The sequence below is a fragment of the Schistocerca americana genome, chromosome 6 (genome assembly GCF_021461395.2).
Source record: "Schistocerca americana isolate TAMUIC-IGC-003095 chromosome 6, iqSchAmer2.1, whole genome shotgun sequence".
NCBI classification, from domain to species: domain Eukaryota; kingdom Metazoa; phylum Arthropoda; class Insecta; order Orthoptera; family Acrididae; genus Schistocerca; species Schistocerca americana.
The window spans coordinates 408,668,280-408,812,458 of NC_060124.1; positions in this window are offsets into that span (position 1 = coordinate 408,668,280).

The following is a 144,179-nucleotide window of genomic DNA, read 5'->3' on the forward strand; positions in this document are numbered from 1 at the left end:
TTTCATAACTAAGATGATTCTAAGTTAGCGACAGGTGTTTGTAAGGCACTGCAATCCCCACGTATACACCTGCTTGACAGATGTCCTGTTCACAGAGTTAGTGGCGGCTTGACGTGTAGTTTCGCATGTGAAACGCAGCTGCTATCTATTTCTTGTAAGAGGTATTCTCCGTTACTGACGATCATTTTATATAGGACTGATGTGAGCATAGTAAAATTTCTGAACCGTGATTGGATGTGAACAGTGGAAGCTACACATGTCTGGAAAGCTACATTGTGCATGTATCACACAGAATCGATGTTTTAAGAAAGTAATTTTTTCCTTTTTACAGTTTGTTTCCATAGTTCATTGAGAAACCTGCGAGAAGGGTGTATGTCTGCGTTGGAAATCTGTTTCTTACATTGGAATATTAACAACGCTGCATTTCACACGACTAATGGGTCGGAAACTGCAGCGATCTAACATTATAGCCTTTTATAAGTGCACAACTGTGTAGCCTTAGAGGTGCGTGTGTTTATGTTCTCTCTTACCAATACCTTATTGGTACTGATCCCAGACACTGTAAGAATACTTTCGAGTTGATAGCGTACTTGATTTACGTAAAATTCTTCAAACTCTGTGCGTCTGGAGCTCCATCATGCATAAAAACCACCCGTTTCTTGTTCTTCTGCTTTTACGTCGCAATACTTTCATATCTACAAGGATAATGGAATGTAGTCTAATTAAGTCGGGTGATGCTGAGGGAATTAGATTAGGAAATGAGGCACTTAAAGTAGTAAAGGAGTTTTGCTATTTGGGGAGCAAAATAACTGATGATGGTCGAAGTAGAGAGGATATAAAATGTAGGCTGGCAATGGCAAGGAAAGCGTTTCTGAAGAAGAGAAATTTGTTAACATCCAGTATTGATTTAAGTGTCAGGAAGTCATTTCTGAAAGTATTCGTACGGAGTGTAGCCATGTATGGAGGTGAAACATGGACGATAAATAGTTTGGACAAGAAGAGAATAGAAGCTTTCGAAATGTGGTGCTACAGAAGAATGCTGAAGATTAGATGGGTAGATCACATAACTAATGAGGAAGTATTGAATAGGATTGGGGAGAAGAGAAGTTTGTGGCACAACTTGACCAGAAGAAGGGATCGGTTGGTAGGACATGTTCTGAGGCATCAAGGGATCACCAATTTAGTATTGGAGGGCAGCGTGGAGGGTAAAAATCGTAGAGGGAGACCAAGAGATGAATACACTAAGCAGATTCAGAAGGATGTAGGTTGCAGTAGGTACTGGGAGATGAAAAAGCTTGCACAGGATAGAGTAGCATGGAGAGCTGCATCAAACCAGTCTCAGGACTGAAGACCACAACAACAACAAACTATACACCGATAAGGGGTGCTAACCTCCTCAACATGCGCGCATCTGGAGAAATCTTGTGCACTTTTATGGGTGCGGAACAGCAGTTACGGACTCGGTACACTCCATTCATTCACTAGATGCGGAATGTAGTGGTCTGCTCCTGGTCAGCTGCAGACTACATCGGTTACGGTGCTGCAGGGCGGGTTGGGCAAAGACAGTGCGAGGGGATCTTTCAACCACTAACTTTATCCTAAGAATGCGAGAATTTCCAGTGGGCGGCTGGTCCCGGCGGAGGTTCGAATCCTCCCTCGGGCATGGGTGTGTGTGTTTGTCCTTAGGATAATTTAGGTTAAGTATGTGAAAGCTTAGGGACTGATGACCCTAGCAGTTAAGTCCCGTAAGATTTCACACACATTTGAACATTTGAATGCCCAGTGGCTCCCATCTGCCTAGAGAAAGATGGTAAATTACGCACTATGCTCGAGGTCTAGAAATACCTAGATGGCTGTCTGGTATACTTTGATGATGTAAATGTTCGGAAATTAACAATGAGTGGACGTACTGCACAGTCATCTATCTACATTCGCAATGGTACTCGCAAAGTAGAGAAGGGGTGGTTTAGCTATGATACTGAAATTAAGAAACATGCTGTCACATCATTGGTCGGTGTTGAAATTACTGTTAAATTACTAAAATTGTTCGCACTATCAACTGTGATGCTTATTATAACAGTACATCGACGGTGTCTTTTCCATTCCATCCGTCCACTGGTATGCTGTTGATTACCACGTAATGACTGACTGACATCACTTGTTTGAGATGGAAAAGAGTCTTGGTGGAGGGGCAACCCCTTCTGGGGATAGCTAGCACCGAAACAGTGATCGTGTACATGGCTGCAATACGAGGAATCAATCGAAATGGAACACAGAACATCAGCTATCCTGTCATAGTCACAGATGAGTTTACCTTCGGACAGCAGTTTGGAAACGCTCCACAACACTGCAAAACTCTTCCAGTTTCCTGATGTTGTGAATGTCTTTTATTTCAAATCATCCAGTGTGTGCGTTGTGGTAGCAGCAGCAACAACATTATTTACACAGGGCGACATCTAGTTTTCTGTGAGAGGGAATGGGTCAGAAGGGATTACCGTCAGTTTAGAACCTGACAAAGACCTCAAAGATGTGGCAGAAAAAAACAAATGTACGGCAGTGTACAAAGCGTATTACAGTAGAAAAAAAAAAACAATGTTTCAAACAACGACACAGGCGGCCTCTCTTGCGATACGGTCATCCTCTTCCTACAGTACGGGCGTTGACACTTTACAATGGTCTGTAAAGCGACTTCGATCACTGGCCATCTCCTCGAGTGGATATTTAATAGGATCGCCGCATGTGCTCGATGCCCACAGATAGTATTTGTTTTCGATATATCGTAAGAGAGATAGAGATGCGGTAAAACTCATATCGAGTTCTCTACCGGATAAAGTTAGTGGAGCTTTTATAATTCATAATTTTTCTCTGTTGCATGGAACAGAATAACGGTAATAGAATCTTGGGGTGATGGACGTGAATAGATCCTGAGGGATACAGATCTGCTTCGGAATGCAGTACCTGTGTGATGTTGAGTCTTCCTAATTTTCTCGATAACAAACACCACCGTATCTGTTCGTACTGTCTTTATACTATTTCGTGTTGCAGGAGCGGGCTTCATTTGGAACTGACTTTACACGTAGTACATGGCTGGCGGAGCTACACTAAAATGTTTCCATTTCTAACGAATAGTCAAACCGCGGTTTTGTTGCACTAACTCAGCTTAGACTGCAGAATGTGGTAGATATAGCTCTCTCCGACTTCTGCTCACTTCCAACTTAAATTAAAATGATCACATGCGCAAAGCTGCAGGGATGGCAGGGCAGTGTCTGAGGAGCAGTTGCAAGATGAGGAGGGACCATCTAAAACCACATTGGAATTTTACTGTAGCAGATAGATTCGAAAAAGGTGACTCGTTTCGAGATATGAGAGTGCCACAAAAATGATTCATTAGGGGCTGTAACCATTAAAAGACTTCTCCATAGGATTCAATTCAGGTATGTGCTTGAATGGAAAGACTTGATTCCAAATCGCAGACAGCATTTTTACTGGAAAGCGTAGCACTAGAGATCTGAAAGCCTGTGTATATTTCTTAGGACCTCAATCAGCATGTCATCTACTGTATATGATCATTCTCAATCAACCATCGTCTGCAACCCAGTGTATATATCGCAGAACCTCTGACGTGGCATCGAGACAGAATATGTTACAAGTACTGGAGAAATATCTAGCAGCGGCATGAGGGAGTTGCAAATACCAACGTCATACCACGTTCCTTAGCTGAAGCACTTTATATATTCGGTGATTTTCTTACGAGCTTACGCCTTTGGCGACGTGTAACTGCACTGTTGGTCCGATAATATACACTCTGGCGATCACCGTCTATATTCAGTGTCACGGTATTTGTCTGGAAGAACCACTTCATTTGGAGGTAATGCCATACCTCGATTTATAAGGCTTGTACAGTTTTTATTATGGATATCGTCAGCGGTACTTGTGAGCACCTGTAGGACCAAGACCGATTGTCATAGTAGCATGGAAGTTTTGATCGTGTTTTTAACATCTGGCAGCTTGTAAGACGATTACGTCCTTCTTTCTAAGACACAGAGGTAGCACTCGCAGCAAAAACTTATGAGACATGTCCACCCATCGCTGATTTTCGCTCAGTATTGATTTGTATCGCCAGCAATCAGTTATTGGCGAACTATTATACTTAGGAGCAGGAGATGCATGTTAGGTTCGCCTTAAGCATCAGGTTTATAAAGTATGTGTGTGTGTTTGGACCCATGCAAAGAAAATTACTATTTCAGTCATAAGGAAGGTATGGAATTGACGTGGAATACTGCGATAGCCGCAAAGGGAATGAAAGATTTTTTTTTTACTTGGAAAAGTGTGCCAGGTCATAAGAATGGTACAGGTATTTCGTTTTCCAGAGCCACAGCCGTCAGCAGGAGGTATTTCCCATACTTTGCCTATTATCGAATGTCATTTGGGTTGGAGGTTTCATGAGGGTTTGGGGAGAGGGAGAACAATAGCTTAAGGACCTCTCAGTCAAAGGAGAATAATAGGATAATGGCTCGTCAATCAAAGGAGAACTGTATGTTTGCCCCTGAGTGCATACCTGCCCCTGATGTAGGCAACCGTACTAACTAATTGCGCTGACCTCCTTGTTGCCCTCTTGCTAACAGTAATACGCCCAGATCAGCTACAGTTGGACTTTTTAGCATATAAAACCCCACTCTATCTGATCTGCACTCTAGCTGATTCTGCATGTATTACCGTTCCATTTAATGTTGCGAAATGAAAGCAAATGCAGAATTTGCTGTTGGATAGCAACAAAGCAACAAGTTTCGCGATGTTTGAATGTTTGAAATAACAGTACAATGTGACGAAATATATCACAGTACCTAGCAAGAAAAAAATCGCACTTCAGATTAAAGGCAATCAAACTGCAGACTCTAAAACAAATGAAGAAATTAAGCATGTACACATATGCAAAAATCATTAGACTCATTTCCTCTCCCACAGCAGTTCTTGTAACATATCCCATCAGTAATCAAATAACACTCTATCATGCTAAAATAATTTATTCCACTTACGGGATATGTTACATCAGTTACTACCATACACACTCGTTCCTGGTTAGAGCAATCAATCAGAAACTTCTACAGATCGTTACTAGTAGTAAAAGAGTAGAGGTGTCTAGAGTAATAATAGTGTGCACCAAGATGTTTACTCTTTTGCAAGTAAAGTAAGCTGGAATGGTCTGTCCGCAGCTCGTGGTCGTGCGGTAGCGTTCTCGCTTCCCGCGCCCGGGTTCCCGGGTTCGATTCCCGGCGGAGTCAGGGATTTTCTCTGCCTCGTGATGACTGGGTGTTGTGTGATGTCCTTAGGTTAGTTAGGTTTAAGTAGTTCTAAGTTCTAGGGGACTGATGACCATAGATGTTAAGTCCCATAGTGCTCAGAGCCATTTGAACCATTTTTTTTGGAATGGTCTTGACCCATATGTAGTACTACTGTTTCTCACTCTTGGAAAATAACAGTAAATCAACATGTTTCACACACTGACCAGATGCTTTGGAAAGGTAAGGGGTCTGACAACTTTATGCTTCACTTCTTACTTTTCTTTCATATTGTACTTTTAGCATCGCTTTCCTCTTTTCTCAGGCTATAAAGATGAACTGAATAATGTAGGTTCTGTCTCTCTCATTCTGGTATATCCTGACTTTTAATCTGGTATGACATGCCGCCGAAGCGCGCAAAAATAACCCGTTTCGTATGTGATCAAACACTCACCGTATTTCATACAATTTCTTTCGTAACCAATACTGACCAGGCAAAGCAGAATTCGTCTTTAGGGTTTTGAACGTTAATACATGCTCTCATGTACTTCGCTTGGCTAAAACATGGGTGAGGACATCCAAGTAACGTATACTCCTGAGTGCCTTACCACAGCCCCTTTCCTGCATTTTAGGAAACTAGCCAGTACGACATTCAAGATGAAATCATCGAATAACTCAACGATCAAGTCGCCCCACGATATCACACCAATTCCCGCCCCCCCCCCCCCCCCCAATACAGATGGTAACTTTCTCCTCCACACCACCTTCTTGTCTGTGGGGATATGTTAGTTCGCAGCGTAGTACAGCACTGCATTTAATGAGGAGTTACCGTGGTTCTCTTACGATTTTAAGGAGCTCCCTTAACAAAACAAGTACATGCACCTTAAGCAAAAGGCCAGGGTCTATATGCCCTGCACTAAAATTATCTGTGCAGGCACGTGAGATCCACTCCCTAAATACGCCTGCAACCACTGAGTAGCATAACGTTGCTGTGCAACTAACCTGGTCCAGTTCCAATTCTGTAGGAAGTGTGAGTGTGTTGCTGCTAGCCAGATGGTGAATTATAACCAGACGGTGACATAGACAAGGAACGAATTTTTTTCGTGATAATTTTAACCTTCCTGTAAAAATAAACATCACATTTAGGTTGGTGAATTTTGCATCACATATACGAGGTTTGTCCGGAAAATACGTATAAAAGTTGAATAATGTCTTTATGTTACAAGTTGCAGTCACCGCCAGGTGGGACTACTACTGTAATCAATCCCATCAACGCTCAGTTCAGTGCGGCCGCTTGTTGACAGTTACCCTTTTTCACCTGCCGTCGGCATGGAGCTCTCTCTGATTGAGGAACAGCGCGTCAACATAAAGTTTCTTGCAAAGCTAGGCAAGAATGGCCGTGAGATTTTTGAGTGTTGGAAACAGGTTTACGGAGACAATTCTCTGAAGGAACCAACCGTGTACAAGTGGTTAAAAATTTCCGGGATGGCCGAGAAGAAGTGAACGATGACCCTCGCCCAGGACGCCCGTCGACATCGAGTCCCGATGGAAATGTTGAACGAATTCGGGCTCGTGTTCTTAAAGACCGTAGATTGACATTCAGAATTATTGCTGACGAGCTGTCAATCCCCAAAACAATCGTTCACGAAATCCTGACACAAAAACTTGAAATGAAGAAATTGTGTGCGAAAATCGTACCGAAGCTCTTGACGCCAGAACAGAGAGCAAAGAGGGTTGAGTGTTGTGAGGATTGGTTGGAAGCAGAGGAACGAGGGGACTTTCTCAACCGAGTCATCACTGGAGACGAGTCCTGGTTTTACGAATTCGATGTGGAGCTCAAATCTCAAAGCAAGGAATGGAAACCAGCAGGAGAACCGAGAACAAAAAAGTCGCGAAAATCAAGGTCCAATGTGAAGACAATGTTGATTGTTTTCTTTGATTCTAGGGGCATTGTTCACAAGGAATTTGTCCCTCCCGGCCAGAGAGTGAACGGAAATTTTTACGTTGAAGTTCTTACACGTCTCAGAGCTCGTGTGGCCCGAGTTTGACCGGAGTTGGCAAAAGGGGGCAGGTGGATCCTTCATCACGGCAATGCGCCCACTCACACGTCGCTCTTTGTGCGCGAGTTTTTGGCCCGAAGCTCAATCACCGTGACAGACCACCCGCCTTATTCACCCGATTTAGCCCCGTGTGACTTCTTCATGTTCCCGAAATGCAAAATGGTGCTTCGGGGGCGGCACTTGGGAGATGTGGAAGCCATCAAGGCGGAAACGACACGGCAACTGAACAACATCACAACTGACGACTTTCAGCAATGTTATCAATAGTGGAAACGGCGTTGGCAGAAGTGAATCGCGTTTCAGGGCGAGTACTTTGAAGGAGACCATATTGTAACACCTGAATAATTCTAAAATAAAGTTATTATTCAGCTTTTATACGTATTTTCCGGACAAACCTCGTACTGTACTATTTAATGATACTCGTATGATGAAGGATATGGTATGATTCGAACCTGCACCACCACAATGTCAGCCCTGATCCTTCGCCACTTGTACTACACTCACTAGACGGAAACATGACAAACGTTACAGATATAGGAAGTATGTATAAAGCTTCAACAATGATTTTCTCGAAAACTAGAGGCTATCGCAGGAAAAGCTGCTATCCAGGTACACAGGACAGGTCCCTCTATAACGTAACTGAGACTTACCAACATCCATGATTAACAGACCTAATAGTCATGTTGTCAGTTTATGAGAGGTTACTTCATGCTGGAAGAAATGGAGAATTTAGGGCACTGAGTTGGTTGCGAGGGAATCCAGGCCGATCCCAGGATAATAAACATGTTACATAATTTTGTAGCACCATGTACAGAAAAAGAGTTGCAGCCTTTCAAAGATCTAGCTAATTATTATTGGAAGTATTGAAGAAAGGCCTGATATACTACTGGTCAGTGGAGTGCGAAGATGCATTCAGTTAGTTAAAAGAATTGGTCATAGCAGTGTTGGTTTTCCCAAATTATGAAATGGAATTTGTGTTCTCATGAGACGCTAGCAGTCAAATGCTCGGATGCATATTAAATCAGGAAGTGGCTGCGGCAAAGCTTTGGTTACCTATACCTCACAGCAGTTGAGTACAGTGTAAAAGAACTACTCTGTGCTGGAGATGCTAAATTTCATAGTCAGCATAACAGACTGCAGAGCAACAAACTGATCTGTAGCGACACATTATTGCCGACAGACATGTAGGTAGGATGTAGAGCAGTGTGTAAAGAACTGTGCACCAAATGCACAACACGCTGAAAATGGCACCAGTGTATTCCGCTACAGAGGGAGGCCAGAAAACCGTTTGAAATGATCAATCTGGACATCTTAGCTCTTTTTAGGTAGACACCGGAATGTAATCATTATGTTTTAATGATAAGAGTTCACTTTTCGCGCTATGTAGAAATGATTGTTTTTCCAAATCAACAAACCGACACTGCACTGCAAGCTACGATTACTAATTCGTTATAAAATTTGATACTCCTGAGATGTTGATACAGACCTAGATAATAACTTCATGTCAGAATGGATAAAGAAATCTTGTTGCTTATTATGAGTTCAAAAATGAATAATAAGTGCATTATACCTACAAGCACATGGCAAAATGGAATGGGTTCACTGGATGACAGGGAAGACATTGAGTCATTATGACAACTGTCATTGTACTGCCTGGGATACATTGTTACCTTACATTGTTCCAGCTTACAATCTGAAAATTCACGTGTATATGGGTATATCACTGTACAAGGTAATGTATGAGAGGAAGATCTCGTAACCACTGGAGAAAGTGACAAACAGATTGGAGGAAAATTAACGCACAGTGAGGAATTTTGCAAAGAGCTTATGGACAGGGTTGTATTGCTACGAGCCTCCAATAGACCAGCTATAGTGTGTACGCAATAAATTTGCTCCCATTCCCTAAATACTGACCGTTAAAAGTTGGTTCCATTCAGAATGCTTCGTGTCGACTTTTCTCCACTTGAAATTATTGCAAGCCTCAGTGACCTGAAAGCTGTCACACCGTCAATGCCAGTTGCCTTGTTGTTGCTGTTGTTGTTGTTCTGTTGTCTGCATGAGTGGATGTTTAATTGGATAGCAATAGTAACTGTACTTATATTCAAATGCATTATGCAATGTGAGATCCAGTCACAAATGTTTAACATATTTTGAATGTCATTTTTCTTCTACTTTTTTCCCTGTATTACAACAGCCTTAATTTCGTATTCTTCGCTACAAGTATCTACCACATTTGAAGATGATTGTCTCTAAAAACTGCATTCAGAAATCTGTGTTACTTCAGTTTGAAATTTCTACGATAGCAGCCTATCACTACAAGTCACATACGCCCGTGAGTTGTCAGTATATACACAATTCAATATTCCCACTATCACGCCCTCTAACCCCGAAGAGGCCGTGCTACTTACCACTCTGTCTCTAAGGTAAGTGGTCAACATTACTTACTGTCAGTTCACAGCCAAATTCACCAACATCAATTATAATTAAGCACATCTTAATAATTACTGTTGCTGTAAGTATTCTTGTTTGTTACTCAGCAGGAAAACTACAATATGAAGTAGGTCTTAAGAGTAATTGACATTTTTGGATTCAGCTATTGGGTGCTAGATGCATATCATCATAAAATACGGCTGATAACTGCGGGCTGCACGAACATTTGATTCGACTGCATGCGGCCTGTGGGCCGCATCTGAAGAACACTTACGTAATACAATGGATGACATTGATGAGCCATTAAACCTTGAAGGGGAAAACTAAAAAATTATATGCTCATTATCACAGTCCATATCAAGTGGCTAAGTTGACTTCACTAGTAAATGTAAAGTGACAGCTATCTATTCAAACGATACTCATCCAATTTGGGCGTATTCAGCACTTTCCGTGTGCACCGAATGCTTTAGCATCATTACTGGCGTTGGCCCGAGAAAAGGGGGGGGGGAGGGGATAAAAAAGAAAAGTGGTACAACAAAGTCGGCAAACCATTCACGCACAGTACGTGAGTACCTTGCCACATGCGCTAAGATCAAAAGTCAGGCTAACACAGAGAAGAGGGTAGAGTAATTTGAGTAGCGGGCACTAATGGCAGATACGAAAACTATGTGTGCATCCGTATTCGGTGAAATGGGGGACTTTTGGAAAATTTATCAATTGAGTACATAAAGTCCATAAATGAGTCCACCATCATATAGTGGTACTTTATGTGTAAAGGTCCATCTTCATCACATAATTTGTACAATTCACAATTACTTTGCTTTGGCTACGCCCACCCTCACATCTCTTACAAACAGAAAAACAATGGTGTGATAAACTGAGTTCAGTTAGCCAAAGCTATATTTACGAAAGGTCTAGGAATACATAACAAATGATTATAAAAAATTGTATCATAACTAATAACCAAGCATACCAGCCGTAAATGCTATAAAAAACTCTGATACAAGTATCAACGCCAATATCTATACACCTAGGTACTTGGTAAGTTCTGGTAATGCCTGGGGAGGTGTCCTGTATTAATAGCCAGTAGCCTGTAGCCAGTAGAGGGCGCTAACGTTAGGATATGCGACGATACCTAACAGTTACTGCTGTTCTGAACAGTATCCTATTGAGCAAACCAGTTGCTTCTTCACCTGTGGTAACTAGTACTTTAGGTGCTTCGGCTATGCACGGCTCTTTTTTTAAAAACAACAGCTCGATGTAATCACAGGGTCGAGTCGCGCATGTTTGCATTCATGACCCACAGCTAATTCACTGCGAATAATAACCTGTAGCTATTACCCCGCAGTCAAATAGTCAATGCACTGGCTAGAATTGCGAGTTAATAAAATATACAGAAATATAAAATAAAAGTTCAGGGGTTCTGTTCTAACATCTGTAATTGATGTAAGCATCCGACAATTATTCAAGAAAGGACATCTCAGACAGGAATGGGCCTATGATATTCATCAAAACTACAAACAGAAAATACCCTTAACAAATGCGGTAAAGTTACGTAGAGAGCGTTACAGGAATGGTAGCAAAATCTACAAAATAAACAGTTACCAAAGGTACACAAAAGCTAAGTCCATTTCGTGATCACAATATCCGAAATATCGGTCAGCTCAAAAATTCAACATGAAACACAAGTTTTGACCAGTCATCCCTTCTGTATCAAACATAATTTTTCCCACCTCAGATTTTACACTTCTGTTACCCTTGTCTCTACATTTTCAGTTTTCGAGCCTAGCTGTGTTTTCACACAACTTAGTTCCCGTAATGCAAGTGGAGAAAGTTAAAGTCCTAGTCTAGACCATATTCAGATCTCTCGTGAGTTATAGTCGCTTCAAAAGTTGGAGTGTAGTAGCGGCCGTTCACCTCCCAGAACCAATCACCTAAACGACTGAATCAAACACGTTACCATGGGTAGGACTACCTTCTTCCAGCACTCTACACAAAGTCCAGAATCGCTCCATTCAGCTGTTCACTCGAAAGTCCCAGTCTTCGCTTGACACCTGTAGTGTTCCACTATTATCGGCTTCTTCATTGGCTGAAGGCCATCCCCACCAAAAATACATCGTTCTTACGCTGTGCAGACATGATTTGACTCAATATGATCACTTCCCGGACAAAGCTAATATATTGCAAGAATATTTAAATAAGGAAATGTTATAAGCATTTGGTCACATTCAGAACATTCATAATAAATATAAAAAAGGTTTGTTCATAAATAAGAAAGATAGTGTTCTTGCGCAAGTGCGGTCACAGTAAATGACCACAGATTATAGTTAAATATCGTTTAAACAATTATTTAGGCCTACTTTCGAAAAGCGGGATTTAGTTCTCCTTTTAATTGTGGTGTCCACCAACACATGCGATTGATCACTTTTAAATGAGCACCTTTTATTAATAGTAGATCCAATAAACATGTAAATAAAGTTACTGGCAAAATAGTACAGTGTACACTAAACAAAAACATAAGTATGACCAAATATGAGGTATTCATGATGTTATCATTTGTTGACTAACTTTGGAGAATACGATTTTCTGACAAATATGTGCGTAATAAAAAATTTATTCAAGACATCATACGTCAATACATAAAACACATACAGATACGCAACTTTCAGAGATGATAGCTATAGTGCAATGCTCTCAGCTGAGATACAGTATGCTGAAATCGTATGAAGTGTTTAACTGTTGTTAAGTCAGACGCTCATTGTGAAAATGTTTATTTTCTGTGAACTATTAACTTCTGTTACTTTAAAGATACTGAAATATTATTGTGTCACTGGATGCACCTCATTTTTCTGTGAGAGCAGTTTACTCAGATTTGCTTTAATATTCGATTGTAAATTATTATATACTCTCAACGAGCAGTAAGAAGCAATCTTTCAGCTTGTCTGAGACTCCGCTATTTTTGGAGCATTGTCTCATGGACAAAAACCATGCTGGCAACAGCCATCTAAATTCCCAGCTTTGGGATTTACCCATTTCCGGCGCCGCTGCCCGTCTTTGTACCTGGTCTCGCCCATACCGGTCACCTAGCAGGAACTACTGCAGTGCCACCTGAGCCCTAGGTCCACTAGCATTCAGCCATACAATAATTTCAGTTTACCTCATACCTATACTGGGTAGCTGATTACCTCATCTGTATGTGCATAATGTTACAGGTACATGAGTAATCAGAAACGTACATCCAATAGTTTGAATGCAATATGCATCATTGTTAATTAAATTTATTTCATATAGAAAAAACGTGCGTCTGACAATAAAACATAAATCGACAAACTATATGTTGAAATGAAATCCATACCTAAAATCCACATAAAATGACAGAGAACTCCTTGCCCGACAAAATAAACATTTGTAACAGATGTGAAGATGCCTGTTGACCAAATTGGTGATCGTGAAAAAGCTGTGTCGATGCCAGAAGGAGTAGGTTATAGTATGCCTCTCCATGATGCAAACAGTTGCTCGGACATGCAAAATACTGTAGAACTATTTCTTAGAGAACAGACGTGAGAGGATGCTCACAGGACATCCTCACAACACACATTTTCAGAAAGTATGACGTCACTCAGTGCCCGACTCAAAGTTATCACCACCTACTACAAGCAGGGACGATAGAGGGAAACAGAACAATTGGCATTAGGGAACAGAGGGATGCTGATAATGGAGGCTCAATGTGACATCTTGGGACCGACTTTTCAACTTCCAGCGACAATAACAGGGACTATTTGTGGGGTCTTGCCGACTCATCTCGTGTAGGGTGCCTAAAGGATGCTGCGTTCTCGGAATTATATACAATTATTCAAGCAAATAACATAGTAGTTTTATTTCAACAAAGCAGATTGATAACACTTTATTTTGAAATAACAATGGTGTCGCAAGCGATTGGCGACATGCAACATAAATCCGAGTCCTTTGCTATATATAATGTTCGTGCAAGTTTGGCACATTGTTTGTGGATCCCTAATAACTGTTATCGTAGCGTTCTCTGCTAGGCCTGTCCGCATGCTGTCCCGATATTGAGCCGATACTGAGCGGCCGAGGCTGGCAGGAGCGGCCCTGATATTCTCTGTCTTGTAGAGGCCGCTCCTGTCGTGGCGCAGTCCTAATCAGCGCACCATTGGCCGAAATCGTTTCACCGCCTTCTCTTCATCTTCGTTCCGGCGCTTGTGGTTACGCCAGACCATTATCCTCTGTTGTATCTACCTGATAATCCTTTCAAAATACTGTCGGCAAAGAACCTTACTTACTTAAATACTATCCTTTATTCCAACATACTACATTTCTTCGAAAAGCTGTTAGCACAATAGAATGGCAGCATTAGTTCAGAACAGTTGTCCCAACATTTTCAAGAATGCCACAGTAAGCACTACAGCCAAGTCATGGAAATGAGAATTTTGCCTCAGGAACTTACTTAGTCTCAGTTGTCGCTCATGTGGTCTATCTGCAAAAAAATGGCTCTGAGCACCATGGGACTTAACTTCTGCGGTCATCAGTCCCCTAGAACTTAGAACTACTTAAACCTAACCAACCTAAGGACATCACACACATCCATGCCCGAGGCAGGACTCGAACCTGCGACCGCAGCAGTCGCGCGGTTCCAGACTGCAACGCCTAGAACCGCTCGTCCACTCCGGCTGGCGCCTATCTGCACAAAAGTGCCATCCACCCACTCAGTCATCGAATCCATGACCTACCAACCCAATGGATCAACCACATTGTTTAACCAAAGTGACAGAACGTTGTAGGTGTATCAGTTGCCATACACCACGCGATGGAGTGTGTGGGGAAAAGAACAGGCAACACGTAAAGTGTAAAGAGTGGTGTGAAAGAGAATGCACAATAGGTGCAGGAGCAAAACTGTAGTCACAGACGTACCTTGTTGTTTCAGCAGTTCCCAGATTCAGCAGCAGCGTAGAATTTGGAGGACCAAAGCGTTCCACAGGGGGAGATAATATTTTGTTGTTTCAGTAGTTCACAGGTTCAGCAGAAGCATAGAATTTGGAGGGCTGAAGTCTTCCAATGGGGGTGATAATGTTGCAGTGTTAGTCTCAGCATTCAGCTGACGACTATGGAGGTCAGCTACCAACGTAATTCTGCAGCTGGGTGCTGTAATAATAATGGCATAACATTCTGCAATGTTGTTTCCAATGTCACCAATCGACAGATGTGCTAGATGCTGTGGTACTAAGAACCATTTCCTCAGTGAACTAGTTGACAGGAATCGAGTTCCTGTCATAACACCTCTATCTGAAGCGAGTATGTAAGTACTTTATCAGTCCCATTTCGGGTCAAGATAACGATCTTCACACATTCAGTGTCTGGCTACACATCTCTCACCTAGGGAACCACCAAGAATTGACCAATGTCAACCAGGGGAGTCACATAGCCCTTTCCCTCCTCCACCTCTCCCCTCTCCGCTGGACCAATGAGGATGAGCATCCTATCCTCCCCCAACCCACCAGCAACTTTCCTAACCGGATACTAGGATGGGTGGAGTTCGCTCAGGAACTGTTCAGCATGTGGAGAGATTTAGGCTATGACTATTTTTAACAACAAATTAGGTCACTCAAGACATATTCGTTAATAAGAATTTACTACATCATCATTCGTGGAACCAGTCGAGACCACACCCAATCAGATATGTAAATATTCTCATTTTTCCATGTTTTCCTCAATATTACGCATTTTACCCAATTACGTGAGTTTCGTCTCAATGTCACTTCAACTAACATCATGTCACAGAGTGACATTGCATCATGATGTCGCATCAATGTCACAACATGTCGCTTCGATGTCATGACGCTCTCAGCCAATCCCATTGCTGCCTGATCTAGATTTAGATATCATTGCTAAGCCACCACTCTATTACTATTGTGAGTGTGATGTCGCGATGTTAAAAACGAACAAATTGGTAGAAATAATGACATCACATCATATAAATGATGTCATAGTAAATTCTACAAGCATTTCCTATTTATAACCAAAGATACTGCATGTATAGGAAATACCACACCACAGTAGATAAATCCCTACATTACTAGATTTCGTGATAGCACAGTAAAATTCTGATGCTTCCAGCAAAAGTACCGTATGTGAAGTACAGCGCTAGAAAACATGCTTGTTGAGGGGGAGAAATATCTGCATCGACCCCAGCGAGAAGCATGTCGCACGCAGGGTAGCTCACCCCTGGGATTCCGATGAATATGGAGTAGCCATAAAATCTGCTTCCACTGCGGTATCATGCATTATTTTGCAGCAAAAACACATCCTGCTTGTACTAGTTACAATACTATCATCAAGTGCATAGTGTTGGACGTTACAATATTACCACAAATCCATCCGTCCCACGGTTCCCATACATCATTAGAGCTCTGACAACAACCTGTACACGACATTCGAATAGCAGATCAGGTAATAATAGAGTCACGTTCAGTATCTGATGCTTCTGTAAGAGCAAAAGCCTGTAAAAATAGTATTAATAAATCTTTTTATCGTCATCTTCTAAGACGTCTCATCTGGAAAAAAATGCTCGTAATCCCTACATTTGATGTACTAGTCTTATAAGACTCTGCTGGATAATTTGTTTAGGGATCGTACGTAAAAGACAGGGTGTGCGATAATTATATTGGACCTATTAATCCAACCTGGTATGGGTCTCAGATTGCTGAGCAAATCCCATAATGTGGTTTTATAAGCTTGCTGTTCACGCTTCATAGCAGTGAATCTTTTTGTTGTTGTAACACACAACTTACTAACTAGAAGCCTTTTCCCAAAAAGCCAATATTGTAATGATGGATTTGGCACCAGTAGCACGGAGCAACATGTTATTATTATGAGAACTCAAACTGGACTACCCTCTTTTCGTGAAAAACACTACTGAGAAGCGGCTTTGTAGCCAGCGTACATTTCATGTAAGGCAAGTAAAATTACGGATCGACAGACGTGATCCTCTCTAGCAACGTTTTTTGTGAGTGGCACAAGGTACTGTACAGAGTGTGTGTGGCTTGAGAAGAGAGATGTTATGCTCGCGTAAACCTCTTATAAACAATAAGCGACCTAGAGATCGTATAAGCATTTAAAAAATGCAGTGAATCTTTTCTAATATTTGTTTGGAATTACATGTATGTAATTACTGGACTAAAAAAATGGTTCAAATGGCTCTGAGCACTATGGGACTTAACTTCTGAGGTCATCAGTCCCCTAGAACTTAGAACTACTTAAACCTAACGAACCTAAGGACATCACACACATCCATGCCCGAGGCAGCATTCGAACCTGCGACTGTAGCGCCTAGAATCGCTCGGCCACTCCGGCCGGCAATTACTGGATTGTCAGTAAAACAGGGTACTATGAAAGTATTTCTTGAGGTAATTATAACCCATATCTATTAAACCAATCTGATAAGTATCTCAGACTGTTGAACAAATCCCGTAGTTTGTCATAACAGAACATGCAATCCTAAAAATTTTATGTATGTGACGAATAGTTACAGATTCCAAATAACAGTAGGTATTTATTTATAACACCATATTGACGTTAGCACTGCTTGGTGGAAGCGTAATGCATCTGTAAAGACTATATTTCTACTAGCCATAGTTGTGAGAGAATAAGATAGCTAGTTACCCAGTCTCGGTTCTATAGCAAGTAACGTGGGCAGACTAGATGATTTGAGACACCCAGTCGAGTAACTCGGAATACCACCATCAGACTGGCCACAAAACATCTTTTTTTCTTGTAATCGATTTCCACATTAAAATTATATGCATATCGCATATAGTTTTATAAACCATTATTGATCCTGATTGTCGTTTCTTGAGTACAGTATCGAGACATTACGTCCTGCCAGTACCGAATAAGCCATTAAAACTAGTCTTCCACAAAATGTACATACCCAGCTAAAAATATAGCACTTACGTATTCTAATTTTTGGAGCCAAAACAGTACAAAGACGTCATGATCAACACTATCTAATCTAGCCTTACATCCCCAGCAGACAAGTTGCAGAACCATCTTCATGGATACTTATATGAAAACATTCATAGGTAATGGTCTAGGTCTGCACAACTAAAAATTCCCGCTTTACGTATCAGGAAGGCATGATTTGTTATATATTGTTACCAGTAAGACTACCAAGACTTACCTTTGCATTTTCGGAATTACTGTCTCTAGATTTTTTCCTATATTCTTAACACACTAAGAAAGCCCTCTGGAGAGGATTGTGCGTTTGACAACCTTAGTAAACGTAAATAACAAACATGTTTCCGACTAACTTGGCTGACGAAACTATTAGATGAATAGATAGATTCATCCTTCCGCCTTGTGAAAACCATTGTTGGTCATGACTGTCTATGTTCTTTTTTTTTTAAGTAGATTATCGAGGTATTGCAATCTACCATTACCGAATAATCCATTAAAACTACCTGTAACACGGGTATCTGGTGTTGGGCGCGTGGAGGTTGAATGCCCGCCAGAAGAGACAAACTTATGTAGCCCTTAGGGGGCACCACGGTCGCACTAGGCTGTGCTTACACAGCGAGAACGCCACCATTTCGCCTCGTGAATATGGCGGCCAGTACTTTTCCATGCAGTCGGTATATAGGTAGCCGCCTCGTGTACAGCCGGTCAGTTCAGTACCTGCAGTTGATACTTTTGGTTCTGTCTTCACTGTACTAGGACTGTTTGACAACTGCCTTGCTCTAGACGATCTAACTTGCTGACAGAAATATAGAGAAATCTATACTTTCCTGACACATAAACGTGTCAACGAGCTTTGAGCATACTCTCTCAGGTCGCACCTTCGATTTGTTCCTCTGCTACTCTTAGCTTTCTTGTCACTGTCGTAGCGGTAACTTTGCACAGTGCATTGTTGTCGTAGAGGTTGTTTGTCCCTGTCCTCGTCTGTTGTCATGTCTGCAATCTGTCAATTGCATTTCATTCGCCTGCCATTAGTTTGGGTTACTCTTTTGTAAGTGGCTCTCTCACCTGATGGCTTCCTTCATTCCTCTCTTCTTCTGGAACTCCAGTGTGTGCACCTATGTGAAGCTATCCCCAGATATAGCAACTTATGTATTCGAATTTTAGAAACCATGATCAGGAAAGACGGCATGCTCAACAGTCTGAGTTAGTATTATTTCCCTAGTAGACAAATTGCAGAACAATCTTAGGGTTATATATACGATAATTTTAGTAGGTTTGCTCAATGCTCATTGATTCCTTTATGTGTCAGGAAAGTATAGCTTGTTCTACATATCTGCCAGTGAGAGACTCAGATCGTCTAGAGATGTATACTTGTTCTGTGCATTCTCATATTCACAGTCACTATAATTTTCCAAAAAGACTGGGAAGGTATTGTATCCCATACTGGTTCGCTTACGATGAATAGATAGTCATCCAACCTACACCGGTTCACAACAGAACTGTCAGCATCGCTGTTTGGTAGCTCATGTAATCGATTGCTATGTTAAATATGTAAAAGAATAGACATACAGAGCATAGCATTATAACCAATTATCTACTCTGATTAATAGAATGTATGCACCCAAGTCAACAGTATTTACCCTAATTTTCTGAAAGATGACGGTTTAGATTTCACGGCGATCAGCCTTAGTATTCGTAAAAGTGTAGGACAAACACCGGATTGCGTCATAGCATGGCAATATGACAACTAACAGCAAATGCTTTATGTAAAATAATTATAATCATTCACTGTAGTAGCAAAAATCCAACATGTATCGACTATGACGGCGACACTCCCGGTCACACAATCTCCTAAATGTGATGGAACTGCACATTGACCTCCTACGCCTGACATCCACGTGGAAGATTGTGATAATGCATCCCTAACATGTAGGGTCGTCACAGTATATGAATGACTTTGATATCGTTTTAAGTAGTGTATATTGATAAAATAGTACACATAATCTAACCTTAGATCCTTAGTCCAGCTCTTATGCACCCTCTGTAGCACTAGTAAACGGCTCAGAATACATTATTTTCTCATTCAAGCACAGACCAACAGCAGAAGATAAAATCGATTTCCACAATCAATATTAAACTTACTGACAGATGCATAATATTCTGCACGTCTCAAACACAGTTAGTCGATTTCTCATACTGATAACAAAAACATGTAAGTATAGACTCCAGATGACAGCACTTTCGGTCATAACATTTAAGTATGGTTGCAATTACACTCTGTTACGTGACTGCCGCAAGGTCATGAAGAATGCATGATCTTACACAAAATACATACTAAAGGAGGAAATTCCCTTACAAGACATTCAAGGCCACATTCTAGCAATACAGCACTTGCTTATATTTTAAAATATGAATAATATGTGACAGTAACATGCGTAACAACACACATCTTCAAAAACCTCCATGTATGTAGGCACAGTTAGACTTGGCCACTCTTTCTATGTTTCGATACAGTGTATCGATACGTGGAACTGTTTCAGTGTTTTGGAACGGTTGTGGTTCACTGTTTCGAAACAGTGGTGTTTCATTCCGCCCCTGTCTCGGACCAGATTCGATCTCGAGCCAGACACAGAAACTGTATCGTTGTTTCAAAATAAGGTTGTTTCAGTCCACCTGTGCCTGGAACGGACTAATTGTATCGAAACAGTGATGATTCATTCCACTCTGTGTCGGACGAGATTCGGGCTCGGCACAGGTACTGAAACACAACATACCACTTCATGAAACTCTTTCAAGAGTGTCGAAATCTTTTTGACAAGCAATAGCATGAAACTTAAGATATCCGAAAATAAAGCTTCGTTTCTAGCTGACTGTCCTGTTTCGAAATGGCGTAACATCTGCTTTATAAACACTATCCAAACAATAAAACAACGCATACTATTCACATTCAAAATAATAAATATGTGAAAATCATTCAGTTAAATTACACTTTTTTTATAACATACGCTTCCCTGTTCATGTACAGTAATCATATTAAGAAACGCAAGTAAACCTACAACATTTTGAATTAAAAAAGGCGTAGAGTGACAGTTATTAGACATATACATAAATTTGATGTAGGTACAATTGCAAGCAATCTGTTTGACAAATCACTGATAGTGTAATGGTGTACGGGAAGGGCTGGGAAGCATGGTGAACGGTTCGAAACACCTTGAAAGACAAAAAATTTTTCTGTTATATTTTTTTATTTATTCGAATTATTTTGCGTTATTTGTGAGTCTATAGTCACTGTGCCTATTATCGACAATGATTCCCTTTGTGTAGATGGAAATTAGCAGGATGGGTATATTACCCATACTAACGGAATGTGGGACTCCCATTAGAATATCCGTTGTTTCTGCAGTTTGCTCCCACCTCCAGTTCCGTTCATGGTGGTTCTTCTGTCTTCAGCTATGGCTGTCCTCAGCCAATTGAAAAGTATGAAAGTCACGCGACACGAAAGCAGCGCATTTGCTGCAGGAAATACGAAACTGCCAAGACACCTAAGTGATAGTTTCATACTTTCTGCGACATGACTAGCGCTCTCGGACCTCATTTGTGTTTATATGGACATGCATTAGATACAAAACACAAACTGTTTCACTGTTTCGAAACAGCATATCGGAACATTCCATTGTACTGTTTCATTTGTTTCGAAACAGTTACGTGTTTCAGTTTGCCCATCTCTACATTACTAGCTTATATTTTAAAATATGAATAATATGTGACAGTAACATGCGTAACAACACACATCATCAAAAACATCCACGTATGTAGGCACAGATACTTATCTGGACAACACTGATAATTCAGCTGCGAGTTAGCTAAGACCTACCGTACAGCACCGTAGTGAAGAGTACACACGAAGCAGCAATCAGTCCCCTCTCTCTCTCGCCAGTGTACATTAATTCTCCTCCAAAACACTCCAAAAAAATGGTTCAAATGGCTCTGAGCACTATGGGACTCAACTGCTGAGGCCATTAGTCCCCTAGAACTTAGAACTACACTCCTGGAAATTGAAATAAGAACACCGTGAATTCATTGTCCCAGGAAGGGGAAACTTTATTGACACATTCCTGGGGTCAGATACATCATATGATCACACTGACAGAACCACAGGCACATAGACACAGGCAACAGAGCATGCACAATGTCGGCACTAGTACAGTGTATATCCACCTTTCGCAGCAATGCAGGCTGCTATTCTCCCATGGAGACGATCGTAGAGATGCTGGATGTAGTCCTGTGGAACGGCTTGCCATGCCATTTCCACCTGGCGCCTCAGTTGGACCAGCGTTCGTGCTGGACGTGCAGACCGCGTGCGACGACGCTTCATCCAGTCCCAAACATGCTCAATGGGGGACAGATCCGGAGATCTTGCTGGCCAGGGTAGTTGACTTACACCTTCTAGAGCACGTTGGGTGGCACGGGGTACATGCGGACGTGCATTGTCCTGTTGGAACAGCAAGTTCCCTTGCCGGTCTAGGAATGGTAGAACGATGGGTTCGACGACGGTTTGGATGTACCGTGCACTATTCAGTGTCCCCTCGACGATCACCAGTGGTGTACGGCCAGTGTAGGAGATCGCTCCCCACACCATGATGCCGGGTGTTGGCCCTGTGTGCCTTGGTCGTATGCAGTCCTGATTGTGGCGCTCACCTGCACGGCGCCAAACACGCATACGACCATCATTGGCACCAAGGCAGAAGCGACTCTCATCGCTGAAGACGACACGTCTCCATTCGTCCCTCCATTCACGCCTGTCGCGACACCACTGGAGGCGGGCTGCACGATGTTGGGGCGTGAGCGGAAGACGGCCTAACGGTGTGCGGGACAGTAGCCCAGCTTCATGGAGACGGTTGCGAATGGTCCTCGCCGATACCTCAGGAGCAACAGTGTCCCTAATTTGCTGGGAAGTGGCGGTGCGGTCCCCTAAGGCACTGCGTAGGATCCTACGGTCTTGGCGTGCATCCGTGGGTCGCTGCGGTCCGGTCCAAGGTCGACGGGCACGTGCACCTTCCGCCGACCACTGGCGACAACATCGATGTACTGTGGAGACCTCACGCCCCACGTGTTGAGCAATTCGGCGGTACGTCCACCCGGCCTCCCGCATGCCCACTATACGCCCTCGCTCAAAGTCCGTCAACTGCACATACGGTTCACGTCCACGCTGTCGCGGCATGCTACCAGTGTTAAAGACTGCGATGGAGCTCAGTATGCCACGGCAAACTGGCTGACACTGACGGCGGCGGTGCACAAATGCTGCGCAGCTAGCGCCATTCGACGGCCAACACCGCGGTTCCTGGTGTGTCCGCTGTGCCGTGCGTGTGATCATTGCTTGTACAGCCCTCTCGCAGTGTGCGGAGCAAGTATGGTGCGTCTGACACACCGGTGTCAATGTGTTCTTTTTTCCATTTCCAGGAGTGTAGTTAAACCTAACTAACCTAAGGACATCACAAACATCCATGCCCGAGGCAGGATTCGAACCTGCGACCGTAGCGGTCTTGCGGTTCCAGACTGCAGCGCCTTTAACCGCACGGCCACTTCGGCCGGCTCCAAAACACTCCATTGTATATGTATCAGAAGCAGTAAATCATCCACAACTGATACCACCAGAGAGAACAATCAAACAGAAATGTTAAATGTACGACAAATTAGTTAAAAAATTAGACAAACACCAAGCAATAGTACTAGGAGCTAATCTAAGTCAAATAGATAGAAATTATGCTATCCATGTTGTCCGCAGAGCCCCTTTTTATCCTCTATCAGTATACTTCTCATGATTTCCTCTATAGTAACCTCAATGTGCTATAAATGTGTTTCGCTTCTTTCCCTTTACACCATATCTGTATATTTTTTTACTGCTAAAGATGTTCTGACGTAACAACACGCGACAGAAAGAAGACGAAGAACGCAAGATCAGAGAAGGCGGTGAAACGATGTCGGCCAATGGTGCGCAGAATAGGACCGCTCCACAACTGGAGCGCCCAGGCAGAAATGAATATAAGCGCCGCTCCTGCCAGCCTCGGCCCCTCAGATCAGCTAAGTATACGGAAATAAGAGGACAGCATTCGCAGAGCAGTATTAGTGATTTGTGTCAACTTGCAGGAATATTATGTGTAGCCAGGACTTTGTCTATAGAGTCGAACATAACTCCAGAATGAGATTTTCACTCTGCAGAGGAGTGTGCGCTGATATGAAACTTCCTGGTCTCCGCAAGTTTCGAATATAACTGTTTGCATGTCCTTTGCGGCTACTACTTGTAAATCTCCAAATTAAGTATTGTCAATATGCTTTACAGAAGTAAAACTACTAATGTTATTTGATTGAATTATTGTCTAGAATTCCGAGAACGCAGCATCCCTTATGCACCCTGAACGAGACGAGTGGGCTAGACCCAACAAAAGATACACATGCCTTGTAACTAAAATATATTGGGATAAAATGCCACAGCATTCTGAATAAAATAACACTACCTTTTGCTCACACACATACACACACACACACACACACACACACACACACAGTGTAACACTCCTCTTTTATATCAATTTGTTACAGTTCCTTCCCAACCGTTACCTCATCTGTATAATGAATTAGTTTCTTCTAAGAATGTCTGTGACGCCATGTCTACCCTTCTCGATGTATAAACAACAAAAACAGTATTTTTTCAAGAGATCTATCATGTGTTCTCTCTCTCTCTCTCTCAACCTGTAATTCTGATCCCCATCAATCTGGAACGATAAATGTAACAGATTTACTCACCTTTTCCATATTCTATATGTAAATGTACATATGTGTATATCTATGCTCTTATTGCTTACATAGTCAAATGTGTTTTGCTATTTTTTTCATACCGTCCAACTTTGAAACAGACTCCCAACCCAGCAAGGGTGAGTACTTATTTGTCAAAATCTCAACACCAAGTGCCAAATCGGGCGCTAGAATACACACATACATATACAGGGTGGTCGATTGATAGTGACCGGGCCAAATATCTCACGAAATAAGCATCAAACGAAAAAACTACAAAGAACGAAGCTCGTCTAGCTTTAAGGGGGAAACCAGATGGCGCTGTAGTTGGCCCGCTAGATGGCGCTGCCATAGGTCAAACGGATATCAACTGCGTTTTTTAAAATAGGAACCCCCATTTTTATTACATATTCGTGCAATACGTAAAGAAATATGAATGTTTTAGCTGGACCACTTTTTTCGCTTTGTGATAGATGGGGCTGTAATAGTGGTATCACGTAACATTCCTCCAGTGCGGACGGTATTTGCTTCGTGATACATTACTCGTGTTAAAATGGACCGTTTACCAATTGCGGAGAAGGGCGATATCGTGTTGATGTATGGCTATTGTGATCAAAATGCTGCTCGGTATCCTGGACATCATCCAAGTGTCCGGACCGTTCGTTACTTAAGGAATCAGGAAGTGTTCAGCCACATGTGAAACGTCAACCACGACCTGCAACAACTGATGATGCCCAAGTAGGTGGTTTAGCTGCTGTCGTGGTTAATCCGCACACCAATAGCAGACAAATTGCGCGAGAATCGGGAATCTCAAACCCGTACCATATATCTATGCACCAGGAATTGCATGGCGACGGCTTTGAACGTCGTGTACAGTTCTGCCACTGGTGGTTGTTGTTGTGGCCTTCAGTCCTGAGACTGGTTTGATGCAGCTCTCCATGCTACTCTATCCTGTACAAGCCTCTTCATTTCCCAGTACATACTGCAGCCTACATCCTTCTGAATCTGCTTAGTGTATTCATCTCTTGGTCTCCCTCTACGATTTTTACCCTCCACGCTGCCATCCAGTACTAAATTGGTGATCCCTTGATGCCTCAGAACATGTCCTACCAACCGATCCCTTCTTCTAGTCAAGTTGTGCCACAAACTCCTCTTCTCCCCAATTTTATTCAATACCTCCTCATTACTTATGTGATCTACCCATCTAATCTTCAGCATTCTTCTGTAAGACCACATTTCGAAAGCTTCTATTCTCTTCTTATCTAAACTAGTTATCGTCCATGTTTCACTTCCATACATGGCTACACTCCATACAAATACTTTCAGAAACGTCTCCCTGACACTTAAATCTATACTCGATGTTAACAAATTTCTCTTCTTCAGAAACGCTTTCCTGGCCACTGACAGTCTACATTTTATATCCTCTCTACTTCGACCATCAACAGTTATTTTGCTCCCCAAATAGCAAAACTCCTTTACTACTTTAAGTGTCTCATTTCCCAATCTAATTCCTGCAGCATCACCCGTCGTAATTCGACTACATTCCATTATCCTCGTTTTGCTTTTGTTGATGTTCATTTTATATCCTCCTTTCAAGACACTGTCCATTCCGTTCAACTGCTCTTCCAAGCCCTTTGCTGTCTCTGACAGAATTACAATGTCATCGGCGAACATCAAAGTTTTTATTTCTTCTCCATGGATTTTAATACCTACTTTGAACATTTCTTTCGTTTCCTTTACTGCTTGCTCAATATACAGATTGAATAACATCGGGGAGAGGCTACAACCCTGTCTCACTCCCTTCCCAACCACTGTTTCCCATTCATGTCCCTCGACTCTTATAACTGCCATCTGGTTTCTGTACAAATTGTAAATAGCCTTTCGCTCCCTGTATTTTACCCCTCCCACCTTCAGAATTTGAAAGACAGTATTCCAGTCAACATTGTCAAAAACTTTCTCTAAGTCTGCAAATGCTAGGAATGTAGGTTTGCCTTTCCTTAATCTTTCTTCTAAGATAAGTCGTAACGTTAGTATTGCCTCACGTGTTTCAACATTTCTACGGAATCCACACTGATCTTCCCCGAGTTCGGCTTCTACTAGTTTTTCCATTGGTCTGTAAAGAATTCGCGTTAGTACTTTGCAGCTGTGACTTATTAAACTGATAGTTCGGTAATATTCATAACTGTCAACACCTGCTTTCTTTGGGATTGGAATTATTATATTCTTCTTGAAGTCTGAGGGAATTTCGCCTGTCTCATACATCTTGCTCACCAGATGGTAGAGTTTTGTCAGGGCTGGCTCTCCCAAGGCTGTCAGTAGTTCTAATGGAATGTTGTCTACTCCCGGGCCTTGTTTCGACTTAGGTCTTTCAGTGCTCTGTCAAACTCTTCACGCAGTATCATATCTCCCATTTCATCTTCATCTACCTCCTCTTCCATTTCCATAATATTGTCCTCAAGAACATCGCCCCTGTAGAGACCCTCTATACACTCTTTCCACCTTTCTGCTTTCCCTTCTTTGCTTAGAACTGGGTTGCCATCTGAGCTCTTGATATTTATGCAAGTGGTTCTCTTTTCTCCAAAGGTCTCTTTAATTTTCCTGTAGGCAGTATCTGTCTTGCCCCTAGTGAGATAAGCCTCTACATCCTTACATTTGTCCTCTAGCCATCCCTGCTTAGCCATTTTGCACTTCCTGTCGATTTCATTTTTGAGACGGTTGTATTACTTTTTGCCTGCTTCACTTACTGCATTTTTATATTTTCTACTTTCATCAATTAAATTCAGTATTTCTTCTGTTACGCAAGTATTTCTACTAGCCCTCTTCTTTTCACCTACTTGATGCTCTGCTACCTTCGCTATTTCACTCCTCAAAGCTACCCATTCTTCTTCTACTGTGTTTCTTTCCCCCATTACTGTCAATTGTTCCCTTATGCACTCCCTGAAGCTCTCTACAACCGCTGGTTCTTTCAGTTTATCCAGGTCCCATCTCCTTTAATTCCCACGTTTTTGCAGTTTCTTCAGTTTTAATCTACAGTTCATAACCAATAGATTGTGGTCAGAGTCCACATCTGCCCCTGGAAATGTCTTACAATTTAAAATCTGTCTGCCACTGTGCACAAGAGAAATTACGGGACGATGACATATTTCTTGCATACGTTCTATTTAGCGACGAAGAGTCATTCACCAAAAGCGGTAGCGCAAACCGGCATAATATGCTCTATTGGGCAACGGAAAATCCACGATAGCTGCGACAAGTGGAACATCAGCGACCGTGGCGGGTTAATGTATGGTGCGTCATTATGGGAGGAAGGATAATTGGCCCCCATTTTATCGATGGCAATCCAAATGGTGCAATGTATGTTGATTTCCTACGTAATGTTCTACCGGTGTTAATACAAGATGTTTCACTGCAAGACAGAATGGCGATGTACTTCCAACATTATGGATGTCCGCCACATAGCTCGCGTGCGGTTGAAGCGGTGTTGAATAGCATATTTCATGACAGGTGGATTGGTCGTCGAAACACCATACCATGGCCCGAACGTTCACCGGATCTGACGTCCCCGGATTTCTTTATGTGAGGAAAGTTGAGGAATATTTGCTATCGTGATCCACAGACAACGCCTGATAACATGCGTAAGCGCATTGTCATTGCATGTGCGAACATTACGGAAGGCGAACTACTCGCTGTTGAGAGGAATGTCGTTACACGTATTGCCAAACGAATTGAGGTTGACGGACATCATTTTGAGCATTTATCGCATTGATGTGGTATTTATAGGTAATCACGCTGTAACAGCATGCGTTCTCAGAAATGATAAGTTCTCAAAGGTACATCTATCACATTGGAACAACCGAAATAAAATGTTCAAACGTACCTACGTTCTGTATTTTAATTTAAAAAACCTACCTGTTAGCAACTGTTCGTCTAAAATTGTGAGCGCCGGCCGTAGTGGCCGAGCGGTTCTAGGCGCTACAGTCTGGAGCCGCGCGATCGCTACGGTCGCAGGTTCGAATCCTGCCTGGGGCATGGATGTGTGTGATGTCCTTAGGTTAGTTAGGTTTAAGTAGTTCTAAGTTCTAGGGGACTGATGACCTCAGCAGTTAAGTCCCATAGCGCTCAAAAAAAAAAAAAATAAAAAAAATAAAAATAAAAGCCATATGTTAGTGACTATTACAGCGCCATCTATCACAAAGCAAAAAAAGTGGTCCAACTAAATAACTCATATTTCTTTACGTACTACATGAATATGTAATAAAAATGGGGGTTCCTACTTAAAAAAGCGCAGTTGATATCCGTTTGACCTTTGGTAGCGCCATCTAGCAGGCCAATCATAGCGCCATCTGGTTTCCCCCTTCAAGCTAGACAAATTTCGTGCTTTTTAGTTTTTTTCGTTTGACGCTTATTTCGTGAGATATTTGCGCGGTCACGACCAATGGACCACACAAACAAGTACTTGGTATGCTGTGGGGGTAGAGTGTTGACATCTGACATCATTCTGTTGTAAACTCAAACGCATAGCACAGTTACACTATTTCATGTGTTGACTACCCCCTGTGGATTCCACTTCTTCCTTCCAACAATGCTGGAGGTATTGCTGGAGGTGGCAGTGGCAGGAGTACCAGCAGCAGTGGGCCAGGGATAGCATCAGCAGAATCCTAGTATGGCTTTGGAGTTGCATCTGAAAAGTGGATTCACCTGCACTAGGTGGCGGAACCGCTAATGATGGATTCACAACACAATATGTCCGATAATATTATTAGGTATGGATCCAGCATGTGTTACATCCAGTAATATTATTCAGGGAATATCCACCTGTGAAAAAGGCTAGAATCACCATTGGGTGTCTCCACCTACAAAAATAAAGTTCCGAGATTATATTCTGTATAGATCCACCAATGTACGATCTGAGGTATCATCAGAAAGGTGGATCCACAGCACTATGTCCAGGAGTACTGTTTGCGCTGGATCCAGCATGCAGCATGTCCAGGAATATTGTCAGAGCTGGATGCAGTTGCAAACAGCTGCGGTAGTGCTTGGGGTGACTCCATCAACACAAAAAGAAATTTGGGATCCTTTTCAGTATGGAGCCAGCCACATATGATCTGGGGTAGCTTCCGGAAGATGGATCGTACCATGTTAGCTCCAACACTGCTGCCCCCATCGCCATCACCAATGCCACCACCCCTCGCTGCCATCTTCAATAATGCCTCAAGCAATGGTGAAAGGAATGGGGTCCCTAGTAGTGAGACACAAAATAGCATTACTGTGCTATGTGTCTGAGTTTACAACAGAATAACATCATCTCTCTATTCCCACAGCAATACACATACATGCATGTGTGCATTTTAGCGTTGGCCTCGCCACTTAGTGTTGATATTTAGAAGAATCGGTATTTACCCTCGCTGGGTGCGGAGTCTGTATCAGAGTTGGATGGTATGAAAAATAGCAACCCACACATGTTTACGTAAGCAATAAGAGCAGCATATATACGCATGTGCATTTTCTTAAGGTATATGGAAAAAATGGATAAAAAACGTTAAATAATCAATAAAGAATTCAGATGCAATATGGCCCCACAGGATATTTGCAATTATAATTATAGTGTAGTCGAAATGAGACATAAACTTTAGAGCACAGTGTTCGGAGAGATCTCATGGATACTTTTCAAGAAAGCTGAAAGGATAAGTGATCTATTACAATGACAACACCGTCTGCCTCCAAATTGATGCAGATCTGTGCTAAAGCTTGAGAGAGAAAGATTGTCATAGACCTCTTGGAAGAAAATAGATTTTGTTATTTATGTAGAAAGGATTAGACATAATCATTATACACATGAGATAATCGGGCGAGAAGAGCTATAACAAGTAGACATACAAGAGAGAAATTGTCTTGCTACCCCTGGTGGTATGTATGTATTTGGAATCGTAAAAAAATAGATGTACTGTATGTGGTACGAATTCAAAAGTGAAAGAAGCGAAACACATTTTTTGCAGATCGAGATTACTCTAGATGAAATCTTGAGAAGTTTGCTGATAGAGGGTAAAAAGGGGCCCCGTGAGCAACATGGGTAGCATAGTTTCTATCTACCTGACATAGATTAGTTAATAATACTATTGTTTGGCGTTTGTATAATTTTTAAACTAATTTATCGCAAAATTAACCTTTTTGTTTGATTGTTCTCTCTGGTGATAGTAGTGGGAGATTTATTGCTTCCGACACATATACAGTGGAATCTTCTGGAGTAGAATTGATGTACACTGGCAAGACGAGATGGGACTTCTGAGATGCTGTCAGCCTGATTGCTGTTTCGTGTCTACTCGTCGCTATGGTGTTGTACGATGGGTCGTGGCTATCTCGCAGCTGAATCGTCTGTGTTGTCGAGATAACTATATCTGCTTACATTCACGTTAGCTGCGATAAACGTGTCTTGTTATGGCTTGCAAACTTGTCAGCTATAAGGCGGAGCGGCCTGACTGACCTTTCAGTAAATTCTAGTGATCATAAAAATGAGAATCCACAAAACAACCAGCAACCTCTAGGCGATCTGTCTTGATGGCAGAAATATAGGACAATTTATATCGCCCTGGTATGTAAAGGAGGCAATTATCGTTGAGCAGACCTACGAAAATTACCGTATATATAACCCTAAGATCGTCCTGAAATTTGTGTACTGGGGAAGTAATACTGCCTCAGACTGTTGGGCATGGCGCCTTTTCTGGTTGTGGTTCCTAAAACTGGTAAGTTGCTATATCTGTGGGTAGCTGCACATAGGAGTTGTAGAAGGAGGGAGGAAGTCATCAGATGGGAGAGCCACCGGCAGAAGAGTAACCCAAACTAATGGGACGTCAATGAAACGCAACAGAAAGATTGCAGACCCGAACAATTAAAATTAAAATACTTGATAATTAGCGTCGGTCTCTTCCTGCTAAAACATTGCCACATCAACTGCCAGCTACAGCTAGGTCATAGGTGACACATAAAACACGGCGCGTCACTTCACAAATGCTGTCAACATGTAACGTGGATCATTATTTTAAACGACCGCCGCGAGATATGACGGAAGTGTGAGATTCTCTGTGGACAGCTGCTTTTAAGTGACCAACGTCTGAACTGCGGCAGATGATTCGTTCTGTAGCCCTGAATTTAGACCTATATCCTCACTCAACCACACCTCGTAATGTGCAATGTATCCGAGAAAACGGCTATGGATAATTAGCGGCAGCCGGCCGCGGTGGCCGAGCGGTTCTAGGCGCTTCAGTCCGGAACCGCGCGACTGCTACGGTCGCACGTTCGAATACTGCCTCGGGCATGGATGTGTGTGATGTTCTTAGGTTAGTTAGGTTTAAGTAGTTCTAAGTTCTAGAGGACTGATGACCTCAGATGTTAAGTCCCATAGTGCTCAGAGCCATTTGAACCAAGCCAATTAGCGGCAGAACTAAAATTACAATTGCTTAGTTCATGACGATTAAAGCTACCCTCTATGAGCAAACTCAAGACAACAAACTGTATTTTCTCGCTATCATTCATTGGTTACCTGAAACTATCCTCGCATTAGCTACATGATCTTCCGCTTTACCAACTGATGAGCAGTCTTGCTTGTAGATTATAGACAATACTAGCAGATTGCAAATGAAAATTAAATGATAGGAAGAAATATAAGGGCAAATATAAAAGTCAATAACACTATGAAAATTACTTGGCAAAGTATGGGAAATTTTAAAAAAGATACATTTAAATCAATTAACTGAATAAAAATAATGATGAAAACTTTTTGATGAGATTTACAAAAATAAAAATTTCACTGTGCTTCATGAGGACCTTCTATGCAACAGGCTATTGAACTAACCACTGCAATATAACACTACGATGCATAAAGTTGTTACATTACTCTTATATTCCAGTAACAAGAATGAATCTCAGCCATAAAAATTTGGTTTCATAACACCGTGCAAAACTTTTCTAATGTAACACAATCTCTGTGATTATGATAACTGTATATGTGACACTGAATCGCACCTAGTGCGGAAGGATCCAGCAGTGTTCAGTTAATGCTGTGTATGAAATTCATGTGTATCGTCAGCATCATCACTGTGTGTGTGTGTGTGTGTGTGTGTGTGTGTGTGTGTGTGTGTGTGTGTTCGTGTTTGTGTGTTGTTTTGTAGTTATCACGTGTGACGAAATTAACGGGCCAGATCCAGGATTCGGGATCCAGACACAAAGAGAAAGAAAGCTGGACAAGGTGAACCGACCAACTGTTGTGGGAGTTTGGCAACTGGTAACGTTTCGGACGTGACGTTGAGCGCTCTGACTGGAAAAAACCAGCTCCAGTACATGAAGGGTCAACTATCAAGTAGGGGAAGAGGAGGAGGAGGTTAGTGTTTAACGTCCCGTCGACAACGAGGTCGTTAGAGACGGAGCACAAGCTCGGATTAGGGAAGGGTGAGGAAGGAAATCGGCCGTGCCCTTTCAAAGGAACCATCCGAGCATTTGCCTGAGGTGATCTTAGGAAATCACGGAATACCTAAATCAGGATGGCCGGATGCGGGATTGAACCAGCGTCCTCCCGAATGCGAGTCCAGTGAGCTAACCACTGCGCCACCTCGCTCGGTAACTATCAAGTAATTTTAATCGGACTAGAGTACAGCGAAGAAGCTCCAAAAGTATTAAGGGCAAACAATGAACTGACCAACTATGTACTGGGTGGCTGCCTGTATAACAGCCACGTGGTACGGTTGGAACGGTTCTGGTCACACATGTGGCGAGACTGTGGCGCTCTGCGCAGCGCTAAGAGCACTGCGCAGCGCGACTGTGGTGCTCTCTATTGGCTAAGTCCGGCCATCTGGAGTGCATTCAGCTTCCTCAGTGACCGACATCCGACATTCAAAGGGTTTAAATATTTTAGCTGGATATGTACATGTTGTGGAAGACTGTAGTTTTAATGGATTATTCGATAACGGTAGGATGCAATACCTTGATTACTTTTAATAAACGACAGTCATGGCCTACAATGATTCACTAATGGCGGAAGGATGTGGCTGTCTCTGTGGTGACGGTACTTACGACTCCAGAGAGAACCTCACCACAATCGCTAAGCCACGCTCGAAACACTCGTAGCGCAGCAGCTGTATGGGTTGGCAGTACGAACTATACCGAGGTCAGCCAGGAGCCACAGCTGCTAACCCATGGGATTTCGATTGGTCGATGCCTCGAGGTCCCGGCTTCGATTCCCGGCCGGGTTAGGTATTTTCTCTGCCCGGGGACTGGGTGCTTGTGCTGTCCTTATCATTTGATCATCATCATCATCTTTCAACATAGTGACCAGATTGGACTGTGTAAGAACATTCGACAGTGTAAAAATTGGGACTTTGTATGGGCGCTGATGACAGCGCAGTTGAGCGCCCCACAAACCAAACATCATCGTCATCGATGCCTCGTTAAATACCGAAAGATTGAGATACCGTGGACACACTTCTTCAGCGTGCCGAGTCGTTTACAATCTCCAGTTACTGTAGAGTCTACAAGCTACAGTCTTTGTTGTCTCCGAGACTTCGGCTCCGTAGACATCATTGGCCAGCTCTGGACTCTACGTAGGCATCACTCGGAGGCACGCTGACAGGAATTTAATATTTTACCGGGCTTGTGATAATTTCAACCGTATAATTGTGCTGGACATTTCACAAGAAGAACATTATTTAAGTTGAGCATTTCTTCATATTTAATAAATATCATTTTATTACTTACTGTCGGAAATCTTTCTAATTGAAGATAACCTGCGCCGTCCTTCTGCATTCCCGACTAAATGGCACAGTCGCCAGTTTCTTCTTCTAATCGCTTTACCAGTCAAGTTACTGGTGTTGGAAAAATGTTCGTTATTTGCGTTTACTAAGGTTGTGAAACGCACAACACTCTCGAGAGGTTTTTCTTACGGTGTTAAGAACATGGACAAAAGTCTAGACACAGTAATTCTGATAATGCATAGATCAGTCCTAGCTGTCTTGCTGGTGACAATATAGGGCAAATTACGTCTTCCTGTTCCGTAAAGGTGGAATCCTAAGTTATGCAGACATGGACCATTACCTATTAAAGTTTTCGTAAATGTATCCCTAAGATCGTTCTGCAGCTTGTCTGCTGGGGAAGCGATACTACATTTGATGGTGTTGATCATGACGACTTTTTACTGTTATAACTCCCAAAATTAGAATACATAAATGTTATATTTTTAGCTGGATGTGTACGTGTTGTGGAAGATTGTAGTTTTAATGGATTACTCGGTAATGGCCGGTTCTAATACCTCGATACTGTATTTTAAAAAAGACAGTCAAGACCTATAACGGACTGTAAAACTATATGCTGCATCCTGTAGTTTTAACACGAAAATCGATTACACAAGAAATAGCGACACTGGCACCTGTTTTGTACCCAGTCTGATGGTCGTATTCAGATTTACTCAATTGGGTGACTGAAAACATCTCGTCTGCCCATGTTACTTCCTATAGAACCAAGACTGGGCAACTAGCTTCCCATACCCTCACAGCTATGGTCGGAAGGAACACAGTCTTTCCAGAAGTGTTACGCTTCCACCACACAGTGCTAACATCAGTATGGTGTCCTAAATACACACCTACGATTATTACTATTACTATTAATCACATACATAACACTTTTAGTATTTTCGTGGCGTGTTACGATTAAACACAAGCATCAATCAGCAATCTGAGATACTTAAAAGGCTGGTTTAATGGATGTGGGCTATAATTATCACAAGAAATACTTCCATAGTATCCTGTTTTACTGACAGTCCCATGCTTACAGACTTATCATTCTGAATACATATTATACACAGATTATTGCATTTTATAAATGCTTATTCGAACTCTAGGTCGCTTACTGCTTATAACAGGATCACGTGAACGTGATGTCTCTCTTCCCAAGACATGCACATTCAATATGGTACTTTATACAACTCACAAGAAGCGGCGCAGAGAAGATCGCGTCTATCGATCCCTAATTTCCCCTATGTTAAACAAAATGAACGCTAGCTTCGGAGCCATTTCTCAATAGCGTTTTTTGCGAAAAGAGCTTCTTCTAACTTGAGTTCACATAACACTAAAGCATTGATTGAAGCTACTGGTACCAAGCCCAGAATTACATCATTGGATTGTTGGGAAAAAGTCTTCCAGTTAGTAAGTTGTATGATACAGGACAAAGGATTCACTGCTACGAAGTGTGATCAGCAAGCTTATAATACCACATTACGGGATTTGCTCGTCAGTTGAGACCCATATCAGGTACGCTTAATAGGCTTGGAATATAATTATCGTACACACTATCTTTTACGTATGATCCCTAAACAAATTATCCAGCGGAGTCCTACAAGACGAATGCATCACATGTAAGAATTATGAGCATTTTTTCCCAAACTATATGTCTTGTAAGAGAACGGTAAAAAGATTTAGTAATATCCTTTATACAACCTTCTCCTCTCACAGAAGCGTCAGACACTGAAATTGACTCCGACATTATCTGATTTGCGATTCGTCATCGACGACAGTGTCATAGGCGGAATGTTATCGGAGCTTTTGTGATACATGCGAACTGCACGATGGGTGGATTTGCGGTAAAATATTAACGTCGCACACCATACACCTGATGACATTATTACAAGTAGGGAATGTTTTGCTATTAATTACAGCATGTTTGTTTATAAGACTGCATGAGTAAATGTAACAGCTCACAGGCGTATAACAAAAATAATACTGGAACCTAATTATTCATACAACTTCCTCTGGCTGCCTTCCGTTTGAACAGGTTACTCGATGATAGCCTCTGCAACATCTTCTGGCGATTAGAGATACCGTCGCTAGAGTGCGGGCTGCTCAGATATTGTTTCATAACGGCCGCAATGACACTGTCTTAAGAGGTGGCACGAGTTATCAGGTGATGGCGTTCGTACTTTTATTATCCATTGTAAGGACCATTATCAGTTTGCACTGGCCGTTTTCTCCGCGATTATTCGGAGCCAATGGAATGGCTCTCCCATGGGAGTAGAGAGAGAAGTATTGCACGGCCGAGATCATCTCTTCAGAAATATGATGGTGATTCTACTGTTATCAAGTATTTGCAGCCCTGTTTTGCAGCAGTCAATTTGCTTGTATTGTTCGCAATTTGAATCACATTGGTGGCCTGTGGAGAATACGCTCATCAATAAAAGGAGCTCCACCTCTAAGGTTGCACTTCTTATAGTATAGCGGGATGGATATCGTAACCTCAGTGAGTCTGCGACATTGTATGTAGGGAAATTTTATTTTTTTTGCGCCGTGGCCATTGTTCAATCTCGTTTGTGTGAAATGAGGACGTATATACATAGGATTACTTCCGCATATATTTACGAGTCTTACAGCTTCGCCACATACTACAGTGTGCTAGCTATCCATCCTGTACCTTTGAGATTCTATGGATCAGTCGAAATTACGTTAATAGCTATGGCCATACTCAGATTTTCATGCAGTTAATATAAGAGACTTATAGTAATGTTGTATATACTAATAATATTGCAGGGTTTATTTGGTTTAGTTATCGTAACTATAATTCCAACTGGGAATGTATTCTGGCTAAAAGTGGGGTCGCCCCCACTAGTCCTAAAAAGCATGTATCTGATGGTCCCGAGAGAAATGATGCAGGGAAGGAGATTACTTTCCGCTTAATCTATAACATCGTTCACCCGCAAAGGCGTCCACATATTTACTTCGGTGAGTATGTAGGTGTCTGTGAGATACGATTGCTTTGTCTAAGTGGTATCCCCTCGTCTTGAATGATGTGACTTCAGTGCCAGTCTCCAGACAAGAGATGATTACACATATATTGTGCAAATTTCTGTACTATGCCTGGGGAGATATCTGGCTATTGTTGAGCAGGCATTTAGAGCTCTCTCGTTCGTCTTAAGGGCAGGTTGCAATACCCCAGTGGGGGCAGTCCTCGCAGCTACACACTACATGTTGGAGTCCGAGGGGTAGGTTACCCAGCAGGCGACATGCTTTTCGTTGGGGCTGTTGCAGATACTGCTCACCTTTCTAGAGACGCATTTTGTAGTACTGTGTTATGGAAGCATCAGAATTTTTCTATAATGTCACACATGGAAATGTATTGGAGATTTATCTACTGCGGTGTGGTATTTCTAATGCAAGTAATAACTATGGTTAGAAATCGATAGTGGTTACACAATTTGCTATGATACCATTTATATGATCTGATGTCATTATTTGTACAAACGCATTGGTTTCTAGCACCATGACGTCACACATACTCGTACTTTAGTAATGGTGTGGTGACCTTGCAGTGATTCATAAATAAGGACCATACTGCACTGTGATTTGTTGAGAGCATTATGGCGATGCTATGTCGACGTGACATTGAGACGGAACTCACGTAATTGGGTAAAATGCGTAAAATTGTGGAAAAAATGTGAAAAGAGAGTACTTCCATTCCCGACTGTATGTAATGTATGTTATTACGTCGAACGACAAAATATTAATGTGTAATTAACAAACATCCCTCGAGTGACATAATTTGTTATAACAAACAGAGACAACCTTCAACCTTTGTGGTACCCACTCAGGTGTCACCGTTAAAAAAGGTGGAGTCGGGAAAGTGTGCTTCAATAACAACGATAAATAATTCGGGCACATGCTGCCTTCTGATTGCCTGAGAGCACCATGACGTCGACGCGACGTCGGAAACAGTGGAATGGATCTGCGTATTGGGTAAAATACGTAAAAGTGTAGAAAATCCGGTAAAATTACGAAAATGGGTGAAAAACAGGTAAAACTAGGGAAAATACGAAACATGTGGAAAAATACGTAGAATATCCCCCCATGAACCATGGACCTTGCCGTTGGTGGGGGGGCTTGTGTGCCTCAGCGATACAGATGGCTGTACCGTAGGTGCAACCACAACGGAGGGGTATCTGTGGAGAGGCCAGACAAACATGTGGTTCCTGAAGAGGGGCAGCAGCCTTTACAGTAGTTGCAGGGGCAACAGTCTGGATGATTGACTGATCTGGCCTTGTAACATTAACCAAAACGGCCTTGCTGTGCTGGTACTGCGAACGGCTGAAAGCAAGGGGAAACTACAGCCGTAATTTTTCCCGAGGACATGCAGCTTTACTGTATGATTAAATGATGATGGCGTCCTCTTGGGTAAAACATTCCGGAGGTAAAATAGTCCCCCATTCGGATCTCCGGGCGGGGACTACTCAAGAGGACGTCGTTATCAGGAGAAAGAAAGCTGGCGTCCTACGGATCGGAGTGTGGAATGTCAGATCCCTTAATCGGGCAGGTAGGTTAGAAAATTTAAAAAGGGAAATGGATAGGTTAAAGTTAGATATAGTGGGAATTAGTGAAGTTCGGTGGCAGGAGGAACAAGACTTTTGGTCAGGTGATTACAGGGTTATAAATACAAAATCAAATAGGGGTAATGCAGGAGTAAGTTTAATAATGAATAAAAAAAGAGGAGTGCGGGTTAGCTACTGCAAACAGCATAGCGAACGCATTATTGTGGCCAAGATAGACACAAAGCCCATGCCTACTACAGTAGTACAAGTTTATATGCCAACTAGCTCTGCAGATGATGAAGAAATAGATGAAATGTATGACGAGATAAAAGAAATTATTCAGGTAGTGAAGGGAGACGAAAATTTAATAGTCATGGGTGACTGGAATTCGTCAGTAGGAAAAGGGAGAGAAGGAAACATAGTAGGTGAATATGGATTGGGGAGAAGAAATGAAAGAGGAAGCCGCCTTGTAGAATTTTGCACAGAGCATAACTTAATCATAGCTAACACTTGGTTCAAGAATCATAAAAGGTTGTATACCTGGAACAATCCTGGAGATACTAAAAGGTATCAGATAGATTATATAATGGTAAGACAGAGATTTAGGAACCAGGTTTTAAATTATAAGACATTTCCAGGGGCAGATGTGGATTCTGACCACAATCTATTGGTTATGAACTGCAGATTGAAACTGAAGAAACTGCAAAAAGGTGGGAATTTAAGGAGATGGGATCTGGATAAACTGAAAGAACCAGAGGTTGTAGAGAGTTTCAGGGAGAGCATAAGGGAACAATTGATAGGAATGGGGGAAGGAAATACAGTAGAAGAAGAATGGGTAGCTCTGAGGGATGAAGTAGTGAAGGCAGCAGACGATCAAGTAGGTAAAAAGACAAGGGCTAATAGAAATCCTTGGGTAACAGAATAAATATTGAATTTAATTGATGAAAGGAGAAAATATAAAAATGCAGTAAATGAAGCAGGCAAAAAGGAATACAACCGTCTCAAAAATGAGATCGACAGGAAGTGCAAAATAGCTAAGCAGGGATGGCTAGAGGACAAATGTAAGGGTGTAGAGGCTTGTCTCACTAGGGGTAAGATAGATACTGCCTACGGGAAAATTAAAGAGATCTTTGGAGAGAAGAGAACCACTTGTATGAATATCAAGAGCTCAGATGGCAACCCAGTTCTAAGCAAAGAAGGGAAGGCAGGAAGGTGGAAAGAGTATATAGAGGGTTTATACAAGGGCGATGTACTTGAGGACAATATTATGGAAATGGAAGAGGATGTAGATGAAGACGAAATGGGAGATAAGATACTGCGTGAAGAGTTTGACAGAGCACTGAAAGACCTGAGTCGAAACAAGGCCACGGGAGTAGACAACATTCCATTAGAACTACTGATGGCCTTGGGAGAGCCAGTCATGACAAAACTCTACCATCTGGTGAGCAAGATGTATGAGACAGGCGAAATTCCCTCAGACTTCAAGAAGAATATAATAATTCCAATCCCAAAGAAAGCAGGTGTTGACAGATGTGAAAATTACCGAACTATCAGTTTAATAAGTCACAGCTGCAAAATCCTAACGCGAATTCCTTACAGACGAATGGAAAAACTGGTAGAAGCGGACCTCGGGGAAGATCAGTTTGGATTCCGTAGAAATGTTGGAACACGTGAGGCAAGACTAACCTTACGACTCATCTTAGAAGAAAGATTAAGAAAAGGCAAACCTACGTTTCTAGCATTTGTAGACTTAGAGAAAGCTTTTGACAATGTTAACTGGAATACTCTCTTTCAAATTCTGGAGGTGGCAGGGGTAAAATACAGAGAGCGAAAGGCTATTTACAATTTGTATAGGAACCAAATGGCAGTTATAAGAGTCGAGGGGCATGAAAGGGAAGCAGTGGTTGGGAAAGGAGTGAGACAGGGTTGTAGCCTCTCCCCGATGTTATTCAATCTGTATATTGAGCAAGCAGTAAAGGAAACAAAAGAAAAATTCGGAGTAGGTATTAAAATTCATGGAGAAGACGTAAAAACTTTGATGTTCGCCGATGACATTGTAATTCTGTCAGAGACAGCAAAGGACTTGGAAGAGCAGTTGAACGGAATGGACAGTGTCTTGAAAGGAGGATATAAGATGAACATCAACAAAACCAAAACGAGGATAATGAAATGTAGTCAAATTAAATCGGGTGATCCTGAGGGAATTAGATTAGGAAATGAGACACTTAAAGTAGTAAAGGAGTTTTGCTATTTAGGGAGTAAAATAACTGATGATGGTCGAAGTAGAGAGGATATAAAATGTAGACTGGCAATGGCAAGGAAAGCGTTTCTGAAGAAGAGAAATTTGTTAACATCGAGTATAGATCTAAGTGTCAGGAAGTCGTTTCTGAAAGTATTTGTATGGAGTGTAGCCATGTATGGAAGTGAAACATGGACGATACCTAGTTTGGACAAGAAGAGAATAGAAGCTTTCGAAATGTGGTGCTACAGAAGAATGCTGAAGATAAGGTGGGTAGATCACGTAACTAATGAGGAGGTATTGAATAGGATTGGGGAGAAGAGAAGTTTGTGGCACAACTTGACTAGAAGAAGGGATCGGTTGGTAGGACATGTTTTGAGGCATCAAGGGATCACAAATTTAGCATTGGAGGGCAGCGTGGAGGGTAAAAATCGTAGAGGGAGACCAAGAGATGAATACACTAAGCAGATTCAGAAGGATGTAGGTTGCAGCAGGTACTGGGAGATGAAGAAGCTTGCACAGGATAGAGTAGCATGGAGAGCTGCATCAAAACAGTCTCAGGACTGAAGACCACAACAACAACAACGTAGAATATGGAATAATAAGACTGCTTACATATCTGCCAGCGTGTGGTTTCTCGGAATACAAAATGCTAAATTATTATCGGCAAACAGACCTCAAGTGACTTGACTTAACATAATTTGTTACAAGCAAATAGACACAGCCTACAACTGCTCAGCATGTTGCCCAGCTTCTGAGCGAACTCCACCCACCCTAGCGTCCCAGTTAGAAAAGATGACGATTGGGAGCGGTAGAAGAGGGTGCCTTATCCTCATTGGTCCAGAGGGTAAAGTCACTGCGCCAGTCGTCGGTCGAATGTGTCACCTACTAGCTACAGCCTCATCAGGCATCATCATCAACACAATGAGGCAGCGGGTCTGCAAGCCATCAGCTAGCCCTGATGGTTCCGGGCTTCTAACTGGATCCGCTAAGGCAAGATCAGCCATTGAGTGCCATCACCTGTCACTACGGCCAGTCTCTAAGAGCCTTGGGTTAGATTCGGGACGTCTGCACGCTGCTGCTAGCCGCCTTGCGCCGCGGGTGCAGTATAGTCGTATGCTTGTTGCAATGCGGAGCTGACATCCTTTGTTGCGACCAGCTGCTGTTACGCTATCACAGCATTCCGATGTCTCGGCGTACTCATTCGCTGCCCACAAGCTGTGGCCAGCTCCTGCGGCACAGTCATTGACCTCCAGTAGGGAAGATTCAAGTACTAAAGAATGTTGTTGTTGAGAAAGCATCTTTGACTCTGCGCTCGCCACAGTACTGGAGATCCCATCCTGCAGCTCCTCGCACATGCCACTTTCGAGATTGGAGTGACGCTGACACTGATGTCAGCGCAGCGGTCATAGCAGTACGCGGTCGCAATAGACACCTTAATCAGAAACTGACCAAACACCAGACTAACACCAGCACTGTGCTTGGGAGAGAATGCATGAATAGATCCGGCCATACTAGAGAAAAAGTAACGAACTGATGAGATCGCGATTGAGGTGACAAAGGAGATGGCTGCGATGATTTCGTACCATATGGCTGGCGCTGTTGGTGTTAAGCTGAGACGCAAAGTAGTCGCACAAGTCGAGTAAAAATTGTAAAATTGACATTCTGCTCAATGTAATGGACAGGCATACTGTGATTTAACTGCAATGCGGCACACAGCAAGAGTAAAGTGCATTCGCGGTGGCGTCGTCTCGTGGATGCAAGCGGACGGAATAGGTGGCTGAGCTTCGTATTCTTATGGCCTTGAAGTCACTGCAATTCTATGATCTTCTGACGCTACAAAATAGGGCCGTGCCAACATAGGAAGGAACAGAGGCCATGGACTACCTGCTGTGCCACAGGGAACTGACCAAGCGTCGTAAAAGGTCACCAGTTTACCTCTGCGCCAATAACAAGAATAAGCCGTTCGGACTTAATAAATTTTTAACGTTTGCCGCCGTTTTGAGATGAATGACTGTATCCAAAATTCGATTCCGGATTTTCAGTTTCTCAGTACTTCAGGAATTCGTTTACTACGTTCCCCCTTCCCTTGGAAATTCTATTAAGGGCTTGATTTGCAACAGCTCTAAAACGGATTCGCTTATGGGTGGGTCATTAGCAAACGGTCCAGGTTTAATACGGAACAATTACAATCCGTTCGTCACAAAAAATGGCCGTCTTAGGACCTAGAAATTACATCTCTACTCGACAGAGGGCAAAGTAGAACAGATACGATATAACTGCACTCTTTTAGCACGAAGCTAAGAATACAACAGAGTTACACCGAGATTATCTTATGCACGGTGGCGCGTAACATCTTAACTACTGCTTAAATGTATTCTCTGACCCGCACACAGCGAACTATGATGAATAAGCATCAGTGTACAGTCGAACATGGCGAATTATTGTCTAGGTTTGTTATAGCTTCTATTCTCATAGCTCCTACTGCGGCAGTGACAATCGGAAAGATGACTGTGTAACAAGTCTCGGCGTCCGTGATTTTCGAAGTTGAGTGCTACGATTTAACTGAAGTGAATATATATATATTTTTTTGTCAGTCTTGTGTTAGACAGGAGGGTGAAAGCAATATGATAAAGCTTTGGTGGAAAGAATTGACTTGGTAAAATTCTGTGTACCATAAATGAGCCACGTTGTTTCCAGAGTAACTACAATCTTTGGTTTGCATGAGTGGTAGTCTCATATACTTCTGAATTATTTTTCTGAGACTAGTTTTTCTGGGGCTCCGACGACGTTGAATATAATTAGTACAGAGGGTATTACTTCCCATGTATGTTCGAATTCTCGCGTTTTCTGAGTCAAAAGCTGCGACTGCAAAACTCATACCGATAGTCCAGAGGTTGTGCGTAAGCATGCAAGATGACGCCCTTTGTATTCACAATTGCAGGCGTATAACGATATAGGAACACAATCCCGATTCGCCGATAAATATTTCCCTTTGAACAGAAACAGAAACTGTGAACATCACATGAGCCACGGTAGTGGAATTTCGTACGCGGCTTCGTAAGGAGAATAGAAGGAACGTGATGCCATTTGTGGTCTACAGGACCTATGTTAGGAATAGGTTCATGGGGTTACTGAGAAGATACGGAACCGAAATGAAAGAAAAAATTAAAGAAAAAAGCAGTTCCAAAGAGGTGCGGAGTCTCCAATGCTGCAAAAGTCGCTTTCTCGGTAGAGCTGCTTATGCGAGCGCGTCAGTAGTTAAGCCACTTGTCGCCGCTGCACAAAGTTTCAAGGAAATGGAATACAGTTTCCCCGGCCCTCGCAGCGCCACCAGACAAGATGAGTCGTAAAGATAATAGCGGTTCAAGGCTGCGCGCGCGGCCGCCGCTATTTCCAGGGAATTTCACGAGGCGAGCCGCGTAAACACGGCTTTTAATTGGCGGCCGCCGGCGCAGCTGTCCGCCGCGCAGCGCCGCGCCGGCTGGGCCGCGCCCTGCCGTCATGCGCCATGCGGACGGAGTGCGACATGCTTGCTGCAAGTCTCTTACGGTAGCCGCAGCTGATTCCGGTACATAAGGTAGTTCGTGGAGGAAAGGTGCCACGACTGTTGCGCCTATCCACTAATACGTTAACGTTTGTGACAACTCTAATTCACAGCAAAAATACGCCACGTGAATTCAAAACTGGAGAATGTGTAGAAACACGTACCATAAGAGATATGAAGACGGCAGAGAGATGACTTGTATATAATTCCACCAGCGTCCTGTCTTTTGTGATTATAAAAGTCAGTGTTATATAAACTGCTTGACTATTGCTAAGGAACAGAGACACTGTTGGACAGGAATAATCGCAGGCAATGATGGACGATATGAAAAACTGTACATGCTTAACAAAGGTGGAGTGTTACAACGAAAAATGGTACAGATTTCACCACATGGGAAAGGAGGCGGACAGCAGACACAGGAGGAGGATGACAGACATAAATAATGTTCTTGTTTGAGGCTCTGAGCACTATGGGACTTAACATCTATGGTCATCAGTCCCCTAGAACTTAGAACTACTTAAACCTAACTAACCTAAGGACAGCACACAACACCCAGTCATCACGAGGCAGAGAAAATCCCCGATCCCGCCGGGAATCGAACCCGGGAACGGGAAGCGAGAACGCTACTGCACGACCACGAGCTGCGGACGTTCATGTTTGACATAATTTCAGACTCCAGCATACAGGCCGATATCGGGCTCTCAGTAAGGACTATCCCCTCCTCGGACATTGATGCAGGTTTTGCACCTGTTATTCATGCTCACTGTCCCACTCCTCTCTCATGGTAGTTTTCAGTTCTTATGTGGTTTGGGGAAGCGGTGTCCGTTGTGAAACACGTCTTCGGGATAGCAAAAAAGCTAGCTCAATTTCATTTATTAGCTCTTTTAACAGTTCCACGCTCTGTTCCATCGTGTGGGCCAACCTCCGACGGCTCTCTTGGGATCAAAATGCATTCCCCGATTTCCGGCCTGACAGTAGCAGACGTTGTCATAGTAGACCCTATTGCTATCTCCAACACATTGGGCCGCCATTTTGCAGAGATTTCGAGCTCCTTCCACTGTCACCCCGTCTTCCTCCATCAGAGACAAGTGGAGGAGGCTCAGACGATAACCTTCGCTTCTCACAATCGCGAGTGTTACAATGCTGCCTTCACTAAGAGAGAGATAGATCATGCTCCCACCACATCCCGTTCCTCCGCCCCAGGATCAAACGATGTTCACACTCAAATGTAGCAGCACCTTTCTCTTGCGGGTAAGCACTTTCTGCTTCATATGTATAACTGCATCTAGGCTGGCGTGACGTCACTGTCATACCCATACATAAGCCTGGTAAGGACAAACACTTTCCTTCTAGCTCCGCTCCATTTCTCTCATCAGCTGTGTTTGTAAGGTGATAGAACGTATCATTCATGCCTGACTGGTATGGTGGCACAGGTCTCGCAACTATTGTATAGTGTCGATTTTGAACGCGCCGTTCTGTAGATGACCATCTCGTCACTTTATCCACCCATGTCATAAACGGTTTTCTGCGGAAATCTCATGTCATAAACGGTTTTCTGCGGAAATCTCAGCCTCTGGCCGTGTTTTCCGACTTGAAGAAACCCTATGACACCTTATGGAGGGCTGGCATCCTTTGTACCTTTACATGTGGGGCTTCCGTGGCCCATACCACGTTTCCTTCAGGAATTTTTAAAAGACCAGGGTTTCAAAGTGCGTGTGGGTTCTGCCTTGTCTGACACCTTTACCTAGGAAAACGGCATGCCTCAGGGTTCCACCCTGAGCGTCGTCTCTTTGCCGTCGCTATGAACCCTATAATGGCCTGTCTCCCACCGGGGATCTCTGGCTCCCTCTTCGTTGACAACTTTGCCATCTATTGCAGTTCTCCAAAGACTTGTCTCATTGAGCGATGGGTGTTTCGTTTATGCATCCGCACGTCCGCCCTCTTACGCCGTCTCAATACTATCCACCATCGTGGCATCCGTTTGGCCACTGGCACCTTTTACACTAGCTCGCTTGAGAGTCTTTATACAGAAGCTGCCGAACTACTGCTGTCCTACCATCGTGAATTTCTCCTCAGCAGACATGAATGCCATTTGTCTGCCATACGTGGCCATCCAGCCTATGCCTCCGTCTTCGATGACTCCTTTGATCGCCAGTATGAGGTGCATCCCTCTTCTCAGTTACCTCCTGGAGTCCGCTTTCGGCTCTTGTTATGGCAGTTTAACTTCACGCTACCTGCCACTTTCCCGATGGGTGTGAACCCTTCACCACCTTGCCTTCGTGCTGCGACCCATGTTCATCTTGGCCTTCATTCACTTCCTAAGGACACTACTCCAGCCTCGCTCTATCGCTCTCCGCACGGAACTTCGCGATAGTAACTTTGTGTACACTGATGGCTCTCGGTCTGACTGTGGTGCCGGGTGTGCCTTCGTCATTGGCACCGGCGGTTTTCGGTATGGGCTTCCGGAACACTGCTCAGTATTTACAGCAGAGCTCTTCGCCCTGTATCAGAGCACACAGTACATCCAGCAACACAGGCTTTTCAACTGCGTCATTTGCTCCGACTCTCTCAGTGCCCTTCAAAGCCTCTGTGTGCTATACACCGTCCCTCCCTTGGTGCAACGGGTCCCGGAAAATCGTCATTTGCTCACTCTTGATGGAGCCACTGCGATGTTTATGTGGGTTCCTGGTCACGTCGGCCTGACAGGAAAAGAGGCCACTGACGCTGCTGCCAAGGCTGCAGTCCTTGTACCTCAGCCTGCTCGATTTTACGTTCCCTCCGATGATCTCTCTGTTGCCGTCTGTCAGCAGGTGGTGTCACTTTGGTACCACGACTGACCCTCCCTTCATGGGAACAAGCTCCAGATTATTAAGCCTCTCCCAGCGGCCTGGGCGATCTCCTCTCGGCCCTCTCGCCATGAGATTATTTTAGCTAGGTTGTGTATTGGGCACTGTCTTTTTGCCATCGCCATCTGCTAAGTGGTGCTCCCCATCACTTTGTGCTCATTGCTCTCAACCTTTGACAGTCCACCATTTCCTGACGGATAGCCCTTATTTTAACCACTTGCGTTCTCGTTTGTATTTGCCACCTAAGTTATCGGTCGTTTTAGCGAACGATGTGCGCGCTGTCGACCGCGTCTTACTTTTTATCCGATGTAGCAATATGGCGAAGGACATTTAATTTTTAGGTCAGGATCTCCGTTTCTCTATGGCGTATTTTATAAGCATTTCTCCATGACCCTGTTTTATTCTTTTCCGTCGACTGGGATTAACGTGTAGACTTTTTAAACTTCTCCCTTTGTCTTAGAATTCTACAGTTCTGACATGGGCGCTATGACCCTAGCTGTTTTTGTACTCTAAAACAAAACAAACCTAACCTGTGTAAAGCAAATGACGTTGCTGTTCTGACGAGCAAGTATCGAGCTTGCTGCCTCTTATAAGACGTGCCGCCGGCCGAAGTGGCCGAGCGGTTCTAGGAGCTACAGTCTGGAACCGCGCGACCGCTACGGTCCCAGGTTCGAATCCTGCCTCGGGCATTGATGTGTGAGATGTCCTTAGGTTAGTTAGGTTTAAGTAGTTCTAAGTTCTAGGGGACTGATGACCTCGGAAGTTGAGTCCCATAGTGCTCAGAGCCATTTTTTTTAAGACGTGACTTTTCCTGGCCACCTTCTACAGTGATACCTCACGACAGCGTCACAGCGATGGATGGAGTTACCAGTTAGCTCTCTGAGATGAAACTTCTCTCCTGGGACAACTGACCAGAGCGTCTGCAATTTGCACGGCTCTAGTGTTTCTATTTATCTCCGGTAACGTAAATGCTGCCACTTTTGCCTGCTCTCTGCATTGTGTCTCTGACTTCCTACCTTTGAATGCCACTGATGGCTCAAAATATCCTTAAGCGTAACAACGTACAAATCACTATGTCTTCAATATATGACAAGTTTACTTATATGAAAATTAAATAAAGCAAACCTAATTTTACACCTCAAATCGGATTTTATGGGTACAAAAATTTTGTATTTGCTTCAGTGCTATAATGTGGGATTCCCACGACCCTTCTTATGGTAACGGAAAAACTTTACAGCATATTTCTCTGTGCTATGATGAATTATAGATTACGTTTGCGCCTCACACAGGGTATTACGTGCGTATTTTACGTGTACAAGTAGGATAACTTCGAACCTCTGCATCTCAGAAACGGATGAAGATATGAAGAAAATTTTCAAAGTTTTTGGACATCGTAACAATTACAGCCATTTGCTGTGCATAGGCGTCTTGGAATCAGTGTCTTGGTTTTGGTACCCAAAAATCACGTGTTTCGGGTTTTCTCAGGAACCGCCCCTGAACTAAACGGTGCCTCCATAAGCCCCTTAAGATGCACTTAGATCACATCTAATACAAAAATAACCCAATGATTTTCTCCATTTGCGTAAGATGGAGGAAGTGGGTAATATTCATACTTTGACCTTGCACTGTAGGACATTCGCAGTAAAATGATCCTTCTGCTGGGTATACAAATTGTCTCCAGTCCAACGGCTATCCGAATCACTTGACCCTACCTTTCTTTTACCAACAGCACTCGAGGAATGAGCCTCGGAAAAATCCAGTTTATGCGAGGCGTTTTGGAACATACACTACGTAATCAAAAGTATCCGGACAACTCCAAAAACATACGGTTTTCATATAAAGTGCATTGTGCTGCCACCTACTGCCAGGTACAACATATCAGCGACCTCCGTAACCATTAGACATCGTGAGAGCAGAACGGGTCGCTTCGCAAAACTCACGGACTTCGAACGTGGTCAGGTGATTGGGTGTCACTTGTGTCATACGTCTATACGCGAGATTTCCAAATTGCTAAACATCCCTAGGTCCACTGTTTCCGATGTGATAGTGAAGTGGAAACGTGAAGGGACACGTACAGCATAAAATCGTACAGGCCGACCTTGTCTATTGAGTGACAGAGACCGCCAACGGTTGAAGAGGGTCGTAACGTGTAATAGGCAGACATCTGCCCAGACCATCACACAGGAATTCCAAACTCCATCAGGATCCAGTGCAAGTACTATGACAGTTAGGCGGGAGGTGAGAAAGCTTGGATTTTAATGGTCGAGCGGCTGCTCATAAGCCACACATCACTCTGGTAAATGCCAAACGATGCCCCGCTTGGTTTAAGGAAACGTTGTGTGGAGTGACGAATCACGTAACACAATGTGGCGATCCGATGGCAGGGTATTGGTATGACGAATGCCCGGTGAACATCATCTGCAGCTTGTGTAGTGCCTACTAAAATTCGGAGGCGGTGGTGTTATGGTGTGGTCATGTTTTTCATGGAGGGGGCTTGCACCCCTTGTTTTGAGTGGCACTATCACACAAAAGGCCTAAATTGATGTTTTAAGCACCTTCTTGCTTCCCACTGTTGAAGAGCAAATTCAGGGATGGCGATTGCACCTTTCAACACGATCGAGAACCTGTTCGTAATGCAAGGTCTGTGGCGGAGTGGTTACACGACACTAACATCCCTGAAATGGACTGGCCTGCACAGGGTACTAACCTGAATCCTATAGAACACCTTTAGGATGTTTTGGAACGCCGACTTCGTGCCAGGCCTCACCGACGGCATCGATACCTCTCCTCAGTGCAGCACCCTGTGAATAATGGGCTGCCATTCCCCAAGAAACCTTGATTGAACATATGCCTGCGAGAGTGGAAGCTGTCGTCAAAGCTAAGTGTGGACCGACACCATATTTAATTCCAGCATTACCGATGGAGCGCGCCACAAACTTGTAAGTCATTTCCAGATAGGCGTCCGGATACTTTTGATCACATAGTGTATTAGGAAGTGCACGTTTTCGCTTGCGTACCGATGAAGTACGATTTTCTTATTTGAAGCGCATTCTTCCTCTACCTTTTTCGTTGTAATGAATGAAAATAGCCATACCCGGTGCATCTGTTCTATCGGTAACGGCGCATTTTCTTACTCGCCTCTGGAACTGTAGGTTAAGAAATACATTCCACCAGCATAAGGCCCTCTGGAGACGCTAATGAGCACATTAGCGCCGGCCGCGGTGGCCGAGCGGTTCTAGGCGCTTCAGTGCGGAACTGCACGATTGCTACGGTCGCAGGTTTGAATCCTGCCTCGTGCATGGATGTGTGTGATGTACTTAGGTTTGTTAGGTTTAAGTAGTTCTAAGTTCTAGGGGACTGATGACCTCATATGTCAAGTCCCATAGTGCTCAGAGCTATTTGAACCATTTTTTTGTTGTAAAACTTATGTTGACCGCATGTAAATGTGAAATTGCTAGCGCAACTGCGTTGAAGGCTTCTACCAAAAGAGCATTAGATCACACAGGCTTCCACTACCAACAGCAGAAAACGACAGGATACTATAAATAAGTACCACGTGTGTTCAAATGGTTCAAATGGCTCTAAGCACTATGGGACTTAACATCTGAGGTCATCAGTCTCCTAGACTTAGAACTACTTAAACCTAACGAACCTAAGGACATCACACACATCCAAGCTCGAGGCAGGATTCGAACCTGCGACCGTAGCAGCAGCGCGGTTCCGCACTGAAGCGCCTAGAACCGTTCTGCCACAGCGGCCTGCTACCACGTGTGTACTAATTCATTGTTAACTTACGAAACTGTTTACATACGTGGACTATTCAGTCTTATGGTTATTCATTAAGTCTTGTCTAGTGGTCTACTTCAATGGCTTCCTCTTTGAAAATTATTTTAAAGGCAAAAAATCGTGGGAGTAATAACCTGCTCTGTTGAAACTCTTCAATTAGTACATTTAAAGTAAGCCGCGAAGATATTACAACATTATTTATGCCAGTCCTGGTCTTATAGCCCACTCAATTCTCAGTACGCTGCTTCTGTCCAGTTAATCTGAACTGTTGGGGATATGAGCGTGTTTATGCTTCTCTGTATTGTATAATTGTTTGTGCGATGTCTGTGTATATTATTCTCAGAAGCGCCATTAAGCTGTGCTCTGTCAACACAATGAATGAGAGTGCCGTTTTACGCGGCTGTGTGCTGTGTCAATGTTTGTGTCGTACGTAGCTTCTGGTGTTCCATTCAGTGTAAGGGGAGAAAAAGTTTATTTTCCACAGTAAACGTCGTGAGGCTCCGAGGTTGACGGGTTACGTACAGCATTGATTGATGCCTCTGAGTATTAAGATTCTGTTTCCCTCCAATATTTTATTTTTTATTTTTTGGGAGGCAGCTGTGAGGAATTAATAATGCATCGCCATAATTGGTGCGTTTACTCATGAAACTAGCTCGGGCGTGAGATGACACCTCTGATATTCCGCTTTCTCATTAGAGGCTGCGACATTTTCTTGTCTCGCCAACACTGTACAATTTACTTTAAGATAAAAGTGACACCTATTACTTTGTAAAGTGGGATACATTCATACATGATGAGACAGCTAAGGCCACCAAAAGATTGAATTACTAAAAAATATAGAAACGTTAATATGGCGACTTCAATACTTCTGGTGTTCTACATAGTCTCTCCCCAGTTAAGCAAAATCCACGGAACCTTCATACAACCACGTGAAACTGCCAAAAAAGTCATTCTTTGGGATGCTGCTCAGCTTGCATCACATTGGCTTAAATGTTGTTTATGTCGTCAAAGTGTTGACGCTTCATTTGAATTTTTGTATTTTTTCGTTTTGTGGTTTCGCACTGATAACACAAAGTCTCGTCACCTGTGATGATTTTTTCGGGATCAATAATTGTCCGTGTTTTGCAATTAGATCAAGTCGCGGAAGGCGTCCACGCGTGGTTGTTTTTATTCGGGGGTCCGTACACGCGACAAACTTTGCACACATTTTTCTTTTCTTCAGAACGTTCGGGAGGATGTCTTAGACACTTGATTCAGAGATGTTGCTCGAATGCTATTTGTAACACCACGTTAACAGACTACGATTGCACGTCCACTCCTTGACACTGGCTGCCACTGGTGACTGCTCGAATGCACATATGCTGATTACAGTCGGTATTTCAAGCGGCCACAGTAGTTACTGCGGCCGGAATAAAATAAATCTCGGAACTTTTTGGAGAGCGGTGTATATTCAAATGAATAAATATATCGAAATGTGGGTTTCTCCGAATTATAGGTGACAATGAGGTGAATTTTCTGACGTATGCATATTACTTTTAACGTTTGTAATTGCTGAATTACGACATTCATTTAACTATTTAGTTTTTCCTGCAGCATTGTAAATGCTTCAAAAAGAACGACACCGTCGTCATAACATGTGCGGAATTTCATCAAATAGTCACAAGATAACAGCGCCGCAAAACATGTCTCGCTGTCAGGAGAACAGGTCCAATAGATGTCTGCCCTAAAGTACCAAATAAAACGAACGCCTAATTCAGGCACGGTTCATGCGTTTATTATTATGACCGCATGTCAAGTGCTCAAAATACTGACCTTGAGAACTGACACCTGATACAAAACGTACAAAACGATTCCAGATAGACGATTCAGTATGCTGAATTTCATATTGACATACCGCAGGACAGGCAAGTCTTATACGGCATTTCAGCGTCCAAGAGTCTCCAGTGTTTCCTTGTAGATGTCTGGTTTTAATTTCCCCACAGGTAAGTCTGTTGAGCGCGCAGGCCACTCTTTTGTGTTTCCCAGTGTCTCATACAAAAGCACACTCCTTTCGAAAGGAGATCGAAGCATTACCAGTTATAATCGACGTACCTTCCTTCTCGGCATATTCCAGCTGTCTTCCTTCTGGACAAGAACGAGCTATTTTATGTCCAATTGCTAACAGCTACTCGCCTTCGGTTACACCTACCTTGTTTCTTCCACCTAATCTGCTATTTTCACCCTATCATTTCTCTCTCTTCCCCGGACCAGCTAACTTCTTCTCCATATATGTCTCCTTCCGTTCTGCTGCCATGCATACCTTTGAATAATGTTCTTAGTCCTCATTTCTAATGGACAGGAATGTTATGTTATCAAATTTCACACAATATTGATATCCATATTCATAAGTGTAAATATTTTTTTATGTAGCCTACAGTTCACGGATTCGCGTGGTCATCTGTTTGGATATAAGAGAGGTCCAGAAGGCACTAGTTTGAAAGATAAAATACACTGTCCAGCCATATTAATGTTACCACCTGTCAGATGCCTGAAATACGTGTTTTTTTCTGCTGAGAGATGTGTAGGAAGAGTCAGTGAGGTTCTGGAAGGTACCAACAGGGAACAGGGATGTGGAGCCATCCGACTCCAGTGTCGCCGCCAGCTGCGTTAGATTTCTCGGTTGAGGATCCATGGCGCGTACAGCCCTGTCAAGGTGACCCAACGGATTCTCGACTGGGTTTAAACGTGACGATTTTAGTGGCCAGTGGAGTACGGTAAACACATCCGGTACACTGTGAGTTGTGTGACACATTGCATTGTCCTGCTCATAGATGTCATCGTGCCGAGGAAAAACAAACTGCATGTAGGAGAGGATGTGGTCGCAAAGTATAGATGTAAACTTGCGTTGATCCATTGTGCCTTCCAGAATTACTAGATCATCCAGGGAATGCCACATAACATCCTCAGACATAATTGTTGCAAAGTGATTGCTTTCAGACGTTCCACGCCGTACATGCCAACGATCATCTGTCCAATGGAGCGTAAAATGTGATTTATCTGAAAAGGTCAACTGGTGCCACTCAGTGGACGTCGAGTTGCGGTACTGGAGTGCAAGTTCAAGTCTTCGTCGCCGATGAACAGCAGTCAGGATGGGTACATGAACCAGGCGCCTGCAGCGGAGGCCCATACGCAACAACGTTCGCCGAACGGTAGTTGAGAACACACTGTTGGTTAGTAACCCCTTGGTTCATTTGGGCGGTCAGTTGCTCAACAGGTGCAGGTCTGTTCGCCCATGCATATCTCCACAGCCATTGTTCACACCTGTCATCTATGGTCCATGGTGCACTGCAGTTGCCTCCGTGCTGTTTTCGGAAGCGCCATTTTGCCATGCATGCAATACTTTGACCACGGCGGCATACGAACAGTTTACAGACTTAGCCGTTCCAGAAATACTTCCACCGTTGGCCCAGAAGACAATGATCATTCCCTTTTGGATGCCAGATAAATCGCTTGGTTTCCACTTCACGACAAAGGCTGCACTGTTACCCGCGTCCGCCAGACACGCTTTACAGTATATACCCTCCCTGCCAAGGCAGCAACCTGCTGTCTGCGAGTGGTTGTCGCATGATGACGTTGAACACAGTCGGTAGTCACTTTAACGGGACTAGACCGTGTAAATCCATGAACAAATACATAATAATCGAAAAAATTCGCGACTAATTGCAATTGTTACGGTCAACTATACACCAGAGGCCTTTTATTTCTATTTGGGATGAGAAAAACTTCAAACAATTCGACATATATTCTCACAGGCGACCGATAGGAACAAAAACCAGTTAAAAGAGTCGTTCTAAGAATATTTGAATTACGTTTTGAGTGCAAAACAGATCGCTGTTAAACAGTTCGTCGCTCCGGACGACGTTAAAATTGTGCTCTTAACAGAGCACATGGAAACATTTTAGCGAAACGATTCATAGATACGCGTAAGTACTTCACTTCAAAACACAACGCATGATTCCAGTCCTGCTGAGGATCACATAAGCGCACAAGCCTGCAGTAGGAGTGTTCAGCAAGTTGGTGAGCAAGCAGCAATGAAATGTATCTTATATCAAGCAACGAATTATTTTTCAAAAATCACAGCAGAGGGTACAATACCTTTATGTTATAATTACGGAATGACTGTATCAGTAACCGGAGTTTACATGATATACTTCAGAGGACTGTTCGTAGCAACGAACTGAATCAACAAACATAAATTATACGTGTACTATTCAAACCACATGATACGTGTGAAGAACTTAAAAGAGGTCTTTTAATAATCAAGCTAGGAAATTTGCTTTGTGAGGCTATAATTTTCGTTATTCTACTGCTTAAAATAAAATTTATGTTACCTCTGCATCTGCACTCAGATTTTCAGATGGCGTCTGTACGCTTGGTTCTGACATTAATCTCAGTTTATAAAAAAAAAAAGCTAGTTACACAACAACTTCACAGTTTCGCTTTAACAAATTTTTAAATCCCGGACTAGCGTCAGATGTGAGGATATACTTTTTTACAAGAGTACAAGTCTGTATACCTTTGACTTCCCCATCGCCATTAAAAATGTCACTAAATTTTGACAAGATCACCGATTACAGTTCGGTTTCTACTATCCGTTCTTCTACACCTACATCTGCATCTACATGGATACTCTGCAAATCATTTAAGTGCCTGATAGAGGGTTCATCCGACCATCCTTACAATAATACTCTATTATTCCACTCTCGAACAGTGCACGGAAAAAACGAACACCTATATCTTCCCGTGCGGGCTCTAATTTCCTTATTTTATTATGATGATCCTCTGTCCCTTAGTAGGTTGGCGTCAAAAAAATATTCTCGTTTTCGGAGTAGAAAGTTGACGAATGAAATTTCGTGAGAAGATCCCGCCACAGAGTGAAACGCCTTTGTTTTAATGATGTGCACCCCAAAACCTGTATAATGACCGTGACACTCTCTCTCCTATTTCTCGGTAATACAAAACGTGCTAACTTTCTCGATGTACTCCCCTTAATCCCATCAGGTAAGATCCCTCACTGTGCAGCAGTTCTCCAACAGAGGACAGACAAGCGTAGTGTAGGTATTTTGTTCCATATACTTGTAGTGTGTTTTAAGTGTTCTGCCAATAAATCACAGCCTTTGGTTCGCTTTACCCAGAACATTTTCTGTAAGTTTTTTGCAATTTAAGTTGTTCGAAATTGTCATTCCTAGGTATTTAGTTGAATTTACGGCCTTTAGGTTTGATAGATTCATCGTGTAACCGAAGTTTAACGGATTTCTTTTAGCACTCATGTGGATGGCCTTACATTTTTCATTATTTAGAGTCCACTGCCAATTTTCAAACCATACAGTTATCTTTTTTAAATCGTTTTGATCTTCTGATGAGTTTGCTAGACTATAAACGACAGCATCATCTGCAAACAACCTAAGACGGCTGCTCGGTGTGCAAATTTATATATATATATAAAAATAAATAACTAAACAAATTAATTATACTGTTGACACATTTGATTTTTATGAATTTTGCAGCGAACAAATTGTCTTTCACTTTTAATTCACAAATTTCGTAAATTGTGAGCCATTGGGGTCGTCAACTTACGTCGAATCTGGTATCCTTGGTTATATTCGTCTTCTTCCGCCATAAGTATTTTTCATTCTTGACCGTGTGTACAATATTAATTCTTAATCGGACTTCCTCTTCTGATGCAGGCAGCTATGTTGACACGACATTGGGAAAATGCTCGGAAGAAAAGAAAACTTTCGTGGTTTTGCACAGAAACGAACTCTCAGACTTCATATGGTTATCATCATTAATGGTTATTATCATGGTTATTATCACTGGTTTTAAATTTTTGTTGTAACTTGTTGGGGCTTTTCCTTATGTACCTATACATCGGATTGTCTCATGTATCGTTTATATAGATAAGGAACAGCAGAGGGGAGTCTCTTATGCTAGTTTGGGATATGCCAGAAATCATTTCTGTTTTACTCGACTACTTTCCGTCAACTACTACGAATTGTGACATCTCTGGCAGGGAAACACGAATTTAGTAGCATAACTGAGACGATATTCCATAAGAATGCAATTTGATTACAAGCCGCTTTTGAGGTACGGTGTCGAAAGCTTTCTGGAAGTCTAGATATATGGAATCAGTCTGAAATCCCTTGTCGATAGCACTCAACAATTCGCGTGAATAAAGAGCTAGTTGTGTTTCACAAGAACGATGTTTTCCAAATGCGTGTTGACTGTGTGTCAATAGATTGTTCTCTTCGACGTAATTCATAATGTTCGAACACTACATAAGTTCCAGAATTTTGCTAGATATCGACGTGAATGACATGGACCTGTAATTTAGTGGATTACTCCTACTGTCTTTCGTGAATACTGGTGTGACCTGTGCAACTTTGCGGTAGGAATCTTTCGGCAAGCGAGCGATTGTAATTGTTAAGTATGGAGCTACTGCATCAGCATACTTTCAAAGGAACCTACTTGGTATACCGTCTGGACCGAAAGGATTCATTTTATTAAGTGATTTAAGTTCCTTCACTACTCCGAGGATATCTACTTATAACATGCTCATGTTGACAGCTGTTCTTGATTTGAATTTTGGAATATATACTCGTCTTCATTGGTGAAGGAATTTCGGAAGGCTGTGTTTAATAACTCTGCTTTAGCAGCACTGTCGTCGATAGTATTTCCATCGCCGTCGCGCAGAGAAGCCATTGATTGTGTTTTGCCGCTAGCGTACTTTATATACGGCCAGAACCTCTTTGTGAGCCGTGCGTGGGTCGTGTTCCCGCCATCATGTATTTTACACCTTGATTTTAACGTACTTCCACCTCACTACCTTAATTTAAATTACTACTGCTGCTTTGCCTGACCGTGAGCGGCGTTAGCAGCGCGTATCGATACATCCCCTCTCGTAGTATCTTTGCTCGACTGCTGTTAGGCCCTACTTCCCGGTCGCTGTCTGTCGTGTGGTCAGTTGGAAGGTGCCAGCAGGGCAGTTCGGGTCGCGACTTCGGGCTGGCAGTCAGTTGGAACGCGTCTAGAGCGCAGGCCGGACCTGCCAGTCGCGGAGTTGCAGTGAGGCACTAGTGCAGTTGGGTTGGAGCAGCAGTGAGGTCTGGGTTGACATGGCTCGCCCGACCATTGCCGCCACGCATCACTTGAGCCGGGCCACGGTCTTGGGGGATCGTCGGTCGGTCGTCCTACAGCTTTGTGTGTGTATGTGCATCGACTCCCGATTTGTCTTCGTGTGTGCTTAGTTACTGTTGTGTATTATTCAGGTCTTCGTGCAAGTGTTTGTCAGGTTGTGTGTGTACTTGGCGTTATTTCCACTGACGACGATTTTAAATGTTGTCGGCATTCTGAGGCCAGTCGCTCGGTTGGTGCGGACCAGGGAGGATATATATTGGTTGACTCCAATTCGAGTGCACCAACGGAATTTTGCCCCCTGTGGCCGTTGGTGTTCTGGTTACCTGCCCTGGGCACTGACGTAAATTCAGGCAGTGCTCCTTTGGGTGAAGTTAACTATATTACCGTGTTTCAAATTCAAGTGTACCAGCGGAATTTTCTGCCTAGTGGCTGTTAGTGTTCTGGTTACCTGCCCTGGCCACTAGCGTAATTTCAGGCAGCGTCCTTTCCTCGCGCGTTGTCGCTGTCCAGCATGGTGTGTAATTTTGAAAGCTAATACATACTCCATTGTGGATTATCACGTTGTAACCTTTTCTGTTTGAGTTCTCATGTACTGATTGATGGGAAGCAAGCCGTTGTGTCGGTCGGTCGGTGGTTGTCCCCTGGTTGGATTCCGGCGGATCAAGTGTAGTTGGGCTCACCACCTGTCTCGCCTAAGTGAACGAGGGCAGACCGACCTCCCTGGAGGCGTCTGAATGCCGTTGTCTTTATTGTCTTTCCCAGCGGTGTTTAATTATCTATTTTCAGTTACTTAAAATTTAAGGCTTATGGCTATTTTTTTCGTTTTTCTTAAAAATTTTGCAAAATTAATTGTGGGCTTTCAGTCTTGCAACCTTATCCTTAAAATTATCTTTCAAGCTTAAATATCGCAGCCTTCTGCCTTTAAAAGATTATGGTAATATATTTTAAAATTTTGGAACTTAATTGTGGCCTTCAGCCATTTGTATTGCACCTTGCATATGTTTGTTCTCTCTACTTTGCCTTGACGCTTTCCACTTAGCCATGATATGTTTTTTAAATTATTTTATCTGCTATTTTAATTACATTTTTATCTTGTTGATTTTTAAGATTTCTTGTTTGGAGGCCTTCAGCCGCGAACGAGTTGCATTTGGTAAAGGTTCGCCTATGTGCCGCTTTAACTGTAAACGTGTTATTAAATTACAATAAATTACAATTAGAAGGTGAAACTGAGCCCAACCTTATTTGGCCCTTTCCACAATCCTAATTACCAGTTCTGCCCAGCGGGTTTAGCGCACGTATCACTTAAAATATTCTTCCAGGTTTCGAGACATAGTTTCGTTGTAAACATCTCGCACAGAAGTACGTGCTAAATTTCGAGCTTCTGTAAAAGATCGCCAAATTTGGGCATTTTGTGTTCGTTTAAATTTGGCATGCTTTTTTCGTTGTTTCTGCAACAGTGTTCTGACCCGTTTTGTATACCAAGGGGAGTTCATTTAATTGGTTTAAATCTCTCAATTGCTGTCGATACTATGTATTTGAATTCAAGCCACATCTGGTCTAAAAGTACATTGTTAATTTGGAAGGAGTGGAGCTTGTCTCTCAGGAAGGGATCAAGCGAATTTTTATCTGCTTTTTTGAATAGGTACATTTTTCGATTATTTTTGGATTATTTGAGAGTTACTGTTTTCAGTCTCGCAAAACCCGGTGTTCACTAATCCGTTATGATTCTCGCTATTAGCTCAGGATTATTTGTATCTAAGAGGTCAAGTGCGTTTTCACAATGGTTTACTAATCGCCTGGGTTCATGAAGTAACTGCTCGAAATAATTTTCAGAGAAAGCGTTTAGCACAATTTCAGATGATGTTTGGTGCTTACCTCCAGGTTGAAATATGTATTTCGCCAACATATCAGCGGTAAATTGAGGTCACCACCAACAATAATTGTATGACTCGGTTATGTGTTTGAAATTAAACTCAAGTTTTCTTTGAAACTTTTAGCAATTGTATCATCTGAGTTGGAAGGTCGGTAAAAGCATCCAATTATTATTTTAATTCGGTTGCCAAGAAAGTCCTCTATCCATACTAACTCACAGGAACTATCAAACTCAATTTCGCTACAAGAAAAACTACTTCTAATTGCAACAAACACGCCACCGCCAACTGCACTTAGCCTACCCTTCCTGAACACCGTTAATCCGCAAAAACGTCGGCTGAATTTATCTACAGCTTTAGCCAGCTTTCTGTGCCTATAACGATTTGAGCACCAGTGGTTTCTATCAGCGCTTGGAGCTCTGATACTTTCCCAACAAAGCTACGACAGTTTACAACTGTTATACCGCAGTGGCTCCTATATCCATGTTCTTCCTATGTTCGATCTGCACTCTTTGAGACTGAAGCCCTTTTTGTGTTTTCCTGAGACCCTCTAACCTAAAAAAAACTGCCCATTCCATGCCACACAGCCCCTGCTACCCGTGTAGCCGGCTCCTACGTATAGCTGACTCCTGACCTATTTAGCGGAGCCCAAAACCCCACCAACCTATGGCTCAAGTCGAGGAATCTGCAGCCTACACGGTCGCAGAATTGTCTGAGCCTCTGACTGAGACCCTCCGCTCGATTCTGTATCAGAGATCCGAAATCATTCGTGTTGACTATGCTGCAAATGGTGAGTTCTGATTTCATCTCGCAAGGAAGACATGCAGCCTTTACCACTTCTGATGGCGACTCGAAACCAGAGAGAAACTCTTACGATCAGAGTCGACATACATCATTGGTACCAGCGTGAGCCACCACATGCAGCTGGCTGGTCCCTGTGCTCTTCATGATATCTGGAAGGACCCGTTCCAAGGCTGGAATGACTCCATCCAGTATGCACACGGAGTGCAGTGGCTTTCTTCCACACCTTGGCAGCCATGTTCTTAAGGAACCCTATAACGTACCTAACATTGGAGTCCCAACTACCAATAATCCCACTCTCTGTGACTGCCCACATCTTGCAGGCTAAGGGATTTCCTCTGAAACAGGACAAGCGACTGCATCTGACTGAGGGACATTGTCAGCCACAGACAGCACTGGAACCTGTTTATCAGACGAATCGGGGAGGGCTTACATTCGGCCTCTGGGAAACACTTCGCCGCCTACCATGCCATGGGGCAAACTCCTACTCGACCACTGGTGAGGAGTCCACCTCGGTGCAACCGATGCAGACCGATAGACGGACTCAGGCGTTATGCTGAATGTCTGTTGGATCCCCACGGCTGGCCCACAACAGTGGTGCCCATCCACTGCAGCCTCAAGCTGTGTAACAGAAGCCATCACAGCCTGAGGCTAACAAAGAAGTGTCAACAACTCGCATCCACATGCATGTGGGAAACTACACTATCCAGATGAGCAAAGGACTATCGACACGTGCTATGGAAATCTGCTATAGGTACTGACTGAATCGAAAGAACTGTGTCTAATAAATTAGACTGACATGCAGATACTCAGAAACCAAAATACCAATGCACTGGGATGAGATTAGGAACTTGTAATATGTCACAAAGTCGGCTTACTTTCCGGCAAAAACGAAAACTCGAGAACTGTGTCTATCAAACATTAAATTAACTCGCAGGAATTGAAGAAACTAAACCACCAAAGCACAAAGATGAAACTATATAATTCGCTCCCGGTTAGGAACTTGTAAAATGTCACAAAATGGATTACTTCCCTGTGAAGGTGGCTATAATTCCGCACCTTACAAGCACTCATCCACATACTTTGCTGTGAACTACAACCACAATCAGATATCATTTGATAGGTTGTACATCGTTTATATGAATATTTAAAGGAGACTGACACTGTCATGTACGCCTTGTAAATAATTGTTATTGCTTATTGCATGAAAGGTGACGTAGTTGCTTTATTATGAAAACCGCGTAATGAATGATTGCCTATATTAATATAGGTTGGAACACCACTGGAGATGAAACGGCAGGCAGAACTCAAGCTCTGGGTGGAATGCCCGCACAGGTGTTGGTTGTGCTTAAACACAGGAAGTAGCTAGACGGACGTCGTGGCACCTGAACTCTGGAGCACAATAAGGTGCCGGCCGGCCGCTATTGTAATAGGGCCGGAAGGATAACCGGATGATACTTCTGAACTTTGCAAAATTTGAACGCAAGTGAGAGGAACGAAGAAGCGGCACCTCGGAAACCACGCGGGTTGGGTTATTTCAAGAATGTTTACTCAGAAGCTTACCATTGTACGAGTATAAATTTTTCCTCGCAAACTTTTCGCGCTCGGCGACAAAAGACTAAAATATGGTTGGTCGGCGTTCGGAAGAATTTGTAGAGAGGGAGAGTATTCTGTGGTTTCGGGAATATGATTCACTTTCGGAATTACGAGGGTGGGGAGCCGAGCCCACCTGGAAGGCCAGCAGTGGAGAGACATAGTCTTCCTTTGTGATCACCCGTGTGTGACAGTCGCTCAGTATCAGCTTTGTTGGTACAGGCAGACTGGCTGGCTTTGCTCTCAGGAGAGTTTATAGTTAGAACGGTTAGGCACTGTACTGTTGCGAACTTACACGATTCTGGACTTCGCCTCCGTCTTTGAGTAAGCAGCGTTCAATGATTGAGAGCACTTCTTCTGCCTATACTTACATTGAGACGTTATTTTAACTCCGTCCTCGTGGCTGGGGGTTCTCGTTTCTCGTCTGTAGAACACAGAGAGGAGAAGACAGTATTAGAGTATATTAGTCAGAGGACCGCCTTCTGCCGTCCTAGAGTTTGTGGCTGGAGTTCTTCCATCGTCGCAGGCGAGCACGAGAACCATCACTTTGATGCACCGGCGCAGTACATACGGCGAGATCACAAATTGATTCGGCTTATTAGGGCTATAAAAGCTAAACAGCTGTGATCGCGTTAGTTTATTTCCACTGACGTTTCACACTACCGTAGATCATCATTGAAAGTAGTGTCTTCTAGTGTTTGGTACGTAGATGATGTCAGTCATTTCGCGTTATTGGTGTTAGATCGCGCAGTCACAATAAGGGGCAGAGTTGGGCAACTGATCAGTAATTTTACTTAGGAAATGTAAATTTTGTAATATAAAGGTTTTTTTTAATCTAAAATAAATATATAAGCAGGAACAACGTTTATCATTTAGTAGGATTAGTTGCCTTCATCATTCATTTATGCTTAGATTGTAATTTATAGAATTAAGAGATCCTAAGATCTGCTCCAGGGGGTAGTCAGACAGGGCTAAATCTTCATTTTAGGGTTTATTATTTTCCGTTGCGCACATTCATTTTACACCCACCTGGAATAGCATCTTGGACCTGTTGCTGCTTGTGTCTCGACCGACTGCATGCCCTGCCCATCGCCATTTCGTTTTCATTGCAGACATAAATACGTATTCCTCTCCAGACTGTTCCCTGACTCGTGTTTTTTTTTTTTTTTTTTTTTTTTTTTTTTTTTTTTTTTTTTGAAATTATCAACATTGCTTGCTGAGCAAACCAGAGTTTATGAATATTTTTTCCCATGAAAAGTCCATGTGCTACTGCCGCGACTCAAGACTGGTCTTACACACACTGGTTGTAAAATTTCCGTTTGAGACTTATAGAGACCATGGTTTTGAAATATCTCTTAGTTTACCAACAGCAGTATCAGTTCACGTCTTTTTTACTATCCTGTGTATTTCTTTTCTTGTCTATTCAACAGTTGTCTCTAACTGCCATTAAAACAAAAACTCATTGTCTGGTTCTATAAGTGCAACGTTAATTTGCACAATTTTCTTTTCGATGCGTTGCTTACATATAATTTTATTTGCAGTGTAATTGGTTTTGAACCCTACTTCCTAACTTGCTATATTACGTTCTTCCATTCGCTGAAGTGTATTTGTGCGAAAGCCAAACAATAGTCCTACACTGCGGTCGATAAAGCGAAAGTGGTTCAGAAGTGTTCCATTAATTTTAATTTATCTATTTTACGAATTTGAAAACTGTCTGCAGGACTCTTGAGAGTAGTTCTGGTGATATGAAATCTCTTCGCCTTATGCTTCAATTCTGATCTCACTATAGTGATAAACACTAATGGAATATGTAGCATTGAGAGCACGTTTTCCATTATACTACCTAAGCTAAATCAACACGTTGATTCTTAATGAACTGTTACTACAGGTTTTGTTCCAAATACAGTAAAATCTTTCTCAAAATCTACGAATGCCAGGCAAAGTAGTGACTCATCCTCACTGCCCCATTTTATGATTTCGTAAGTGGCCTGAAAACACATCACTATACACTGATTAGCCAGAACATTACGACCACCGACCTACTATCAATATAAACCCGTCCAAGTGATAGCAGCGTCACCTGGCGAGGAATGACTGTTAGTCAGACACATACGCAGTGCATGTAGTATCAGCGAGCATGCTGTCCGTTTGTAGAACGGAGAAGGCGTGCAATCTCTCTGAATTTGATCAACGGCAGATTGTGATGGAAACTGCACGACTTGTCAGGTGTCTTCAACAAGCGGCGAAACCAAGGTGAAACTACGTCCAAATGTCGTGGGGTTGGGCGGCCACGTCTCATTACAGATGTCGGACGTCGTAGGCTGGGCAGACTGGTAAAACAGGACAAGTGGCGAAATGTGGCGGAACTAGCGTCAGACTTTAATGCTGCGCAGAATTCAAGTGCGTCCGAACAGACAGTGCACCGAACACTCCTAACAATGGGCATTTGCAGCCATGTGCCAATGCTATCACCACGACATCGGCACCTACAACTGAAATGGGCACGTGATCATCGGCACTGGACGTTGACGCAATGGCAGTGCTTTGCATAGTCTGATGAATCTCAATGCAGTCTTCATCATGCCGATGGGAGGGAGTGAATCCATCGTCTTCCAGGGGATCAGCTCCTTGACACAGCTACGGCGGAGGTAAGATGGCGGCGACCCCATTATGCACTGGGAAACATTCACATGTGCATCCATGCATCTAGTGGATCTCGCGCAAAGCACCATGACGCCCAAGGAGTATCGTACACTGGTTGCAGACCACGTAGACCCCTTCATGACGATCATGTTTCCCGTCAGCAGTGACATTTTTCAGCAAGATAATGCGCCATGTCACAAGGCCAGAGGTGGGTAGAGTGGTCTGAGGAACACAGTGAAGAGTTCTGGTTGACGTGCTGCCCCTCTGTCCCCCCCCCCCCCCCCCCCCCAACTCGCCAGATCTGAACCTGATCGAACACATCAGGGATGTGGCTGAACGTGGCGCCAGAGCTCATCGACCTCCTCCCCGGAATTTAAGGGAATTAGGTGACATGTGTGCAGATGTGGTGCCAAATCCCTCCAACGGGCTACCAACGCCGCACTGCTTCCATGCGATGATGCTTTGCCGCTCTCATCCGTGCCAAATGTGGACATTCCGGCTATTAGATACCTGGTGATAATGCTCTGGCTGATCAGTGTATTATTCCATGGGAGTGGACATTGTAAGTAGTTTAACCCGTCTTATCTTATTCTCATGGTCCCAACATCATACTGAAGTTGGAGTCCAGCAGAATTCCCACGTTAGTTCACTTAACAATTCTGTTACACCAACTTATTAAGATCAAGCAGGACCTCTAGCTATTAGACCTATTGGATTAAGAAGAAAATGGGCAACATCTATGAACTAGTCTGCGAATACCAATTCATAGATGTTGGCCACTGATGAATCGTGTATACGATTGGAGTTAATCCCCTCAGCGTAAGCTAAGGCCTAAAGATGGTGCACTGATGCACAGAAACTGGTAGCCATGTAATAAATAACATGGTAAGGACGACTGTAGGTGTACCATTTTATTACACCCTGTAGAACAGGTCGCACTAGCGTATTTCATGCAGTTCCCTCGACAATGCACAGTATTTCCCCAGAATCTACCTACAAATTAGTTATCGTCTCATTGGAACATACCCGAGGGATGCGACGCTGTGTTAAGGGCACTCGACTTTCATTCAGGGGGGGGTTCATACCTGCGTCCGGTCACGCAAGTTTATAATTAAGGCGAATACCAGGATACTTCGTTCAAACAAAGTGCGGCTGATTTCCTTCCTCATCCTTGTCTTACTCGAGATAGTGCTACGTCTCTAATAATCCACCGCTGATTTCATCTCATGTCCTCCCTCTCACAAGAAGCCTGTGCCAGTCAGAGCGTCTGATGAAGAAACGGCGGTAGATACGGCAGTGCACAGCGCGCGGGTTACCCCAGGCATCAGCATTTACGACGAGCAGCCAGCAGCTTGCGGAACCCGCCAGCTGCGCGTGCGCGCACGTGCTTAGGACACCCACGTGGCGACTGCTGCTGCGGCGCCGACCCGTCTGCCGCGTCGCTAGGGAGGGCGAGCCGACTGGCGCGCCTGGGAACGCCAGACATCCCACCGCGCGCCTCTCGGGGACGTGCGCCGAGGTCGCTGCTGCGAGGCATAGCTGCTCCGTTCTTGGTATCATTTCGCTGTCTTGCAGAGATTTAGCGTAGTGAAATTTTCTAACCAGCTGGGAATAGCATTTCACTGGAACCGCTGACTGAACCCTTCTCGTGAGAGGTGAATACCAAGCGCCTATCACAGATTTAAAGCAGTAATTCTGGCTGTCACTACCGAAGCTCCGTCCACAGTGTAGTCATAATATGGCCGCATTCACTTTTTAAAATGAAAATATGACGGTGTTTCCATGAGAGGTCTCTTCTGTCGTATCCGCAACTAACATTTTACATCACACATCTACATCACACTCCGCAAGCCACCTAACGCTGCTTGGCGAAGGGTACTTTTACTACCAGTAACAGATCCCGCCTTCACTATTCCACTTGTTAATGGTGCGTAGGAAGAATGATTGTCGGTAAACCTTTGTATTAGCTCTAATTTCTCGAATTTTCTCGTCGTGGTCATTTCGTAGGATGTGCTGGCAAGAAGCAATATGTTGTCCGTCTCTTCCCAGAAGGTGCTATCTCTAAAGTTCAATAGTAAACCTCGCCGTGATGCATAACGCCTCTCTTGTAACATCTGCCACTGAAGTTTGTTGAGCATCTTTGTAACGCTCTCGCGCGACGAAACAAGACGGTGACGAAACGTGTCACTCTTGGTTGGATCTTCTCTGTCTCGTCATTTTGCCCCATCCAGTAAGGACCCCAGACTGATGAACAATACTCAAGAATGGGTCATACAAGCGCCTTGTACGCCACTTCGTGGATGAGTTACATTTGCTTAAGATTCTTCCTACGAATCGGTCTGGCATCCGCTTTGCCTACTATTGGCTTTATGTGATCATTCCAATTAAGGATAGTTACACTTAGAAATATTATGGTAAACACTGTTCCCAGCAATTTGTCATCAATAGCGTAATTGTACAGTAGCGGATTTCTTTCCGTATGTATGCGCAATGTGCTACATATGTTCAGGATCAACTGCCAGATCCTGCACCATTCGTCAATCCTCTGCAGGTCATTCTGCAAATCGATAGTGTCTTCTGGCGTTACTACATTTTTATAGACAACAGCATCATCTTAAGGAGCTTCCGACGCTTGGTATTAGATCATTTACATACACTATGAACATTAAAGGTTCTGTCACATTTCCTCGTGGTACTCCAGAAATTATCTTTATATCTAGCGACGTGCTGAATTCTATCTGCAAGGAAGTCTTCAATACCATCGCAAATCTGGTCCCATACTCGGTAAGCTCGTATTTTTTTCACTAAATGGCAGTGTGGGACGGTGTTTAATGCCTTCCTGAAGTCAAGGAACATGGCATCTGAGTACCGTTGTCTATAGCGCTAGGATCTCACGGAGGACACAAGGTCTGTATTCAAAGTAATGCAGAAAATGCCTTGAGTTATAGGTTTACTGATGTCGACTGTCCGAACTGCACTTGTAGTGGGGGCGACTGGTACTCTGTACAAGTGTTTAAGTGTCAAAAGCCCTCTGTTTTTAATTTTCTCGCAGGTGATCAATGGATTTCACGCAGAAGCAGCATGTTGCCAATGACTGCTTCACCACACTGCGGTGCAAAGGAGACTACAGAATGTGCTCACGGATGACGTCACCGACAAGAGCAGTGCCCACAATTGGAAGAAGTTTGTAAAAGGCGAGACCAGTAACACACTTAGTGCAGAGAGAGTCCACCGACAAGAATCGTCAGCTAGTGGATGAATTTATTTGTCACAGTCTATGAGCCTTCTGGAAAACTGAATTGTGGCCATCATACGATACGTTCATAGTGGAAGCTGACGGTATTGGAAGGAATATTCGAATCGTCACTTCATATTTAATTTTATTTGCTCCGACCCACTTGAACCGTTCGAGCCCAACAAAGACACCTTTGTTTTCAAAATGGTGACTGGATATGAAAAATGGGGCATATTTAGTGATCCGGAATCAACGAATTAGTGTACGCAATTGCGTCACACGCCTACTCCAATGCTTAAGAAGTTTGATTATAGAAGACCACGACAGCTGTTCTTTGAGGCAACTAACATGTCATTCTCCTCGATTTTCTGTAACAATGCCAAACCATTAACAACAAATTACATCAACGCACTTTAGAGAAGTCATTTAAGAGGAAGAGAACACACGTGAATCTGAAAGCAACCCAAATCCTTTGTGACAATGCGCAACTGCACACCACTTTGTAATAAACTAAGTTTTCGAAAAGTACCCTGATCTGTGATTTAATCATACGCACAGCGCTTATCTCGCGGCCAACGATCTCCGCCTATTTGGTCGTTCTTCGGGAACGACTTAATGACACCTACTAAAGTTTTTGTGAAGAAGTAAAAACCAGAGAAACAGTCTAACGTCTTCAAAGAGGTTTCGTCAATGCAGTACGACAATGGTGCAAATGAATCGTTTTTATTGGAAACTACTGTAGCGAGACACCAGGTTTTGACGACAGCAAACAGGTTCTTGAAGAAGCTTGCATATGACAGACAACGTCAAGAGCTGTTTAGGTCTGAAGACTTCCACAACAACTACAACAACACAGTCAACGTCATCTTTGACCAGGTAGGTACTTCAACTATAAGCGCAATTACGGCAATAAACAATTTATGACCATTTTTGTATTGCTTTCGATACATCCTTCGTATTTACCTCCCAGCTGTGTGAGAAACTGTGATGGCAGTAAACAATGAGCACTTTCTGTGTCACGAAGAAGAAACGTCACTTAGATGAACGTAGTAGATGCAAAACTGTTTCCTCAGCGGCACTGAAGGGCACCGCCTTGATGCTATATATAACCCCTCTAAATAACATTCTGCTTGAAATGAACAACACCAGCACTCAACTGGGTTCTTTCTCAGCTGATAAAGAGCTCTGAAGTTGAGGGGATAAGGTTAATAATTTGTTGCAACTTCTCGACACATGAAACCGGATTGCCAGAACCTCTCGAATTAGTCTAACAATAACGTGCTGTTGGCAGAATTCACTTCCAAGAATGCTACAGATTTTATTTTCGGGTACAGTCCACAAGAAACCCGCCGAAAATTTAGAAATTACTCCTATCAGTTGTTCCTAAATATCATGTACTACTTTCTTAGCCTATGCTCACAAACAACTCAGTAGCTTTAGCTCTGAATTACGAGGACTTGTAACGTTATCTCGGCACGCGCCAATCTTTTCAGTACGCAAAAAAGTGCTTACCAGGCGGTCGTTAGTAATTAGAGAAAAATGGTAACTGCGCTGTCTTCATATTCAATGTTACTCTCTCTTCGGCCATAAGCAGTGTACTGCAATACGAAGTCTCCCAAGACCAATTCCGTCAATTTACCAGGAAAGCGAGAATTTTATTCATACCTAAGTATCAATAAATAAGATTCAACAGATTTACTTAAGCAGATTAAAAAATACGTAATTTATACATGACTTAGTCAAAAAAATTAATTACTTTTGAACACATTATGAGAGTGACAGTGATCAATATGTTACAAATATTTACTATTAAAAACAGTATTGATCACAATTTATTTAGTATGGTGACCGGTTTCGACCACTACTGTGGTCATCTTCAGACCTACAAGTCGTATACGAAGCTTTAATTAGAGGGCTACCTACATTTAAAAAAATACATAAAGTTATAAAGCTATAAAACGATGAGTTAACAATGAGTAAGAACCTCCTTCTGCTAGAAATCACTACTGGAGAAACCAGTGCAAGTCTTACTATATATAATGGAGGCTCCACCCACTTCTGACGGTATGATGTCATTACTAACCAATTAGTTATAAGTCGAATAACAATGTAAAATTTCTTACTTAAAAGAACACTGTCAAAAAATAAAAATAAACACACACTAAAGTTAGCTAATTTAACAGCTATTGTGAATTAAGAAGCGTTAAAAATATTTAAACATGTAGGATAAATGAACTTCGTTTTGACAGAACATGAGTTTCCCTCTCGAGGCCTGTTAGTGAACCATTTGGAACCACTGGTTGCCATGGCGAAGTTGGACGCCGTTCCAAAGATGAAGCAGCAGGCTTCTTTCCACTGAAGTTGTTGTAAAGTCGATCTGTTTTAAACGAACATCTTCAATTCAAAGACAGACATTTCTTTGAGCTTTTAGATGATCTGCTTTAGACTGTTCACTCTTCTGTCCTTCGTTTTTAAAATTATTAAGACTTGTAGGAAATATTTTATCTTTGCTTTTTAATATTATTTCACCAAACATTATTTTGTGACTGACTATCTGTTTTAGAATGTTTGCTTATATGCTTTTAGACTGCATGTTGCTAATACACATCCTTTTATTTTTTACACTACGGCTCATAGTATTATAATTTTAAATTCCTTCCATTTTCATTATTTTTATTTGTTTATAAGACTGGCATGCAACTTAAGTAATAGCAATGCCTTTGTAAAAATTGTTACATGTAATTAAAAAAAAATGCAATCTACATACGAACTTCACAGACAATATTTCATAAATATGCACAAGTACTTCGTATCGTATCTGTGCAGCATGTCAGCTACACATTATTGCAGCATACTCATTGAAAATCGTTTCAATAAAGACACGTTGCTGCTCAATAGCACATCGTTTGACGTGACAGACTTTGCCATTCCACTTTCGCAAGAACTTCGTTTGAAAGAAGCCTGCTGCCACATTTTTGCACTGTCGTTTATCTTCACCATGGCAACCACTAGTTCGCCTATCGACTTTACAACAACTTCAGTGGAAAGAAGCCTGCTGCCTCACCTTTGGAACGGCGTCCAACTTCACCATGGCAACCAGTGGTTCCAAATGGTTCAGAAACAGGCCTCGAGAGGGAAACTAATATTCTGTCAAAACGAAGTTCATTTATCCTACATGTTTAAATATTTTTAACGCTTCTTAATTCACAATAGCTGTTAAATTAGCTAACTTTAGTGTGTGTTTATTTTTATTTCTTGACAATGTGCTTTTAAGTAAGAAATTTTACATTGTTATTCGACTTATAACTCATTGGTTAGTAATGACATCATACCGTCAGAAGTGGGCGGAGCCTCCATTATATACAGTAAGACATGCACTGGTTTCTCCAGTAGTGATTCTCTAGCAGAAGGAGGTTCTTACTCATTGTTAATTCATCGTTTTATAGCTTTATAACTTTATGTATTTTCTTTAATGTATGTAGCCCTATAATTAAAGCTTTGTATACGACTTGTAGGTCTGAAGATGACCACAGTAGTTGTCGAAACCAGTCACCGTATTAAATAAATTGTGATCAAGACTGTTTTAATAGCAAAAAACATTAAGTTACGGTATTTGTATTGACGACGACACACACTAAAAAGTTAAAAATCATGTGAGTAATCGATTTTGTGTAAGAAGACATGTATGGTACTGTTAGAAAATACTAAGAAATAAAATACAAGAAAATACTAAGAATGCATATCTTTGCTAACAATACAGGTAAGCCTTTACAGAAATCATACGTATAGAATTTATTTCAACAGAGTCCGAATAATGAATGTCCATGGGTTTTTCCGTTTCCATTTACCTCGCGCAAGAATACAGCACTCTTCTAGACAATGACGAATTCATTGTTTGGATTTTTCGGAATTTTGAGGCGAAAAATAGATTACGGTATCTCGGGTATTGGTAACTGTTTGAGTAACAGAAATGTTTGTAAATGAAATATCGCAGTCTTTTATAAATGATTGGTGCTATGTTTATAGAGACTAGTTGCTCAATTTTTGGAAGAAACGTACACATTGCCTACAGCTGGTCCTTCGCGGTCAGTACGCAAGTGACGTTCACTTTCGTTCCACAAATTTTTACTAGTTAATTTATGTTAAGTTTCCTAAGATAGCTTGGAAAAAAGAAATCATTAGTATTATTCAGTGGCAGAGAATGAGGTCTCAATTTAAAAAGTGCTGTATTCGCAGAGGTAGACCAAAATATCTTTCAAAAGGAGTTGGTATTTAATGGATTTGAAATCGCTTTGAGAATTATAACATACTCAGTCTAGATCGCAACTAATAATTGTTTATTTTAGCAGCCGGGTTCAGTCAGTCATCTTCAGGCCACTAATTCTTTGGTATTGTGTGACGACGGGACACGGAGCTGCTGGAGGTACCTGAAGGTGCCATTAAACAGTTGTTAGTGATCTGAAGATAGTCATCTTAGGTTGATACCGATTACCAAAAAAAAATTGTTATGATCTAGACTGAGTGTTTTTGTTATATTGCTTAAGAAGATGGCGTCGTTCTAGTATGACTTCAAAAGTTATTATTTCTGTAAGTTACCTGATGCTTTAAATTGGAAAAAGGTTCCATTCTCACAGAGTACCGGACACAGCACTTATCCAGTGGAATTTCCCAGCTTGACAATTGCTACAGAACAGAGACATTGTTGGACAGGAATAACCACAGGCAATGATGGACACCGTGAAACGATGTATATGCGTAACAGAGGTGGAGTGGTAAATTTATGGAAAAATGGTACAGATTTGACCATCGGATTCTCAGTAAGTAATATGCCCCCATCTGGTACTAATGTACGTTTTGCACCTGTTATTCATGCCCTCTACCAAACTGTTGAAGAGTCCTGTTGAAGCAGGCGTTAAGCTGTTGGTCGTCTAAGCCTCAGCAGAGAAAGTGGTGGTAGGAGACTTGTCCACCCTTTGAGCAGGACAAGCGGCGATTTGTGAGAAATTTGACGACAGGGTACAATGCTGGGGCAGATACAAGTTTTTCAGAGAACGCCATTCAGTGCAAATTGTTAAACATGGAGCTCCGTAACAGACGACCCAAATGTACTCCCGTGTTGACCCAAAAACTTCGTCAGTTACGACTGCAGTGGGTGCGGCGTCATGGAAATTGGACCGTGGATCACTGGAAATGTGTCGTCTTATCGCATGAATCACGTATCTTGTTACATCAGATCGACAGTCGTCTACGAACATGCTGTCATCCCGGCGAAATTTTAGTTGAAACGTGCACCGAGGCACGGACGCAGGCTCGTGGGGGCAGAACATCTATGGGGACCATTCACCTGGGCTTCCATGGGCCCTTTGATATAACTGAAGACAGCATAATAGTAGACCATGTGACCATTATTTCGAACGATCTGTACCCTTCAAGCTTGGTGTCCTCCCCGACCGGGATGACATTGACACACAGTGACTTTGTCAAGCATATAACGTACGTGGCGAGACCACAGCGTCTGTCCAGACCAGTCCCCACCAATAAAGAAGAGAGAGTAGAAAGTTAATCCATTAACTCTGATCACAGATTCGAACTCTCAACAAAATTCAGAGTAAGCTGATACTAAACAGAGACTGCTCGGTCAATTAATTAACAAGTCGTCAATCCTAATTACTCAATTAATACTACTAAACTTATTTTCCCTGGTCCGCAGACACTACCGAGATATTGTCTACAAAGGGGACCATCGGTTGGAGGGGCAGTATAATTTTGGCATTCCCCCTTTGTTTAGAAAATGACCGAGCTTGGTTCCCTGGCCGTTATTTCGAATCATCGTTGAAGTACGCGGTGGCGGAGACATACGTACAAGTCTCCCGCGTTCAAAGAATCCACGGCAGTTCGGGCCACCCAACTCTAAGTCCCCTCCAGTTGGTTAGAACGCCAAAAACGGTTACACCTCTGACTTCTGTTAAATTTGCTACAGTGAGCTTCTCGTATACCGCGGAGGTGCACTACAGTTCGTCGACTCTGTTTTTAAATAGTCCGGAGAGTAGCTCTCCAGTAAAATCTGTTGCAGTTACTAAAGGTGTCGACATCACGAGGTTCATCGTGCAGCATTTACCGCCGTTTTGTGATAAGTGTTTTCTTCTATGACCTTGAGAGCAACCTTGTGTTAACCATCCGCAAGGTGCTCGTGATGTATACAGTTACGGACCATACTGCAGCTACGCTGGTGGCGTCCGTGCCTCCGGTAAATTTGCATCGCAAGGTAGCAGCGCTGCAAATTGACGTGTAGGGTGGTAAGCTCTCTTGTCCGACCCCTCCTCCTGTGACCGCATTCTTCATCCATGACTATCTTCTTTGTCAGAATGATGCATGTTAATCCCTTTTTTCTGCTCTTTCTAGAGATTGTTCTTTATACTGAAGACATTATTGTTTGTTTGAAGTTTTGTTCTTTTGACTTGTCCTAATGCAAGTCCACTGCTCCTCTAGCGGCTGCTTTATTGTGAATGATACGCCAGGAAACTTGTGAAAGGGCTACCTCTCATTTATCTGTCCATTTCTGAATAGACGCATTGCCAGACGACACTGACTTTTATTGGTTTATAGCTTCCCTTCTTCCCTTTAATCAACTTTTTAGTAGGCAGCAAAACACATGCTGTAAGAAATGAAGTCCGACGCCTGGGACAGAAAATCAGCAACTGAGTAAAAATGATAGTTGGTACAATTAATTCAGGCTCTTAACAGGAGAGATGGTTCAAATGGCTCTAAGCTCTATGGGACTTAACATCTGAGGCCATCAGTCCCCTAGACATAGAACTACTTAAACCTACTTAACCTAAGGACATCATTCACATCCATGCCCGAGGCAGGATTCGAACCTGCGACCGTAGCAGCAGCGCCGGTCCGGACCGAAGCACCTAGAACTGCTCAGCCACAGCGGTCAGCAACAGGAGAGATGAAAGAGATCCCGGCCATGACTACAACTATTGACTCAATCAGTCAACACTCACCTACAGATGTGGTGACCGTGACAAGATGGACTACACAGCCACTGAATGTTCTGGTAGTGAGTTTTCAGTCGCTCACCTCAGCAACCGTTGCTGGCTGCCCTTGGCTGATTCATAGGAGTTACAGAGACGTGGCATGTTTTATGCTAGCTTTACTCTGTAGGTGGCGATCGAAAACTCATTTCTAAATTCAGAGAGCTAATGGGTTTTTATCATTCTTTCTCTCGTTGCAACTAGGAACACTTTTTCCATGAGGGAACACTTGGGGAACAGAACAAGCAGTCCACTAGATGTAGAAGGACAAAAGCCGTACGCCCCGCCAGGCACGCAGTTCCTTCTCTCAGAATTAGTGGAATATAGCCTTTATGCAGAGCCAAGCTCGGCTACCTGCCAATAGTCAGCGAACCCGGGGATGGATGAGCCGACGACGCTGGGGACCTGGCTCGCGACCGAGAGCTGCTCACCGCAGCGCCGAGCGACGCCGATGTGGCCCATAACTCCGCCGATGACGTTGACGCCAACATCGACGCCGACAGCGCTGCCCATCAGCACACTGACATCGAGGAGACCGTCGCGCCGCCGCCAGCACTGCCAATTACGGATTCAAATCACAACTAGCTTTGCCGCTTTGCGATCAGTTGTTGGCGCAGACGCGACGCAAGCTATGTTGAGCCAGTTCCTGGCAGCGATTGCGGCTCAAAGCGCAGAACTGCGCACACAAAGTGCACAATTAAAGCAGAAGTTAGACGCACAAGGTGCAGAATTGCGCACTTCCTCGAAAGTGCGGAACTATGTATATAAAATAAAAAACTAAGTTCGGAGTTGACTGCTTGGTTTGAGTAACACACTCGCCACAGACGAAATTAAAAAAATCATTTGCTGAGGCCCTACAGGCCTAGAGCGAGTAATTTTCGAGCCATCTTGATGTGTAGGCGGTTGATTTTCAGAAGCAGGACGAGTTGCTAGATCACGTTTATGGCTGAAAATAAGATAGCAAAGGATAACATGTAAGGCTACTCGGTTCGAGAGATGTGAATTTCAAAGGTGTTGTCCAGCAAATAGTAAATTCCGCTTGCCAAACTGAGGGTCAAAAAACTAAGCTCGAGACGCTGAGCGAACGGGTAGGAGAGTCCGGTACGGTCATTTCTTGTCAATCAAAATATTCAGTACACTGGAATCCCGTTTTGAGTCAGCAGAGAAAAAATTAGAAGAATTTGAAACAAGAATTGTGGTCAGAGTTGCCGCACAATGCGGAGACTTTGAGTTAAAATTAGAGTCCAAAATAGCTAATAAGACTGTCAGTGTAGTGCCTGTCCAGCAAGTTCTGAACCTGAGACGAAATAGCTGCTCAAATGGTTCAAATGGCTCTAAGGACTATGAGACTTAAAATCTGAGGTCATCGGGCCCCTAGAACCTAGAACTACGTAAACCTAACTAATCTAAGGATATCACACACATCCATGCCCGAGGCAGGATTCGAACCTGCGACCGTAGCAGCAGCGCGGTTCCGGACTGAAGCGCCTAGAACAGCTCGGCCACAATGGCCGCCTGGAATAGCTGCTTTCGCACGAGGCAGAGGTAGAGGGAACAACAGCTACCCCGGACGGGAGTAAGACAGAGAGCTGCGACCCGTTAGTAGGGTTAAGCCAGGCGCGCATTGGGACACAGCCGATGTAGGGCAAATCGGGGCAACGCAGCGAAGGAAATAATCGGGAAAGAAAATGAGTACACCTAGAAAGACGACGTTTTGATCCAATGACGGTATACGCCACCTGCAGGATAGTAGGTATTACTGATAATGGTTTAAAAGTCATCCGTCAACAGAGAATGCTCACAGTCAGAAGGCTCAGTATAGTGCAGCCGAGCGAAGCAAGCAGATAACCATGCCACGAAAGAGGGACTCGTGCTTCCTACGGCCAACAGAGCGAGTTTGAGAGAGGTCAAATTGTGGCCTTCTGCGTGGTGGAATGTGCTTTCAGAGCACTGCCACACAAGTTTTACCTGCTGCGTCAGTTGCAACGATGCTGCTATCAGTGGTCACGTGATTACTCTCACATCCGTAGATGAGGATCTGGATGTCCTCGCAGCACAGACGCCCGCAAGTGTCGTCGTATTCTAAGAGCAACAGTACAAAATTGTACAGCTTCCACTGCACAGAAAACAGGGCTTGTGAGCCTATACGTGCCAACACGAACTAGTGCGAACCGTTTATTAGCGGTGAGACTATGAGCGTGCACACCTCTTGCCTGTCTTTCCTTCACGCCACAGCATCAAAGTGCACGAGCCGACTGGTACCGTCAGCGGATCACTTGTGAGATGTAACGGCGCACCGTGAACTTCAGCAATAAAAGCAGATTCTGCCTGCATGTAAGTGATGGTCGTTTATGCATACGACGTAGACCTGATGAACAGTGTCTCAAAGAGTGCATTCGTACAAGACACAACGTCTCCACTATAGGCCATATGGTCTAAAGTGCGATAAGCAACTCTCATTCACTTTTGGTATTTCCGGAGAGGACCCTAACCAGCGCCCGGTACATGCAGAAAGTTGTTAAACTTGCAGTTTTGCCATTCTTGCAACAGGAAGGTGATGTGTTGTTCAAGCTGGATTATGCTCGCCCACACACTGCCCGTGAAGTTCTACGTGCTCCGCAAGACGCGCAGCAACTTCCCTGACCAGCACGATCTTCGGACTTGTCTCCAATAGAGCACTTGTAGGATATGATGGGATGAGAAGTTACTCGTGCAACTCTTCAACGAACAACTCTTTACAGAACTACGCGACAAGGTGGAGCAAGCGTGGAAGAACACATCGCAAGACAGTATTCGCCATCTTTACCATCGACGAGATGGCAGAGTCAGCGCCTGCATTGCCGCTGTTGGAGGCTACACCACATACTAATATGGGTGTTTCAGCATGGGTCGGTTCCTGGTACCTCAGAACCACTTGTGCTACTGATCTGTAAACGTAATCATTTCATTTCCTCCAGATTCATTATTGCAACAATAAATCTTGAGTGAATTGAAAACCTCTTAAAGGGTGTACTGATTTTTTTTCCGGCACTGCACTTGACGACACAGTGTACGCGTATACTGGGAGGCAGATTAACCATTGTTGCGCAGTCTTTCCTTGATGATCCAGTATACATTCTTTCCTTGTGAACGTATAGCTGAACTCATGACTCTTACTTCAGAGTATTCTGATAATGAAAAGGAGATGCTAATGTTATTATCTAACACTCTGAAACGCCACAAATCAGAATCTTTAAGCGGGTACACGAACAAGAGAAATACTCATGACGAATTCGCTCTGACATTAGAGATTCTTGATAAACAATTCGCCAATGCCCGAAAACCAATTGGAAGTCAGGAAAAACTTGTTATGTTCTTGTAAGTTTTACCGAAATATCTTACGAAGTAGAGTATAAGGTGTCAGGCAAATCCAACACCTTCCATGAAAACCCTGACATGATAAGCAAATCCAGTAGTATGCCACATAGCTCCGAATAAATCGTGACATTAAATTAACCAAAGTAATACGAGTAACGAGTGAGCAAATGGAATACCACAGACTAACACAAGAATGCCTAAATGCATGTCATACCTTCCCACCGTGAGACAGACGCAGTTCCGAGGGGAGAAACGAGAACAGAAGCCGAGAGCAGAACCGTGTTAAGCTGGAAGGCCCTACGATAAGGGACGGACACGCACGTCGCCAGCTAACCGCTAGGACCACCCCAGCCGCAAGTTTTAGCAACAGGTCCAGGTTCAAACTAGTCAATTCCCTAAAAAACACGCTCAGAGCGTCGTTGCGTGAGAGTGGTAGAGAGACACGATATACAACAAACAGACACCACGCAGAATGTTAGAAGAGACATAAGCAAGAGTTAAGTAAGTTACTTAGCAAAAATAAATTAGGGAAATAGTTGTTACTCTTCATGAGTTTAGAGTAAGATCCAGCAGTTGTACTAGTACGTCACCGAGTTCTGAAGAAGTAAATTCCTAGGTGGTGCGTGTTCTTTAGATGAGGACTGTGAATTCCTAAGAGAGATGCCTCACTTTGCGAAATCACTTCAAATATTTTACCACAGATGAAACGTTGACTTGCTGGTGGGATACTTTCAGTTGCTTGGTACATCGACACAAGGAAATGGTAGAGTGGGTCACTGGTAGATTTTTAGTCTTCAACATTTTTACATTCAGTCGCTCTTCCTTTTGCGTACTGTTCGCGCTGCACCATGGAATGTTGTATAAGCTCAGAAACATAAAGTTACTTCATTTTCTAGGGTCATTTTTTACTACATCGGTGTTTGATTACTGATGAAATGTTAAAGTCTGTAGACCCTCTGTTTGACTGTAGCTTCCTCATAACTAGTTTCCAGTACCTTCACTGTCGTTGTCGACATTCTGAGACACCACACTGCGGGAGCACGTGTACCGCTCGCGCAGTAAACTGTGTCGCGAATATAGTGCGGTGAAGGCGGATCCAAGCCCTGTGCTGCCCTGTCCTGCCCTACCCTGCGCCTCAATTTGCGCTGTTGTATTTACGCCCGTGATGATGATAATCATGTTTGGTTTGTGGGGCGTCCAACAGCGCGGTCATCAGCGCCCGTACAAAGTCCCAATTTTTTACACAGTTCAATTCTTTACACAGTCCAATGGAGCCACTGTCACGAATGATGATGATGAAATGATGAGGGCAACACAAACACCCAGTCCCCGGGCAGAGAAAAATCCCCAACCCGGCCGGGAATCGAACCCGGGACCCCTTGATCCAGAGGCAGCAACACTAGCCACTAGACCACGAGCTGCGGACACTTAACGCCCGTGAGTGACAAAAACCTGCGCTACACTGTCCTGCCCTGCCCTGCCCTGCTCTTCGTCGCCTGTCCCCCAATGTGCTCCTGGCTTTAGCTCTGCTTACGGTCCCCCTGTCGGCAGCCGTCGGGACAGGCACGCTAAGGTCAGTTCCAGCAGCTACGCTGGAATTAATCGACCAATTAATATTAGATAGTTCATTGCCACCGAAAGAGCCACTACTGTTCCGGTGGAAACAAGCATTTCGAATTCGCTTACAGATGTGTTGCCCACAGCCTTGGAACCCACAACCATCAAAAAAATGGTTCAAATTGCTCTGAGTACTATGGGACTTAACTTCTAAGGTCATCAGTCCCCTAGAACTTAGAACTACTTAAACCTAACTAACCTAAGGACATCACACACATCCATGTCCGTGGCAGGATTCGAACCTGCACACGTGGCGATCGCGCGGTTCCAGACTGACGCGCCTAGAACCGCTCGGTCACCTCGGCCGGCCACAACCATCAGTTTTGCCACAGACTGTATCTTAAACACGCAACGTAACTGAGAGTCTTTTTGTGGAATGAATTCAAAAATTCAAACCGTGGACTTCCTCCAAAAATTTCCGAAAATAGTAAGAGCCTGTAACATTAGTCCACGGCAGTTACTAAACTCATTTGGACAATACCTCAAATCCGAGGGGAACCTGTGTGGCAAACAACAAGATCCTGCTGTGCAGACTTGTGCAGCTGAGCAGTGAATTCCTGGCTCAGTGCTGGAACCGGGCATGTCAACAAAGATTTAGCGGCCCTCTGATGACGGAGCCGGACTACAGTCCCAACGGCGGGAGTGTCTGTGATTTTTTTTCTCTGTGAGTTTTTGGCAGTGCTACACCTCGACATATATAAGGATCCCGAAGAAATGACCCAATTAACGTACCACATGACCCCGAATCGGAGAGGCGACAACTATCAACCGTCCCAGTCGTCAGTATAGAACACTCTTTAGAAATACTAGAAGATTTCCAAGCGGACATAAATCGTCGCCTTGCATCTAGAGTAGGAATGGATTGTGACAATGCCCAACCTAAGTGCGAATAAGTCCGGCCAGCCATGGTCAGGCAGGTCGAGGACTAGCTAACAATCAGTACTGTAAGAATATTATGTCAGTACAGCGTTCTAATTCGCGAGGGAAGAATCGCAAGGTAAACAACAGTGAGAACACACAACTGACAGCAGCCGCTTCCGTTACGATAGTCGGCTCGGAAAAATAAATGCAGCATCGAGGAACCACTACTCACCGCACAAGAGTTTACCATGCTAAAGAAACCCAATTGAAGTGTGTTTTCACGAAGTCGGGAAACTAGCGAGGACTTGTTCACTTCGATATACGAAATTGGTAGTGTACATCCCGCAGTTCGAAAAGATCATTAACAGTTTAATCCATGATGCTACAGGCCATTCCCCTGCCCAGTTTAAGTCGAGAGTCCAGTAATTACGCCCACGAGAGCTGTGACGCAATTCCCTCTTACACCAGAAGAGGAATTACAAACAAAATTGTCAAACGCTCTGAAAGGAATAAACAGAAAGAAAGCTCTGCATAAGGTGCACCGCGATCGCAAAGCCAAGCGTCCTTCAGTTCAGGAAGGAAATTTGGTTCTGGCCAGAAAGAAAAGGAAGTAGACAAGTTCTGTATGTTGTATAATAAGCTAGCATCTTTACGCCCAGAGATTATTTTAAATTTTCCGATTAGCATACACGAGTGTGAATTTCGTGATCTATTTCATTTTTATTAGCGTTAAAGAAGAGGGTGACGGTATAGAATCTCCTTTTCTTTCATTCTCTCAATGCCTAGAGTAATGCGTTGTGAGTTACGTAACTACGTGATGTTAGCAAGTACTAAGAAACAGGAAAGAAATATACAGAGTTCAGTGACAACAAAAGGCGGATACTGTGGCGGAAAGACTTGGTATAGATTGGAAACCAGAACCACTGGAGTGGATGTTGGTTGACAAGGGTGGAAACAAAGTAGAGTTTGTTACCACTTGAGGCAGGAGGTGCTGGGAAGGTGATTGGACCGCTTGGCTTGACGGGAATGACCGGTGCAACCAACACCCCGCCCCCCAATACACCGACGGAAAAAGTTCGCAACACCAAGAAGGAGTTGCGTGACATAAACGAAAGTTGGTAGTGTTTTTCTACATCTAAAAGATGATGTCTACTCAAATTTCGCGCCCGTCGCATACGATTAGCGCTAGTAGCGCCGCTATAAGGGTGCAAATTATATTTGCTTTAAATACACGCTGTAAGGTCGTAAGCGTTTGTTATCTTTGAGATTGGACGTGGTCAGAGGATGTTAGTCAAGGATGCCTTTAAAGCGACAAAGACGCCATTATCAACACCTGACTGAGTTGGAAAGAAGCCGTGTAATAGGGCTTCGATAAGTTCGATATTCCTTCTGCAAAATGTTTGGCAGGAATATAGTCATTCTAGCCACTGTACATTACTGCTGGCAGCGGTGATCATGAGAATGTATGGTCGCAAAAAGATCGAGCTCCGGAGGGCCACGTGACACTACCGACAGGATCAACCATCGTGTTCGGCGTGGGCCTATGGAGCATCGTACTGCATCTGCAGCAGCAATTTGAGCAACAGTTGGCACCATAGTGACACAACGAACTATTAAAAATCGGTTAATTCAAGGAAAGGTCCGAGTCAGCTGTTAACAGCGCGTAGCGTTGCGCAGTTGCAGGTGAGCCGCCAGCAGTGGTGGATGTGGGGAGTGAGATGGCGGAGTTTTGAGAGCGGATGATCTGGACATAGACAGTAAATTTGTAAGACTGGATGTCATGAACATATATAACCTAAACAGCCTACTTACATATTGTCTCTTTCAATAAAGGGTCTAATTTTTCACATCTTGTTCTTTTCATCAAATTTGTTACTGTTGTTACAGAGCAGACATTTAAGAGATTGTTCAAAACGATTTCTTCTCATGGCGTTGTATACAAGCTCTTTTCTTGTGCCCAAATTGGAATCTTAGTATAACCTCTTATTGGGGAAAGGTTTATAGCTACTTAGAGTGAGGATGCATAGGAAACATTTCATTTCTTCACAGGCTTTGTTAGGATTTGAGAAGTTCCTAAGAAGTGCGTAGTTGTTTGAGTCATCAACTACGACTTATCAGCGTATGTGTGAATGCTGGAATTACGAAAAGATTTCAAATTTGAAGTTAGTGCACCATGAACCCAGGTTTTCTGCTTATTTCTGTGTTGCAGTCTTATGTCACAAATCTGTTGGTACTTACTTACCTCTCAATCTTATTTGAGCTTCGGTCCGAAGTTGTCGAGGGTTAAGATTATCTGATATTCCCTTTTCATCCTTATCACTTTAATCCTTATCCGCGAGAACTGCTGGATTGCAGGTACGAAGTTAATTCCTTCAGTCTGAGAAGCGTTTGTTTCATTAAACAGAATGTCTAATACATCCTGCACAGTCAAACCAAGTTGTAAAGATTCTGCAAGGCCTCTATTACAAAATAAAAGAGAAAAAGAAGCAAATTATTTTTGACTCTGCAGTTGCCCAGGGTATCCATACGAACACGTCTGAAATACTTTATAAAAAGAAAGCGAATCGATTGATAACATGTCATCCAAAATGAAAATCAAAATAAACATATTTAGAGTTACATCAAAAATTTTGACTAGGAAAAACGGAGGAGTTCTTTACAAAGATAATTTACTTCACATCAATATGCTCCATTGCTGTTGTCAAAACAATAGCTACAATACAGGCTGTCACAGTCACAATCATGATGAACACAAAATTCAGATCCTTTCTGACAAGAATACATGTTTGCCACCGCTAAGTATTCCACTGACTGTAAACTACTGCCATTAGAGTCTTCAATTGTGTCAAGCGAAAGCGCTCACTGGAGTATTTATTTATTTTATTTATTTGTTAATGTCTCAAGTAAAGACCTGCTGCCTGTTGTTATACAGCAAGTCGTACATTGTGTGATTTTACAACTTATATCATACAAATTCAGTTTTGTGACAAGTAATTTTTTTTTTTTGAAAATTTTACAAAAGGATGAAATAATAACAAAAATAACAAATAAAAATGCATAATAAGTTCAAATGTACATATTTACACAATTTTGTTTAAACTTGTTGTTAACTTAGATAATTACAATAAATATGATACATAATAGGTTGTGGGTGTATTTTAAATTAAAATTAAAAGTGTATTTAATGGAAGAAACAAGAAACAGCAATTTGACATAGATAAAATGTGACAGTTCTTCCCTTCATATCTTCTAAGCTTCTAAGTGTATGGTTACATCTGTGACATATGTTGTCTTGACAGTGGTAATATTTAATTTAAGGTATTAATTAGTTAGGTTACGAAGTGTTTCTGAACGAAAGATAACAGTGGAGATTGGGAGTTGATTTAAAATGTCACAGTCAGCTGCATCAGTTGCGAGGGCTCCGTTAAACTTCGAGCCAGTCACATCTGATGCAGCAAAAGAAGAAGAACTGTCACATCTTCAGGTGGTATTACATGCTATAAATCTTACGCTATAAATCTTATACGAGGTGCATTCAAGTTCTAAGGCCTCCGATTTTTTTTTTGTAATTAACTACTCACCCGAAATCGATGAAACTGGCGTTACTTCTCGACGTAATCGCCCTGCAGACGTACACATTTTTCACAACGCTGACGCCATGATTCCATGGCAGCGGCGAAGGCTTCTTTAGGAGTCTGTTTTGACCACTGGAAAATCACTGAGGCAATAGCAGCACAGCTGGTGAATGTGCGGGCACGGAGAGTGTCTTTCATTGTTGGAAAAAGCCAAAAGTCACTAGGAGCCAGGTCAGGTGAGTAGGGAGCATGAGGAATCACTTCAAAGTTGTTATCACGAAGAAACTGTTGCGTAACGTTAGCTCGATGTGCGGGTGCGTTGTCTTGGTGGAACAGCACATGCGCAGCCCTTCCCAGACGTTTTTGTTGCAGTGCAGGAAGGAATTTGTTCTTCAAAACATTTTCGTAGGATGCACCTGTTACCGTAGTGCCCTTTGGAACGCAATGGGTAAGGATTACGCCCTCGGTGTCCCAGAACATGGACACCATCATTTTTTCAGCACTGGCGGGTACCCGAAATTTTTTTGGTGGCGGTGAATCTGTGTGCTTCCATTGAGCTGACTGGCGCTTTGTTTCTGGATTGAAAAATGGCATCCACGTCTCATCCATTGTCACAACCAACGAAAAGAAAGTCCCATTCATGCTGTCGTTGCGCATCAACATTGCTTGGCAACATGCCACACGGGCAGCCATGTGGTCGTCCGTCAGCATTCGTGGCACCCACCTGGATGACACTTTTCGCATTTTCAGGTCGTCATGCAGGATTGTGTGCACAGAACCCACAGAAATGCCAACTCTGGAGGCGATCTGTTCAACAGTCATTCGGCGATCCCCCAAAACAATTCTCTCCACTTTCTCGATCATGTCGTCAGACCGGGTTGTGCGAGCCCGAGGTTGTTTCGGTTTGTTGTCACACAATGTTCTACCTTCATTAAACTGTCGCACCCACGAACGCACTTTCGACACATCCATAACTCCATCACCACATGTCTCTTTCAACTGTTGATGAATTTCAGTTGGTTTCACACCACGCAAATTCAGAAAACGAATGATTGCACGCTGTTCAAGTAAGGAAAAAGTCGCCATTTTAAGTATTTAAAACAGTTCTCATTCTCGCCGCTGGCGGTAAAATTCCATCTGCCGTACGGTGCTGCCATCTCTGGGATGTATTGACAATGTACGCGGCCTCATTTTAAAACAATGCGCATGTTTCTATCTCTTTCCAGTCCAGAGCAAAAAAATCGGAGGCCTTAGAACTTGAATGCGCCTCGTAACAACCAACTACCCAGGGAGTGATTCGATTTAGCGTTGTAGAACCTTCGCTTACTTTTGCTATGTTTATATGTTTATCTCGTCTTCACTTCCTGTATGTGATACAGCATCCAATTCCGTGTCTGTGTTTGTGTCTGTTTTTTACTATATACTACTGATCTGTCAGATGTAGAACCTGTCTTATTTTAGCGTATGGCCTCTCCTGTTTGTACGCCGCATGTAGTGCTCGCGATACTTCATCTGCGATGTTGTTTCCAGAGTTCCGGTAATCTTGTCTATGCATTACCTGACCTATGTCCTGATTTCCTAAACTCGATCTTCTGTGCCCTAGGGCATCGCAGATGAGCACTATTGTCCAAGTGTACCATTCTCACGACAGGCAGAAGTGTGAGTCTGTATTAGGCCAGACCAGTGGAGATGCACGGGATACGAACCGTGACCCGTGACAAAGTGCATCACGCCTCGTGTTGGATTTATATACTTCAAATTCATCCGCTCTCGGATACTGGGGAAGGAAGAGTACACTCATCTTCCCTTATCAGTTGTGTTCCATTTTGTCTGTCATGTATCAGTTCTCCACTTGTTTAATTTCTGTTTGTCGGTTATGTCTTGTCCAATTATTTCTCTTGTTTTGTCGCGTCTTCCCGTCTTCAGTCAGTAGGCAGCTGCCCATGCACTAACCGCTAAACAAGTTAATGACTCAAACAGTGCTGTGTAATATATCCTTATTGTCTGAAGCCCGTATCTTATAATGTTCAGTCTTGCAAAATTATGCAAGTGCTTCGTCGCTTTGTTAATTGTAAGTCTAGCATGTTCGTATAAGTATAAATGTACGTAAATATAAATGCCGAGGTATCTTGCCATAGCTTTCCTTTTTATAAATGTGTTGTTTAACTTTATAACTGGATTCTTTTCAGTGCGCCTCTTAGAAGTAGGTAAGCAGTTTTGTCTGTTGCTATTGTGAATTTGTTGCTCATGCATCATTCACCAATGAACGCGAGGAGACGCGTAACTTTACTTTCTAATTGGGACCTGGAGTTTGCAGATACCATGACAACATGGTCATCAGCGCACGCAACCATCCCGTTTGCCATGTCGTTATCTTCTAGAGCGTTCAGTAGTGGTTCTATGACTATGTTCCAGAAAATCGGTCCGCATATGGATATTTGCGGCCAACCCTTTGTTACCCTCTTTATAACCTTTTGGCGATCAGTCTTCCACTCCAGTACCCTATTTTTACAATAATCTCTAAGGCTGTTGTATAGAGCCAGTGGAACATTCATCTCTCTCTGCGTCTTGCAAACAGCGGCGGCCACCAAAGGCTGTCGAAAGCACCAGCTATGTCAATTAGGATTGCTACTACGTATTTATCATGTATTGTCTGTGTCATTTCTTCTTTTTTTTCTGACTGGCATGATGCGGCCCTCTGCGAATTCCTCTTCTGTGCCAGCCTCTTCATCTCAGAGTAGCACTTGCAACCTACGTTCTCAATTATTTGCTGGATGTATTCCAATATCTGTCTTCCTCTATAGTTTTCGCCCTCTACAGCTCCCTCTAGTACCACGGAAGTCATTCCCCGATGTCTTAACAAATGTCCTATCATCCTGTCCCTTCTCCTTGTCAGTGTTTTTCCCATATTCCTTTCCTCTCCGATTCTGTGCAGAACCTCCTCATTCCGTACCTTATCCGTCCACCTAATTTTCAACATTCTTCTGAAGCACCACATCTCAAAGGCTTCGAGTCTCTTCTGTTCCGGTTTTCCTACAGGTCCATCTTTCGCTACCATTTCTATGGCCCTATTTACTAAGTCGTTGATGGATTTATATTGTCTAAAACCAAATTGATGTGGGCTAAGGCCGAAGAGCTGCCGGTGCGACTAAAAACTGTCACACAGCAGTCTCTCCTGTACCTCTGCCAGAATATTAATGAGGCGTATTGGCCTGTATGTCTTAAGGTCAGTCGGGTCTTTGTCCTCTTCTTTCTTGATTATAACTGCATTTGCCGTCTTCCACATATTCGGTACTCGTCCTTCTAGTAGAGCATCTTTCAGCAAGTCTGTCAGGCGTGATAGTGGGAGCCGTGCGGTTCTAGCGCTGCAGTCCGGAACCGCGGGGCTGCTACGGTCGCAGGTTCGAATCCTGCCTCGGGCATGGATGTGTGTGATGTCCTTAGGTTATTTAGGTTTAAGTAGTTCTAAGTTCTAGGGGACTGATGACCTAAGATGTTAAGTCCCATAGTGCTCAGAGCCATTTGAACCATTGATAAGTGGGAGCTTGTTTGATCGTTTCGGGGTGGATGCCATCAGGGCCCGGAGCCTTTTTGTTCTTTATTTTGTGTTCTGCCAGTGCAACGTCCTCACGAGCAAAGGGGATGACAATACCTTTGTTTTCGTATTTGTCATTAAGTAGTCTGCGAAGGGGGATGTGAAGTTGGTTCTCCTGAGTGTGGTCATCGTCAGGAAAAAGTTTGTTGAGGAGATACGTTGCTGTTCATCTCCAGCCTCTTGTTGTAATATTATCTGGTTTCTTCAGTGTTGATAATACTGTAGGAGTCTGTAAACGTCCAGATTGCAGTTTAAACGGCTCCCCCAGATGTTGTTCTGTAAGTTTGTCCGAACATAAGTGTTCCAATGATCTTTCCTGGTCTTATGTAGTTCGTCTTGGTATCGTGTTTTAGCGTCACGATAATGTTGAAGTCTAATGTCTTTTTCCTGTGCTGTCTTTGATCTTTGGTAATATCGTCGTTTATCACGTGTGTCGTTTCTTACTCTTGTTAATAGCGCTTACCATGGTGCCCTTAGGGTGCGTCGCGTACTGCAGGTATTGCTGTAACTTGGGCTCTCTGTAAGACGTCCTTAGGTGACACATGGAGGAAACTCATCAATCACGTGCGTTAGTTTTTGTCAGGTTGCTTTGCGTAGCAGCAACCTGGGAAGTAGTGCGTTTATGTCTGTGTCTGTTTTAGTGTATATATTATTGCATTATGATCACTGATTATTCACTTATCGAGCACCTGCCAGTTCGCTACCTGTATTAATGATGCGCTGTTTGCCAGAGAAATGTCCATGTTGCTGCCTACTCCGCTATTTCCGTGGTAAGATGGCGGCTGGGCTGGTTTGTTTAAAACGAAAAGATTACATTCGTTTATAACGTCGACTATTATTTGTCCTCTAGCGTCAGTTCTGTCAGAGCGCCGAAGAGTTGACCTAGCGTTTATGTCTGTTAAGATAATTAATCGTCTGTCAATTGGAAATCGAGCAATTTCTTTTATTATTTTAGTAAAAGGCTGTATATCAAATGAGTACTGGGCTTAGAGCGACGAGATTATCCATGTTGTGTGCATATCTCCGTTATTTGTTTTACTGTAATGTTATTGTTTACTACAATGATTGCAGCCTTGACCTTGTTCGTGCCTGTGATTTGCACATAGTGCCTCGGAAGGCCTGGAATCTTCCATCTCGTGTGTACGGATCTTGTAGACACAATATGTCTGCGCATACCTCGTTCACCAGCCTACCAAGCTCTGTGGCCACCGTCGTGTTACCCATACAGTTTAGCTGCAAGACTTTCATTAGGGTAATTTCATAAAAACAAAGAACTTCGGCCCGCTCTGGGTATAATCGAGGTACACACGTCCATGCGCCATTACCGGGTCCTTATAGACATTGTCAACGTTACGGTCTTCACTTCTTCGTTCATATGATTTACGTAAAACACTAAAGAGTTTATCTGTTGGTGGGTTTTCGGTTCGTAGAATCATTCTGTCTGTTTGTTCAGCAGTGGGATAACATATAGTGTCGGCCATTGGGTGATTCAGTCTTGTTACCAGTCTTAGCGAAATTTGAAAAACTTCTTTCTTTTACAGTCGACTTAGGCACATGATCTCTTCGACTTCATCGTAGTCTATTTTGTTTCTTACTTCATGGTTTTGTAACTCTGTTTGATGTACTGGGTCGTGGTCTTTATCTCTAGATGTAGTGTCCGGTTTTGGGTGAAGTGATGTCTCATCGGTTCACGATTGATGTGATTTTTCAGTATGATCTTTTTGTAATTTCACGTTGTTTTTACTATCCATATGGTGTGTGGCCACTTCTTGTTGTTTGAATTTCTGTTTGCGTTTGTTTCTCGTTGATAATTGTTTCTTGCACTTGAATTGTCTTTATGTGCGCACTGCCACCGTAGACGAAACGTAAAGTTTGGATGTATGGTTTACATGAAGTGTCATATTCATATTTTTGTGAAGTTGTTGTTTCATTACACGATAACCTATCCTCTGGTGAGGCAAGAATTAATTTAGGTGTATGTTGTTTCGGTGTGTCCAGATGTCCTCGTGTTTCGCCTGTGCCATTATCCTGTTCTGAATGGGCTTGGCCGTATCTTGGACGTCTGTCGTCATTGTTATCTACTTTTATTAAGTGTGGTGTGTTGTGTTTAACGACTGTGTCATGGTCTTGTTATTGGCGGGCGTGAGCGTATCATGGATGTCTATCGTCATTTTTATATACTTCCGTTACGTGTAGTGTGTTGCTTTTAAGATCTTTTTTTACTAAGGGCTTCCTCTTTTCACTGGAGGGCAGGGTGGAGGTCTGTTGTGTATTCTGAGGACTGCTGGGAATGCTGGTTCTGCCTCAGTTTCAGTGACCGCCGTGTGTCAGTTGGGCGGAGGCCAGTTGAGATGCTGCAACCAACCTGTCTGAGTGATAGACACACTGGACCTGTACCTGGAGTTATGGTCTGGGGTGCCATTTTGTATGACAGCAAGAGCACTGTCGTGGTCATCCCACGCACCCTCACTGCAAATTTGTGTGTCAATCTGGTGAGTCGACCTGTTGTGTTCCCGTTCATAAACAGCATTCCACGGAGTGTTTTTCAACAGGAAACGCTCACCCACATACCGCTGATGTAACCCAACATGCTCTACAGAGTGTAAACATGTTGCTTTGACCTGCTCAGTCACCAGATATGTCTCCAGTCGAGCACATAAGGGACATCATCGGACGACAATTCCAGCGTCGTCCAGAAACAGCATCAACCGTCCCTGTATTGACCGACTACGTGCAATAGGCATGGAACTGACATCCGACACCTGTACAAAGCAATGCACCCATGTTTGCATTCAACATTCTGGCGGTTACACCGTTTATTAATCTACCAGCATTTCACATGTGCAATGGATTATCTCGCGCTTACATTAACCTATGATCTTGTAATATTCATCACTCAAGTATGTTACCTAGACAAATATATTCCAGAAACTTCATTACTCTATATTAATTATTTTTTGGTGTTGCGAATTTTTTTCCATCCATGTATTTCCCGAAGACAGTTAAGGTTTGGGAACCTTTTTGTAGCGCTAAACGCCCCCCCCCCCCCCCCCCCCCCCCACACGCATACCATTAACTGTCACTAAAACCACAGTCTAGAGTGAAAACATAAATAGATAATGCTAACTGTACGCTAGGGAATTACGGTAAAGACAGGTGAGGCAAGTTATTATTAAACGTCAAGTTCCTGGATTTATCTGTATGTCAAGGAATGTCCAACCATGCAAGCAGAGGGGAACTCAAAAAACACACAACAGAAAGTGCACAGTAGGAGAGCTAAAGTATAATGTGAAAAAACATTTAGTTGAGAACGAGGAATAGCTAGAAATGAACACTAAAAGTATCGTTATGACTATACTGGTCTCAACGAACAGTTCGTTCATCGACTTTAGAAAACAGAGAGCATGGAAACCGTTGATGGCGAAGGGAAAGGCTGCCTTATAATGAAACTAGGATCTATCTAGTAACACTTGTCCAGAGATAGTGTTTTAAAAGGACAGTGAAGCACAGGAGGGAAGAGCAAGTCAATGAAAGTACTGGTACTAGAGTATCAAACTCGAAACGTAATTGAAGGGTAGAATAATTAACGTAGCGCTAATTGCTAAATAACAAACAGCTACAGACTGTTCATCCAAACAGATGGAGTTATGTTACCTCAAAATATAGTGTGAGTGCTGACCGCCCGAAGGTTGAAGTGGACTCAAAGTGAAGAAAGATGACCGCTAGAAAATTCGGTAGATAATAAAATTATGTTATTTAATACGTATATTGTTTATGTTAGTAAAAAGATGTTTATTTGTGACAATTGAAGGGTGTGAGGGATCGCCCGCAACTGGTCAACCATAGCTTGTCAATATCAGGCTTCCCCCTCAGAGAGTCTCCCGGGTGTTTAGACTGTTAACCCGGACGGCTTCCTACAAAGCGGTGACAGCTGGCGGCAAGTGTATGCCTCTCAGTGTCGCGACCTAGGAAGAGTTAAGCCACTGGAGGATGTTTCAGTCACTGACAGCTGGCTGCCGCTCCAACCGCTTAGACGTGGTGCGTCCAACTGCCAGCGCGCAGTAAACAGTCCACCCGATACGTTAACGGATTGGCTTGCTTGATGGGAAAGGTCCCTCTTTGGTCACATTGCCCCCCCCCCCCCCTCCCCCATGTCATTAGAAATTAAATTTTGAAAAGAAAAGAAAGGATTAAGGCCAATTGTATTGGGTAAAATTTTTTGTACAGAGATAGTCCTGCCAGGTACCATTCGTTAAGCCCTTAACTCCCCAGCCTGTCCATATGGACGTAATTGTTGAATAGTTTTCTTCTTTGTTCATTATCAACATAAAGTTAATTTTAGCGGTGGCAAACATGAATTCTTGTCACAAAGGATCTGAATTTTGCGTTCATCATGATTGTGACTGTGACAGCCTGTATTGTAGTTATTGCTTTGACAACAGCAATGGAGCATATTGATGTGAAGTAAATTAACTTTATAAAGAACTTTTCCGTTTTTCCTAGTCAAAATTTTTGATGTAACTCTAAATATGTTTATTTTGATTTTCATTTTGGATAACATGTTATCAATCGATTCGCTTTCTTTTTATAAAGTATTTCAGACGTATTCATATGGATACCCTGGGCAACTGCAGAGTCAAAAATAATTCGCTTCTTTTTCTCTTTTATTTTGTAATAGAGGCCTTTCAGAATCTTTACAACTTGGTTTGACTGTGCAGGATGTATTAGACATTCTGTTTAATGAAACAAACACTCTTCAGACTGAAGGAATTAACTTCGTACCCGCAATCCAGCAGTTCTCGCGGATAAGGATTCAAGTGATAAGGATGAAAAGGGAACATCAGATAATCTTAACCCTCGACAACTCCGGACCGAAGTTCAAATAAGATTGAGAGGTAAGTAAGTACCAACAGATTTGAGAAATAAGATTGCAACACAGAAATAAGCAGAAAACCTGGGTTCATGGTGCACTAACTTCAAATTTGAAACCATTTCGTAATTCCAGCATTCACACATACGCTGATAAGTCGTAGTTGATGACTCAAACAACTACGCACTTCTTAGGAACTTCTCAAATCCAACAAAGCTGAGAAGAAATGAAATGTTTCCTATGCATCCTCATTCTAAGTAGCTATAAACCTTTCCCCAATAAGAGGTTATACTGAGATTCCAATTTGGGCACAAGAAAAGAGCTTGTATACAACGCCATGAGAAGAAATCGTTTTAAACAAACTCTTAAATGTCTGCTCTGTAACAACAGTAACAAATTTGATGAAAAGAACAAGATGTGAAAAATTATATCATTTATTCAAAGAGACAATATAATACGTTTTTTGTTTCTTATCAACATCTGTCTTACGATGAATCAATGATAAAATATTTTGGGACACACTCTGCAAGCGATTTATCAGAGGAAACATGATCTGGATATAAAGCGTGATGTTTATGCACCGCTTCTGGATATCTCGTACGTTTTTCCTCTTATCAAGCAGAATCACCACATCCCAGTACCACATATGAACAACAGTTTGATAAGGCTACTGCCCCACTTGTTCGGAGAATAGATTATTTAACACTGTAAGTAAACCTACTGCCATTTCGTTATATCAACAAGAGGCAATAGCAGTTAATCTCATGTAACGAAAACTAACAAAACAACATTTACCAATATATGGACTGGCATGAACAAAGAAGTTAAAAGTGAAATGCATTTTGGAGGCGAGCCGAGCAGGTGGTTAATGGTATGGTAAAACTCCCATTTAGCAAGAGAATGGCGAGTCTTCAGAGCAGAAAGGGATAAGGCCAGAACAGTACATTATTCCTTTTAACGTAAATAAGGCCAGAACCGAGGGTAAGTGGCTGCACGTCATTTACAGAGCTAGGCTGCGAGCAACAAGAAAAATAAAAATGTATTCAAATCTACCGAGACGGTGATTAGGTTGAAGCCATACTTGACGACGCAGATGTGACACAGTGGGGAGATCCCCATAATATAAAAGCATTTTGAGACATAAAATCACAATTTCACTCTTGTGTCATGGCGGACTGCACAAGTGTGTGGAAATAAGTGAGGGCGTTGAGAGCTTTGCTTTCTCCGAAGTGAGGACGATATGCTTCATGTATCGTGGCGACAGATAGCAAAGCGGTAGTTATTTATTCCTGCGGGAATTTCTGCAAGCAAAGAAATTGTACACATTGCTCCAGCCCATAGCAAATGTGCAATAGACATTATTTCGAAAAGGGGAAAGATTAACGTTTCACGGAACGCAGGAAAATTGCGACTGAGCGAATTCAGTCAAAGCCACAGTAGGCAATTAGCATTTCATATCCAGCATGGAGACAACGCCATTGCTGATGCTGCTTGGTAAAGTACCATTGTGCATTAGGCCACAATAAATGTTGAGTCTAGATTTTGCTCACTCCAACTTGTGTACGCTTTGACCATTGAATATCAAAAGCTAGGATACTAACCTCCCCTCACATTGAGTACATGAAAGTTTTTTCATTGGTTCAAAAAGTAAATTTATTCTCCACCAACTCAGTGCATTGACCAGCTACAATAATGTAGATTTAAATGAGCTGACGAGGATTTTCATTCCCTCCTGTGATAAAATTTTTTATTTGTAGAGGTAACGATTTTAATAATCGTCATTTCAATATGTCCAAGACTTAAATATTTTGTTATCAAGTGTCAAAAGTAATTGAACATTATTGTTGTTTATCACTTGACACCTGAAAGCAACAGTTGATAAATTATATGTAGAATAAAAAAGAGAATAACTTTCATTTTTATTAATTCATGCATTCGAATTATGTGACAGCAGCATTTCTAATTATTTTTCTTACAATCTGCATCTGATTTTTAGCTGCCTTACAGGGACAGGGTTATATTTATTTAGAATGCCTGGTTGACTCCTTGGCCTTGAGAAGACAGTTCAAATGTTTTGTCCATTTGTCCGCTAAGTGGTAAGCTAAGTTAGCACACGTTAGTACACTCACTGTGCAGATACAAAGGTCGGATATAAAACAAAATGGCGACCCGGCCAGGATGGGAAATTTCAGCGTTTTGATTGATCGAGGGTTTGCTTTTGATAGCTACAAAACATGTAAGCCTCCCAAACAATAAGCAAAAAAATGTAATTGTAAATGTGATTCAATTGTGTAGTAAGTGGAGACAGAATTGTATTCATGTTTTTCTTATTTGCTGCTGCGCCATATATTGAATTGAGTTGTTGAGTTCTGACTCATCGCCAGTAATCAAAAGGCTATATAAAAGATGAGGAAACGGGTTCAGATATTGAATATAGGACTGTGGATGATATTTTGGGATAGAATCAAGTCTTATGATCAGATGTTACCATGTAGTCAGGTTCGTAAAATTCACGAACAGCAGCACATAGTGGAACGCTCAAAAAATATCAGAAAATAATCGACTAAGAAAAAGAGAAGTCATGGAAGGTCTTGATAGAATCGCTCTGGACACGCAACAGGTAGATTAGCTCGTACAACACGAGGCATAACATGTAGAAATGCCGAATGAGACCGAAAATGCAACACATGGTGTTCAACATGGTCCAAAGAATGCGCATGAGAAGGGCGTCGCTAATGAATCCTACGCTGAGTCTGTAGATAGTGACTTACAGTGGATTGAACCAAATGAAATCATATTGAATCAGTCAGGCTTGCAATTACATGAAAGAATAATAGTTAGTGCTCCTACACTATGTTTGGAAGTGATGGAAACAGTTCACGAAAAACGAGATAGGGAATGGTTGCATCAGATGGCAACTGGCGAAAATGGTGTAGATGAATACGCCAACATATTTGGAATGTTGCAGCTTTTATTTTAACAATATCAGGAATCAGAAAAGCGTATAGAGGAGCGCATAACACAAGGGCAAAAGGAATTAGAAGGGCGCATAACACTGGGGCTGAAAGAAACTAAAAAGAAAATACAAAAAACGCGTGATAATATTCAAGGCCAATTAGATCAAATGCGAACTGAAGCTAAGGAAGCATGAGCCGTGGTGCGCCTTCTCTGGACACGAGCTCTTTGACATCACACTATCGATTACCCGGCTGTACTAGGGGCTTTGCCCCTGTTGTGATCTCGCGGGTGTTTCGCGCTCGCGGCAGTTGGTGTTGGACTCGCTATGGGGCGCAAGGACGTGCTTGAGTGGACGAAAGAGGAAAACACGTGTGCTCGGCCAGCAGTGGCACACCATACCTACCTCATAAGACGGTCGTGAGTTTGTGGTGGACCTGCGTGATGTCAAGGTGTGAGTGATTTTGGTGCCTTCATTTCGTTGAACCATTTGCATTCCAGTGAGTGTACTTGTTGCTTGGTTGCCCTAATGGATGCGTTGTTGAAGTAAGAGCAGCCGGTAAAGTGTGTGATTGTTTGGAGACCAGCAGTTACTACTACCTATTAAAAACCTGCTGGTTGGATTACTATTAGGAAGCTGATTAGCACGAAGGTGTGTATGTTATATTTTTTTGGCCTTTTGGGACAATATCCAGAAGTTTATGTATTGTCTGTATGAGATTTTCAGTGTATTTTGATTGCTATCAAGTCGGTGTCCTTTGTATATTGCTGTAAAATTTGGGTCACTTATATATGTGCGTTAATTTGAAAGCACTCACTCAGTTAGTAGTAAAGAATCGTATTTGTAAAGCTAGTTATTTATTCATAGTTCCTCTATATACGTGCATTTAATTGAATGCACTCACTCAGTATTAGAGCAATTGCTTCTTCATTTATATTTTTATTTATTGATCTCTTAACTCATATTAATTGATGTTTGGTTGGCGTTTGTCATATTTTCTGCAGTCTGTTTGTGTTCCAGTTTTCTGAGAGTTGGGGGATGTGAGAGTGGCGACACATTTCACTTCAGTGCACAGAAGCTGTGATGTGACATCTAATGGGAAGTGACTCCCGGTTGGGCCCCAGCGTATAGGTGTTGTTTTGGACGGCTGGTCTGCTGCTTCAGGTAATTTAAGTTATGTCACCTTTTGCCCAGGGCAATCTGGCATCACTGCCTGTTTGCTAAACTTTCAACGTGTTTCATGTACACTCCTGGAAATGGAAAAAAGAACACATTGACACCGGTGTGTCAGACCCACCATACTTGCTCCGGACACTGCGAGAGGGCTGTACAAGCAATGATCACACGCACGGCACAGCGGACACACCAGGAACCGCGGTGTTGGCCGTCGAATGGCGCCAGCTGCGCAGCATTTGTGCACCGCCGCCGTCAGTGTCAGCCAGTTTGCCGTGGCATACGGAGCTCCATCGCAGTCTTTAACACTGGTAGCATGCCGCGACAGCGTGGACGTGAACCGTATGTGCAGTTGACGGACTTTGAGCGAGGGCGCATAGTGGGCATGCGGTAGGCCGGGTGGACGTACCGCCGAATTGCTCAACACGTGGGACGGGAGGTCTCCACAGTACATCGATGTTGTCGCCAGTGGTAGGCGGAAGGTGCACGTGCCCGTCGACCTGGGACCGGACCGCAGCGACGCACGGATGCACGCTAAGACCGTAGGATCCTACGCAGTGCCGCAGGGGACCGCACCGCCACTTCCGAGCAAATTAGGGACACTGTTGCTCCTGGGGTATCGGCGAGAACCATTCGCAACCGTCTCCATGAAGCTGGGCTACGGTCCCGCACACCGTTAGGCCGTCTTCCGCTCACGCCCCAACATTGTGCAGCCCGCCTCCAGTGGTGTCGCGACAGGCGTGAATGGAGGGACGAATGGAGACGTGTCGTCTTCAGCGATGAGAGTCGCTTCTGCCTTGGTGCCAATGATGGTCGTATGCGTGTTTGGCGCCGTGCAGGTGAGCGCCACAATCAGGACTGCATACGACCGAGGCACACAGGGCCAACACCCGGCATCATGGTGTGGGGAGCGATCTCCTACACTGGCCGTACACCACTGGTGATCGTCGAGGGGACACTGAATAGTGCACGGTACATCCAAACCGTCATCGAACCCATCGTTCTACCATTCCTAGACCGGCAAGGGAACTTGCTGTTCCAACAGGACAATGCACGTACGCATGTATCCCGTGCCACCCAACGTGCTCTAGAAGGTGTAAGTCAACTACCCTGGCCAGCAAGATCTCCGGATCTGTCCCCCATTGAGCATGTTTGGGACTGGATGAAGCGTCGTCTCACGCGGTCTGCACGTCCAGCACGAACGCTGGTCCAACTGAGGCGCCAGGTGGAAATGGCATGGCAAGCCGTTCCACAGGACTACATCCAGCATCTCTACGATCGTCTCCATGGGAGAATAGCAGCCTGCATTGCTGCGAAAGGTGGATATACACTGTACTAGTGCCGACATTGTGCATGCTCTGTTGCCTGTGTCTATGTGCCTGTGGTTCTGTCAGTGTGATCATGTGATGTATCTGACCCCAGGAATGTGTCAATAAAGTTTCCCCTTCCTGGGACAATGAATTCACGGTGTTCTTATTTCAATTTCCAGGAGTGTATATTTAAAAAAAGAAAAAATGTTTTTAAAATTTGCTTTGGAATGAATTGTATTAATTGGTGACTTATTCCGCTGTTTGTGTTACTTGGGTTCTTAATGAACTAGTGTGCGTTTCATAAATCTCTTTCATATTGCGAATTACTGCTCCTTAAAAAGCAATTATCTGTGTCACTTTTCTTTAAATTACCTCCAGATTGTAGTTTATTTTTCTTTTAACTATTAAAATCTTTGTGTCTCATCTCTTTAAGTCAGTCTTGGTAATCATAATTTGCTGCCTTGCTTAAGAAGCAAGGTATCTGTAATTTTGGTATTGTTTTAAAGGTCGCCATGTGTTGATTGTCTCTTAGCTCGTTTATAAATATTATCTTGAATAAATTGTTAATTTACTGATTTGGTAGTTGTTGTGTTTAAGGAGTGACGTTATAGAGGCCTTGACCTTCCATGCTAAGTGTACCGCTCATCTCGACTTCCTAAGTCATAAAGCGCAAATCACGCTGCAAATACTCGTTACAGGATACAAACAATTGAGAACAGACATTGACACTGTCCAGTAGACATGATTACGTTGCGTGACGATACGCAACAATGTTTCAAACAGGTTAAACAACAGGTCGAAACTTTTGCCATCAAAGCGACGACGAAGGCGAAACATGTTATTGCTGAGGCGACGTCTATTAAAAGAACGACAAAAGCAGCGTTGAAGAAATTCGATGCTCGTATTTTAAGAATACATGAGAAAAACGAACACCAATTGCAACTGCTGAGATCGGAAGTTTTATGTTCGATTGAAAGTCGTTGCGACGTAGAAAGCGTTAGTGAGGAGTCGCAGACGACAATAGAATCCACTTTAGTGTCGGTAGATACTACTGTGAATACTGCAAAATCAGCAGTTGTCTATAATACGACAGAAAGGGTACTCGAAATTACGTGTGACGTAAGACGGAAAGGCACATATGGATTGCCAGTCCGAAACCGCGAACCGCGAACGGGAAATTAGTCCAAACCAGCATATGCCAGAACATCACGGTAACGGTAGGGAACAGTTTGGATTGCGACCACTTGTTCAAGAAACAGTAACAGGTCAATCTGGAATATAAGAACGTGGTTTGCAGCAAGGTTCAGTGCGTCAAGCACAAAGCGTGATATACGCTGATCAAACCATAGGGACGCCTTACGCAACGCCACAACCTGTAGGACGAATACCGACGGGTTACAGTATGGCGTGTAACGATCCAGAATTGCTTACACGTCAAGATACGGAGCCGGTAGCGGGCGTTATGCACGCATATTGCGCAATGAGACCTGCAAGTGACTCTACAGCACAAATGTCACAGAATGAACCAAGTTACACACGTCTGCTTAGATTTGACGCAAACCAAGAACAGAATTCCAGTCTTCAAAACCCAGCAGATACATCACAGAGAGAAACGAGAGGTTTTGATAATAACCACTTTTTTACAGTGCAGAAATACCAGCACTATAAGGAAGACGTAAATATTCTCCACCCCCGCACATTTATTTAAAGTAGGAATACCGACACATTGGCCATTAAAACATAATTTAGATTTTATTGGCGCACATATGGAGGAAACTGTTGCTGAAACTATGCAGAAGATAGCAGAAACTTGCGATTCGTATGATTCGTTTAGAGCTGCCTTTATAGCAAGATATTCGCCTCCTGAGACTCAGATGAGAAAAAGATATAGATTATTACAAAATGTCTCATTCGAAAATTCGCGTGAGAAAACAGCAGTCAGAGTCTTTGAGAATATGGCTAAAAGGAACCAATACTTAGATAACCCATACAGCAACGGAGAATTGATTCAAATATGCAAAACGAAAATGCCAATGAAGTATCAACAAGCCTTGATAGGACGTGGGGACGCTAATGTAGAAACTTTCAAAGGTGTTTTGATAGAAGTAGAATTCATCTATGAAAACGACACTCAAAGGCGTCGCGATTCAGGACAGAGTAATTTTGAAAGAACACGTAAATAGTAATCAGAATAACAATAATGGTAGCAATGGTAGGCCAGTATTGGGATTGAATGTTGGACGAAATGGGAATAATTACGGAAATAGCCCACAGCGTAATGGATAAGGTTTTAATAGTGGTTGGAACAGACGGAATACAGACGAAAACAGGAATGGAAACTGGAGAACTCGGGATAACCGACAGACTGACTTTAATCAGCGATCTCCACGTCCATGGAGAGAAAGCAGATGGGGAGGTGGTGCGAGAACGCAGACACACGCAAATACTTCGGGTAATTACCGGAGAAACGAGCCACAGATGGAGGTTGAATTACGACCACCAAATCCTGGGAAGTGTGAGGACTGACTGACGGTAGGTATTGCAGGAGTTCTGCAGAAACGGATGACAGGGCGCCCGCAGCAATAAGTAGGTTAAGATGTCACGTACAAGAGTCGGAATTGGGATCACGAACGACAGAAAGATCATCAAAGGTGTCCACACAGATACTACAAATAGGGAGGAAGTCATAACTGAATTGATGGGACGAGATACGTCGGATTGACACTGACGATAAGGATGAACTCCCAGCATTACCTAGTAATGGACCATTTGATTATGACAAAGCATTAATGTATATGGTGCAGATGTTTGATTCTGCACAGATGAAAAATGATTTTCAACAGGATAACACATATCCTACTGTAACCTATGACGTTACGATTTATCAAGACGATAGTATTAACCGACAAAATATGGCTCATACATGTCATAGAAAAAAGAAATATGGATAAGTACACCTTATCAAAAGTTCAATAAGCTCCAGGATCTACTAAAATCCTTCTACAAAACTTCAGAAGAAAAGCAGAAAGAGTCTGAGGCATTGTGGATTGCGGGAATCGAACAAAAGTGGGAAAAACAAGTTGATAGCCGAGCGGTCTAAGGCGCTGCAGTTATGGACTGTGCGGCTGGTCCCGGCGGAGATTCGAGTCCTCCCTCGGGCATGGGTGTGTGTGTGTTTGTCCTTAGGATAATTTAGGTTAAGTAGTGTGTAAGCTTGGGGACTGATGACCTTAGCAGTTAAGTCCCATAAGATTTCACACACATTTGAACAAGTTGATAATGGAGAGGAAAATAACAGGGAAAATATCCCGTCGGGATTGGAAAACGAACCAGATTATAAAGTGCGTGAACAGTCTGATAATTCAGATTCAAATGTACACAATTTTGGCACATACGAGGACATAGTACGGCAGTATTACCGAGAGTTTGTAATCATCACACCAGACTCGGAAAACAGTATCGTAATAAATAACGACACAATTGAAAATTTGAATCTGCAACTGTCAGTGGCAGATAACAAATATGATAAGGAGCTGAATCAGGTTGCGAGTACACATACACTTAACGTAGAATCTGACTCCCCAGAATCTAAGTGTGAAGTACTGCCACCCTTAAAGAATACTTGCCAGGCTCTAAAATCCAAATTAGACATGATTACACAGGTTTGTGACGAGGAGACAAACTTAAAGGAAGTAGCAAGGTGGATTTTAATCTTGCAAGAGTATGATTTCTGTGTAAAACATATTCCAAGACCGGCAAACACCTTAGCAGATTTTCTTTCCGTGTGTCCACATGCTGCAACCCCAAGTAACACGAAGTTCGGTGCAGATGAAGACCAAATTGGTATACAGGGTGATTCAAAAAGAATACCACAACTTTAAAAATGTGTATTTAATGAAAGAAACATAATATAACCTTCTGTTATACATCATTACAAAGAGTATTTAAAAAGGTTTTTTTTTCATTAAAAACAAGTTCAGAGATGTTCAATATGGCCCCCTCCAGACACACGAGCAATATCAACCCGATACTCCAACTCGTTCCACACTCTCTGTAGCATATCAGGCGTAACAGTTTGGATAGCTGCTGTTATTTCTCGTTTCAAATCATCAATGGTGGCTGGGAGAGGTGGCCGAAACACCATATCCTTAACATACCCCCATAAGAAAAAATCGCAGGGGGTAAGATCAGGGCTTCTTGGAGGCCAGTGATGAAGTGCTCTGTCACGGGTTGCCTGGCGGCCGATCCATCGCCTCGGGTAGTTGACGTTCAGTTAGTTACGAACAGATAAGTGCCAATGTGGTGGCGCTCCATCCTGCTGAAATATGAATTGATGTGCTTCTTGTTCGAGCTGAGGGAACAGCCAATTCTCTAACATCTCCAGATACTGTAGTCCAGTTACAATAGCACCTTCGAAGAATAAGGGACCAAAAACTTTATTGGCTGAAATGGCGAACAAATGTACAACTAAATGAAACTTTATAGCTCCCTTAATTCGCCGACAGATAGTGCTTAGCTCTGCCTTTTGTCGTTGCAGAGTTTTAAATTCCTAAAGTTGTGGTATTCTTTTTGAATCACCCTGTATATTACATAAGAGGATTTCCTTTTGAAAACTACATAACAACACATTTTCTCAAATATTTCAAACGAGCTGAACAAAGACCCAGATGTGTTAAGGTCAAACATAAGTGGAAAGACAAGAACTCGGTTGACATTCGTCAGCATTATTTCCTGAACAATGACGTGCTGTTCTGCAGACGAGACCCAAGTACAAGTTTATGGACAGTATGTGTTCCTGATGAACTTGTGAACAAGTATACATGGTACAGTCAATTAAGTTCAAATAATGGCTCTGAGCACTATGGGACTTAACATCGGAGGTCATCAGTCCCCTAGACTTAGAACTACTTAAACCTAACTAACCTAAGGACGTCACAAACATCCATGCCAGAGGCAGGATTCGGGACTGAAGCACCAGAACCTCTCGGCCACAGCGGCCGGCTCACTTAAGTAATAGGCACTTTGGGGCAAAGAAATGTTTTATGAAACTTAAAGAGACTGCACATTTACCCAACATGGAAAGACGTATTCGGCAAGTACTCAAAAAATGTAAGGATTGCCAACGTGCCAAACACGTTACTTTTCAGACTAGACCACCATTGTCACCCATAATACCGAGATAACTAAAACATCTAGCAGCAACGGATTTCATGGGACCGTTACCAAGGACAAGAGATGGGAACATGTAATCTTTGTAGTTTTAGAGTTAACATCAAAGTATGTCACTTTGACCCCTTTGAAACGTGCAACTGGTGTTATGATCAGTAAGTCGCCACAATGTGATTTCCTCATACACGTAGGGCATGCAGAAAGGTTAATTTCAGATAATGGGCCCCAATACAGATCTAAACCTTGGTTGGCGACTTTACAAAGACATTAAATTAAACCCATCTTCATATTCAGGTACAAACCAAGCGCCACATGTTCAGAACGAACGATGAAGGATATTGGAACATGGTGTCGTCTATACTGTAGCTCACGACATACCATGTGGGATGTCAATTTTCGTCATTTACAGACTATTATTAATGAAATGCCCCACAGTACTAAACGATTACCAACAGTCACAGTGCTCAAAAATAAAAGACGCTTGGAGATGATAAGAGAAGTTGTACAGTTCCCCCCATCCAGAAGGCCAACACTCCAGCAGATAATAAAATTAGCACTCGAGAACATAGAATGAGCAGCTCCAAAAATGAAGCTCAGAGCAGACAAAGGTGTGTACACACGGGTATTCACTGTAGGACAGTTGGTTCTTGTTAGAACTCACTTATTATCTAATAAAGGAAAAGAGGTCTGCCATAAATTTTATCCAGTTTATAAGGGACCCATGTTAATTAGTAAAGAGGTTCATGCAAATGTGGTAGAATTGGTTAACCCAAGAACGGGAAAAAGTATAGGTCTACATCACGACAGCCACCTTAAGGCATACAATGAATGATAAATATTGCAGTGGTCATATGACAATTAGCCACAAAAACTAAAATATAAATGGGTCACAGGTGATAAGCAAAAGAATTATATATGTTTCACGTAGCAGCAGCTCTCAAGAGGCAGACAGGACGATCTACAAACATGTAAATATCCCAATATAGGTACAATAATACTAATCATATAATAATCAAAGTAGGTTAGAAAAAAAATAAAAGAAAACTAATTTGCATGGTGTACTAATTAACTACACTACTCATCATCAGTCCATGCTGATTATAAAATGAAGTAACTTGATGTGCCAGAGATATATTTTAATTTCTTATGTAAAGTACTTCCCCCATGAACCGTGGACCTTGCCGTTGGTGGGGAGGCTTGCGTGCCTCAGCAACACAGATGGTCGTACCGTAGGTGCAACCACAACGGAGGGGTATCTGTTGAGAGGCCAGATAAACGTGTGGTTCCTGAAGAGTGGCAGCAGCGTTTTACGTAGTTGCAGGGGCAACAGTCTGGATGATTGACCAATCTGACCTTGTAACACTAAACAAAACGGCCTTGCTGTGCTGGTACTGCGAACGGTTGAAAGCAAGGGGAAACTACAGCCGTAATTTTTCCTGCGGGCATGCAGCTTTACTGTATGGTTAAATGATGATGGCGTCCTCTTGGGTAAAATATTCCGGAGGTAAAATAGTCCCCCATTCGGATCTCCGGGCGGGGACTACTCAAGAGGACGGAGTTATCAGGAGAAAGAATACTGGCGTTCTGCGGGTTGGAGCGTGGAATGTCAGATCCCTTAATCGGGCAGGTAGGTTAGAAAATTTAAAAAGGGAAATGGATAGGTTAAAGTTAGATATAGTGGAAATTAGTGAAGTTCGGTGGCAGGAGGAACAATACTTTTGCTCAGGTGACTACAGGGTTATAAATACAAAATCAAATAGGGGTAATGCAGGAGTAGGTTTAATAATGAATAAAAAAATAGGATTGCGGGTAAGCTACTACAAACAGCATACTGTGGCCAAGATAGACACGAAGCCCACACGTACTACAGTAGTACAAGTTTATATGCCAACTAGCTCCGCAGATGATGAAGAAATTGATGAAATGTATGATGAGATAAAAGAAATTATTCAGGTAGTGAACGGAGACGAAAATTTAATAGTCATGGGTGACTGGGATTCGAGAGTAGGAAAAGGGAGAGAAGGAAACATAGTAGGTGAATATGGATTGGGGGAAAGAAATGAAGAGGAAGCCGTGTCGTAGAATTTTGCACAGAACATAACTTAATCATAGCTAACACTTGGTTCAAGAATCATAAAAGAAAGCTGTACACATGGAAGAATCCTGGATATACTAGAAGATATCAGATAGATTATATAATGGTAAGACAGAGATTTAGGAACCAGGTATTAAATTGTAAGACATTTCCAGGGGCAGATGTGGACTCTGACCACAATCTATTGGTTATGAGCTGTAGATTAAAACTGAAGAAACTGCAAAAAGGTGGGAATTTAAGGATATGGGACCTGGATAAGCGGACTAAACCAGAGCTTGTAGAGAGTTTCAGGGAGAGCATAAGTGAACAATTGACAGGAATGGAGAAAAAAATACAGTTGAAGAATAATGGGTAGCTCTGAGGGATGAAGTAGTGAAGGCAGCAGAGGATCAAGTTGGTAAAAAGACGAGGGCTAGTAGAAATCCTTGGGTAACAGAAGAAATATTGAATTTAATTGATGAAAGGAGAAAATATAAACATGCAGTAAATGAAGCAGGCAAAAAGGAATACAAACGTCTCAAAAATAAGATCGACAGGAAGTGCAAAATGGCAGGGATGGCTAGAGGACAAATGCAAGGATGTAGAGGCTTATCCCACTAGGGGTAAGATAATACTGCCTACAGGAAAATTAAAGAGACCTTTTTAGAAAAGAGAACTACTTGTATGAATATCAAGAGCTCAGATGGAAACCCAGTTCTAAGCAAAGAATGGAAAGCAGAAAGGCGGAAGGAGTATATAGAGTGTCTATACAAGGGCGATGTACTTGAGGACAGTATTATGGAAATGGAAGAGGATGTAGATGAAGATGAAATGGGAGATATAATACTGCGTGAAGAGTTTGACAGAGCACTGAAAGACCTGAGTCGAAACAAGACCCCGGTAGTAGACAACATTCCATTAGAACTACTGACAGCCTTGGGAGAGCCATTCCTGACGAAACTCTACCATCTGGTGAGCAAGATGTACGAGACAGGCGAAATATCCTCAGACTTCAAGAAGAATATAATAATTCAAATCCCAAAGAAAGCAGGTGTTGACAGATGTGAAAATTACCGAATGATCAGTTTAATAAGCCACAGCTGCAAAATACTAATGCGAATTCTTTACAGACGAATGGAAAAAGTAGTAGAAGCCAACTTTGGGGAAGATCAGTTTGGATTCCGTAGAAATATTGGAACACGTGAGGCAATACTGACCCTACGACTTATATTAGAAGAAAGATTAAGGAAAGGCAAACCTACATTTCTAGCATTTGTTGACTTAGAGAAAGCTTTTGACAATGTTGAGTGGAATACTCTCTTTGAAATTCTAAAGGAGGCAGGGGTAAAATACAGGGAGCGAATGGCTATTTACAATTTGTACAGAAACCAGATGGCAGTTATAAGAGTCGAGGGACATGAAAGGGAAGCAGCGGTTGGGAAGGGAGTGAGACAGGGTTGTAGCATCTCCCCGATGTTATTCAATCTGTATATTGAGCAAGCAGTAAAGGAAACAAAAGAAAAATTTGGAGTAGGTATTAAAATCCATGGAGAAGAAATAAAAACTTTGCGGTTCGCCGATGACATTGTAATTCTGACAGAAACAGCAAAGGACTCGGAAGAGCAGTTGAACGGAATGGACAGGGTCTTGAAAGGGGGATATAAGACGAACATCAACAAAAGCAAACCGAGGATAATAGAATGTTGTCGAATTAAGTCGGGTGATGCTGAGGGAATTAGATTAGGAAATGAGATACTTATAGTAGTAAAGGTTTTTTGCTATGCGGGGAGCAAAATAACTGATGATTGTCGAAGTAGAGAGGATATAAATTATCAACTGGCAATGGCAAGGAAAGCGTTTCTGAAGAAGAGAAATTTGTTAACATCGAGTATAGATTTAAGTGTCAGGAAGTCGTTTCTGAAAGTATTTGTATGGAGTGTAGCCATGTATGGAAGTGAAACGTGGACGATAAATAGTTTAGGCAAGAAGAGAATAGAAGCTTTCGAAATGTGGTGCTACAGAAGAATGCTGGAGATTAGATGGCTAGATCACATAACTAATGATGAGGTATTGAATAAAATTGGGGAGAAGAGGAGTTTGTGGCACAACTTGACGAGAAGAAGGGACCGGTTGGTAGGACATGTTCTGATGCATCAAGGGATCACAAATTTAGCATTGGAGGGCAGTGTGGAGGGTAAAAATCGTAGAGGGAGACCAAGAGATGAATACATTAAGCAGATTCAGAAGGATGTAGGTTGCAGTAAGTACTGGGAGATGAAGAAGCTTGCACAGGATAGAGTATCATGGAGAGCTGCATCAAACTAGTCTCAAGACTGAATACCACAACAACAACATGTAAAGTACCGTAAAAAAACTATTTAAACGTTCATTTTGTATTATTCATGTAAATGTTCAAATGAAGAGCTCATAATAAATTTAGATAAAGAAACTTGTAAGTAGTAGCATTAAGCAAAAGTTATTGTAAAACAAATGAAGCAAAGACGTCACACAACACAACATCACTACAATCGTCTGAGGAAGCGAGCTAAGCTGATGACAGAAGCAGAAAGTCAAGGGGTAGCTACGGTCTGAGTGTGAGAGTTTATACAATTGCACAATATGGCACTGGCGACAAACTAAAGACAGAAGTAAGAAATTTACTGCCTCATACTTCACATTAGTATGGAGACCAAGCCAGGTGTATTTTGAAGAATATTGTCCCACACCTCACCCCAGTAGTGAGAGCATGAGAAAACCCAGTAGCAGCAAGGGACAGGAAGGCCGCACACCTGCAAGGAAGGCCAAGCGAACCCATTAGCAGCGACTCATGATAGCAAACCATCTGCAACAGCTCGTTAGTACAACTGCCTGGAAAAAAAAATATTTCTCTCAGTATACCAGATGGAGAAGCTGATAACTGAAAATAGATGTTCAAAAATGTTCAGATGTGTGTGAAATCTTATGGGACTTAGCTGCTAAGGTCATCAGTCCCTAAGCTTACACACTACTTAACCTAAATTATCCTAAGGACAAACGCACACACCCATGCCTGAGGGAGGACTCGAACCTCCGCCGGGACCATCCGCACAGTCCATGACTGCAGCACCTTAGGCCTCTCGACTAATCCAGCGCAGCCAGATATATCACTTCCGAAATTATCTATTCAGACTTGACCATACTTCATAACAACATAACTGGTAGTCCTTACAAATAACTTTCAGTGAATAACATATCCTATCCCTTTACCCAAGAAGTTGCAAGTCCCAAGTACGAAGACATGAAGAGACAGTAAGTAACGAAGAGAAGAAAAGGTCCCAAGATGAGGGCAGAAGACAGCAAAATTTCTTTCTAAATCCTATACCTTAAACCAGTATTAGATTTGGCAGAATCAACAGAAAACAATATTCAACAAAACCACAGCATTAATTTCATTCTAACTATCAAACCAACCAAAGGCAGTTAAACTATCAGACAGAGTACACATAATGGGAACATCAAAATGCAGCAACCAATGAGGGGCTACACACACCAACCTTGATGGCAACTACACCAATAAAGGACTATGCCCCCCACATTTGTCACATCATGGCATTGCCTTGGACGAGCAGTTTGTCATCAAAACAATACAATGTGGAATCGACCATGTAAGGGTATTCATGATCGAACACTCAGAACTGCAAATGTCGATAATCTTCATCAGCATCGTGCAGAGACTACAACTAACTAGCAGCATAAACCACCACTGGTCGACAGCAGCATTGGGAAGCAAACCTAGCCCAAATTTTAAAGTGTAAAGTGCGTTAAGGAAGCAAGGGATGCATGTGACAAATTCATTGTAATATTTAAAGAGTGCACACGATAATCACTTCAGCAAGGAGTTGAGATGCCTGTAAATATTCAGTCGCACCTGTACCACTGAGAATTTGTAAATTATGTATTTCATTTGTATTTTTTAATTCGATTTGTAAATTGTTAAGGTCTATTCATAAATGCACAATATTTTATATTTTGTATTTCATGTGTAATTTGTAAACGTCCTTTCAATCTAAATATATCTTAATAAGAATTTGTGTACTGTAGATATTTTGGAAACATATGTTTTTAATGATAAATAATGTCAATGAATATAACGTTTGTATTAATGTGTATGAAAATATGCCAAAATATTAACTATTTTAAATATATAATGTCCAAATAAGTACATAAATGTCTGTTTATGGTGACAATTTTCAATAGTGATGTAGCATTTAAGTGTTGAAAGTAGATATAAGAGAAACGAATGCTTCCTTAACCTCACTCATCTTTCACAATCATCAATATCATGAATGTTTGAGAATTGTGGTATGCCTGAAGTTATTGTAAAGAGAGAATCCAACGATGTATGAACCATTTTGATAGAATTTAACCACAAGTACTAGAGAAAAACGTTGTAAATTTAGTCAAATAACTGTCTATAAAGAACTGTAAAGCCACATAATAATCATCTAAATAGAAAATGCCTTGTAAAGCAATAGATTTCAAATCAAAATATAATATTACAACGACATCATCTAGCATAAGATAGACAATAGCTCGACAATGATTACATTGTTTGAAGTTATAATTTTGCACTTCAATGAGCAATGTCTCAACTATTGATCACAGCACCACAACATTAATTTGGAAGGGATGGCATGTGTAAGGCATCTAGATTTTATGGACCTTACATGAGCTTGATCCATAATGCAGGACAATACAGTATGAGATCTTCAGAAAATAATAATTACATTATATCAACAAAAGGCAATTGCAGTTAATCTCATGTAACGAAAACTAACAAAACAATATCCACCAATACATGTACTGGCATGAACAAACAAGTTACAGTGAATTGCATTTTGGAGACGAGCCGAGCAGGTGGTTAGTGATATGGTAAAACTCCCGTTTAGCAAGAGAATGGCGAGCTTCAGCGCAGAAAGGGATAAGGTCAGAACAGCACATTATTCCTTTTATCGTAAATAATGCTGGAACCAAGCGTAAGTGGCTGCGCATCATTAACAGAGGTACACTGCGACCCAGCAAGAAAAATAAAAATGTATTCACCTCTTGCGAGATGGTGATTCGCTGAATCCATACTTGGCGACACCGACGTGACACAGTGCGGAGATCCCCATAATAGAAAAGCATTTTGAGACCTAAAATCACAATTTCACTCTTGTCTCATGGCGGACTGCACAAGTGTGTGGAAATAAGCGAGGGCGTTGAGAGCTTTGCTTTCTCCGAAGTGAGGACGATATGCTTAATGAATCGTGGCGACAGGTAGCAAAGTTCCACGGAACGCAGGAAAGTTGCGACTGAGCGAATTCAGTCAAAGCCACAGTAGACAATTAGCATTTCATATCCAGCATGGAGACAACGCCATTGCTGATGCTGCTTGGTAAAGTACCATTGTGCATTAGGCCACAATAAGTGTTGAGTCTACATTTTGCTCACTCCAACTTGCGTATGCTTTGACCGTTGAATATCAAAAGCTAGGATACTAACCTCTCCTCACATTGAGTACATGAAAGTTTTTTCATTGGTTCAAAAAGTAAATTTATTCTCCACCAACTCAGTGCATTGACCAGCTACAATAATGTAGATTTAAATGAGCTGATGAGGATTTTAATTCCTTCCTGTGATAAAAATTTTTTATGTGTAGAGGTAACGGTTTTAATAATCGTCATTTCAATATGTCCAAGACTTAAATATTTTGTTATCAAGTGTCAAAAGTAATTGAACATTATTGTTGTTTATCACTTGACACCTGAAAGCAACAGTTAATAAATTATATGTAGAATAAAAAAGGGAATAATTGTGTTGTCTTTCTAGAATAGTCCCCAAACTTTCACTTTTATTAATTCATGCATTCTAATTCCGTGACAGAAGCACTTCTAATTATTTTTGTTACAATCCGCATCTGATACTAGCTGCCTTACAGGGACAGGGTCATATTTATTTAGAATGTCTGTTTGACACCCTGGGCTTGAGAAGACAATTCAAATGTTTTGACCATTTGTGCGCTAAGTGGTAAGCTAAGTTTTTACACATTAGAACACTCACTGTGCAGATACAAACATTGGATGCACGGCACCATTCTTCTTCGAAAACCTTTTTACAGGATTTGCTGTTCTATCATTCCTAAGAGAAAAAGATTATAAAATAACAGGTGTTATTAGGGAAAACAAGTTCCCAAACCTCGCCCCTTTTTTTTTTCAAAGCAAGTGCTACTTAAAAAGGAAAGGAGATATTCTAAATATTCACTTTGCAAGGATGGATTGCGTTATTGCCACTAAATCAGTTGCTGTAGCTTCTACCTGTAAGAAATTGAACCTATATCGTTTGTGAAAAAATGTTCTGCAAAGGAGAAGACAGTTCAAACGCAACATCCTGAGACTATTGCAGCTTGTAATAAACGCTTGGGGGAGGAGATGTGATGGATGAAAACATTGTCATGTACGGAATTAATATTCGAAACAAGAAATAGCATTGGGCTTGTGTGTGTGTGTGAAATCTTATGGGACTTAACTGCTAAGGTCATCAGTCCCTAAGCTTACACACTACTTAACCTAAATTATCCTAAGGACAAACACACACACCCATGCCCGAGGGAGAACTCGAACCTCTGCCGGGACCAGCCTCATTGGGCTTTACTTTCTCGGCTGATTGTCGTATTTTTGCATAATGTGCTGCGGCTGAAGAAAGGAAAAGTGGCTAGGACTACTCAGCTTGAATTCAGGAGAGAAATTGTACAAGTTTACCTAAAGATATTTACGAATCCTGTAAAAGCAGCAGACAGGCCCTCAGTCAGTCGTATATGTGGACACAAATCGTGTGTTCCAAATGATGTATGATATGATGGTAGAAGTAGGGCAAGGTGGTGTGGCCCCTCTGAATTGTCGCCAGATTTATTCAAGGTGGCGGATCCAACATGGAGGCCATAGATGTGGCAACGAGGCAGTGACGTCATGATGGGAAGTTCAAATTTTGTCGGGAAAACAGGTCAATTGGACTACCTCCACTACCCTAATCCCCTCCTCTCCCCTCCCCACCCCATCTGGAAATTGGCAGGAAAAGGACTCAATCTGTGCCGAGCTGCCAGATAGGATGGACATAAGAATGCATCGTTTATTTAAACTATTTTAGTGAGGTCCGGAGTCCAACTGACCACATTCACAATACAGTTACCAGAGGATGCTGTCGTCCCTGCCCCTCTCCCCTCCTATGACGTAATCCAACGCGGCGGTCTGGGGAATAAATGGCAGAAAAGGACTCGGTCTGTATCTAGCTACTGGTCTGGGAGTCTGTTTTCAATGGATGAGATGTCTGTGCTGGAGAATCAGGAGTGTATTAGCTGTAATCATGCATCTGAGGACTGTGTCGATAGCAATGATATCTTGTGAAGACGAATACGTTTCATGAAATACAGAAGACGCAGCAGGATGGGGCTAAGTTACACTTCACAACTCATACAGATAGATGCGTTTTCTGTAACCGTAGATCGTTCAGTACGAGTCCAGGCAGTCAAGCTTCTGAAGTGCAGGAGGCAAGACGTTCACTCACTCCGTCGCGTGGCCTGTTCCAATGGGCGTGGAAACTCGGACACAGAGTGCGCCGGCTCATGTCACGGCCATGCAGTAGCCACGGGGCGCACGCTAAGCACCTCCTGTAATGTTGGAAATATTCGTGGCCTTCCTCCTTCCCATCCCCTGCGCACGTATACTCTTTGTCGTTGAACATGAACTGCTTCAGGAGTTATTACGCCTAGTGTTGCGGAATATTGCCACATACACAACTTGAAGATTTCACAGGAAGTAAATGTACCACTGCACAAAGAGAGAGAGAGAGACAGGATTGCAAATGGCACAAGAATATTTAAACTATTACACGTTTTATTCCAAGGAATATCACCACCGCCACACTTGAACATGGACTCTAAAACGATCTCGTCACACTTGTGAAACCATCCTGAGACACTTGGGCGCTTTTGTGGGAAATACTCCTGTCTTTGAGCGCAAGCTGCTTCAGGAGTGGCTAAATCCAGTTGAATATGTCTCAAAATACACGCTTTCAAAAAGATCGCTACACAGCAGTTTACCCCAATTTTGCGGTGTGTACCGCCGCACTTGAACACAGACTCTAAAAAAAGATCGTGGCACACTTGTCAAACCATCCCAGAGACACTTTGCGCTTTTGTGGTAAATACTCTGCCTGTGAATAGGGCTTCTTCAGGAGTTACAGAATCTAATTGACTATTCCTCTAAATACACACTTTCAAAAAGGATCGCTGCACAGTTGTTTTTGTCAATTTTGCGATGTATACGCCACACACAAACACGGACTCCCGGAGACACTTCACATGCTTTTGTGGAAAACAGATCCCAAAACCGATGCCGGCCGTAGTGGCCGTGCGGTTCTAGGCGCTACAGTCTGGAGTCGAGCGACCGCTACGGTCGCAGGTTCGAATCCTGCCTCGGGCATGGAGGTGTGTGATGTCCTCAGGTTGGTTAGGTTTAATTAGTTCTAAGTTCTAGGCGACTGATGAACTCAGAAGTTAAGTCGCATAGTGCTCAGAGCCATTTGAACCAACCAAAACCGATATCGACTGCAATATCTGATTTTACACGCTACAACTACGATATTTAGAAGTCGAAATAAATAGCTCTGTAATTCTAAATAGGACGCACACCTCTTTTCGATTTATAGCTGCTTGTTTGAAAGCAGTAAAATGAAATGTTTGCATGGCATTTATTGGCCGGGATACCCCCTTCGGGGTTCGGCCGTCGTATTGCAAGTCTAAAATTGATGCTACTTCGGCGACTTGCGTGTCAATGATGATGTAAATGATGAGGAAGGACACACAACACCCAGCCCCATGCCGGGAATCGAACCCGGGCCACCTTGCGTGGTAGGCGGTAACGCTACCAATGCTTTACGGAGGCGGACGTGAAAGCAATGGCAGAGAGAGAAAATTTTCTGAGTCCTACAGTTGCTGTGGTGTTCATCGCTTTTCTGAAACGGTGAGAGGGCTTAATTTTATATTTGCTGCTGCTGCTGGAATCAGGGACGTTATTTTCCTCACTTCTCGAAGCACACAATGGTATCTAAGCACAGACAGGGATATCAGAACAATTACAAAAACAGAATTCGAAGCACTGTCCTACGGACGAGAAAAACGGCTGGAATTTTCGGTCAATTTTAGACACTGGTCTGGAGATGCTCTAAAGCAGAGTTTTTCAATCAATGGGTCGTGGGGGGAGGGTCGCAAAGCGTTGCTAGGGGATCGTGGTCGCAGGAGGAAGCAGTTGCAGCATAACTGGTATCGTATGTTCCATGACGATTATCTGCTATGGTGTAAATGTCGCACGGAAGTGACAAGGTTTTATGAAAGCATTTACCAGATCTCTCACCTCCCGATCTGGTACTTATTTATAGTAATGAATACGAATTTAATTTGAACCTGTTGAAGAGCTCAAATACGCAAACACTTGCAGCAGTAAGAAGCAACACGATGTCTATCGATCTCTTCCCACTTCTTCGGAATTGAACTAGGGCGACGAGAGTCACTAACTCTTGCACAGATAGTATTTACCCCTGAGAGGTTTGCAGGGAGAGGAAAGGACCACATCAACTTCCGGGCTGGAACGGCGATGCAATGGTAGCGTCTTGTAGATTACTGACGACTTAGTTTACGCGCCAAATACCACTCGGAACGAGAACAATTTATGAAAGCGCATTTAAAAGATGCTCACGTTCAAATGTGATACAAAATGGCTGCAACAACACGCACAGAGCTTACGCGAATGATTTGGCACCATGGTTACTAGAATGCATTTAGTAACAAGCTTCGAACCAAACAATAAATAGACTACTAGGATTGGCAGTAGTGAGACAAGGCACGAAGTACAGCAATTTCTACCGAGCGGATCTAGGATGCCTGAGCTCAACTCAGACTTTAATTCACACACTGCGTTGTTTCTATGTTCCTAGTTCTGTAGTTCTGTGGCTTCATCGGGAGTCCCACTAAATCATCGTTGCTGGTCACCTGGTTAATTTCTCATTTCTTTCGTGTAGTTAATTGTGGTGGTTGCCGTGAAGTGAATAATTATTTTTTTGATAGTGCTTTATAAGAGAGTTGGAAAAATATCTTACAAAAAAACTAGTACCATCATTTGTAAAAATGTATACTACGTACTTCCTTCTTTTGAAACTGAATGAAAGTAAATGAAATAACCATCCCGCTACATGTCTCAAAACTAGGGGCTATGAAAAATGGTAATTATTTGTTATTAAAATTACGTAATTCCTTGTTTTAACGTTAATTGTGAATTGAGCACAATGTAGATTGTTTTATAACAAAGACCGTGTTAACGATAAATAAACGCAAAATTGGAAAAGTTTTCAGGAACCGATCAATAAATAAATGAAGATCCAATAAGAAACTGTGAGAAATTCGAAAAAAAATTTCCTTGTTTACAAATAGATTAAACAGCGGGATCTCGTTTAGCGAGAATAATTCACTTCTGAGACTTATCTGCATTGCGAAAAGCTCGTGATGCGAAACGTATTTTTCTGTTGGAATTCACGTAAAAAAAGGATTATGCAGTCAATTCCGAAAAAATGCTTAAACAGTTTATAAAAATGTATATCCCTCTTTACAAGAAGTCGTCTGAAGATATTTTTCTTTACCTTCTCTTCAAGATAAGTGATAAACACAGAAGACGACAAGCTGAATGAAACATCTGCCTACGTACTGGCTAATGTGTAGCTTTATTGAATTCGTGTTGGTTAACGACGACATATCCAAAACGGAATTCATATAGAGGTATTTCAATGGCATGAAGTAACATGAGTCTTGCTTGCGACACCGTCACAGTGAATTTGGCAACATCGTCAAGGAAACCCGAGCGGAGGTGTCGTTTACAACAATTGCAACGCGAGGAGTGTCGCTAACAGTACAGCTGAATACTGCAATGTCGGCGGCGCTGTCGTTGGTGGAGCATCTAATGTACTTTGTTCGACGTAATAATAAAAATAATAATATAAAAAAATGGACGTATGGCATCATTGGCCGGGAGGCCCCTATTCGGGGAAGTTCGGCCGCCAAGTGCAAGTCTTTTTTCATTCGACGCCACATTGGGGGACTTGCGCGCCGGTGATGAGGATGAAATGATGATGAATACAGCACAACACCCACTCCCCGAGCGGAAAAAATCTTCATCCCGGCCGGGAATCGAACCCGGGCCCACTTGCATGCTAGGCGAGCACGTTAACATTCAGCTAAGCAGACGGACACAATAGTAAGAATAATAATAACAATAACACTGATGTAAAACATTACGCACTTTTTTCCTGCACGTTTTCTGTTATTTCATTGTCATTTCTTTCCTGCGGAGCATAAGCCATACCGTCAAGAGTAAAGTCAATAACAATAATTGTACGATCCAGCGATTATACGCAAATGCACAGCGCTTTATCGGCACAACTGCAATTTGATGCTTGATGACTAATGTCCCTCATCTGTATTATGCAAAAGCATACTTGACACTTATTAAGATTTTATTTTTTTTTAAGTTTTAATTCATGGGGCGACACCAGCGATATCTGCCATGGGTGCCACTTAGATAAAGGTAATTGTTATAGGTCCTAGACTACGTATAAAAATACAACAGTTTCAATGAGAAGGCTGCGCCTGTTTTTTTCGAATTTGTCAAATCGTGGTTCTGTCTTTGAGACACTAATCATCAAATCATTTTCTAGTTGAAGTCTATCTCTCTTTTTAGTTTTTATGTTCACCATTGAAGGGAAGGCTAACTCACAAAGGTAGGAAGTGGCGAATGGCACTAATACTTTCAAAGCTTCCTTTGCCAGCTGTGGATACTCTTCTTTTCTCTTCATCCAGAAGACGTCAATCTTTTGCGAATTAAATTCCATTTTAAGCGTCCCGTCAGCTGCTAAATCTATAAGTGTTTCTTTCGTCATCGTGCTCAGATCAGCCACTTGTACTGACATTTCTAAAAAAGGATTTAGTTCAACTCTGGAAAGTAACTTAACAGTTTCTCTTCGAAATTATCCAAGCACTGTATCATGCAAGGATTGTGAGAACTTAGTACCACCGACTAGTCCATTGCAATATCTTCGGCAATCGTCTGAATACAAGGGAAAGACTCAAACATCATCATTTGTAAAAACGTTGATCACAGACTAAGTTTTGCGAGGAATCCTTTGATTTTATCCTTTGCTCTTATAATGTTATCTTCTTACTCTTGGAGGCTCTTGTTTAAAAAGTTTAGGTGGTTAAAAATATCTGCGATAAATGCTAATTTTAATAGCCAAACAGGGTCACAAAAGTATGCGTATCAAGATTTAGAATCTTGTAAGAACATTAATAATTCACCTTTTTGTTCCAGAACTCATGTCAATACCTTTCCTTTGGAGAGCCACCTGACTTCTGTGTGATAAAGGAGATTTTGATGGAGCGAACCCATGTCTACATCTACATCCATCTACATCCACGCTCCGCAAGCCACCTGACGGTGTGTGGCGGAGTGTACCCTGAGTACCTCTATCGGTTCTCCCTTCTATTCCAGTCTCGTATTGTTCGTGGAAAGAAGGATTGTCGGTATGCTTCTGTGTGGGCTCTAATCTCTCTGATTTTATCCTCATGGTCTCCTCGCGAGATATACGTAGGAGGGAGCAATATACTGCTTGACTCTTCGGTGTAGGTATGTTCTCGAAACTTTAACAAAAGCCCGTACCGAGCTACTGAGCGTCTCTCCTGCAGAGTCTTCCACTGGAGTTTATCTATCATCTCCGTAACGCTTTCGCGATTACTAAATGATCCTGTAACGAAGCGCGCTGCTCTCCGTTGGATCCTCTCTATCTCTTCTATCAACCCTATCTGGTACGGATCCCACACTGCTGAGCAGTATTCAAGCAGTGGGCGAACAAGCGTACTGTAACTTACTTCCTTTGTTTTCGGATTGCATTTCCTTAAGATTCTTCCAATGAATCTGAGTCTGGCATCTGCTTTACCGACGATCAACTTTATCTGATCATTCCATTTTAAACCACTCCTAATGCGTACTCCCAGATAATTTATGGAATTAACTGCTTCCAGTTGCTGACCTGCTATTTTGTAGCTAAATGATAAGGGATCTATCTTTCTATGTATTCGCAGCACCTTACACTTTTCAACATTGAGATTGAATTGCCATTCCCTGCACCATGAGTCAGTTCGCTGCAGATCCTCCTGCATTTCAGTACAATTTTCCATTGTTACAACCTCTCGATACACCACAGCATCATCTGCAAAAAGCCTCAGTGAACTTCCGATGTCATCCACAAGGTCATTTATGTATACTGTGAATAGCAACGGTCCATCGGTACTCCCCTGCGGCACACCTGAAATCACTCTTACTTCGGAAGACTTCTCTCCATTGAGAATGACATGCTGCGTTCTGTTTTCTAGGAACTCTTCAATCCAATCACACAATTGGTCTGATAGTCCATATGCTCTTACTTTGTTCATCAAACGACTGTGCGGAACTGTATCGAACGCTTTGCGGAAGTCAAGAAACACGGCATCTACCTGTGAAACCGTGTCTATGGCCCTCTGAGTCTCGTGGACGAATAGCGCGAGCTGGGCTTCACACGACCGTCTTTTTCGAAACCCATGCTGATTCCCACAGAGTAGATTCCTAGCCTTCAGAAAAGTCATTATACTCGAACATAATACGTGTTCCAAAATTCTACAACTGATCGACGTTAGAGATATAGGTCTATAGTTCTGCACATCCGTTCGACGTCCTTTCTTGAAAACGGGGATGACCTGTGCCTTTTTCCAATCCTCTTGAACGCTACGCTCTTCTAGAGACCTACGGTACACCGCTGCAAGAAGGGGGGCAAGTTCCTTCGCGTACTCTGTGTAAAATCGAACTGGTATCCCATCAGGTCCAGCAGCCTTTCCTCTTTTGAGCGATTTTAAATGTTTCTCTATCCCCCTGACGTCTATTTCGATATCTACCATTTTGTCATCTGTGCGACAATCTAGAGAAGGAACTACAGTGCAGTCTTCCTCTGTGAAACAGCTTTGGAAAAAGACATTTAGTATTTCGGCCTTTAGTCTGTCATCCTCTGTTTCAGTACCATTTTGGTCACAGCGTGTCTGGACATTTTGTTTTGATCCCCATACCGCTTTGACATAAGACCAAAATTTCTTAGGATTTTCTGCCAAGTCAGTACATAGAACTTTACTTTCGAATTCATTGAGCGCCTCTCGCACAGCCCTCCTCACACTACATTTCGCTTCGCGGAATTTCTGTTTGTCTGCAAGGCTTTGGCTATGTTTATGTTTGCTGTGAAGTTCCCTTTGCTTCCGCAGCAATTTTCTAACTCGGTTGTTGTACCACGGTGGCTCTTTTCCATCTCTCACGATCTTGCTTGGCACATACTCATGTAACGCATATTGTACGATGGTTTTGAACTTTGTCCACTGATCCTCAACACTATCTGTACTTGAGACAAAACTTTTCTGTTGAGCCGTCAGGTACTCTGTAATCTGCTTTTTGTCACTTTTGCTAAACAGAAAAGTCTTCCTACCTTTTTTAATATTTCTATTTACGGCTGAAATCATCGATGCAGTAACCATTTTGTGATCGCTGATTCCCCGTTCTGCGTTAACTGTTTTAAATAGTTCGGGGCTGTTTGTCACCAGAAGGTCTAATATGTTATCGCCATGAGTCGGTTCTCTGTTTAACTGCTCAAGGTAGTTTTCAGATAAAGCACTTAAAAAATTTCACTGGATTCTTTGTCCCTATCACCCGTTATGAACGTTTGAGTCTCCCAGTCTATATCCGGCAAATTAAAATCTCCACCCAGAACTATAACATGGTGGGGAAATCTACTCGAAATATTTTCCGAATTATCCTTCAGGTGTTCAGCCACAACAGCTGCTGAGCCAGGGGGCCTATAGAGACATCCAATTACCATGTCTGAGCCTGCTTTGACAGTGACCTTCACCCAAATTATTTCACATTTCGGATCTCCGTCAATTTCCTTCGATACTATTGCACTTCTTATCGCTATAAACACGCCTCCCCCTTCACTGCCCAGCCTGTCTCTGCGGTATACATTCGAATCTGAGTTAAGGATTTCATTACTGTGTACGTCTGGTTTCAGCCAACTTTCTGTCCCTAGTACTATATGGGCGTTGTGACCGTTTATTAATGAGAGCAGTTCTGGGACCTTTCTATAGACGCTCCTGCAGTTTACTATTAGCACATTAATATTGTTATTCTCTGTTGCATTTTGCCTACTCCTACCTTGCCGCGTCTCAGGAGGCGTCTTGTCGGGCCTAGGGAGGGAATTCTCTAACTTAAAAAACCCCATGTGCACTCCACACGTACTCCGCTACCCTTGTAGCCACTTCCGGCGTGTAGTGCACACCTGACCTATTCATGGGGACCCTACACTTCTCCACCCGATAGCGGAGGATGAGAAATTTGCACCCCAGATCTCCGCAGAATCGTCTGAGCCTCTGGTTTAAGCCTTCCACTCGGCTCCAAACCAGAGGACCGCGATCGGTTCTGGGAACGATACTACAAATAGTTAGCTCTGATTCCACCCCGAGAGCGAGGCTTTCCGCCTTCACCAACTCCGCCAACCGCCTGTACGAACTGAGGATGACCTCTGAACCCAGACGGCAGGAGTCATTGGTGACGACATGAGCAACAATTTGCAGTCGGGTGCACCCAGTGCTCTCTATCGCCGCTGGCAGGGCCTCCTCCACATCTCGGATGAGACCCCCCGGCAAGCAGACAGAGTGAACACTGGCCTTCTTCCTCGACCTTTCCGCTATTTCCCTAAGGGGCTCCATCACCCGCCTGACGTTGGAGCTCCCAATAACTAGCAGACCTCTCCCCCCGTGTGCCTGCTCGGACTTTGCTGAAGGAGCGGCCACATGTCCACTCACAGGCAGAGCGGGCGATGCCACACGACCAGCCTCCACATTTACCCTCCGCCTTGTGCGCCGCGAACGCCGCTGAACCCGCCACTCCCCTTGGGGAGAGGGTGGCCCAACCGCGCCCGGTACCCGCGAAGATGTCTCGACAGCAGGGACAGTGGGTGAAGCACGTAACGCCTGGGGTGTACCGTGCGACGCACCAGACTCCCCACTGCGGCTACACTCCGAGGCAGCAGCCTGAAGACGGCTGACCGCGGCCATCAACACGCTCAGCTGTTCGCGAACAGTGGCCAGTTCCTCCTGCGTCCATACACAGCAGTCACACATCCTATCCATCCTAAGAATTCAATTTACTGTAGAGAGTTAATCAACTTTTAACTAGACTGCTAATTCACTAAAGGCGGCTGATTGTTGACTAAACTGTGGTTGCTAGCCATTTCTTGTAGAAAACAATGAAAATAGCACTACCTGTCTCTGGACTGTACTGAAAACAAACACTAGCACTACTGGCACTATGGTTGACTAAAGGGACTCTATCTGACTGTATTCAAAACAAACATGAAATTATGGAACACTATTACTAGCACTCGACAAAGCTTCCTAAAAGCAAAAGCACACGGAAGAAGAAGTGACAAGTAAGAAAAATACAGTTAATACTTAAATTAAGGTAGCTCGCTGCACAGCAGACGTGAAGCGGACGGCAGTTACGACGACACTTCACAAACGATACTAAACAGTCGAGTTTGCAACGCTTTACCTTTAATAGAGTTTACAACTCTGATCACCTCTTTAAGCACGTCATTTAAATCAGAAGTTAAAATCATGGCTGCCAGAGCTTGTCGGTGAAGAAAGAAGTGCGTCCGAAAAATTTGGCATTATTGATTTTAATTTCGCAACGAGCCCACTTTCACTGCTAGTCATAGGTTTAGCACCATCACTACAAATGGCGATATATTTAGTCCAATCAATCTCGTAGTTGCGAGTGCTTTCTAAAAACGTGTCATACAAACACTGGCCAGTAGTGCTCGCAGGGAGTGCTTTGCAAAATAAAATGTCTTCCATGATACTTTCATCTGCTTCAAAGCGCGGAAATACTATAAATTGAGCACAATCTGAAACATCAGTAGAGTCATCAAACTGCAAAGCAAAATATGGGCTCTTCTGTAATTTTTCGACTAACTGTTTATTCTTTGTTCAGTAGTATTATCAGAAAGTGGCATGCATTTTAGCTTGTTTGCCTCTTGCTTACCTAACATAATTCCAACCATATCCAGGGCTGCTGGCAAAATAGTTTCTCCTCATCTGTATGCGGTTGCCCTGCTCTAGCGACTCGCAATGTGACTCGGTAGCTAGCTAGTAACGATTTCTCGTTGACACTGGATACCAAAAATCAGATAAAAAATATTGTTAAATAGAAAAACGAATAAAAAACCAGAAACATTAATACTATTTTAAATCAACAAATAACATTACTATTTTATTACCTGAATCATAGTAGTTTGCTGCTGGTTAAGTATTTTCAGTTTCTTTTCGAAGAAGTCCAATGGTTTATCAGCTTCCTTGGAATGTTTAGTCGAGAGGTGACGCAGAAGTTTGATGGTTTCGTACTTTCATGTGACAATACTTCGCAGCAAATTACACATTGAGGTTTATTGTTCATGACAGTAAAACCATACTTTAGATAAATGTCGTCATAAAGTCTTTTTTTTCGATTTTGATTCACTTCCACCACTGCCAGTTGTAGCAGATGTGGAGGGCTCCACAGATCTTTTAAGAAACACGTCAATATTACGCTCGCTCAGAGCGAAGCGCGAAGACAATAATCACGTCCGTTCTTAGTGGCGTACTTGGGCAACTGATTGTGGTGACCGAAAACTCACGAGTATGCCCCGCTGGCCCCTTCTCACCCTCACGCCTCTACCGCGGCAAAGAATATAATTATATCTCTCCCCGCAGAGCACTGTGACCTCTTTCCACATTGCACTTGATTTCTTGATCAGTATAGTATCAATAGAAAGAAAATTAAATACGTTGCCTTTGAAATCGCTGACATACATTTATTATGGTACTGGGGGTCGCCAAAATATTTTTACTTGGAAAGGGGTCGCGTATTCAAAAAGGTTGGAAAACACTGCTCTAAAGCCACAATGGCAGGTGGAGACGCCATCCTGCTTGAGGAGGATGGTCTGCTTGGACGAGTCTCTGAACACTCGAACAAAAAAGACATCACGTGACTCTCATAACTTTCCATAGAAACGTTGCCCCAATCTTGTTCATCCCAGTCTGTAGAGGCTCCTATGCCCTGCAAAGAGGATGCCTTGTGAATGGAGCATTCTGATTGGCTCTTACTGAATTTACCCGCCAAATTGCTGCCGCTGCTGGTGTGAGCGCACTGTCCGCCATTTTCTGCAGTCGAGACTTTCAATAGCAAAACTATTTTGTACAGACCGAAAAAAACATACTGTAGTCATATTTCACTGACAGTTAAACCCTGCAAAAGTGGTCTACAGAACATGAAATACGTAAACTATCGCCAGAGACACTTCCTCAATTACACTGCTCTGCTACTGTCAAGGAAGGTTTGAATTTAACAGAAACGTTGGGTTATTACAAGGTGTGTGCTCGCTGGGTCCCCCGGATGCTGACTGATGGACACAAGGAGCAACGTCTTGACTGTGCTTGAAAGTTTCTTCAACAGTGTGAGGGGGGAGGCAACAAAAGAGAAGTTGTTGGACTCTATCATCACAAGAGATCAAAGGTGAGTGTTTCATTACACTTCCGAAACAAAACAACAATCTCGTCAGTGGCGTCACTCCGGTTCACTGCCATCAAAGAAATTCAAACAAACGCAGTCGGCAGGAAAAGTTATGGCGACTGTGTTTTGGGATCAGAAGGGGGTACTCCTCACCGATTTTATGTAACATGGGACGACAATAAACTCAGACAGATATTGTGAAACATCGACCAAACTCCGGCGAGCAATCCAGAATCGCCAGAGAGGACGACTGATAGAGGGAGTAGTGCTTCTACACGACAACGCTCGACCCCATGTCGCTCGTCAAAAACAGGAGTTTTTGAAGAAATTTGGGTGGACGAAATGCCTCATCCCCTGTACAGCCCGGACTTAGCCCCCAGCTATTATCACCTTTTCCCCAAGCTGAAGGAGGTGAGAATCAGTTCGCCATTCAGTCACCTAGAGGGTGACACAGTTAGGTCAGCTGCATTCCTGTTCCCCAGCCGGGCTTATCAATCGGCTGTCTCCGCCATAAGCCGGAAATGTCAATCGTTCTAGCCACAGGCTACAACCTGGAGCTTCCGCACACCAGGCAGAATCGTACTAGGAAACCAGCCACATATAGTTTGTCACTGTAATTACAATTAAATATTACGATTGCAGCCTCAATCTGACAACATTTGACAATGAGTGAAGTATCGGAAATACTCCCTCCTGACGACAGTGGATCTGGAAACATCAAAATATATAGCATTCTTATGACTGGACATAATTTTCCACGTAAAAAACTCTTTCATTCCCCTTATGGCTTTGGAAATTTGCCACGTCAAATCTATACCTTACCTTACGACAGGACAAAACCATTTTCTTTGCACATGTCGGAACAGACACATACTTTATAAGCCTGCTGATGGCAACGAATCTATCACACATCCCCTCCTAACAATAATTCTTCTCCAATAACTGAATGCTGGTGACAGCAAACGATATTGAGGGAAATTCCGCGAAGGATGGATATGTCTCATTTGTTATTTCTTGCATGTGGTACCAGATTGTCTTCGGAAGAGAGACGTAATCGTCTTACAAGCCACCAGATGTTAAAAACATGATCGCTACGGAAATGGTACTGTCACAACCGGTCTTGGTTCTACAGGAGCAGACAAGTATCGCAAACGATATCCGTGTTAAAAACTATACAAGCTTTATAAATGGAGATATGGTACTGCCTCCGAAGGAAGTGGTTTTCCACATAAATACAGCAATATTGAATATAGACGGTGCTAGCGGGGTGTGTATTAACAGACCAAAAGTGCGGGTGCACATCGCCAGTAATTTAAGCACGTAATATAATAACCTAATTTAGAAAGTGATTTGGCTAAGGAAGTTGGTACCAGGCCGGTGTTTGTAACTCCCTCATGCCACTGCTACACCTTTATCCAGTACTTGTAACACATTCTATCCCAATGCCATGTCACATGTTCTGTGATTTACTCACTGGGCTATAGGCAATGGTAGATTGAGAATGATCACATACAGTAAGTGGTGTGCTATGTGACAAATCACTTTAAAAAAATGCAACGGTACTTTGAGGTCATAGGAAATGCACATTGGCTTTTCATATCTATAAAGTTACTCTTTCTAGTAGGAATGATTGTAGTGGTACAAGGGCGGCATCAGTGCAGTTTGTTAATGCAGATTGCCTACATCAGGGGCAGGTATGCACTCATGGGCAAATCTATTGTTCACCTTGGATTGACAGGTCATTAACCTATTGTTCTGCTGAGATGATTAAGACCCCCTGGGGATAATCTTTCCTTGTGATTAACAGCTCCTTAACCTATTGGGTGCCCCCCACCCCTCCCCTTCCTCCCAACCCTTCAAGAAACCTCCAACCCTCCCCTTCTGCTCCCACATCCATTTGGGAACTCCCCTCGCCGATACAAGCACAATTTTGATATCAATTTGACTGAGTAATTAATGAAAGCGAACAATTCATAAAATCCACCTTCTGGGAAACCCTACAAACCTCCCCCTCCCCTCCTCCTCCCGGAAACTGGTGGGAAAAAACTCAGGTGATCAGTCACTTTGAGATAATTCGATTACAGTGTATGGAATATTGCTTAAACAATTTAGACAATGTGTGGAATATTGTTTATTTAAATAATTTACGCGAATCAAGGCAGTGTATGGAATATAACTTATTTATTTAGTTACAGAATTTGTCAAGAAATCGATTGCAGTCTATGGAATATTGTTTAAACAATTTAGGCAATGTGTGGAATATCGTTTATTTAAATCGTGTACGTGATTCAAGGCGGCGTATGGAGTTTATTTTATTTATTTAGTTAAATAATTTTTCAGGAAACTGACTGCAGTGTATGACATACTATTTATTTCAACCATTTACAGGCTACAGGATGGTATATGGAATATAGTTGATTTAAAGAATTTGTCAAGAAATCGATCGCAGTATGGAATATCTGCACAACTGTGGCGCATTTTTATTCTGATAGCACTTGAGAACGCTAAGTAGGCTTAGTTTATATCTGCTGCCAGAGTCAGGGATGTTAAGGCTCTTATTATTTATTTTCCTCACTTTTCGAAGCACACTGGTGAGTAAGCACTGACGGAAAAATCGCAAAATTACATACCTAAAAGTTTATGACATATTTCGAAACCCACAGTCACTTTCTGCAGACGGACGAATTACTAGAATCTCAGCGGCAAAGTGTTTTATACAGCAGTCACATGGCACTGACAGTTAAAGCCTGCGAAAGTGGTTTACATATCATGAATGGAATGAAGTGCACCGTTTGGGGGTCTCCCATGCATGTCTCTAACGTCAAGGCACCGCAACGAAGGTCAATACCGCCCAATGTCCTAATTACAGATCACGTTACTAAATACCACCGACCCCAGGCCACATTTCGGCCTGCTCTGATCTCGCGGCTCCCAAACGAAGCATGAAGTGGCGGCATTCTGTTGATCTGGAAATTCCAGACTCGCTTCCTGCCTCTGTCTTTCTCCAGAGACCATTGCCTGATTGACTCTGTGAACCAATGTCCCAAAACATGCATCTCTCCTCAGAATATAGTGTCCCCATTGACTAATTCTGGAGGCAAAGAGAGAGCTGACACAATTTCGATATCAAAAATAGAGTGAAATAAGCCATTTGCACTAACCTTTCAAATTAATTGTTTAACAATTTACAACAGTCAAATAGATCGCTTAAAACACTTACCTCCGACCTTACGATGATCCTTCTTCGTAATAAAACATATTTTCAAAGTTTGAATATCACACACAAACATTATGCAAATCAATAAATGAAATTTGCACCACAAATATATCGTACCGCTAAATATACCCGAGGTCTTGTATGCGTAGGCGTTTGAGAGCACAAACCCCCTCCTCCACCACAATGTTCCACAAAAAATATCGTACAGATCACAAAAACTAGCGACTGCGAGGCGCGCGCCGTTCGCCGTCTACAGCCTAGCACCTTGTCCGCACCGGCAGGGAGAGCGACCCATACTCGAACGCATACGTGCGCGCAATACAGTACACTCCAATCGATGGGGTTTTGAAAAGTACTACAGCAATCCTAAATTGGATCTCTCCGCTACATTCAGAAGGAGGGAGGAATGTTCTACTGCGTGATAGAATCCAAACAACAACAAATACCACTGCAAGACAGGGTCCAGTGCGATGAATTGAGAAGCACTAAACACGAGCTGCGCGGCCGCCTGGGTGTGTGTGCTGTTCTTAGCATAAGTTAGTGTAAATTAGTTTAAGTAATGTGTAAGTCTAGGGACAGATGACCTCAGCAGTTTGGTTCCTTAGGAATTCACAAACGTTTGGACATTTCAACTGAATATGACATACATAAAGCGCGATCCAATCGGAAGTAATAAGCTGTTCATGGCTAAATGTCAGCGATACTATCAATCGGGAATCTGACGTCGAGATTGGGTTTTTAAAGCACTATATAAGCCCTAAGCTGCTTCTCTCCGCTACATTAGGAAGAAGGAGAAGGAAGAGCCCCTACTGCATGATAGCGTAGAGACAACAGCAAATATCACTGCAAAACAGAGACCACTGCAATGTACTGAGAAAAACTAAACACGACCCACTGAAACCACGATCCAGTTCACAGTAACAAGTTGTCAAGCCCAGGTGTCAAAGATCTCTAACAATCTGGAATCTGACATCGCGATCGGGTTTTTAAAGCAGTATCGAATTCCTAAATTGGTTCTATACACTACAATCGGAAAGAGAGAGGAAGGTTCTACTGTGTGATAGAATAGAGACAACAGCAAATACCACTGCAAGGCAGAGTCCACTGCGATGTACTGAGAAGCACTAAACACGACACACTTAAACCACGATCCAGTCCTTAGCAATGAGCTGTCAGGTCTAGATGTCGGAGACAACTGGAAAGACTCGCACATCGCACGTATTCACCTTCCAGACGCCCACACGCGGCGCGCCCAGTCCCCATGAACACCGCCAGCGACGACGTAAAGAGATCAATGAAAATTACCGGCGCGGCCGCAGTCGCAGTCGTGGACGCACGTGTATCCCAGAGTACACCACCCCCGGCCATGGAGGGCATCCAGGGATGACTGGAATGTTAGGAATTCGGATGTTAGCAATATGTCCTGCGCAAAAGTCGATCATTTTGAATATTCTCTCGCGTAACAGATCCATGTCCGCTACTGTCGCGCTCAGCCAGCACACTGGTCACTTCACCATCCCTTGCTGCTGCGGGCAAGATCAGACAGTTAGGCACATTCTTTGCACACGCGTTACTTTCGGTTGCCGACTCTTCGTGACCGCCCTTGCAGGCAGCAGTGGTGCACTGCGAAACAACCAGCTGCAGCTTGGACGTACACACCAGTTCTAAACAATTCCACCCCGACATAGACCACCCAGTTTAAAAAAACCTACTTTACCCAATCCGCGGCAGCGATGTTATTGACCATACACCAGGAATGTAACACGCAAAATATAGATTCCTCCCATTTATATGAGTTACTTTCGAAGAAAGCCGGAGAGCGCTATATCCACCATCTTCTGCAACCGTTGTAGAAACAGGTTGAGCTGAGTTAATGCAACAAGACAGTCTTTTGGCCACTCGGTGGAAATGGGAACACGTTATTCTAGCTCCTCTAATGAAGCTGACTGCGGAAGAATTCTACCACCACCAATGTACACTATGCGTAACGACCACGCTATTATAAAAACAGGTTCACAACCACTACGTTATCTTCACTATCCATAAAAAGCGGTCTTGGTTCTACAGGTACACACAAGAGTCGCTGATGGCGCTACGCTTTCTGGTAGAAATGCTGTGTGCGATTTGGAATGACGTCTTTCCATTCAGCCACATACCTGCATTGGATCCTATGGAGATGTCTTTTAATGATTACAGTCACTAGTGAAACATATTCGTCACACTCTCATATCTCGAAACGAGTCACCTCTTCCGAATCTATCAGCTACAGTAAAATTCCAACATGGGTTTAGACAGTCCCTATGCATCTACGAGTAGTAACTGCTCCTCAGTCTCTGCTCCGACATCCGTGCTAGTGAACTAAATAAGATATTACCACGACCCTCTCTTCTGTTCTATCAAAAACAAATACCGTCTGCATGCTGACATGGAGAATTTGTGGCGATCCTATTAAATATATAGGTACCGATCCATTGGAGCAGGTGGCCAGTGATCGATGTCGCTTGCACAAACCAGAGTGAAGTCTCATCGCTTGTACTGTAGGAGGACCATGTCCCACAGAATATCAGTCACAAGAGAGGGTTCCAGTTTTGTTGTTTGATACATTATTTTTTCTGCTGTAACACGCTTTGTACACTGTTATTTTGTTTTTTACGCCACGACTTCGACGTTTGTGTCACGCTCTAAACTGACATTAACACGTTTTCATTCACTCCCTCTCACAGAAAACTAGACGTCTCATGGTGTAAATCATGTTGCTGCTGCTACCACAACACACACACTGAATGATTTTAAGTAAAGACAGTCACAACATATGGAAACTGGAAGAATTTTGCGATGTTGTGGAGCGCTTCGAAACTTCTATCCGAAGGTGACTGATGGCCTCTAAATTTACAATCATCTTTCACAGTGACGGAATAGCTGATTGCTCAGTGTTCCATTTCGATTGATTCCTCGTATTGGAGTCATGTACATGATCACTGTGTCAGTGCTAGCCATCCCCAGACGGTGTTGACCCTCCACCAAGACTCTTTCTCCATCTCATACAAGATATCTCAGTCAATCATTATGTGGTGATCAACAGCGTACCAGTGAACAGAAGGGATGGAAAAGACACCATCGATGTACTATAATAAGCATCACAGCCGATAGAGCGATTAATTTTAGCAACGTTACCGTAATTTCAACACTGACCAATGATGCGGAACCACACTTCCCAATTTCTGTATCATCGCCAAAACGCCCCTCCTCTACTTTGCGAATACCAATGTTAATGTAGGTAGATGACAGTGCATTACATCCATTCGTTGTTAATTCTCGAACATGTTCCTCAAAGTATACAAGATAGTGATCTATTTCTAGCACTTCGAGCATAGTGTGTAATTTACAATCTTTCTCTGTGCAGATGGGAGCACAGGGCATCTTCACATTCTTAGGATAAAGTTAGAGACTGAAAGATCTCTTCGCATAAGACAATGTCATTTCGAGATCTGAGAGTGGCATGAATATTAGTTCCCAGTAGCTGTAATCATTAAACGATTTTTCAACAGGATCCAGTGCCCCTATGTGACTGAATGGAGAGTTCATTCCAAATCCCTGATAACATTTCTATCAGAAAGCGTTACACTATCAGCGAGCATTGTGTGTACCTGTAGAACAAAGGCTGCTTTTTATGCAGGGTAGCAGTAACATAGTCGTTGTGATGCTGGGACAAGGAACCTCCCCACCCCTAATCCCTCCATCCAATCCCTAGTGCCCTCCCCCATTGCCCCTCTGGTTACTTCCTGTTGGACAAAGCACCAAGTGCCAGCAACACCTTGATATTGATAGCCGAGAAATTTCTGTCAAAACACATGTTCTTTCTCTCTCTCTCTCTCTCTCTCTCTCTCGCTCTCGCTCTCACAACTGGCTACTTCCTTCCCAGTGAGGGTCTGTCATGTGCCGCATTATCTCCTCTGTTGTCCTGAACAAATTAGTGGATACCTGGTAAATTACCAGCTGTGGACATCTTGGAAATATACCCTCACCTTACCAGCTTGATTTACTAATTAATTATATCATTACCCACTGAGTGGGCGAGTTTTTCCTTACATCCTATTGGTGGATATTAGGACTAGTATATTTGATGGATTCGGTCTTGCGACTTCCCAATTTTCAAAGCCTTCTGAAATTTTTTTCTGTTGCCTCCTATTGGTGGATACTGCCACAGTTACATCGTTTGGTACGAAGTCCATTAGCCGGCCGCTGTGGCCGAGCGGATCTGGCGCTTCAGTCCGGAACCGCGCTGCTGCTACGGTCGCAGCTTCCAATCCTACCTCGGGCATGGATGTGTGTGATGTCCTTAGGTTAGTTAGGTTTAAGTAGTTCTACGTCTAGGGGACTGATGATCTCAGATGTTAAGTCCCATAGTACTTAGAGCCATTTGAACCATTTAAGTCCATTACGTTGGAGGGTAGCTGAGAATTTCAAATTTCAGATCTACTGCATTCTATATCCTTAAACAATCTACAGAGGGGTTGGATTGATGTGTGTGTTCGCAGTACCACTATTGGAAACAATTAACTGACATCTCGATTGGAAGTGGTGCTGTTATAATTATAGAATTTCAAATTTTGACGTGAATGTGTACCGTCACAGCTGAGGAATCCCCTGCCACTACAGGTCTGCTAAATTAATTTTATAAAGCATTATAGAATTCCTACGTTTGTTCTCTCAGCTACACCAGAACAAAGAAGGAGAAAAGGGTCTACTACGTGATAGGATAGTAACAATAACAAATACCACTACACGACAGAATAAACTACAATCTATTGAGGAGCACTATCCCTCGATCCTAGTTCTAGTCACAACTAGATACCTGACATCACATAAAACACTCGTTCATATAGCCCACTTATCCCTCAGATGTCCACAAGCACCATGTCCATACCTCTTACACTGCCAGCGCCAAAGTTAAGAAGTCAGAGAAAACTGGCGCCATGATCATAACTACAGTTACGGACGTGCATGTCTGCCAGAGTGCACCACGGCAGCCATGGAGGGTATCTGGGGATGTGTGGAGTGGTAGGAATTCAGATGTTATCAATATGTCCAGCACCAGCACTTGGAAGTGATCGATACTGAATCGCTCAATTTTCCTTGTAGAATACAATTAACAAATTTGACCGCAGAGACAGTGCAACGCATGCAGAGTATTAATTCACTATTCAGCTATCCATAGAGTGTCGTGAGGCCTGCTGCCAGGACTTGCCCCCCATAGGTGCGAGGAAGAACAGACTAGCTGGCTGACCAGAACTTTTCTTTCTACCTACCACTCGCTATAGCCTTAAGACGGAAATGTCAGTTCGTTCCGGTCACTGACTACCTCTGACACCCACTTGGATGGCCAGCACAGTCGTCCTAGGAAACGAGCCTCTTATTTATGACTGTAACTAAAATTAAATATTACGAGTACAATCCCAATTTGGTGACATTTGAAAGTGAGCGAAGTATTGGAAATACCTCCTCCTGACAGGTGTGGCTCTCTCCGTCCGAACAGGTCATGTAAGACCCAACGGTACCGCCCGGCCGCTGTGTCATCCTCAGCGCACAGGCGACACTGGATGCGGATATGGAGGGGCATGTGGTCAGCACACCGCTCTTCCGGCCGTATGTCAGTTTACGAGATCGGAGCCGCTACTTCTCAAGGAAGTAGCTCCTTAGTTTCCCGCACAAGGGCTGAGTGTACCCTGCTTGCCAACAGCGCTCGGCAGACCGAATGGTCACACATGCAAGTGCTAGCCCAGCCCGACAGTGCTTAACTTCGGTGATCTGATGGGAACCGGTGTTCCCACTCTGGCAAGGCCATTGGCAGATGTGTCTCTGAGTATATCAACATCTGTATCCTACTTATGACTGGACATAATTTTTCACGTAAAATATTTCACCCCCCTTAAGACTATCGATGCGCTGAAATTGCGATTTTCCAGAAATGATGTCATGACTGCATGTGCAGAAGTGTTATAAAATCGATAAAATTACGAAAATTGATGGAAAATATGTATACATTGAGGGGAAACTCGTGTGTAACTGGACAGGTGACAAGGGTAAGATTAGTACAGACAGTCTTCACAGAACGGCAGTTACAGTATTGGAATGAGAAACGGAGTCTATATCACTAGTGCTGTCAGTACAAGTTTGGAACAGGTGTTACACTCTTTGCAAAAGTGAAGGCTGAAGTGTATCGATTACGTCCAAGTCAGCTCATTCTGTTCCTTCACGAGATGTCGATTGTAGCAGGTCAATTTCAAATTAAATTGGATACAGTGTTGCAGGGAGAGTTGGTTAAAGACAGTGGAAAAGCTACGAAATACCTAGAGAGAGGCCAGGGTCCTAATCATATAGGTTCAATGAAGAGGTATCTCGTTTCGAAGTAGAGGGTTGAGTACTAGAGCTTTGACTCTCTGACTTGGACGTAATCAATACACTTCAGCCTTCACTTTTGCAAAGAGTATAACACCTGTTCCAAACTTGTACTGACAGCACTAGTGATATAGACTCCGTTTCTCATTCCAATACTGTAATTGACTCCCTGACTTTATCCCAGGATTATGAGAATTCTTTGTGAGTCCATCCACATTGTAGAGATGGCAAATTGTAACAAAATATTACCTCAATTTATAAAGTGTTTCAGCTGAGGAATGTAGTTTTTGCATCTCCTCTCTGCTGCTGGCTGTTTCCTACATTAAGAAACAGTATTTGTGTCATGTGATGTAGGCTGTGTAACAGGGTTCACGACATGTCCACATGTATATGACCCCCGCAAAGTACTGGAGTGGTGATTTACCGATGATACAGAAACTGAGAACTGCACTGCAATGTCACTGGCTGATAGCATCATGAGGTCGACGGAATGAGACGTTTTGTTGAAGTGACAACTCGTTGAGAGCGGTGGTTTGGACCTCGACTAATTGAGTAAAATGCATTGAAATTACCGAAAACCTGGTAAAATTACGAAAATTGATAGAAAAGTATGTAAAATTGATGAAAATATGACAAAAAATGTGTAAGAATGAGAGTACTTACGTGCTCGCCTGGGTGTTCGAAAATTATTCCATTCCTCCACCGCTGGGACTGACAACTGATGGTGCGTACTATCAGTGCCCTATATGTTTAATTTCTGCACAACACCCCTTGTTTCACATGTAGTTATGCACTGTAAATCACAAAAATGAAATACACAGTGTCCAAAGGTTTGGAGGTCAGGATGACTACCACCTAGTACACCGAAACAGCGCTCATATACCTTGGTGCAATATGCACCACCAATATGAGGAATCGATGATCAGGGTCTCTTCGAAAAACAAAACACTGAGACATCTGCTACCCCATCACTGTGGAAGATGAGATTAAATGTAGAGATCATCACCCTGTAAGTAGGCTGTTTAGGTTTTCTTATTGGTAACGCCACGTAGCGCTCTGTATGAAAATCACTGGCTGTGCTGCGTGCAGTCTGTGGCTGGTTGGCATTGTTGGAATACTCGCCATTGTAGTGTTGGGCAGCTGGATGTTAACAGCGCGTAGCGTTGCGCAGTTGGAGGTGAGCCGCCAGCAGTGGTGGATGTGGGGAAGTGAGATGGCGGATTTTTGAGAATGGATAATCTGGAGGTGTGTCAATCAGAAACAGTAGATTTGTAAGAATGGATGTCATGAACTGCTATATATCTTATGACTATTAAGGTAAATACATTTTTGTTCTCTATTAAAATCTTTCATTTGCTAACTATGCCTATCAGTAGTCAGTGCCTTCAGTAGTTTGAATCTTTTATTTAGCTGGCAGTAGTGGCGCTCGCTGTAGTGCAGTAATTCGAGTAACGAAGATTTTTGTGAGGTAAGTGATTTGTGAAAGGTGTAGGTTAATGTTAGTCAGGGCCATTCTTTTGTAGGGATTACTGAAAGTCAGATTGCGTTGCGCCAAAAATATTGTGTGTCAGTTTAAGCACAGTCTTGTACAATTTTTCAAAGGGGACGTTTCAACCCTTAGACAGCTGTTTGGAAATGCTCCACAATGTTGCAAACTCTTCCAGTTTTCATATGTTGGATGTCCTTCACTTTTTTATCTATAAGAAAGAGCGCCTCTGTCTTTTATTTCAACTATTCTGTGTATCGTGGAAGCAGCATCATTTACACCATGTGGTGTCCAGCTTTTTGTGACAACCAATGGATCAATACATGTTAACGCCAGTTTATCACCTGACACAGCCCTCAAAGTCAGTGGAAAAACAAAATGTATGGCTGTGTACAAAGCTGCAGTCGCACACTGCTTGGAGGTGTTACAGCAGAAAACCAATGTAACACACTGCTTATGAAAGAACAACACAGGACCCTCTCTTGTGAATGATAGTCTGTCGGATATGATTCTCCTGCAGAACGGCGGACGAAACTTTACTCTGGTTTGTGCAAGTGACTTCGATCACTGATCACCTGCTCCAGTAAAAGAATACCTATATATTTAATAGGAACGCCACAAATTCTCTATGTCAGCCTGCTGACGGTATTTGTGTTTAATATAAGAGAAGGGAGGGACATGGCAATATCTTATTGAGTTCACTTCCAGGTTAGTGAAGCTTTTATATTTCGTAGTTTTTCTCTGTTGAATGGTACAAAATAATGAGGATGGTGACAATTTTTGCGTGACAGACATGAATGCAGCCTAAGAGACACAGATCTCCTTCAGACTGCAGTATCTGTATATCGTTTGGAAATGCACTGCAGTTCAGTCGCAAAATCCTCCCCCTTCTCCAAATTCCCAAATGATGTGAAGTCTTTCTAATTTTCCTCATAAGAAACACCATCATAACTGCTAATTCTGTCTTTTCAACTACCTCATGTTGCAGGAGAAAGCTTTGTTTGGCGCTAGCCTTACAAACTGTACACAGTTGGCGAAGCTGCTTGTTCATATTTGCACAGTGTGTTCAAAAACCAGTCCTGTCACATTAACTGAGCTCACCCTGTTGCTCCACAGGATGCAGAAGGTCATATATATAGTGCTCTTGGACGTCTATTCAGTTCTGACTTAAACTGGAACGATCACAGGGCGAAAGCTGCGGAGAGGGTGGGGCAGTGACTAAGAAACAGTAACAAGGTGCAGAGAGACTGTCTAAAACCACGCAGGAGATTTGCTGTATGGGGTCAGTAGCAGATAGGTTCGAAAAAGGTGACTCTTTTCGGCATATGAGAGGGCCATGAATATGATTCACCAGTGGCTGTAATTATTAAAAGACATTTCTACAGGATCAAATGCAAGTAATTGGTTGAATGGCGAGACTTGATACAAACTGCAGACAGAATTTCTACCAGAAAGCGTAACACTATAATTGGTGTATTGGTCATAGGATTTTGTACATTTCTTAAAACTTCAATATAGTGTTTCGTTTTTAAGTGGTTCCTCAGATAGCAAACCATATACTGTATGTGATCCTTCTCAATTAACTATCATCCTCTGTTACCTATAGCCCCATGTATACATCGCAGAACCTCTGTTAAACTTTCTACATAGTATCGAGATAGGATGATTTACAAATACTGTTACTGTGGAGTCATAAGGAGGGTATAGGTACGGATATTTCCAGAGCGACAGTCGTTAGGAAGAGGTGTTTCTGGTACATTGCTCATTGTCGACTGTCACCAGATTGGGGCTGAAATCGTAATATTTAATTGTAGTTACAGTGATAAATATGTGGCTCGCTTCCTAGGACCACTCTACTGGCTGTCCAGGTGCATGGCTCAGGTAGCCAGTGATCACAACGAATTGCCATTTCCAGCTCAGTGCTGACATGAGTGGTGCGTAGAAAGAAAAATTCCCAACACCCAGCTAGTCGTTCTTGCCTGCAGCTGTGGGGGCAAGTCCCGGCGGCGGCCCTCACAGCGCTCTCTGCTTAGCTGAACAGTGAACTAATACTCAATATGCACTGGGCTGGCTCCACAATTGCGTGTGTTGTATGCATTCTCTGTGAAAAACTGAGAAATTCAATGTTGATCATTTCCAAGTGTTGGTTCTGGACATATTGATAACATCCGGATTCCTACCACTCCACTCATCCCCAGATGCCCTCCATGGTTGCCGTGGTGCACTCTGGCAGACATCCACGTCCGTAACTGTGGTTGTGGTCATGGCGGCAGTTTTCTCTGACCTCTGAACTTTGACGCTGGCAGTGTACGAGTGATGGGCGTGCTGCTTGTGGACATCTGAGGGATAAGTGGTCTGTATGAACGAGTGTTTTCTGTGATCTCAGGTATCTAGCTGTGACTGGAACTAGGATCGAGGTTTAGTGCTTCTCAATAGATTGTGGTTTATTCTGTCTTGTAGTGGTATTTGTTATTGTTACTATCCTATCACGTAGTAGACCCTTTTCTCCTTCTTTGTACTGGTGTAGCCGAGAGAACAAACGTAGGAATTCTATAAAGCTTTATAAAATTCACTTAGCAGACCTGCAGCGGCAGGGAATTCCTCAACCGTGACGGTATACATTCACGTCAAAATCTGAAATTCTATAATTTTAACAGCACCACTTCCAATCGAGATGTCAGTTTATTGTTTCCAATAGTGGTACTACGAGCACACACATCAATCCAACCCCTCTGTAGAGTGTTTAAGGACATAGAATGCATTGAGCTGAAATTTGAAATTCTCAGCTACTTCCATCGTAATGGACTTCCTACCAAACGATGTAAATGTGGCAGTATCCACGAATAGGAGCCAAGAGAAAAAAATTTCAGAAGGCTTTGAAAATTGGGAAGTTGCAAGACCGAATCCATCAAATATGCTAGTCTTAATATCCACCAATAAGATGTAAGGAAAAACTCTCCCACTCAGTGGACAATGGTTTAATCCTAGTTCCAGTCACAGCTAGATACCTGAGATCACAGAAAACACTCGTTCATACAGACCACTTATCCCTCAGATGTCCACAAGCAGCACGCCCATCACTCGTGAATAGGAGTGGTCGGTTTCCTGACCGATTAAAGTACTCGGTAGTGAAGCCACTTTACAAAAAGAGAGACAGGGATAATGTTGACAATTATAGACCTATTGCTATGCCATCGGTGTTTGCTAAAGCTATCGAGAGGGTTGTATATACAAGGTTACTGCAGCATTTAAATTCACATAATTTGCTGTCAAATGTACAGTTTGGTTTTAGAAATGGCTTAACAACTGAAAATGCTATAGTCTCTTTTCTCTGTGAGGTTTTGGACGGATTAAATAAAAGGTTGCGAACGTTAGGTGTTTTCTTTGATTTAACGAAGGCTTTTGACTGTGTTGACCACAAAATATTACTGCAGAAGTTGGAACATTATGGAGTAAGGGGAGTAGCTTACAACTGGTTCGCCTCTTACTTTAAGAACAGAAAGCAGAAGGTAATTCTCCGCAATATTCAGAGTGGTAATGATGTTCAGTCCCAATGGGGCACTGTTAAATGGGGCGTTCCCAGGGATCGGTGCTGGGGCCACTGCTGTTTCTTATTTATATAAATGATATGCCTTCTAGTATTACAGGTGATTCAAAAATATTTCTGTTTGCTGATGACACAAGCTTGGTAGTGAAGGATCTTGTGTGTAATATTGAAACATTACCAAATAATGTAGTACTTGAAATAGGTTCATGGCTTGTGGAAAATAATTTGATGCTAAATCACAGTAAGACTCAGTTTTTACAGTTTCTAACTCACAATTCAACAAGAACTGATATTTTAATCAGACAGAATGGGCATGTTATATGCGAGACGGAACAGTTCAAGTTCCTTGGCGTACAGATAGATAGTAAGCTGTTGTGGAAAGCCCATGTTCAGGATCTTGTTCAGAAACTAAATGCCGCTTTATTTACCATTAGGACAGTATCTGAAATAAGTGACATTTCAACACGAAAAGTAGTCTACTTCGCCTATTTTCATACGCTTATGTCATATGGTATTATTTTTTGGGGTAATTCTTCTGATTCAAAAGGGTATTTTTGGCTCAAAAACGGGCTGTTCGAGCTATGTGTGGTGTAAGTTCGAAAACCTCTTGTCGACCCCTATTCAATAGCCTGGGAATTTTGACATTGCCCTCACAGTATATATTTTCTTTAATGTCGTTTGTTGTTAGCAATATTAGCTTATTCTCAAGAGTTAGCAGCTTTCACTCAGTTAATACTAGGCAGAAATTAAATCTGCATGTGGAATGCACTTCCTTGACTCTTGTGCAGAAAGGAGTGCAGTATTCTGCTGCATCCATTTTCAATAAGCTACCACAAGAACTCAAAAACCTTAACAGTTGCCCAAACGCTTTTAAGTCCAAACTGAAGAGTTTCCTCATGGCTCACTCCTTCTGTTCTGTCGAGGAGTTCCTGGAAGAGCTAAGAAATTAAGCAAATTCCAGTGTTACATTCTTGATTTTCTTTATTTAAACTAACGACGTGTCAGCTGAATATGTTTCTTATATTTCATTTTATCTGTTTCTACAATCGTGTTATAATTTCATGTATTGACTCGTTCCATGACCATGGAGGCTTCTCCTTAATGTGGTCCCACGGAACAATAAATAAATAAATAAATAAATTAGTAAATCAAGCTGGTAAGATGAGGGTTTATTTCCAAGACGTCCACAGCTGGTAATTTACCAGATATCCACTACTTTGTTCAGGCCAACAGAGGAGATAATGTGGCACATGACAGACCCTCAATGGGCAGGCAGTAGCCAATTGCGAGAGCGAGAGAGAGAGAGGGGTGAGGGGGGGTGGTGGAGAGAGAAAGAACATGCGTTTTGACAGGAATTTCTCGGCTATCAATATCAGGGAGTTGCTGACACTTGGTGCTTTGTCCAACAGGAAGTAACCAGAGGGACAATGGGGGAGGGCACTAGGGATTGGATGGAGGGGTGAGGGGTGGTGACGTCCTTCTTCCAGCATCATCTGCTGCTGGTATTGTTCTACTAGCTCAGTCGGTATTTGCATTGCAGGGCGAGCACATAGAACAGCTGTTTCAACTGACCTGGTGCGGAGCATGTGTGTCTGGGAATAAAACACGAAGTGCAAATGGTTCAAATGGCTCTGAGCACTATGGGACTTAACATTTGTGGTCATCAGTCCCCAAGAACTTAGAACTACTTAAACCTAACTAACCTAAGGACATCACACACATCCATGCCCGAGGTAGGATTCGAACCTGCGACCGTAGCAGTCGCGCGGTTCCGGACTGAGCGCCTTAACCGCGAGACCAAACACGAAGTGAATCTGGTATCAAATTCCAAAAGAAGCTGACATCACACATCACACATTCCTGTGCTCGCAAACAAAGCCTCCCAATTCAGCGCTTGTGGTTCAAACGGCTGCCAGAGGTCCAACATGTGTGGTATAGTGTAGCACACGTGGGAATACATGGAGTGGTCAGGACATCTTCCCTGTGGTTGGTGCAAAGATAGGATCAGAAAATTTTTACCAGTGTAATTATATGCACTGAGGTATGTTGACGTCGATTTTGTGATGGTATTCCTTGCATGATCAGAAAAAAAGAGGCTTATTTAATTACTTCTTTTTGATGTATTTTACACGACTTGCATCTTCCAAAACAGTAGTGTCTGACGAGCTTTTTCCATCAAATAAAAGATAGATCCAACCGCTGCAAATTGAATTTTATAAATAAACAATATTCATTTTGGTATGTGATTCATACTGATTTGAATTTCCAATGGTGAGATACTTCATCTCCAGCTCACACTGAGTCCTTTTCCCTCCAATTTCCAGGTGGGGAGGGGTTTCTCACCAGGACAGATTATCACAAGTGCTTATAAATCAACCACCATGAGGTCATAACTCTATTTGCATAAAAATAGTTGAAGAGGAGGGGGAAGATGTCGTAAATCAATCAAGTTTGCCTCTGAACATATGCAATCTGCACAAACAAAGTGGTGTATAACTGCCATTACCACCTACTCCTGTGTCATTTAATGTGATGCGAACACTGCATGTGCACGTTGAGCTTGGCAGTACCCTGGGCACTGATCTCTAACCTGTTCCTTAAATCTGATTATCATCAAAAACACAAACATATCACAACATTCTACATGCATTGAATCTTCCTGGCATTAACTGTGTGCCAGACCAGGCCACAAACCTGGAACTCTTGTCTTTCACAGGCAACTGCTCTATTGTCTGAGTTATCAAGGGAGTACTCAGGGGACGCCATCACAGTTCTTCTTCCACTAGTACCTCATTTCCTACCTTCCACACTTCACAAAAGTTCTCGTGCATAGTTTTCAGGGCTAGCACTCATGGAAGAAAGGATATTGTGGAGATCTGGCTTAGCCACAGCCTGGGAGACTAGAATGAATTTTTCACAAAAATGTGGAAACACCAAAAGCTCAACACATCACAATACCTAACGTTGTGATGGAAACCCATTGGCATTAAAAACAGCCCATTTGTCTCGGAATAGATAAATAAAGGAACCATATGGTTTTTGAGGGAATTGTGTACCATTCTTCTTGCAAGATAGTGACAGCTTCAGAAAACGGCAATGGAGATGGATAGCAATTATGCACCATTTCCTCCAATATGGGCCTACAAAGGCTCAATAGTATTGAGATCTGGTGACTGTGGTAGCCAGGAGAAATGCTATAAGTCATTCTTGTGCTCACAAAAGCACTACTGGACAGTGTGAGCTGTGTGACCAGGGGCCCTATCATTTTGGAATACAGCAGTAGTGGGACAAAGTTCATATGGCCCCACAGGATGGTTGCCAAACTTATTCAAGATTGTAGATCCAAGATGGCCACGATATATGTGGTAATGTCATAAGTATGTAATGGCGGGAAGTTCAAATTTTGGGAGGAAAACAGGTCAATTGAGCCACCTCCAGTAACCTAACCACCTCTACTCCTCCCCTACCAAGAAAATGGCAGGAAAATTTTGGCGGAAAAATGTCTGGAAAGAAGGGCATTTGGGCTACCTCCACTAACCTAAGAAAATGGCGGGAAAATCTTGATAGGAAAACAGGACAATTGGGCTACCTCTACTAAGCTAAGTCATCCAACCACCACCTCTTACAGTCTGTGCTGGGCTGCTGGATAGGATGGACCTAAGTCTTTATTTTGCATGCATTGTTTATTTAAATAATTTGAGTTGTCATAGGCAGTAGCTCCATCCTGTGTGTTCACCATGAGGTCCAGAGTCCAGCAGACCTAGCACTCAGTACTGTCATCCCTCTTGTGATGTAATAAAAGATGGCGGTCCAGAAAATAAAGGTGGGAAAAAGACTCAGTATGTGTGCAGCTTCTGGAGAGAAATTGTTCCAACTTCCCACTTATTTCCAGTGGGAAGCTGGAACAATTTATTTAGGGATGAACTTCACATAGTTTATTTGTTATATTGATGCAAAACACTCGCCCTGACGTGCTTGGGGTCACAATACATAGCCTACAGACCTGCAAACTGCTGGTAAATTACCGAAATAATGCAGTACACTGATATACAGACACGCAAACAACTCGTTAATTGTCAAAATAATGCATGTAAAACGCTCTGAAAACACGCTCACTAACTGTAAACTGTTGAAATAATGTATTGCACACCCTACAGACCTGCAGACTACTCGTAAATTACCGAAATAATGCAGCACACTGATGTACAGACACGCAAACAACTCGTAAAAAATAATGCATATATAACGCTGTGCAAACACGCTCATTAATTATAAACTGTTGAAATAAAGCGTTGCACAGCATACAGACACGTTCAAAAAATAATGCAGTACACTGATGCACAGATACGTTCGCTACGCATAAAACTGTCAAAAAAATAGTGCATGTATAACGCTCTGCAAACACACTCACAATGCTTAAATGGCCAAAAATAATGCAATGCACAAACAGTCATTGCATGTAAAAATGCTTTCAAGCTATCTTTAAGAAATTCAGCCGCGATGTATCATCGAACTGTTCCCTACAGAGGCACAAGTCATGCACGCCGGTCCAGCCTGTCCCACATGCGATAAGCGCTTGGCCGTGTACATGTGTT